Source organism: Lepisosteus oculatus, chromosome 14, assembly GCF_040954835.1.
Source record: "Lepisosteus oculatus isolate fLepOcu1 chromosome 14, fLepOcu1.hap2, whole genome shotgun sequence".
Lineage (NCBI taxonomy): Eukaryota > Metazoa > Chordata > Actinopteri > Semionotiformes > Lepisosteidae > Lepisosteus > Lepisosteus oculatus.
The window spans coordinates 42,226,199-42,340,901 of NC_090709.1; the positions used below are offsets into that span (position 1 = coordinate 42,226,199).

At 49.8% G+C, this 114,703-nt stretch overlaps 5 protein-coding genes and 1 long non-coding RNA gene across 14 annotated transcripts; 3 read left to right on the top strand and 3 right to left on the bottom strand.

The window, feature by feature from the left end:
• Nucleotides 1-3,181: 3,181 nt before the first annotated feature.
• LOC138243276 (probable flap endonuclease 1 homolog) lies at nt 3,182-16,949 on the bottom strand. Of its 5 annotated transcripts, none has more exons than XM_069198837.1 (11): nt 16,315-16,949; nt 14,223-14,313; nt 13,281-13,383; nt 12,942-12,990; nt 11,069-11,130; nt 10,481-10,617; nt 9,469-9,529; nt 8,252-8,383; nt 6,887-7,042; nt 5,283-5,424; nt 3,182-4,860 (listed from the first exon to the last, which is right to left on the bottom strand). In XM_069198837.1, the coding sequence occupies exons 1-11, from the start codon at nt 16,394-16,396 to the stop codon at nt 4,826-4,828; spliced, it is 1,050 nt and encodes a 349-aa protein (XP_069054938.1). In that variant the 5' UTR covers nt 16,397-16,949; the 3' UTR covers nt 3,182-4,825. The 5 variants fall into 5 exon arrangements, with proteins under 5 accessions (XP_069054938.1, XP_069054937.1, XP_069054939.1 ...); XM_069198836.1 differs by having other exon boundaries at nt 6,891-7,042; nt 16,315-16,947; XM_069198838.1 differs by lacking the exon at nt 16,315-16,949 and adding an exon at nt 15,776-16,285 and having other exon boundaries at nt 6,891-7,042.
• A 55-nt stretch (nt 16,950-17,004) lies between these two features.
• LOC102693531 (zinc finger protein 709) lies at nt 17,005-32,800 on the bottom strand. Its single transcript, XM_069198175.1, has 5 exons — nt 32,299-32,800; nt 28,324-29,791; nt 28,239-28,242; nt 22,696-23,086; nt 17,005-22,199 (listed from the first exon to the last, which is right to left on the bottom strand). The coding sequence occupies exons 1-5, from the start codon at nt 32,675-32,677 to the stop codon at nt 21,004-21,006; spliced, it is 3,438 nt and encodes a 1,145-aa protein (XP_069054276.1). The 5' UTR covers nt 32,678-32,800; the 3' UTR covers nt 17,005-21,003.
• Nucleotides 32,801-37,231: 4,431 nt separating this feature from the next.
• Nucleotides 37,232-48,850, bottom strand: LOC102693332 (globoside alpha-1,3-N-acetylgalactosaminyltransferase 1-like). Of its 5 annotated transcripts, none has more exons than XM_069198847.1 (7): nt 48,555-48,850; nt 44,321-44,393; nt 43,176-43,226; nt 42,161-42,205; nt 40,992-41,027; nt 39,769-39,903; nt 37,232-38,783 (listed from the first exon to the last, which is right to left on the bottom strand). In XM_069198847.1, the coding sequence occupies exons 2-7, from the start codon at nt 44,386-44,388 to the stop codon at nt 38,096-38,098; spliced, it is 1,023 nt and encodes a 340-aa protein (XP_069054948.1). In that variant the 5' UTR covers nt 44,389-44,393; nt 48,555-48,850; the 3' UTR covers nt 37,232-38,095. The 5 variants fall into 5 exon arrangements, with proteins under 5 accessions (XP_069054948.1, XP_069054951.1, XP_069054947.1 ...); XM_069198850.1 differs by having other exon boundaries at nt 44,321-44,509; nt 48,555-48,830; XM_069198846.1 differs by having other exon boundaries at nt 44,321-44,575; nt 48,555-48,830.
• A 1,451-nt stretch (nt 48,851-50,301) lies between these two features.
• LOC138243300 (uncharacterized) lies at nt 50,302-54,191 on the top strand. Its single transcript, XR_011192082.1, has 3 exons — nt 50,302-50,850; nt 51,127-51,180; nt 53,965-54,191. It is a non-coding gene; the product is annotated as an uncharacterized lncRNA (long non-coding RNA).
• Nucleotides 54,192-57,665: 3,474 nt separating this feature from the next.
• Nucleotides 57,666-59,958, top strand: LOC138242628 (L-rhamnose-binding lectin ELEL-1-like). Its single transcript, XM_069198176.1, has 3 exons — nt 57,666-57,835; nt 58,414-58,523; nt 59,607-59,958. Exons 1-3 carry the CDS (start codon nt 57,666-57,668, stop codon nt 59,717-59,719), a joined length of 393 nt encoding a protein of 130 aa, XP_069054277.1. The 3' UTR covers nt 59,720-59,958.
• Nucleotides 59,959-60,822: 864 nt separating this feature from the next.
• LOC102693126 (uncharacterized) lies at nt 60,823-79,170 on the top strand. The gene is made up of 19 exons (XM_069198177.1): nt 60,823-60,913; nt 63,744-63,767; nt 66,797-66,862; nt 67,809-67,944; nt 69,180-69,328; nt 71,393-71,452; nt 71,680-71,815; nt 72,222-72,438; nt 73,100-73,233; nt 73,640-73,749; nt 74,245-74,289; nt 74,517-74,652; nt 75,059-75,168; nt 75,664-75,708; nt 75,936-76,071; nt 76,478-76,587; nt 77,083-77,127; nt 77,355-77,490; nt 78,292-79,170. The coding sequence occupies exons 1-19, from the start codon at nt 60,883-60,885 to the stop codon at nt 78,467-78,469; spliced, it is 2,004 nt and encodes a 667-aa protein (XP_069054278.1). The 5' UTR covers nt 60,823-60,882; the 3' UTR covers nt 78,470-79,170.
• Nucleotides 79,171-114,703: the final 35,533 nt, after the last annotated feature.

Sequence of the window (114,703 nt, forward strand, 5' to 3'; positions counted from 1 at the left end):
GTATATTAAAATCTGTTGTTGTTTTGAGAGGGCGTCATGTAGCTGCCTCTGTAGAAATGTTTTTCTTTTTAACAATGAAAGGATTTACAAATACCACAAAATAAAAATCTACTGCTTTCATCTTTCAGTTGTTTTTATAGAATGAACAATTTACATTATGCCAGCACAGATAACACAAACACGGTCTTTAAAAGAAATAATGAGACCTGTTTTATTGATTACTTTAAGAGCAGCTGTGTGTATCTTTTGCTATTTAATGCTGTAAACAAATATTTTCTATTAAAAAGTCATTGGGTATTTTTTGTGGGTCAGTATTATTATATCCAGAGTTGAAAATGTCATTTGACAACAAAAATACTTTCTTTATAGCATTTAATGAGCTTTGAACAGTAATCTTAAAGCACCGGTGTATCACATAAAAAATAAAAACTGAACCAAAAGATGGATTTGGTGTATAAAACTGACCCGAGCTGAAATATCAAAATCTGCACATTCCTATTAAGACTCTAACAATATCAAGAAGTACAGACACACACTGTTGGGTCTTTAACATTAAACAGCCCATAACAGACATATCCGACTACACGTGTGTATTTACTTACAACGCTACAGTTTTCAGTTCCCCAAACATTTTTAATCTACTGTCAAACAATCGCAAACGCCTCTAAACACGAACATTAAGTTTGTTTTCAAAGCAATTAAACTATTTGTAATAAACAAGTTAACGGTGCATCGTTCACAAAGCCACTTCATCCAGAAACTGCACAACGGGAAAATAAGAAACGTTTTTACCCGCAAAAGCAAAACACAGCACCACGGGCTATATATCCCAAAACGCAAGACAGTCTAAGCTTTCCAGAACTGTGTTTTGTAACCAGATACATCACCGTAAAGCAAACGAACCTCTTTTCCATATCAATATTTACCTCGCGTTTCAGCTTAAAATACGCCAAAGCATATCGCTTATTCATCAGCTTTCCAGCAAAATGCAATAGAGAAAGCAAATGTTCTTTTGCATACAATTGCACAAAAACTTTCCCTTGCCTTGAGGGGAAAAAAAACACGTTTTTTCTTGCGGTAAAAGCAAAGCACCTGTTTGCTTTAACACACATCACAGCCAAAATGACGATTAAACCCCTCCCAGCAGTTCAAATAGCCCGGCTGTGGCAACAGCTCCTCTAATAGGTGAAAACTTCTGTCACTCAGCGACTTCTGGCCAATCAGAGACTGGTCTCCATAGCGTGCCCGCCCGCTCTGTTTTTCCAACCTGTTTCTCATTAAGAACTCAGCTCAGGCCACGGTCATCTGCACAAGCGCAATGCGTGTAGGCTCCAGGACAGAGATATTGAGGCAACACCAAAAGCATTAACACACAACAGCAGCAGCAGCAGCAACAACGAGTTAAATAACACACATCTTTAAAAAAGAGAGCATCAGTCTGATCTAGAGTTCAGAACTTGAGTCACTTGGGAGAAAACACAGAAAAGTGCAAGGTAAAAATCGCTTCTTTTAAATGTAAAAAATTAAATAAGTCTCTGTAGGACCAGCAGTAGTGAGATACAACATCAAAATAATACATCAATTAGATGTGGAGTCACACGCTCCAGGTGTGACAGTGCTGTCAGACTCCCAGTGCGCAGCAGTCTGATCCACTCCAGGTGTGACAGTGCTGTCAGACTCCCAGTGCGCAGCAGTCTGATCCACTCCAGGTGTGACAGTGCTATCAGACTCCCAGTGCACAGCAGTCTGATCCACTCCAGGTGTGACAGTGCTGTCAGTAAGACTCCCAGTGCACAGCAGTCTGATCCACTCCAGGTGTGACAGTGCTGTCAGACTCCCAGTGCGCAGCAGTCTGATCCGCTCCAGGTGTGACAGTGCTGTCAGTCAGACTCCCAGTGCCCAGCAGTCTGATCCGCTCCAGGTGTGACAGTGCTGTCAGACTCCCAGTGCGCAGCAGTCTGATCCACTCCAGGTGTGACAGTGCTGTCAGACTCCCAGTGCGCAGCAGTCTGATCCACTCCAGGTGCGACAGTGCTGTCAGTAAGACTCCCAGTGCACAGCAGTCTGATCTGCTCCAGGTGTGACAGTGCTGTCAGACTCCCAGTGCACAGCAGTCTGATCCACTCCAGGTGTGACAGTGCTGTCAGTCAGACTCCCAGTGCGTAACAGTCTGATCCACTCCTGGTTTTACAGCGTTATCAAAGACTCAATCCTATAAAAGCTTTACAGGCCTTCCGAATGCTTCACAGCCCTCTGTCTTATTCTGAGCCTTTCACACAGCCCTACAGTTAATCTCCCAATCCCAGCTCCGCCCACACCACAACCCTCATCCCACTACACTCGGAAACCCAGGATCTGCCTCGCCACCACACTGCCCTGCAGGACGATCTCCCTCACTTCCCTAGAGAGGGGTGTCGAATATCACGCCTGCCTTCCCTGGGGAATGATGAAGGACCGGTCCCCCTCGGACAGGAGCCGGGCGCCCTGTGCGTGCGGTTCTGCAGGCTGGACGGCTGTCAGGAGATGTGGAGAGACGCCACAGCGCCCCCCCGTCAGTCTCGTTTCCCCTGGACTCTTCCTCTGAATCGCGAGTCCGCAGGGCGCCGCTGTGCTCCGAGCAGCAGGACTGGGAAGTCCGGATGAGAGGACCACGCCCGCTCTCTGCACGGAGATCAAGACCACCGAGGGCTCAGGGAGACCGTGTCTGGCCCCCGAGGGGCCGTCGGCGAACGGCGAACGCGCTCCAAGGCTCAGATCTTCCAGAGGAACAAATCTTCTCAACTCGCGACTGAGGAACAGCGGATCTCGCTCTCTTTCCCAGAGAGACCGGCGGAGGGGTGGCTCTGTGGCTCAGGATCTGCGCCTGTGGTCGGAAGGGGTTTGCCGGTTCAAATCCCGCAGCCGGCAGAGGAATCCTACTCCGTTGGGGCCCCCCTGAGCGAGGCCCTTCACCCCAGCTGCTTCAGGTGGCGCTGTACAATGGCCGACCCTGCGCTCTGACCCCCAGCTTCTCTCTCCCCCTGTCTGTGTGTCTCCTGGAGAGCCAGCTGGACTCTGCGACAAGACCGATTCCTCATGCGAGACATTGTATAGGGGCTAATAAAGCAACATTATCATTGAACCGGCACTCAAAGCTTCCGAATTAAGAACGCCTTTCGAAGACAAAGCACGAAGAAGCCCGTTGTGTCTTTGATTCTTATTATTGGGGAAAAAAAACAAAAACAACGTACAGCAAACTTTTACATCAACAAGTGTTCAAAGCAGCCGCTGCTAGCAAGCAATAAAAGTAAAACTACAGTCCAAGTCTACATTATCCTTAGAAAGGAGACTGTTCCAATTATCCAGCGCTTGAAGTTACAACTTCACTGCGGAACCTTATATCTGATTTATTATTTTACAGTTGGGTTTCCTTCAATATTAATCAACTCTATTTGTCAAGTTTTATATTTCCTCTTAAAAGGTATGACTGCCTCGTCACGTCCCCGGTCAGTCAGGCAGTGATTAAATGTCACACAGTCTGGACTAATAAACCCCAGAGCCCGGAGGAGTTAATACAGTCAATACTCTTCCTCCTCAGGGAGCGACTTCCTGGTCGGAGGTCAGAGGAAACAAAAGATACAGTTTTTCTGTGTGAGGATGAGGAGGGTGATGAATAATCATAATAACTGATTACACTTATATAGCGCTTTTCTGGACACTCCACTCAAAGCGCTTTACAGGTCATGGGGGAATCCCACTACCGCCACCAATGTGTAGCCCCCACCTGGATGATGCGACGGCAGCCATAGTGCGCCAGAACGCTCCCCACACACCAGCTCTCAGTGGGGAGGAGAGCAGAGGGATGGAGCCAGTTCAGAGAGGGGGGTTATTAGGAGGCCATGATGGGTAAGGGCCAATGGGAAATTTGGCCAGGACGCCGGGGTTACACCCTTACACTTTAGTAGATGAAGGTGTTGGTGATGATGATGATGACTGCTGCTCCAGTTCTCTCAGACTTGGTCTTCATCACCTTCCTGACTCCCTCATCCTCCCTCCTGCTCCTCTCGCTGACCAGGTCTGTGTGATTCCCTCTGCTGAGTCCCAGGGGGGCACCTGACCTTTATTGCCCCAAGCCCCAGGGGTCACTAGACCTTTATTGCCCCATGCTCCAGGAGTCATAGGATCTTTAGTGCCCTGTGCCCTAGGGGTTATTTGACCTCCAGTGTCTCACCCCAGTGTCAGCTACAGCTTTCAGCTACAACTGATCTTCAATTTTAAATCGATCTTTTCAGATTTTCTCTTCAGCTCCTCCTGAGCAGCGAAAGAACTCCTCCCCTTTTACACCTGGCTTGTCAAAGGATGTTTTAATCTCAAAATAAACCTTTTAAGCCTTTTTCAGTAGAAAACAAACAGAAACCCCCAGTCGGCCAAGCGTTTCGAATATATGGGCTGAGTCTCAACTACAGAGCTGGACACCTTCTCCGTGTCCCCGATTTTCTCAGCCCTAGATTCCTTACATTCCTACTTTATTTGTGTGGAATCAAGAGAGGAAAGGTCCCGTCAAAAGGAGAGAGAGAGAGAAACACTGCGGAGGAGGCACACCAGCAGTTCCGCGTCCGACCACTAGGTGGCAGCACAAGTCCCCCTCCCTGTCCCTGTCCAGCAGTACCCGACGCCGAAAGGTGCAATCCAGGAGGCCGCCGACGGCAGTGCATCCGCGGGTCCCAGGTCCAGCACATCGGCCACGGCCCACAGCCGGGACCACGAGAGATCGGCGCTGCTGTGCTGGGACCGCGGACCTGGCGCCGCTTAAACCCACTTCCTGCGTCACTGGGCCCTGGGCTTCTTACAGCTGCCCTCCGCTTCCTCTGCGTCGGGAGCCTGCCGGGGGGGAACCAAGAAGACGCAGATATTGGCCGCCAGCGCAGACGTGACCAATCAAGTCCTGTGCTGCGAGCCCGAGGGTCTGCCACAGAGTTGGTTGGACACCAGCACGGTGAGCCCCACCTCCCTCCTTCTTACAGAGACAGTAAACCCTGCCCCGTTTTGTTAAAACCTCTTAAGCCCCCTTCGGCAAGCTAATGATGCCGTAACGTGCGACGCTTCAGGAATCCCGGGTTCGAGGCTACGGCAAGAGTGCAGCGACTGTCTGGGCCCCATAGGGGGCGTCACCCCCCCCCCCCCCCCCCACCGATCAGTGGGGCTCAAGAGATTCAGCGCCCACGCCGGGCTGCACTCCCAGGGGATCTGTGCGTCTGGGCCACCAGAGGAAGAGGAAGAGGAAGACGTCAGCCGTGCCTCACCTGTCGCCGGCGGGTCACCCTGAAGAACTGGGTCAGCGACGTCTGCCGGCCCGCCGGCCCGCCCCCCGCCTCCTCCCGCTCCGTCTCGCGTTCCAGCAGGCCGGCGCGAAACCTCTCCAGCCGCCTCCGCACCCTCTCCTCCCTGTCGGCGACACGCGCGGGTGGGTTGGCGGCTGGGCCCGTGCGAGAGGCTGAAGCCAGATGGCAAATCCTGTCTGGACTACATTACCCAGAATACACCACGGGGGGGGACCCGCCATCCTCTACCACCTGACCAATTGGTGGAAGGCAATTGGCCGAGTGATGTTAAAAACTAGGAAACAGGCTTCCCCAGGACTTCTGCGGCCGAAGGAAGAGAGCAGAGCATCTGTTGCAGGAGCGTACTGAAAAGGCGTTTAGAATCCAAGACGAGGTCAGGTTAGCTTTTGAGCTCAGTGGGGTATAAAGGGCACTTTCTTTCTGGATTTGTGTGTATCTGTTGCCATGAACCCATCTACTGCGAGATACCAGTTACCCCGATGCACCCCCAGTTTCTCCGACTGTCTGGTGTCACAGAGCTCCAGCTGTGCTCTGAGTGAGCACCGTTACAGCAAGAGCCACTCCAAAGGCTCAGTTATGACTTCTCCTCTTGCCTTTCACCTCTTGTAGCTGAGCCAAGATGGCAGTTCTGAACTACATTACCCAGAATACAGTGAGAGGGGTGACCTGCCATCCTTTGTCATCTGACCAATTGGAGGAAGAGAACTGCCTGGGACCCGCCTTTTCGGGGGGACCACCTCATGTTGAAGTTTAGCTACAGAACTCGGAGATAGTGGTCTGCTTCTGCTTTCCACACACTGTGAGCCGAGGAGAACAGCAGTTTTGGAGGCAGCAGCTCAGCCCGGATGACCTCTGCCTGCCTACCGTTGACCTGGTGAGATGTCAGTAAACCCCACCTTATGCTAACAGCCCTCGCTGACCGCCTCTTAAACTTCAAGAGACTTGACCCGATGAATAAACTGTCTGTCCATTCGTTTTCCAAATTCCAGCTTGTGGGGGGGAGCTGGAGTCTATCCCAGCAAGTACCGCGGCGAAAAGGCAGGGTACACCCCGGGCAGGACACCAGTCTATCGCAGGGCAGGCAGTCGCATACACACCTTCACAGCTGGTCCAATTCCCCCCGAGGCCAAGTAACCTACCAGCGTGTCTTTGGATTGTGGGGGGGGAGAACCTACACAAACCCGAGGAGAACATGCAAACGCAACACAGACAGGACCTCGGGGCCGGAACTGAACCCACCTCTGCGCCACTGTGCTGCCCCCCCATGATGCATTTGAATTGGCTTCATCACTCTGTTCTCCTCCCCACTGAGAGCTGCTGTGTGCTGAGAGTACTGGCACATTATGGCTGCTGTCCCATCATCCAAATGTGGGGCTACACATTGGTGGTAGCAGTGGGATTCCTCATTACCTCTAAAGCGCTTTGAGTGGAGTGTCCAGAAAAGTGCTACATAAGTGTAAGAAATTATTATGATAAGTCTTCCTAAAACAGTATACTACAGGACGGGACGGGGCTCCCCTGTCGTTTCTGAAAAGAACATTTAAGCTACACGCAAGGAGACAGACCCACTTCATGTGTCTCTCGCGGCACAGAAAGGTCACCAGCCCCTCCTCGTCCGGCTCCGTCCAGCTCAGGGCCTGACCGCCCCCGTAACCCCCCGCCGCCTCCAGGAAGAGGCTGCGGGCTTCCTGGTATTTCCAGCACAGCGGGATGGGGTGTACCTGAGGGGGGGAGAGGGGAAACGCGGGTCACATGCACACCGAATTCACCAATAATAATTATAATAATTGCTTACACTTCTATAGCGCTTTTCTGGACACTCCACTCAAAGCGCTGTACAGGTCATGGGAAATCCCACTACCGCTACCAATGTGCAGCCCCCACCTGGATGATGCGACGGCAGCCATAGTGCGCCAGAACGCTCCCCACACAGCAGCTCTCAGTGGAGAGGAGAGCAGAGGGATGAAGCCAGTTCAGAGAGGGGGGATTATTGGGAGGCCATGATTGGTAAGGGCCAATGGGAAATTAGGACCCACACAGACCGCAGGGTGAGAGCACCCCCTGCTGGCCCCACTCACACCTCTCCCAGCAGCAACCTTAGTTTTTCCCAGGAGGTTTCCCCTCCAGGTAATGACCAGGCTCACACCTGCTGGGCTCCAGTGGGGCTGCCAGCTGGGAGTTGCAGCTGGGATACGGCTGCTGGCGCCAATAGGCACTGGGACACCAACAGGAAATGATGGGGGTGGAGGGAAGATTAGCACAAAGGCTGATGGGTATCGGACTGGATGTCGCTCCTTGGGTCACTTGGTAACCAAGCAACCAAGTGGTCCAAAAGACCACTTCTCGTTTGTTACCTTCTTGATGTTCAACACATATGGCCAAGTGAAGTGGACCCAATTCCTTAACCTAAGGCACCTCAGAAACGTTCAAGATCCCACCTCCCTTGCCTGACCGCTACAATACCTACTGGATGCCAGCAGATGCTGCTTCAATGTCTTCCACCCCTCAGCCATCTCTCCCAGTGCTAACTGGGCAGGACTGTACCCACGTCGCCAAGCGTTTAATATAAACACACAGGACCTTTCTTTTTCCTTGTTTCTTTACCCAAACACCTTTCTATCTTCTCTTCCACCCCTTTAATGGCTTAGCTGTCTTTTAAAGTCACTTCACAACACATGCCTCGTCTTAATTTCCTGCAGTTTCCCTCACGGGATTAATAAAGTATCTATCCATCTTAACTTAACCAGGTGGATGCTGCACACAGAAAAGCGCTATATAAGTGTAAGCAATTATTATTATTATTATTATTATGATAACTGTCTGGCTCACTAGTAGCCATTTTGGCTCATCATAGCTCACGGGTTTGAGCCAAGATGGCTTCCTCCTACGGAAGCCTGCCGGGGACAATCAGATCCTGCCCTGCTTCGTACCTCCCTGTTGATGTGAAGGACGACGTTCTCGATGGTCTTGTGCTTCCGGATCAAGTCCAGGGCTTTGCGTGGGCCCAGGCCTCGGATCTTCTCGCAGAAGTCGCAGCCCAGGAGGATGCACAGGTCCACGAACTGGAGGAGACAGCGAGCGGCAGATAAGGTGCTCGGTCGGACGCTCTGAGCTGAGGAGGCACGGCACTTCACACCAAGGGTGGCGGGGGTGGGGAACAAGCTGCCCGGTCCCTGCTGTTGAAGCCGATACCCTGGCTTCTCTCCAGACACAGCTGGGTGAGCTCCTCCAGTCAGGACAGGAGGCTCTTCTGTACAAAGAGGGGGGTGGGGGTGGGGAACAAGCTGCCCAGCCCTGTGGTTGAAGCCGATACCCTGGCTCCTCTCCAGACACAGCTGGGTGAGATCCTTGTAATCAATGAATTACTAACATCCTACAGTCTAAGGTGCCAAATGGCCTCTTCCACTAATAATAATAATAATAATAATAATAATAATAATAATAATTGCTTACACCTATATAACTCTTTTCTGGACACTCCACTCAAAGTGCTTTACAGGTCATGGGGGATCCCACTACCGCCACCAGTGTGCAGCCCCACCTGGATGATGCTCCAGTCCGCTCAGCACACAGCAGCTCTCAGTGGGGAGGAGAGCAGAGGGATGGAGCCAGTTCAGAGAGGGGGGGTGATTAGGAGGCCATGATGGGTAAAGGCCAGGGGGGGAATGAGGCCAGGACACTGGGGTTACACCCCTACTCTTTTCCAGAGACACCCCGGGATTGTTAATGAGCCCGCAGAGTCAGGACCTCGGTTTGACGTCTCCTCCGAAGGACGGCGCCTGTTTACAGTCCAGTGTCCCCCGTCACTATACTGGGGCATCAGGACCCACCCGGACCGCAGGGTGAGAGCGCCCCCTGCTGGCCCCACTAACACATCTTCCAGCAGCAACCTTAGTTTTTCCCAGGAGGTCTCCCCTCCAGGTACTGGCCAGGCTCACACCTACTGAGCTCCAGTGGGGGGGCTGCAGGGTGATATAGCTGCCGGCTAATGAGAATGAGAAGACTTGGATTCAAAGCACGTACAGTCCAGCCGACTGGTTAGAAAAGGGTTCCTGCTTTACGGACAGACCTGGAATTTTTTTTCTTCCTGTTTCAACAGAAGCCGAAACGAAATTATAAGGCAGGAGAAACTTCCTTCTGTGCTCACCTGCTCCTGAGTCAGTCCCAGAATTTCCAGCACCTTGGGGAGGGAATACTCCACCACTTCACTGAGAGACAGAGAGAGGGAGGAATCAGGCAGGAAACACAACTGCGCTGGCCGGGGGGTCCTGCGTTAACTACACCGCCTTCTTCGAGACCCCTGCACTTTCTCAACTCTGGGCTCACTTCTGATCAGGGGTCATTGGTGTAACACAGCGGCCTTCCTGCGCTGGCGGCCCCACCTGGGAGACGCACAGTGATCGTTCTGCACCAGTAACCCCACCTGGGAGACGCACAGTGATCGTTCTGCACCAGTAACACCACCTGGGAGACGCACAGTGATCGTTCTGCACCAGTAACCCACCCTGGGAGACGCACAGTGATCGTTCTGCACCAGTAACCCCACCTGGGAGACGCACAGTGATCGTTCTGCACCAGTAACCCACCCTGGGAGACGCACAGTGATCGTTCTGTACCAGTAACCCCACCTGGGAGACGCACAGGGATCGTTCTGCACCAGTAACCCCACCTGGGAGACGCACAGTGATCTTCCTGCACCAGTAACCCCACCTGGGAGACGCACAGGGATCGTCCTGCACCAGTAATCCCACCTGGGAGACGCACAGTGATTGTTCTGCTCCAGTAACCCCACCTGGGAGACGCACAGAGATCGTTCTGCACCAGCGGCCCTACCTGGGAGACGCACAGAGATCGTTCTGCACCAGTAACCCCACCTGGGAGACGCACAGTGTTCATTCTGCGCCAGTAACCCCACCAAGGAGACACACAGTGATCATTCTGCACCAGCGGCCCTACCTGGGAGACGCACAGAGATCGTTCTGCGCCAGTAACCCCACCTGGGAGACGCACAGAGATCGTTCTGTGCCAGCGGCCCTACCTGGGAGACGCACAGAGATTGTTCTGCGCCAGTAACCCCACCTGGGAGACACACAGTGATCATTCTACCCCCCCCCCCCCCCCAAGGTTGAGGTGACCATTGCCAGCTCTGCTCCTCTCACCCTGACTTGCTGGCGTTCAGCTGGCGGACCAGCAGGGAGCCCCCGAAGGCGAGGGTGTCCATGTCCTCCGAGGCCACGGCGTGTACGAGGCCACCCTTCGCCAGCTGGGCACACAGAGCCTCGCCCTCGCCCGGCGCCTGGAGAGAGGGAGAGGAGCAGAACTAAAGGGCAGGACAGGAGGCTCTTCTGTACACAGAGGGTGGTGGGGGTGGGGAACAAGCTGCCCGGCCGTGTGGTTGAAGCCAATACCCTGGCTTCTCTCCAGACACAGCTGGGTGAGCTCCTCCAGTCAGGACAGGAGGCTCTACTGTACACAGAGGGTGGCGGGGGTGGGGAACAGGCTGCCCAGCCGTGTGGTTGAAGCCGATGCCCTGGCTTCTCCCTTAGTAACAGCCAAGTGAGATCCCTGGACCATATAGCACCCCTCTACAGAAGAGATCCTCCCAGTCCCGTTCGTATGAGAGGGAAGCCGGAAGAGGCAGGAGGAGGGAGAAAGGGCTTCAAGCATCCAGACAAGACGGCGACAGACGAGGCAGCACAGGAGATGGCAACCGGATGAGGAGGAGGAGGAGGAGGAGGGAGGCTCACCTGCAGGTAGGGCACGCCCAGCAGCCTCAGAAGGCGCTGACAGTCCTCAGTCTGGCTGGAGGCTGGGCGGGGAGAAGGAGGTCAGAGATAAGTTTCCATCGACGGCGTCACGAGATCTGACAGATCCCCCAGAGTTTCCGCGCCCTTCCCGCTCACTAGTCCCTGCCGATGACCGACGCACCGTGATGGCGGGCGAAAAACTACAGGATCTTCCAACCTGATCTGCCTCTGCAGAGATAACAGGCAGCATTTGCGTCTGGGAGTCGAGAGCAGTATTCCTATGGGATTAAGCGCAGGCCCGCGTGTTTACAGTGTCACAGGGCCCTCGTTCCGGATCCCAGGACATGTCTCTCTGTATCTCAATACCTCAGTCTATTCTGTGACGTAAATAATAATAATTGCTGACACTTCTATAGCGCTTTTCTGGACACTCCACTCCAAGCGCTTGACAGGTCAGGGGGAATCCCACTCCCGCCACCAGTGTGCAGCCCCCACCCTGGATGATGCGACGGCAGCCATAGTGCGCCAGAACGCTCCCCACACAGCAGCTCTCAGTGGGGAGGAGAGCAGAGGGATGAAGCCAGCTCAGAGAGGGTGGGTTATTAGGAGGCCATGAAATGGGAAATTTGGCCAGGACGCCGGGGTTACACCCCTACTCTTTTCGAGAAACGCCCTGGGATTGTTAATGACCACAGGGAGTCAGGACCTCGGTTTGACGTCTCATCCGAAGGACGGCGCCTGTTTACAGTCCAGTGTCCCCCGTCACTATACTGGGGCATGAGGACCCACACAGACCGCCGGGTGAGAGCGCCCCCTGCAGGCCCCACTAACACCTCTTCCAGCAGCAGCCTTAGTTTTTCCCAGGAGTCTCCCCTCCAGGTACTGACCAGGCTCACACCTGCTGAGCTCCAGTGGGGGGGGCTGCCAGTTGTGAGTTGCAGGGTGAGATGGCTGCTGGCCATCATAACTGGAGGTTTCACAAGTTAGGGAGTCCATTCTACTCTCGCTGTGGTTTGAAATGCTGATTCTTTCTAAACCTCCCGAAATATCAAAAATAGCGTCGCAGTTCCCCTTTCGGGTTAATTTCAGAAAAGCGTTCTAGACCACAGCGAACACATTCTTCGCTACCGATGACGTTCACAAGCTTCTGTTTAGACGTTCTTTGAGACTGTAGCTCGTTCTGTTCCTATAGCGTTCTATACCTTTAGCACTAAGGAAGTTAACTGGCGCGAGTGTGTGTGTGTGTGTGTGTGTGTGTGTTTTAAATTGTTCGTTTCCAAATAAAACTGAAGTTTCTGTATTTAATAGTGAATGTTAAGTTCAATCAGCAGCACCAGGATCCCGGGTTCGAGTCGAGACCTGGGGGGGGCTCTATGTGTGTGGAGTTTGCATGTTCTCCCTGAGTTTGTGTGAGTGTGTGTGTCCTGTGATGGACTGGTGTCCTGTCCAAGGTGTGTGTGTCCTGTGATGGACTGGTGTCCTGTCCAAGGTGTGTGAGTGTGTGTGTGTCCTGTGATTGACTCCTGTCCTGTCCAGGGTGTGTGAGTGTGTGTGTGTGTCCTGTGATGGACTGGTGTCCTGTCCAGGGTGTGTGAGTGTGTGTGTGTCCTGTGATGGACTGGTGTCCTGTCCAGGGTGTGTGAGTGTGTGTGTGTCCTGTGATGGACTGCTGTCCTGTCCAGGGTGTGTGAGTGTGTGAGTGTGTGTGTGTGTGCCCTGCGATGGCACCCCATTGCATGCTGGGATAGGCTCCGGCTCCCCCCGTGACCCTGAATCGGATGAGAAAATGGACGGATGGACATTGGATGGATGCCGGACGGATGCCGCGCGTCTCAAATCGGTGTCGGCCATTCAGAGCGATCTGGTCCCCCACCTCTCTCTGTACCGAGAATCCGGCCTTCGGCCTCGGCTCGCCTCTCCAGCTGGGGAAGCAAACAGAAGCTTTTTACCTGCCGGTACTGCCAAGGCCTACCTATTCCATTTGCGAAGGAAAGAGCTTCTTTACACAAAGAGTGGTGGGGGGGTGGAGAACAAGCCACCTAGCCATACCACTATCGCCTTCCAAACAGACTGAATCTTTCGTTTACCAGCCGCCTCAAACCTTTCCACGCCCCGCCCCTGAGAAGCTCAGCTTTACATGAAGAGAGGCGGGGGCGTGGAACGAGCGCCCCGGAGATGGGGGGGGGGGGCTTTTTCCCGGCGACCGACTCACCGCGCCCCGCTTCTGCGCCGGCGGGCGCCCCTCGAAGACGAAGACGGGCTTGAGGCCGCGCTCCAGGAAGTGCAGCGTGCGGTAGAACAGGCCCATGACGGAGCTGCGGAGAGAGGGGGGTTGTGGGTGATCATCTCCGCAGGAGCAGATCAACACTTCACGCGACACCAGACACGCAACATGGAGGATCACGGCGGCCGCACAGCGCTGGGGCCCAGGGTTCAGCTTCTGTGTGGTGCTGTCTGTGTGGAGTTTGCATGGTCTCACCAGGTCCTCCGAAAGTTTCCGTTTCTGCTGAAACCGAGCCTCTTTCGTCTGAAGGGAACTGCCAGTACTGACAGCCTGAATATCTGACCGACATAAGTAGCAGCAAAAAGAAAACAGATCCTGACGAAGTACAGGCTCAGTGCCCACAGCCTGGACAGAGAAACTGGACACAGGCAGACCTGGCTGTCCAGAGAGGACAGGCTCAGTGCCCACAGCCTGGACAGAGACACTGGACATAGGCAGACCTGGCTGTCCAGAGAGGACAGGCTCAGTGCCCACAGCCTGGACAGAGAAACTGGACACAGGCAGACCTGGCTGTCCAGAGAGGACAGGCTCAGTGCCCACAGCCTGGACAGAGAAACTGGACACAGGCAGACCTGGCTGTCCAGAGAGGACAGGCTCAGTGTCCACAGCCTGGACAGAGAAACTGGACACAGGCAGACCTGGCTGTCCGGAGAGGACAGGCTCAGTGCCCACAGCCTGGACATAGAAACTGGGCGACACAGGCAGACCTGGCTGTCCAGAGAGGACAGGCTCAGTGTCCACAGCCTGGACATAGAAACTGGGCGACACAGGCAGACCTGGCTGTCCAGAGAGGACAGGCTCAGTGCCCACAGCCTGGACAGAGAGACTGGACACAGGACACGAGCCGATGGCAGCTGGACCTTGCCTCACCTCAGGTAGGCGCCGTCTCGGTTCCGGAGGCGGGGCAGGGCGGCCCGGAACTGGCACAGCGTGATCGAGGTGTCCATGGCAACGGCCTTCCCTGGGGGGAGGAAGAGGAGGAGGAGGAGACGGGAGACTGCGGTCACAGCGAGAGACTGGCACAGCCTGCTGCTCAGCTACAGGGGCGCTGGGGGCGCTGGGACAGAGGAGCTGAACACTCACAGGGGTCACAGGGTTCAGAGGAGCTGAACACTCACAGGGGTCACAGGGGCAAGGAGCTGAACACTCACAGGGGTCCAGGGCTCAGAGGAGCTGAACACTCACAGGGGTCACAGGGGCAAGGAGCTGAACACTCACAGGGGTCCAGGGCTCAGAGGAGCTGAACACTCACAGGGGTCACAGGGGCAAGGACCTGAACACTCACAGAGGTCCAGGGCTCAGATGAGCTGAACACTCACAGGGGTCAGAGGAACTGAACACTCACAGGGGTCACAGGGGCAAGGAGCTGAACACTCACAGGGGCCACACGGGCAAGGAGCTGAACACTCACAGGGGTCCAGGGCTCAGAGGAGCTGAACACTCATAGGGGTCACAGGGGCAAGGAGCTGAACACTCACAGGGGTCCAGGGGTCAGAGAAGCTGAACACTCACAGGGGTCACAGGGGTCAGAGAAGCTGAACACTCACAGGGGCCACAGGGGTCAGAGGAACTGAACACTCACAGGGGTCACAGGGGCAAGGAGCTGAACACTCATGGGGGTCCAGGGCTCAGAGGAGCTGAACACTCACAGGGGCCACAGGGCTCAGAGGAGCTGAACACTCACAGGGGTCAAAGGGGCAAGGAGCTGAACACTCACAGGGGCCACAGGGTTCAGAGGAGCTGAACACTCACAGGGGTCAAAGGGGCAAGGAGCTGAACACTCACAGGGGCCACAGGGCTCAGAGGAGCTGAACACTCACAGGGGTCCAGGGCTCAGATGAGCTGAACACTCACAGGGGTCAGAGGAACTGAACACTCACAGGGGCCACAGGGGCAAGGAGCTGAACACTCACAGGGGCCACAGGGGTCAGAGAAGCTGAACACTCACAGGGGCCACAGGGTTCAGAGGAGCTGAACACTCACAGGGGTCACAGGGGCAAGGAGCTGAACACTCACAGGGGTCCAGGGCTCAGAGGAGCTGAACACTCACAGGGGCCACAGGGTTCAGAGGAGCTGAACACTCACAGGGGTCACAGGGGCAAGGAGCTGAACACTCACAGGGGTCAAGGGCTCAGAGGAGCTGAACACTCACAGGGGCCACAGGGCTCAGAGGAGCTGGACACTCACAGGAGTCATAGGGGCAAGGAGCTGAACACTCACAGGGGTCCAGGGCTCAGAGGAGCTGAACACTCACAGGGGTCACAGGGGCAAGGAGCTGAACACTCACAGGGGTCCAGGGCTCAGAGGAGCTGAACACTCACAGGGGTCACAGGGGTCAGAGAAGCTGAACACTCAAAGGGGCCACAGGGGTCAGAGGAACTGAACACTCAGGGGTCAGAGGGCCAGGTGAGCCGAACACTCACAGGCTCAGTGATCCGATCATCTCATCCCGTCGTTTCTCGGGCTGGACAGGGGTGTTCCCTACTCCTACTGCCCTTCGTGTAATTCAAATCGACACACTTAGCGTGGCGTCCTCCCCGCCACGAACAGCTCCAGAGCAGCGCTTTCTGACGCTACAAGGGATTTGGGCGAAGACCGATCGCAGCCTGGTGACGTTGTCCCTACGAGTGGAATAAAACCTTCGGTTTCCGGCAGGACCCCGCACAAGAAACACCGGGCAAACAAGCTGGGCTCCTTCTAGAAGCGCTTACGGGATATGCAGTCCTGCTAACCTGCTCCAAAGTAACGTTTGCAGATCGCAACGTTTTCAAAAGCGCTCATTCAACAGGGATCAGCTCTCAGGGCGGACAGATGAGTTACTTTAACCCCAGAGCAGCGAGGAGGGGAGCAACGCTTGAAACCAGCCTGTGGTCACCACCGCACACCGCCTCGCTGAAGACGGCGTCTGGAAGTCCATCGCAGTTTAAACTAAGACCCGGGGCGGGCAGGGCCGTGCGCTGACCTGCGTAGTCGCCGATCCGCTTGTGAGAGACGGCCCCCGGCGCCTCCCTGCGGATCAGCTCGGCCAGCTTCACGATCCCCATTCTCGAAGCTCGCAGCGGTTCTGCCTCCGAAACACGTCGCACTCGGCTCCAACCAGGAAGTGCCACCACCCCCCAAACCGGCGTTTCCGGCGCAGCGTCATGACGTCGACTTCCTCCCCTTTCGAAGCGGGGGGAACGGGCGATTTCGATAATTTTATTGTACTTTTTAATAGAAAATCTGAGAGCATTTATTTATAGTCAATTCATTAGTCATTCTGGGCACATTTCACATTCATAAACCAACATGGTCTAACAATACTCCCCCTTTTAGTACTTTTGAGGCGGAGCCGAAACACTATTTATATTCTATGAAAACAATTTGAGAAATAATAAAGCAAGGAAAACATGATATATGTAAAACATACATCATTTACTTCATTACCTTCTGGCGGTTAAATGTTTTTTTTTCTGTTTGTGTTTTTTTTCTCTTGTACCTGTTTCTGATCCTCTGGTTGTAGTTGTTTTATTTGTAAATTCTTTATACGTTCAATATTTTTTTTTTAAAAAAAAGGCATGGGAATGGGTTGTGTAGGCATTTAAAGGTATTTTTTTTTAAATGGAAGGATTGTGATATTTTGTTGTACTAAGAAGATTTTTTTTTTTGGGGGGGGGGGGAGCACACTTATTTATAGCAAATTAGCCATTCTAGGTCAAGTTAACATTCATTAATTAAGATGGTCCAACAATACTTCCATTTTTTAGTATTTTTTAAGATGGAGTTGAAACATTTATTTGAATTCTATAACAATTCCAAAAAGTGCCAAAGCAAGATAACATTTGATAGGTGTAAAACTCCATTTGTTTATATAATTTACTTCATTACCTCTGGCAGTGAAATGTTTGTTTTTATTTCTGACTGCGTCTTCTCTTGTACTGGTTTCTGCTCCTCTAGTTGTATTTGCATTTGTAAATCCTTTATACATTTAATAATTTAAAAAATATATTGGGAATAGACACTTCAGTGTTTATTTCTGTATCTATTTTAAAAATATCATGGGAGTTGGCACACAAAAAAAGATTCAGTATGATGAAATCATTTTTTTTAAATACAGTGCTTTGTAAAGGTAATATACACTTTTTTACCTACAACACCACAACCATATCCTTACATGCTATCCTGTTTATTCCATAAATCTCCTTCCGGGAGGAATTCCCAGATGTCCAGAATTCTGGAATTTAAGCCAAAGGGTTTTCCCATTCAAAATGCTTCTTGATAGCATGTCCTCGGACAAAAAGCAGCCCCCCAGACAGAAGTCTCTTAGCTTGGCTCTCCAGTCATATCTATATCCACTGACAGGCTGGAGGAACCGAGTCTCTTTAGTCTGAAGGGAGTGTCTCACACTGACAGGCTGGAGGAACTGTGTCCTTTTAGTCTGAAGGGAGTGTCCCACACTGACAGGCTGGAGGAACTGAGTCTCTTTAGTCTGAAGGGAGTGTCCCACACTGACAGGCTGGGGGAACTGCGTCCTTTTAGTCTGAAGGGAGTGTCCCACACTGACAGGCTGGAGGAACTGAGTCTCTTTAGTCTGAAGGGAGTGTCCCACACTGACAGGCTGGAGGAACTGAGTCTCTTTAGTCTGAAGGGAGTGTCCCACACTGACAGGCTGGGGGAACTGCGTCCTTTTAGTCTGAAGGGAGTGTCCCACACTGACAGGCTGGAGGAACTGAGTCTCTTTAGTCTGAAGGGAGTGTCCCACACTGACAGGCTGGGGGAACTGCGTCCTTTTAGTCTGAAGGGAGTGTCCCACACTGACAGGCTGGAGGAACTGAGTCTCTTTAGTCTGAAGGGAGTGTCCCGGTCTGACAGGCTGGAGTTCCTTTGGTCTTGAAGAGAAGAGACTACAATGGGACCCGATACACAAGTATGCAGTGTCTTTCAAGGCCAAAAGGAATCTTCCCAAACCACACTGTGAAAACAAATCGGAACACACAGAGGGGAAACAACAAGCGACAAGGCCCCGAAACTGAAGCGTCTTACCTGCATACGAAACACCGACTTCCCAAACTCAAGCTGCTGCCAAATAAACAGCTTTAAGGGTGTTGGTCATAGTTTTGCCATAAACCCAGGAAGAAGTTTCGACGTCTCATTCGCTTTCCAGAGGAGCAAGAAGCCCCAAGAACAACCCAAAGATTTGTTAATGGTAATCAGTTTTATTGTTTTGTATAGCCCCCTTCACAATCGATCCAAGACAGAGCAGTGCTTCCACATGTAATCACACAGACAGGGTTTACAACACCATATATGTTAAAAGGGAAATTAGTGTTAAGGGGGGATACGCAGGAATTTAGTGGGGCGCAGAGTCACAGTGTGAATAATTGCCTTAATTAAGGCCGGGAAGGTATTAAGTGCCGTTTAGAAACACAATGAGCAACTGGTCTTTGGTAAAGAAATGGAAGAGGAACCAAGCACACATGCAGCGTCCTCCTGAAATTCTGTGACAGTGACAGTGCGATTTTGCAGTAGGGACACTTGATAATCGTTTCTCAACTCCTACATCATTGTCAACAAAGTCAATTCATTTTCCTCCCCCGCCTGGGGGTAATTAAAAAAAACAACAACAACTGAGAGGGTCCGCTGGGGCTCTGGGTTCGGTTCCTGAGGCGCAGTCTGTGGGGAGTTTGTATGTTCTCACCACAGTCCAAAGATAAGCTAGTATTTAGATTAGATGAGCCAGCAGCCGTATCAAGGGAGCTCAGCAGGCGTGAGCCTGGTCAGTTACCTGGAGGGGAGACTCCTGGGAAAACCTAAGGTTGCTCCTGGAAGAGGTGTGAGTGGGGGCCAGCAGGGGGCGCTCTCACCCTGCGGTCTGTGTGGGTCCTGATGCCCCAGCATAGTGACGAAGACACTGGACTGTAAAAAGGCGCCGTCCTTCGGACGAGACGTCAAACCGAGGTCCTGACTCTCATTAAAAATCCCAGGGTGTTGCTTGATCCGAGTAGGGGTGTTACCCCGGTGTCCTGACCTAATTCCTCAGTGGCCCTTACCAATCACGGCCTCCTAATAACCCTCCTCTCTGAACATGGCTCTCCTCCCCACTGAGAGCTGCTGCGTGCTGAGCGGACTGGTGTATCATCCAGGTGGGGGCTGCACATTGGTGGCGGTAGTGGGATTCCCCCTGACCTGTAAGGCGCTCTGAGTGGAGTGTCCAGAAAAGCGCTATATAAGTGTAAGCAATTATTATTATTATATGCTAGTAGGTTAATTGACTTCTAGAACTGCACCAGGGTGTACCCCGCCCTGTACACCCCAATTGCTTGATGGGACAGGCTCCGGCTGTCCTTTTTGGGAAATTCACCAGCCCCGTGAGAAAAGACCCCAGCTCCTGACAAATGCTTCCTTTTCTTGGGTTCCTGTGCAAAAACGGTCACTTCGTTCCTTGTCCCAGAAGTTGGGGGGGGGGAACAGGATTCCTGCTCATTGTCTCCCAATCTATTAGGGAGAGTAATAGCACCCATGTGCTACTCCAGATTTGTGCTGAAGAGGTTTATTTCTGCCTCCCGCTCCGACGCGTGAATTTTGTGCATTAAACAGTCTGGGGCAAACAGACAAACAGACATTTTATCCTTTAGAATTTCCCTACCAATCCAGACAGGCCTGGGCTCCTTCTCCTACAGGCAGGAGGGGGCTCAATGAAAACAGCAGCAAATCTCTGGTATTTGACGGCACCCCAGACAGACCAGTACCGAGCAGTAGAGACACCCCGGTATTCACTAAATCCTGTGTCTCAAATCCCAAGAATTTGATAGCACCCCAGACAGACCAGTACCGAGCACTAGAGACACCCCGGTATTCACTAAATCCTGTGTCTCAAACCCCAGGAATTTGATAGCACCCCAGACAGACCAGTACCGAGCACTAGAGACACCCCGGTATTCACTAAATCCTGTGTCTCAAACCCCAGGAATTTGACAGCACCCCAGACAGACCAGTACCGAGCATGAGAGACACCCCGGTATTCACTAAATCCTGTGTCTCAAACCTCAGGAATTTGATAGCACCCCAGACAGACCAGTACCGAGCACTAGAGACACCCCGGTATTCACTAAATCCTGCGTCTCAAACCCCAGGAATTTGATAGCACCCCAGACAGACCAGTACCGAGCATGAGAGACACCCCGGTATTCACTAAATCCTGTGTCTCAAACCTCAGGAATTTGATAGCACCCCAGACAGACCAGTACCGAGCACTAGAGACACCCCGGTATTCACTAAATCCTGTGTCTCAAACCTCAGGAATTTGATAGCACCCCAGACAGACCAGTACCGAGCACTAGAGACACCCCGGTATTCACTAAATCCTGTATCTCAAACCCCAAGAATTCGATAGCACCCCAGACAGACCAGTACCGAGCACTAGAGACACCCCGACATTCACTAAATCCTGTATCTCAAACCCCAAGAATTTGATAGCACCCCAGACAGTCCAGTACCGGGCACTAGAGACACCCCGATATTCTCCTACGTGCAATCATTTCGACAGAGTGAACTCTGCTGCTCGAAATCCCGTCCGCTCAGCAGCCTGGGGTTTTAAGGCAGGTGTCCCGTGCGAACAAGCCGGCGAGGTGGGGGGGGGGGTTGTTTTATTGTTTTAAACCTCCTGGCTGATTCAAACTCTCCCCCCTCCCCCTCCTCCTCCTCCTCCTCCCCCCTCCCCAGCATCACCGTCATTGGTGGCAGCGGTGGGATACTTCTTCCCCGTGTGCGTGCGCTGGTGCTTCCTCAAGGCGCTGGACTGGCTGAAGCCCTTGCCGCACTGGGCGCAGGCGAAGGGCCGCTCGCCGGTGTGGATGTAGAGGTGGCTCTTCAGGCTGCTGGACTGGCTGAAGCCGCGGCCGCACTGGGCGCAGCGGAAGGGGTTCTCCCCCGTGTGGGTGCGCAGGTGCTTGCGCAGGGAGCTGGAGTCGCCGAAGCCCTTGCCGCACTGGGCGCAGGCGTAGGGCCGCTCGCCCGTGTGGACGCGCCGGTGGCGCTTGAGGTTGCTGGAGTCGCCGAAGCGCTTGGCGCACTGGGGGCAGGCGTAGGGCCGCTCGCCCGTGTGCAGGCGCTGGTGGCCCTTCAGGTTGCACAGGTGGATGAAGCTCTTGCCGCACTGGGCGCAGCGGAAGGGCTTCTCCCCGGTGTGGACGCGCTGGTGGCGCTTGAGGTTGCTGGAGTCGCCGAAGCGCTTGCCGCACTGCGGGCAGGGGAAGGGCCGCTCGCCCGTGTGCACCAGCTGGTGGGCTTTCCAGTTGGCGAGCGAGCCGAAACCCTTGCCGCACAGGCCGCAGCCGAAGCCTCCCTCCGCGGCGCTTTTGGGGGGCGGCGGCGGCTCCCCCGCCTCCTCCGGGCCGGGGCCGGGCCGGACCGCCGCCGCCCTCCCCGGTTCCCGCCGCGATCCCGACCCCCGCCGGCTCCCCCGGGGCCGGAGCTCGCCGCCGCCGCTGTCCCCCTCGGCGGGCACCGGGTCCCAGTCATCGGAAACACCGCCCTCGTTCGGCTCCTCCTGTTTGTACCCCCGCGTCGGGACGGACTCCGGCTCCTCACAGCTTACCGCACCGGCCCGAGCGCCCTGATCATCGCCCGCCTCGTCCGGGAAATCGTCGGACGCGAGGAGCCCGGGGGTGTCGGTCTCGGGTTCCGCCTTCACCGCAGGCGCGGAGCCCAGATCCCCCGGCCCCGGTCTGCTCTCGGCCTGCCGCCCCCCGAGTGTCTCTTTCCCCTCTGCAGACGGGAGCTCCGTCTCCTGCATCAGACGGGAGCCCCACTCCTCCTCCTCCTCCTTGCTGCGCTGCTGCTGTCCAAGAGGAGCCCCGCCCTCCGACCCTGAAAAAACACCCGGACAGGCGGTCACGCACGTTGGCGATCGTGGCCGAAAAAGCTATTAACGTCACTTTATCGGCCCTGTACAATTTCGGGCAGGAGGGAATCGGTCTCGTCGCAGACCCCAGCGGGCTCCTCCGGGAGACACACAGACGGGGGGGGAGAGAGAGAGAGAAGCTGGAGGGGTCAGAGCGCAGCCATTGTACAGCGCCCCCGGAGCAGCTGGGGTTCAGGGGCCCGACGGAGTAGGATCTGAACCGGCCGCCTTCCAGCCACAGATCCTCAAGAAACACGCATGGAAACAAGAACGTCTAATAATGGCGTGAGCTATACGGCATTAATTCGGTTACACGATCACCGCTGTGGGCTGTCTTGTTTTCAGCACAATTTAAGCCACAACAGTTCAGTTTCCCCCGACCAGTCGTCCCCTCTCCACTCCACTAATTCTCAACACCGAGGAAGTTACAGACACCGGCTTCGCACAAGTCCCTACACTCACCAGACAGCTCCGGGTCCGTTTCTTCCTTGACTTCCACGATCACCTCGCAGGGCGGCGTGTGTCCGAGGCGATCCGTCCGCCCCCGGTCTCGGTCTCCTCCCGACCCCGCCGCCTGCTCCTCCCAGACCTGCAGCCTCCCCCTCAGGGTCTCGATCTCCCGCTTCATCTGCGCGATCTCAGTCTCGAAACTGTACTCCACAAACTGCGTGATCTTGAACACGGCCCGCCTGACCAGGCTCTGGGAAATCCGGTTTAGTTTGCCTTGCAACGAGGGCTCGCGGTCCGGGCCCCGGTTGTGGAAAACGTCCGACACTTCGTACACGATGGCTTTGAGCAACACCTCCATGAAGGAGTGCAGCTCGGTTTCCAGAATGAACAGCCAGTTCGCCATCTCGCCTCCGAGTCAGCCGGACGGGGAGAGGAACCGTTTCGTGCAGCCGATCTCCACGATCGCTCTGGGTTTGCGCACACACACACACACCAGAGAGGCGACAGGCGTCATGTGTCCATGATGCTCAAACAGGAACTGAAACAGCCACTGTCCCCCCCAGTACAGCGAGCTAGGACTTCCGGGTCACGCCGCGCTTCCTTAGTGACCGTTGCTACGCGCCGGAAAGTGATAATGTTACTTTATAAAAAAAATATGTATTTATGCTTAACAAAATCACACAAATTGCAATACAAACAAGAGTACATATAACAATTCAAGACAAAAATATCGTCAGGGGTACATATTACTATCTAAGTTATGAAAAAAGGTTAAACAAATTTAAAATAATGTCCGCACCGCTTTCATATTTTTGCACTTCAAAATAATCCGCAAATACCCCCCTTACATCCATTTTAAAATGCTCAAACAAAGGGTTCTCCCCAGACCACTTCATCTTATGTATATAATAACGTGCCATTATAATAATTCAATTTATTACAAACGAGATTTTAATATTGTTTTCGATGGGGCTGAAACTTAACATAACATCTTTTACACCAAAACAAATATCACTATTGGTTTCTCTTTTAATATAAGTTTGCAAGTTAGTCCAGAAAATGTTTACCGGTCATGCGTGAGTCAGACTATCCCTCGTGGACCTGGTCCTGGTGTAACGGTGGCTCTTTCCCTCGTGTCCCCGGTCCTGGTGTAACGGTAGCTCTCCCCCTCGTGTCCCCGGTCCTGGTGTAAGAGAAGCTCTCCCCCTCGTGTCCCCGGTCCAGGTGTAACGGTACCTCTCCCCCTCGTGTCCCCGGTCCTGGTGTAAGAGAAGCTCTCCCCCTCGTGTCCCCGGTCCAGGTGTAACGGTGGCTCTCCCCCTCGTGTCCCCGGTCCTGGTGTAAGAGAAGCTCTCCCCCTCGTGTCCCCGGTCCTGGTGTAACTGTAGCTCTCCCCCTCGTATCCCCTGTCCTGGTGTAACGGTAGCTCTCCCCCTCGTGTCCCCGGTCCAGGTGTAACGGTAGCTCTCCCCCTCGTGTCCCCGGTCCTGGTGTAAGAGAAGCTCTCCCCCTCGTGTCCCCGGTCCAGGTGTAACGGTACCTCTCCCCCTCGTGTCCCCGGTCCTGGTGTAAGAGAAGCTCTCCCCCTCGTGTCCCCGGTCCAGGTGTAACGGTGGCTCTCCCCCTCGTGTCCCCGGTCCTGGTGTAAGAGAAGCTCTCCCCCTCGTGTCCCCGGTCCTGGTGTAACTGTAGCTCTCCCCCTCGTATCCCCTGTCCTGGTGTAACGGTAGCTCTCCCCCTCGTGTCCCCGGTCCAGGTGTAAGAGAAGCTCTCCCCCTCGTGTTCTTGGTCCTGGTGTAACTGTAGCTCTCCCCCTCGTGTCCCCTGTCCTGGTGTAACGGTAGCTCTCCCCCTCGTGTCCCCGGTCCTGGTGTAAGAGAAGCTCTCCCCCTCGTGTTCTTGGTCCTGGTGTAACTGTAGCTCTCCCCCTCGTGTCCCCGGTCCTGGTGTAACGGTAGCTCTCCCCCTCGTGTCCCCGGTCCTGGTGTAAGAGAAGCTCTCCCCCTCGTGTTCTCGGTCCTGGTGTAACGGTGGCTCTCCCCCTCGTGTCCCCGGTCCAGGTGTAACGGTAGCTCTCCCCCTTGTGTCCCTGGTCCTGGTGTAAGAGAAGCTCTCCCATTACCTGGATGGGAGACCTCCTGGGGAAAAACTAAGGTTGCTGCTGGGAGAGGTGTTAGTGGGGCCAGCAGGGGGCGCTCTCACCCTGCAGTCTGTGTGGGTCCTAATGCCCCAGTATAGTGACGGGGGACACTGGACTTTTAAAAGGCGCCGTCCTTCGGATGAGACGTCCTGACTCCGAGGTCCTGACTCTCTGTGGTCATTAACAATCCCAGGGTGTTTATGGAAAAGAGTAGGGGTGTTACCCCAGTGTCCTGGTCTTTACCCATCATGGCCTCCTAATAACCCCCCTCTCTGAACTGGCTTCATCCCTCTGCTCTCCTCCCCCAGTGCTGTGTGCTGAGCAGACTGGAGCATCATCCAGGTGGGGGCTGCACACTGGGGGGGCTGGAGGGGATCCCCATGACCTGTAAAGCGCTTTAAGTGGAGGGTCCAGAAAAAGCACTATGTAAGTGTAAGCAATTATTATTAAGCTGGGGGAGGAGGTGTGTGTGTGTATGTGGAGACCAATCCAATTATGATATTTCACTTTTGTATTTTTATAACAGAATAAAAAACTATTGTTTGCCTTAAAAGTGTGAAGCAGGGTAGGGAGATGAGAGGAAAAAAAAACCTCATTCAAAGGCGTGGAACGCTGATGCACTGACAAAACCAGATGTGGGAAAAAAGGGCGTTTGGACGTCAATAACCTTACCCAGAGTTCTGCTTTCACGAGTGAGTGGTTATCTCTGCACATGACCTGGTGCTTTTGCACCGGAAACTGGGAGTAACCCGCCTTTCGTCGTGTCAGGAAAGCACCCAGTTTGCTTTGAATATTTGTGTTTAATTATTCAACTGTACAGTGTACTGTGATGAATAGTACAGTATCCATAAATACATTAAATATAATTCTCTGGGATGTTTAATTTCCTATACCCCCTCTCCTTTTAAATGGGTTATATTTGCTGTTTATTCTACCAGTAGGGATTTAAATATTTCATTTATATTAGCAAGAGCTTTATAGATGGTATTTTTTTTCCCCGATTGATTTATAAAGAGATCACTTTATTGACCAGATACGATTTCTTGCATGAGGTCCTGTTGCAGACCCCAGCTGGCTCTCCGTGAGACACACAGACAGGGAGAGAGAGAAGCTGGGGGTCAGAGCGCAGGGTCAGCCAATTATACGGCACCCCTGGAGCAGCTGGGGTTCAGGGCCTCGCTCGGGGGCCCCAACAGAGTAGGATTCCTCTGCCTGGAGCTCCCAAAAACATACGCAGGCTCTACTGTACACAGAGGGGGGTGGGGGTGGAGAACAAGCTGCCCAGCCCCGTGGTTGAAGCCGATACCCTGGCTTCACTTAAGACGCAGCTGGACGAGATCCTCCAGTCAGGAGCGGAGGAGCTTCTGTACACAGAGGGTGGCGGGGGTGGGGAACAAGCTGCCCAGCCCTGTGGTTGAAGCCGATACCCTGGCTTCACTTAAGACGCAGCTGGACGAGATCCTCCAGTCAGGACAGGAGGAGCTTCTGTACGCAGAGGGTGGTGGGAGTTGGGAACAAGCTGCCCAGCTGCTGGTGTGGAAGCCAATACCCTGCATTCTCCTGGCTTCCTTCCAGCAACTGGTTAGTAGGAGCAGTTGGTAGGTAACTGATCTGGATGAGGGGGGGTGGGCTCTCATTGGTTACTTTTCTCATTTCAAAGATTGCTCCTCACCGATAAGGATGTGCATTTAATTGCCTTATAGGTACTCTTTAATTATGTAGTTGTAGGCGATACATTTGTACTCAATTCAGCACCACTTTCCACCCGGGCTTCGGCGAAGAAAAAGAAGGAGAAGCCATTGTATAGGAAAAAAAGGATTCTCACTGAATCACAGACCGTGCCCTCGAATAGCACTGGAGTATATCACTTCAAGGGAACTACCGTCCAAATCTCTCACAACGGTTATTCAGTTTCAGGAACAAAAAAATCAGGTGATGGATTAGAAAGAATTGACAAATTAAGCACAGGATCACTTTGTAAAGAAATACCACAAGTCGTCGTGTTGTCGCCAACCCCCCTGGTCTCTTCACACACAAGAGCGAGAGATCGTGAGAATTGTGACATGACCCTTCCTGCTCACTAGTCACCGTAGTGATTAATGTCACGTATGAGCAAGTAAGTGCAGGTTGTGCACCAGACGCTGTCACGGCCGAAATGTGATCCGCCGGCAGAGTTGACCCGAAAATATTTGCCCACAAAACCGTCTGGAAGTCCAGAGCAATATTTCGATTGGATTAAAAGAGACGGGTTCACAAGCCTGCTTGCTCACAGTGTCACTTCACCTCACCAGAAGGTTTGTCACCTCATTCTGCATGATAGAACATGGTACTGCACGTACCCGGACCTTCTACTGTGTGCTGCAAACTGGGGGTTGTACAAGTTACTGGGTACATCTGACTTTCTCTGGGGGGGGGGTTTGAAATGCACTCATCAGTCTCGATTCTTTTGAACCCCGAAATTTAAAAAGCCCCCCTCCCCTTTAAGCATCGATAGTGAAACATTCAAAGATTGTAGTCAAGTCAGTGTTTCACACCCCGCCCCCAACTAGGAGCTCAAAATTAGGAATTGTCCATTTGCTAACTGCTTTATCCAAGAGGGGGGGAGCTGGAGTCTATCCCAGCAAGCAACGGGAGCTAGTCAGGGTACACCCTGGACAGGACACCAGTCCATCACAGCACATACTCACTCACACACCCTGGACAGGACACCAGTCCATCACAGGATGGACACACACACACACACCCTGGACAGGACACCAGTCCATCACAGGATGGACACACACACACACACCCTGGACAGGACGCCAGTCCATCACAGGATGGACACACACACACACACCCTGGACAGGACGCCAGTCCATCACAGGATGGACACACACACACACACCCTGGACAGGACGCCAGTCCATCACAGGATGGACACACACACACACACCCTGGACAGGACGCCAGTCCATCACAGGATGGACACACACACACACACACACCCTGGATGGGACGCCAGTCCATCACAGGATGAACACACACACACACACCCTGGATGGGACGCCAGTCCATCACAGGATGGACACACACACACACACACACACACACACACACCCCCTGGATGGGACGCCAGTCCATCGCAGGGCAGACGGAGACGGACACACGCGCAGAACGCCTTGCAGGACCCAGGGAAAAAGAGAGGACAGGGATCGCTCCGATCCCCGAGACGGAACGCTCCAAAATTCGTCCTCAATCGTCCTTCAGGTTCAAGTCGGGTTTTTTAGAAGAAAAGCAGGGGCAGTCGGGGGATCGGCATTCTGGGTAGAAACGCCAACAACAACAACAACAAAAAAAATGAACCGACCCCCGGGTTGCCGAGGCATCGTTAAAAACAAAATGCTTTTTAAAAGCAAAACATCTCTCCTCCGACCCCGCTGCCACCGCTTGAGAACGGAGGGGATGAGATTGATGGAGTCTAGAAGAACAAAACACTACGACGCCGATGGGGGGGGGGCTATTCTGGGTCGAGTTTCACCCCCCTCCCCCCGCCCTCCCCCGGCTCGGCCCTCTCCTCCGGCTTCTGGGGGGCCTGCCCCGCGTGCAGGCGCTGGTGCTTCCGCAGGTTGCTGGACTGGTTGAAGCTCTTCCCGCACTGGGCGCAGCTGAAGGGCCGCTCCCCGGTGTGGACCACCTGGTGGGTCTTCAGCCCCCCCGACTGGGTGAAGCCCTTGCCGCACTGGGCGCAGCGGAAGCGCTTCTCGCCCGTGTGGATGAGGGCGTGCACCTTCAGGCTGCTGGCCAGGCTGAAGCCCTTGCCGCACTGCGGGCAGCCGAAGGGCTTCTGGGCCGCGTGGCTGAGCTGGTGGCTCTGCAGGCCGCCCGGGGTGCGGAAGCCCCGGCCGCACTGGCCGCAGACGAAGCGCTTCTCCCCGGCGTGGATGGGCTGGTGGCGCTTGAGGCGGTACAGGTGGCGGAAGCCCTTGCCGCACTGGCCGCAGGCGAAGGGCCGCTCCCCCGTGTGCGTGTGCAGGTGCTTCTTCAGGTTGCTGGCGTGGCTGAAGCGCTTGCCGCACTGGCCGCAGGCGTGGGGCCGCTCGCCCGTGTGCACGTGCTGGTGGTTCTGCAGGTAGCAGGCCCGGCTGAAGCCCCGGCCGCAGCTGGCGCAGCGGTAGGGCTTCTCCCCCGTGTGCGTGCACAGGTGGCGCCGCAGGGCGCCGGGCTGGGTGAAGCCCCGGCCGCACTGGCCGCAGCCGAAGGGCTTCTGGCGGCTGTGGGCGTGCTGGTGGCGCTTCAGGTTGCAGGCCTGGCTGAAGCTCTTGCCGCACTGGCCGCAGGCGAAGGGCTTCTCCCCCGTGTGCACCAGCTGGTGGCTGCGCAGGTTGCAGGCCTGGGCGAAGCTCTTGCCGCACTGGCCGCAGGCGAAGGGCTTCCCGCCCGGGGTGGCGGCGGCGGCGGCGGCGGCCGGGGGCTGGGGGGGGCTTCCGAGGCGGTCCGGCTCCCGTCCCTGGCCCTCCCCCAGCGACCGGTCCCCTGTGCCCTCTGGGCCCGGCCCGGCCGGACTCCGCCCGCCCCTCTGCTCCGGCTGGGGTCGCCCGGCTTCCCAGAATTCCCCTGTGGGCTGGGGCTTCGTGTCCTGCTCTGTAAGCCTCATGATATCCAGGTCATCCAGTTCCTCTTCTTTGTGCCCTCGGACAGCGACGGACTCATCCCTGTGTTCTAGAACGGCCTTAACGTCCCGATGATCCACCTCGTGTGAGCAGCAGTCGTCGGGCTCCGACTTCACCTCTGGCGCGGAGCCCAGACCCCCCAGCCTCGGCCTGCTCTCGGCCTGCCGCTCCCCGAGTGTCTCTTTCCCCTCTGCAGATGGGAGCCACGTCTCCTGCATCAGATGGGAGCCCCACTCCTCCTCCTCCTCCTCGCCGCGCTGCTGCTGTTCAAGAGGAGCCCCTTCCCCAGCGTCAGGGAGAGCCCCGACCTCTGACCCTGAAAAACACAGGACAGGAGAGATCAAGACCTTGAATAACAGGGTCACACGGCCTTCGAATCAGGAGGAAAAACAGCCCTCACTGTAAACAGAAGCAGTAGAACAACATCTAATAATAATAATAATAATAAACTTAATTTTATATAGCGCCTTTAAAGGTGGCTTCTCACAGCCCTTTACAGGATGACAACAACAACATAAAGAATACACAGAGGAGGCCGTGGATGGTGGAACTATAATGGAACCAGTTCAGGAAAGGCTTTTCTGAAGAAGAGGGTTTTGGAGTCTGGATTTGAAGTTTAGAGAGTTTAGAGAAGGTGCCTCTCTGATGTCCTTGGGCAGAGAGTTCCAGAGCTTGGGGGGGCACAACAGGAGAAGGCCCTGTCACCCCTAGAGTGTAGACGGGCTTGGGGGGACGGTAAGGAGGGCAGAATTTGAAGAGCGGAGGTTGCGAGGTGGGGAGTAGGGCGATGATAGCTCACACAGGTACTGAGGCGCCCAGCCACGCAGAGCCTTATAGGTGAGCAGGAGGATTTTGAAGTTGATATGAAACCTGACAGGAAGCCAGTGCAGGGACTCCAGGATAGGAGTAATGTAAACACTTGCGCTAGACCTGGTCAGGATTCTGGCTGCTGAATTCTGGACATGCTGCAGTTTGTTCAAAGGAGATTTAGATACAGGAAAATCGCTCCAATAATTAGCGGAAAATTAGAATTGGCAAACTTCGCCTGCTCAAGCCTAACAGGAAAGCGGAGATCAACCCGAGTTTCTGTCTAGGTGCGTTTTGGGAACTGTCCGAATGACAAATTAATATTCTCCCCCCCCCCCACCAGACAGGAAAACACTGGAAACTCCAGTGTTTGCGGTGAAGCAGAAAATACTCTTGGGAGGAAAAAAAACCCCAGCCACATCCCTAAACCTAAACCTTCAGGGATTTTAAAGCACATAACCCCAGGGGCTTAATGGAACCCAGACGGACCAGTACAGAACACTAGAGTCTGACCTGACCAACCTAGAACAGACTCTAGTGCTCTGTACTGCTCTGTCTGGGTTCTACAAAGACCCTGGCATTTGAGGTGAGGACATGGTGAATATCGGGGTGCCTCTACTGCTCTGTATTGGCCTGGCTGGGTGCTATAAAACAGCCAGCAGCCATATCCCTCTGCAGCTCCCAGCTGGCAGCCCCCCCCACTGGAGCTCAGCAGGTGTGAGCCTGGTCAGTACCTGGAGGGGAGACCTCCTGGGAAAAACTAAGGCTGCTGCTGGGAGAGGTGTGAGTGGGGCCAGCAGGGGGCGCTCTCACCCTGCGGTCTGTGTGGGTCCTAATGCCCCAGTATAGTGACGGGGGACACTTTACTGTAAACAGGCGCCGTCCTTCAGATGAGACGTAAAACCGAGGTCCTGGCTCTCTGGGGTCATTAAAAATCCCAGGGCGTTTCTCGAAAAGAGTAGGGGTGTAACCCCGGCGTCCTGGCCAAATTTCCCATTGGCCCCTTACTCATCATGGCCTCCTAATCACCCCCCCCTCTCTGAACTGGCTCCATCCCTCTGCTCTCCTCCCCACCGAGAGCTGCTGTGTGCCGAGCGGACTGGAGCATCATCCAGGTGGGGGCTGCACACTGGTGGCGGTAGTGGGATTCCCCCATGACCCATATAGCGCTTTGGGTGGAGTGTCCAGAAAAGCGCTATACAAAAGTGTAAGCTATTCTTATAATAGAGACACCCCGATATTCACTTCATCCTGCACCTCAAACTCCGGAAAAAGTGTATGCTTAAAATGAGAACTTTTAATGAATCTACACTTAATCTATTCGGTTATTTCCAATCCCTTCACTGCAGCGAGATAGGAATATATATGCAAAGACCACTTACTCGGCAGTCTAAAGTTTCTCTCCGAAACTTAGAAGCATTTAAATCTCCGCTCTACTGGAAAACGCAGCCGGTCGAATTTCGGAGGAAGAAAAACTTATATAACAGGGATCACTGCATGCACAAAAACAAGACTTTTTAAATACACCGTTGAGTCAATGATACAATTACCGAGTCGCCCCGAGTTGTCTGCGGGACCGTTTTGGAGTTTTCTGACCGGATAACACCCCAGTTCGGTTTCAGAAAGGAATGTTTCCTCTCCCACCCTCCCTCCCCTCCGTGAGTCGTGTCCAAATCACGCAAGAAAAAAAAACAACACACACACACACACATTTCAGGCCACCTCCTGATTAGATCGACCACGATTGTGTGTTTTACATCGGCGCCTCCGCGTATTTTCAAACGCGTGAGCAGAGGAGCGATATTCAACCCGGTGCAAATAAAAATCTTAAAACTCTCTTCCTCCTCCTCCTCCTCCAAGGGGAAACTGAATTATCTACGGGACTGTTCATTCATGACAATCTTTCCCAGTGCAGGCCCGCTCTGTGCATCTTATGCAAGATTCTGAATTAGGATGCAGCTAAAAACGTTTTTGTTTTAAAACAGAGAGGCCTTTAGCTCATACGAGGTTACCCACACTGACCCGACAGCTCCGGATCCGTCTCCATCTCTTCTTTGATTCCTCCGATCGCCTCGCAGGGGGGCGTCTGCCCCCGCTCCCCACCTCCCGACCCCTTCTCCCAGACCCGCAGCCGCCCCCTCAGCGTCTCGACCTCCCGCCTCAGCTGCTCGATCTCGCCCCCGCAGCTGCCCTCGACGAACTTCGTGATCTTGAACACGGCCCGCCGCACCAGCGTCTGCGACACCCGGCGCAGCCGGCGGCGGCACTGGGAGGCGTCCTCCGCCTCGCCCAGCCCGTTCCGGCAGATGGCCGACACCTCGTCCACCACGGCCCCCAGCAGCACCTCCATGAACGCCTGTAGCTCGGACTCCAGGACCGCCAGCCAGCTCGCCATCTTTTTCTTCCCGGGGGGGGGCGCCGGAAAGGGAGGGTGGATTTGCTACAGCTGCGACAATAAGCGAGCGCCTGGGATTTAAACGCACAAGCCGGGAGGGACAGGGAAGCGTCACATGTCGGCAGAGCACAAACAGGAAGTGAAAGCCTCCCCGAGCCGAGACGAGTTCCGGGTCACGCCGCTGCGCTTCCCTAGTGACTGTTGCTATGCAGCGCCCAAGGGCCGCAACTGTCAAAATGAATACCTTCACTGGATGTGTACAGTTTTTTTAAATATTTTTTTTTATTTATGCTTCACAAAAGAACAAGAATTACCATACAAACAAGAGTATCTATAACAATTCAAGACAAAAAAATCGTCAGCGGTACATATTACTACATAGATTCAAGTTATGAAAAAAGATTAAACACATTCAATAAAAATAACTGTATTATTATTACCGCTTTCATATTTTTACACTTCGAAATAGTCTGCAAATACCCCCTTACATCCATTTTAAAATGCTCAAACAAAGGGTTCTTCCCAGACCGCTTCATTTTGTGTATGTAATAACGGGCCATTGTAATAATAAAATGTATTGCAACCGAAATTTTAATATTATTATCGATGGGGCTGAAACCTAACATAACATCTTTTTCATCAAAACAAATATCAATATTGGTCTCTTTTCTTAATATAAGTCTGCAACTTTGTCCAGAAAATTTTTACCCTGGGACATAACCAAAACAAATGCTGAATAGTTTCAGGGCTATTGTCACAAAAAACACATTTGTCATCTATATTAATTTTAAATCGCTGGGTAACAAGAGTCTTAACTTGGGTAAATTCGATGAATTATTTTGTATTAAAACCTCCTTAACCTTACTGGGGGATTTGTACAGTTCCGCTTATCAAAAGAGGGGGAGGTTTTAATAAATCAATAAGTTACCAACGTGGAATTTAAAAAATTCCGTTCTGTCTCATTTTTTTAACTGGCTTTACTGGTCCTGTCATTAAATGAGGAATTCAGCCTTAGAAATGGTGCCTACGTATTGTAACGAACGCTCCCGATTCTGTGTCGGCGGCGTGAGGGAAAGTTTTGGGGAAAGGCTTGGGGAAAGTTTTATCGACCTGTCCATTGCAGTGGGGGTGTGCAAATAATGGGGGTTAGGGAAATATCTGTGAAGGGGGAGAGAGAGAGTACGTCTGCCAGGCACTGAGGAGGGTAAAGAGACAGAAGAGGGATTTCTCCTTGTTTTTATAGAGGGAAAAGGCAGGAAGTGTAACCAACAGTTCTTTCCGGACCCTATGCGGACGACACAATCCGAAGAAGTGGGGAAACACTAGGAAAAAGTCATGCAGGGATACGGGGCTGAAAACAGGGGGGGGCGTGTCCAAAGTGCACTGGTGCACAGGGGAGGTGTGGCCGAGGCAAACAATCCAAAAGTAATCCATAGAGGGAATCCAAAAACGCAAGAAAGTCCATAGCCAGGTGACCCATCCAAACAAGGAATTAAAAACACGAACCGGGTCGGAACCGCCGGACAAGGAACAAGAACAGAGGTTAAAACCTTAACGGGACCAGGCGCTTCTAGGCCCCAGACTCGCACGGTGCGGAAACCAGATGCAGAGCCAGGCTGAACGTCAGCGCCTGGCTTTTAAGGTGGGCTGGGAAAAGGGGTCAGGTGCACAGAATGAAGTCTGAAGTGAAAGGGCTGGAGCACCCTTAAGGAGGAGGGACTATAATCGTGACAGGAAAGAGTAAGCCATAAAGTGAAAGGGTCATAGGTCATACAGTAGTTGCAGTCCAATTCCAGGGGCGTGAGACACTACTTCCATCTGTTTCCTAACCGCCTCACCCAATTCAGCGTTTGCGGAGGAGCTGGGGCCTTTCCCAGCGAGCAGGGGGCGCATGGCAGGGCACACCCTGGATGGGCCGCCAGTCCATCACAGGGCAGACACACGGACACACACACACACACCCACACCGGGGCCAATTTGGAGTGGCGGAGCGGTGGAACTGTGGCTCAGGATCTGCGCCTGTGGCTGGAAGGTTGCTGGTTCAAGTCCTGCGGCTAGCAGAGGAATCCTACTCCGTTGGGCCCCCGAGCGAGGCCCTGAACCCCTGCTGTGGCAGGGGTGCTGAATAAAGGCCTGACCCTGCGCCCTGACCCCAAGCTTCTCTCTCCCTGCCTGTGACTTGTGGAGAGCATGCTGGGGTCTGCGAAGAGACAAATTCCTCATGCAAGAAATGGCTAATAAAGTGATCTGATCCTAATTTTCCCAGAAGCCAGTTCACCTGCCACTATGTCTTTGGACCGTGGCAGGAAACCAGAGCACCTGGATAAAACCCCACATGAACACACATATAATACCCCAGGTCTGAGCAACTGAACGCCTGAACCCACACGAACCCCACACTGTAGGCGCTGTACAACGATTTCATGGCAAGGCATCAATGACCATCCACTGTGCTGCCCTCGGAACGCTACATTGTGGTATTATTTTAAACAACGTTTTAAATACAGACGCAGATGTGTACGTGGAACGTAATGTCAGTGTAATGTTACAGTGTTTGTAAATGAACTGCGATGAGAATCACTGCCTGTTGCCTTGAAAGCGAAGGCGCTGTACAACGATTTCATGGAAAAAATGACACAGATTTCCTGTTTTCATTGGTGAACTTTTCTTCACTTGTTCCTTTCGGTGCCCTGTGACGAACTGGCAGCCCATCCGGGCCGCTTCGTGCCCATGGCTTGCTGGGATAGGCTGTGGCGCCCCCCCCCCCCCACGACCCTGTACTGCCTGAAGAGGTCAACAAATGGATCGGATCGTCCTTTCCCTTGTCCCCGGCGATACTGAGGACACCACATTGGTGGTGGTGGAGGGGAGTTCCCATTACCTGTAAAGCGCTTTGAGTGGAGTGTCCAGAAAAGCGCTATATAAATGTAAGCAATTATTATTATTATTATTATTATTATTATTATTATTATTATTATTATTTTGTCCCGTCTTGACACGACACCCCAGGTTGTTGATTTCTGCCCGTTTTTTCTCATTCCCTCCCAGCAGGATAGGGCAACTTGATGAACCTTGGGACTAGAAACTACTTATGAAACACAATAGTTAAAATAATAATAATAATAATAATAATAATAATAATAATAATAATAATAATAATAATAATAATAATAATAATAAACTTTATTTTATATAGCGCCTTTAAAGGTGGCTCCTCAAAGCACTTTACAGAATGACAACAACAATAAATAAGAAGAATACACCAGATAAAACACAATTTCAATATACAGAGGAGACCGTGGATGGTCGTACTAAGTAAAGGCTTTTCTAAAGAAGAGGGTTTTGAGTCTGGATTGGCAGGAGTTTAGAGAAGGTGCCTCTCTGATATCCTCGGGCAGAGAGTTCACGAGCTTGGGGACACAACAGGAGAAGGCCCTGTCGCCCCTAGAGTGTAGATGGGCTTGGGGGGACAGTAAGGAGAGCAGAGTTAGAAGATCGAAGGTTGCGAGGTGGGGAGTGGGGCGATGATAGCTCAGACAGGTACTGAGGTCCCAAGCCATGCAGAGCCTTGTAGGTGAGCAGGAGGATTTTAAAGTCCACACGGAATTTGACCGGAAGCTAGTGCAAGGACTCCAGGATAGGAGTAATGTGAACACTTGCGCTAGACCTGGTCAGGATTCTGGCTCCTGAATGTTGGACATACTGCAGTTTGTTCAAAGGAGATTTAGATACCCCAGCGAGTAGAGCATTACAGTAGTCAATTTGAGAGAACACAAATGTGTTGATCAGCTTTTCAGCCACAGTTAGTGATAGCATAGGGCGTAGTCGAGCGATATTTCTGAGGTGAAAAAAATATGTTTTGACATTATGCTGCACATGTGGGTCAAATGTTAAGCCAGAATCGAATATCACCCCAAGCTTTTTCAATTTTCAAGTACAGAACCATCTACAGACAGGGTTACTGGACTGGCTTTACGAAGTTGATGGAGGGTGCCAATAAGCATGACTTCAGTCTTGCCGCGGTTAAGATGAAGGAAATTTGGACTCATCCAAGTTTTTATGTCAGAGATGCAATTAGATAGAATAGAGACAGCCACATCAGTGTCAGGTTTGGTATGGATGTATATTTGAGTATCGTAAAATGCAACTTCCAGCGTGTGTGTAAGAACTGAAAACAAAACATAAAATTGATTATTCAAATCAATTAAGGACTGCTCAGAGCTTGGCTAGAAACAGAAACAGGTATGTGGGCCTCCATGACTCAGATCAGAAATCCCAGGAAAGCCTATGAGGAGGACATAGGTCCAGACATTGTCATCGTGTACACGACAAAATTAGCAACATCTAGATTGGTGGGCTACTTTAACAAAAAGCCACTGAAGACTAACAATTATTGTCATTTAATGTCATTTGAGGAGCTGATCACGACAACATGTTCAGTATCAGGAACAATTACATTGGTTCCAGAATTTACCCACAATCCCCACGATGCTGCATGGGATGGGTACAAGACATTAAGGCGAGTCCCTGATCACAGACAACCCCACACGAGTCTGAAGGTTTCTGGGTATTTTATTTATAAGTGCGGTCTATTTACAAAGGTCGCCAGCCTCAAACATAATCATAAAGCAAACAAAATCAGCCCCTTCCTGGGGCTACTAGAAGGCACTGAAGCTAGAACTTAACTCCCTTATAATCATACGTCTTCTGTGATAGCACAGAGATTCCTTACTCCGTGCGGTGGCTTTTAGCACATCCCAACCTAATGGTTTTCCTCATTGTTTCAGCAGTTTCCATCACTGCGCAGTAGCTCCAGCGCCAGCGCAAAATTTTAGATGAGACTCATTTTCTCTCTTCCTGGCTCTCGCTGACTCTCGCACAACACCCATCCTCCTCTTATTAACTCGTCACTTCCTGGTTCGGTGCTCTGCTTCTCTAGCCTGGAACAGGGAGCGCAGCCGATCCCCGCTCCAGCGATTGCTGATCCGCAAACCTGTGACCGGCCTCACCTGTCGGCCACCTTGGTCAGCGGGAAATCTTATTAAAAAGAGAAAGAAATGCCCCCTCACAACGATTGAGGATTGACGATTAAAGCAAGAAAAAAAAATCAACAGAAGGTGTTGTTTTTTGTGAGTATCTTTTGAGTGGACAGTTTGTGCTTCTCTTCTCAAGGTTTTGTCCTCAAGCAATCAATTTACGATAACGAGACGGAAGGTGTTTCGATCTCATTGAGGGATACCTTTCTGGGGAAGGCGAAGACCAAGGCCCAGGATGAGTTTGTATTCACTCATAAAGACTCACTTGACTGCCCGCACTGTTACCATCACACTTTGCACGCGAGAATGATTAGGCGTTACAACGCACACCAGGCGAATCCAGACCACTCTGCGGTAAAATGAAGACCTATCTTAGTGGGGTCTAGTTATCCCGCACTTCTGCAAGGTTTTTATAAAGTGTCGAGAAGCGGATGACCTTGATCTCGTTCACGTGCTGCCTCTTGTCGTCCCAGATGTACTCGGGGGAGAGCAGCTTGGTGGGCTTGTGGCGGATCAGGTACTTGTTGAGGTGGCTCTCCTCCTGCCAGGCCGCCTCGATGTCGTTCCTCTTGTCCACCACCAGGTTCTCCTCGCAGGTCTTGACCAGCCGGTACACGTCGTCGACGAGCCCCCCGAACACGGCCGCCTGGTAGTAGAAATCGCCCTGGCCTTGGGGGACGTAGGCGGCGGAGGCCAGCCGGCGCTCGTAGGTGAACTGGTCCCGGTCGAAATAATAAAACCAAGGGTGGAGGGCGGCCACCAGCTCGCCCAGCACCTCCGCCCCCACGCGCTCGTGGAAGAACATGTCCACGTCCAGGCAGTAGATATACCGGGCCTCCCGCCGGATCTGCTCCTCGATGGTCTTCCGGATGATCTCCATCCGCCGCAGGGAGATCTCCTGCCAGCGGTCGAACTTGGGCACCCGGATGGCGGTGAGGTTCCTGCCGGGGCCCAGGGACACCCGCGGCACCTCGCCCGGCTGGTCGGTGAAGACGTAGTAGTGCACCCGGAACCCCACCAGGTAGTGCTTCTCCGCCGACTCCAGGAACCCCTTCAGGAAGCGGATGTACCTGGGAAAAGAGAGGGGGGGGGGGGTGGCCAAGTTTGGGAATGGTGATGTTGTACCAGATGGGCATCAGCTTGACTTGCCAGCAGCCATATCAGTCTGCAAGTCCCAGCTGGCAGCCCCCCCCCACTGGAGCTCAGCAGGTGTGAGCCTGGTCAGTACCTGGATGGGAGACCTCCTGGGAAAAACTAAGGTTCCTGCTGGAAGAGGTGTGAGTGGGGCCAGCAGGGGGCGCTCTCACCCTGCGGTCCGTGTGGGTCCTAATGCCCCAGTATAGTGACGGGGGACACTTTACTGTAAACAGGCGCCGTCCTTCAGATGAGACGTAAAACCGAGGTCCTGGCTCTCTGGGGTCATTAAAAATCCCAGGGTGTCTCTCGAAAAGAGTAGGGGTGTAACCCCGGCGTCCTGGCCAAATTTCCCATTGGCCCTTACCAATCATGGCCTCCTAATAATCCCCATTTATGAACTGGCTTCATTACTCTGCTCTCCTCCCCACTGAGAGCTGCTGTGTGGGGAGCAGACTGGTGCATCATCCAGGTGGGGCTGCACATTGGTGGCGGTAGTGGGATTCCCCATTACCTGTAAAGCGCTTTGAGTGGAGTGTCCAGAAAAGCACAATATAAGTGTAAGTAGTTATTATTATTAATAATTATTGACACCGAGGGTCACCTGTATGTATTGTTATTTGGCTGAAAATAACCTTTTAGCTTCCTTATCATTAAAACGAGGCGGGCCAAGTTCAGAACACATTTGACCAATTCTAATTTAATTTCCAGCTACGGATCGTGTGCCAGCTGACTTTTTCAGGTGCTGAGATGGCGGTATCCTTGTTGTTCTGTGAGAGCAAGGGCTTACTGTCAGAACCAGGTTAAGATGACACTCGAAGTACCCATTTTGCTAAAGTGATTTAGCGGTCAGGCGGTTGATGAATACAGCCAACACATTTTTTTTTAAAAACAAAAATCTTTGTGATAAACGTGTCTTACTTGCCGACCGCGAAGACGGTGGTCGCTATGGTGACATTGAGGGGCTTGTAGATGCTGTCGATGATCAAGGGGTCAAAGGTCCCTTCCCAGACGATGGGAGCCAGCCAGGGGGTGACGGTCAGCACGTCTCTCCTCCTGGGACACGAGGCGATCAGAAGTCGAAGTTGATCAATCTTTTTTTTTATTACTATACATTTATTATCAATATTTATTGTCAGACAGTTCCTCTCAGCACCTCAGGCCCTTACAGAGCAACCTGAGACCTAGCACTTAGTAACCAGCTAGCACCTGGTTCGGTGCTCTGCTTATCTAACCCGGAACAGGGTGCACAGCCGATCCCTGCTCCAGCGATTGCTGATCTGCAATCTTGAGACCGGCCTCACCTGTTGGCCACCTTGGTCAGTGGGAAATCATATTAAAAATGAAAGAAATGCCCCCTCACAACAATTAAGGACTGACGATTAAAGAGAGACATCCGGGAGAGAGGAGCTTCTCTGTCCTGAACCAGCCCTTACAGGGAGAGGAGCAGCCTGAGAGAGAGAGGAGCTTCTCTGTCCTGAACCAGCTCTTACAGAGAGAGGAGCAGCCTGAGAGAGAGAGGAGCTTCTCTGTCCTGAACCAGCCCTTACAGAGAGAGGAGCAGCCTGAGAGAGAGAGGAGCTTCTCTGTCCTGAACCAGCTCTTACAGAGAGAGGAGCAGCCTGAGAGAGAGAGAGGAGCTTCTCTGTCCTGAACCAGCCCTTACAGAGAGAGGAGCAGCCTGAGAGAGAGAGGAGCTTCTCTGTCCTGAACCAGCCCTTACAGAGAGAGGAGCAGCCTGAGAGAGAGAGGAGCTTCTCTGTCCTGAACAGCCCTTACGGTGGCTCTGTGGCTCAGGATCTACACCTGGGCTGGAAGGGTTTGCCGGTTCAAATCCCGCGGCCGGCAGAGGAATCCTACTCTGTTGGGCCCCTGAGCGAGGCCCTGAACCCCAGCTTCTCCGGGGGCATTGTACAATGGTTCACAACCCCTCTAAGTCTGGCATGTACTGGCTTTGGGCTGACACAATTGTCTGGTGTTTCGTCGTCTTTTGTTTTCATTTGGAGGTCAAGCAAAAGCCCACAAACTGACAATTGTTAATATGGGGGTTTTCCCCAACCCTGTGTAAGCAAAAAGCAGCATTTCAGTTTGACCGGAAAAAAAGCAGTCAGTCTCAATATGAGAAATGGGATTTGAATACTCACTGGGGCTCCAATACTCTGGTCTGCTTGTAAACTAACCTGAAAGAAGGAAGACGAGGTGTTTTCATTTCAGATTTACAGGAAGCACTTTGTGGTTTGGCACCTCTTGGGCAATCCTGACATTAATCAATCCGATTGATTACGCTTGTCCAGTCACGCTTTTCTGAGACTGGGAACAACATTTAGCCGGGTAGGACATGTCCTGCCACATGACCATCCTGTGTCGTGGGAAGCTGGAGCCTAGCTGGCCAGAAACGAGTGCGTGGCAGGGTACCACCTGGGTGGGACGCCAGTCCATCCCAGGGCAAGTGCAAGCCATTCACACATGGGGGCGATTTGGAGGCCATGGTAAAGGCTGGGGGGGGGGGGGGAGTCTGGACATCGGGGTTACACCCCTACTCTATTCGAGAGATTTTTAATGAGCACAGAGAGTCAGGTCCTCGGTTTTTACGTCTCATCCGAAGGATGGCGTCTGTTTACAGTCTAGCGTCCCCCGTCACTATACTGGGGCATTAGGACCCACACGGACCGCAGGGTGAGAGCGCCCCCTGCTGGCCCCCACTCACACCTCTTCCAGCAGCAGCCTTAGTTTTTCCCAGGAGGTCTCCCCTCCAGGTACTGACCAGGCTCCCACCTGCTGAGCTCCAGTGGGGGGGGGGGCTGCCAGTTGTGAGTTGCAGGGCGATGGGGCTGCATCGTTCTCGAGTTCTGTATCGTAAAGGCATGGGGGAAGACTCTGATCACAAAGGGATTGTAATCTGGCGGGTGTTAGATGACCGGGGGAAGGGTCACTTATAACCAGTATTTCCGGAACGCAACACCGAATGTACTCGATATAGACCTGAGCAAGATGGCCGCCGAGGAGAACCAGCTGACCCGCTGTTGGAAAAAGGCCTATCCAGCGAAACAGTGAGACACAGGTGAGCTAGGCCAAGGAAGCAAGATATAAATGACCCTTCTCCTGGTCCTCTGACACAGGACATTTGCGAGCTTTCAAGCTGTTGACGGGCCAGATCCATTTCTAGACGTCTCTTTTCCGTTCAAAACCTCCACCTACGGTCATTTCACGTTGTGGTTCAACGTGCTGGCTGTTTCCCAGAATACCTGGGTTGGGACGCCATGGACTGTGGTTCCTGATGCTAGTTTGTCTGCAGACGGGAAGGAAGACTCACCCTTCCGGACTGGTGATTATCTTGGGAATGGCATCGCAGTGTCTTCTGTCAAAGCCAGAAAGGAGGTAGTTAGCGGAAGAGACAGGATGCCTTCGTGCGACGTTTAACTACGTTCGTTCAGAGACGGCATCAAGGGTCAAATTCAGTTCCTGGAGTAACTACAGTGTGACTGTTAGTTTTGTTATTATTACATCGCAGAGGTGGTTTGTGTAGCTCCGTGGCTGTCGGTTCAAGTCCAGGGGTGCTGTCTGTGTGGAGTTTGCATGTTCCCCTTGTGCTGGCATGGGTTTCCCCTCACAGTCCAGAGACATGCTGATGATTAAATTGGCTTAAAGTGTCCTGTGATGGACTGGTGTCCTGTCCAGGGGGTGTGAGTGTGTGTGTGTCCTGTGACAGACTTGTGTGCTGTCCAGGGTGTGTGAGTGTGTGTGTGTGTGTCCTGTGATGGAGTGGTGAGCGTTCTGGCGCACTATGGCTGCCGTTTCTGGACACTCCACTCGATAGCCCTTTACAGGGTAATCCCACTACCGCCACCAATGTGCAACATCCGCCTGGATGATGCGACGGCAGCCGTAGGGCGCCAGAACGCTCCCCACACACCAGCTCTCAGTGGGGAGGAGAGCAGAGGGATGAAGCCAGTTCAGAGAGGGGGATTATTAGGAGGCCATGATGAGTAAGGGGCCAATGGGAAATTTGGCCAGGACGCCGGGGTTACACCCCTACTCTTTTCGAGAAGCGCCCTGGGATTGACCACAGAGAGTCAGGACCTCAGGGGCCTAGGTGGGACACAAGTCCATCACAGGGCAGACACAGACCCTGACAGGCCCAGGCTATTATATTCTCACCAAAACCGAGTTTCCAGAGCGCCAGGAGGAAACGAACGCAAACATGCAAACTCCACCCAGACACCCCCCCACCCCAGGTCTCGAACCACCCCCGATGCTAAAATATTTGCTGGCATTCAGGAGCTGTGCTGTTTATGGGTCACCAAATATCCCGATTGAAGAATACTTACTCTGGGGTGTATCGTCCAGGAGATTGACTCTCAAAAAAAATCTTGAAATAACTAATAATAAAAAAAAACAGAACATTTTTTAAATTTTGGGGGACAAAGTTCCACTTTCGTAGTCTGACTTTATGACAAACGAACAATTATTCTACACACAATCTACTTTTCTAAGCGCTAGGAGAGGCAGGGAAACACAGCTGATCAAGGCACAGAGAGAAGGAACATCACCACCATCGCCCTCCTCTTCCTCAGATCTTGTGCCAGGACCTTGTTCTGATCTTGGACACACACACACACTCACACACCCTGGACAGGACACCAGTCTGTCACAGGACACACACACACTCTCACACCCTGGACAGGACACCATCCTGTCACAGAACACACACACTCACACACCCTGAACAGGACACCAGTCTATCACAGGACACACACACCCTCACACCCTGGACAGGACACCAGTCCATCACAAGTCACAAACACACACACACACCCTGGACAGGACACCAGTCCTTCACAGGACACACACACACCCTGGACAGGACACCAGTCCATCACAGGACACACACACACTCCCTCACACACCCTGGACAGGACACCAGTCCATCAGAGGACACACACACACTCACACACCCTGAACAGGACACCAGTCTATCACAGGACACACACACAGGCTCACACCCTGGACAGGACACCAGTCCATCACAGGACACACACAGAAACACACACTCGAACACCCTGGACAGAACACCAATCCATCGCAGGACACACACACTCACTCACACACCCTGGACAGGACAGCAGTCCATCACAGGACACACACACGGTCAGTTTCCCCAGAGGCCAACTTAACCTCCCGGTACGTTTTGTTTTCGGACCAAACAGGGAAGGAAGGAAACCCCAATGTGCAGAAGAGGGAGAACATGCAAACTCCACCCAGACAAGACCCCAGGTCCAAGAATTGAACCCGAGCGCGGGGTGGCAGCAGAGCAGACTAAACCCAATGAAACCCGTGTCCGGGCGTGACTTCCAGGCTCCCTCCAAGCGCGATCAGAACAAGGTCCGGCAGGAATTCTTGGAAAAGGCCAAGCTGCTAATTAGCTAATAGCCAAGCCAGGCTAGCAGACATCCGGCAGTTTACGCCAACTTACCAATATGACAACACCACCCCCACCAGAATGCCGACGAGGACACCCAGAAAGTGCCGCGAGACGCCCATGCTTCCTAAACAGAGGAAGAAGACCTGCGTCAGGAGGAACGTCAAAGAGCTCTCGATGTCGGCGACGTCGGAAGGGGACGATTTCACGCCGACGAGAATCCCAGCGGTTTCTGCCTCAGATCTGCCGGGGGCAGGATGAGAAGAGTTTGGACAACGGCGGGTTTTGCGACAAGGCGAGGCACAGACCCTAAGACAAAAAAAAATATTTTTGGGGATGAAGGGAATCCTGGGAGGTTGGTTGATGACCAGCCAAGCTACCTTCCACCTCCTCTATCTTCTGGGGGCTCCTCCCAGCCTCCTGCACTTCCATCCGGGGTGGGGGGGGTCCGTCCTCGGTCCCGAGGGATAAGCCCACTCGCGCTGGACCTCCCATCCGCAGACATCCTCGAATGGCTTGGGGCATGATGGGAAGAGTGCGGGCTTTCGGATATTGTCTTCTCCATCCACCCCTTTGTCTAACCGCTTCTTCCTAATCGGAGCTGCGGGAGAGCCGGGGCTTATCCCAGCAAGCAATGGGCCCAAGGTAGGATACACCAGTCCGTCACAGGACACACACACACACTCACACACCCTGGAGAGGACACCAGTCCGTCACAGGATACACACACACACACACACTGGAGAGGACACCAGTCCGTCACAGGATACACACACACACACACACGCACTCACACACCCTGGACTGGACGCCAGTCTATCACAGGACACACACACACCCTGGAGAGGACACCAGTCCATCACAGGACACACACTCACACACCCTGGACTGGACGCCAGTCTATCACACACACACACACACACACTGTGTCCTGTTTCAAAGGAAATGCATCCTGTGTTTTCCCAGCTCTGGAAATCATGGAGCCCAAAAGAGAGTCAGAGAGACTCTCTAAAGCCTTCTAGAAGAGAGTCAGAGAGTTCACTGTTTCTGGAATAAACAGTAAACTCTCTGCTTCCACCTGGCCCTTTACAACTGTTTGTTGTGCAATACACGCCAGGGACTTGTGCAATCGGCTTATGATGTGCAATACAACTTGTTGTGCGCTGTTCTAGTTTGTTCTTTGTATATTCTGGACCGTGAGCGCCTATTTTTAGTGCACTTCTCACTGACGGGGATTGCGTTGTTGTCTGATTGTATCACTTCGTTGCGCCGTCGCAGTTTCCCCTCAAGGGATCAGTGATCAGCATTTATCGAGAAGAGCGAAATGCTAGCGGTTGGCTTTCAGTTGTTTTTGTGTGCGTGTTACAGGAAACCGTTTAAGGCTGCGCGGCGACGCCCTGCTTATCTTTTTTTGCATAGAGACTCGGTTTCGGGAAGTGTCAACTCGTCAAAAAGTCAAGAAGAGGCAATTTTGGTGTCCTGCGTTTTGCCGCCCCCTTTTCTTTTTAAATTCGTTTAGCGAAAACGTCTTTATTTTTATTGTTTTGTATTCCCCTCACGTTGACGTTACGTCGAGGGCTTTGCGTCGACGACCGGCACCGGCGTCTCGGGTCAAGGCAGCGCGGTTTCCCGCTGTAAACACAATCCAATGTTGTTGTTTTTTTTTGGGTTGGGATGCCTCAGGGGGGGTTGAATACTTTTTTTGTAGGCCCCGTATAAAGTACAATTCGGAGGATTTTCTTTACAAAAAAAAAAGAAAAGAAAAAGGCGGGTCTGGATATCAGAAACCCGAGATCTAAATCGATAGATACAGAAGCTGCGCGTATGTGAAATAATAATAATAATAATAATAATAATAATAATAATAATAATAATAATAATAATTGCTTACACTTATATAGCGCTTTTCTGGACACTCCACTCAAAGCGCTGTACAGGTCATGGGGAATCCCACTACCGCCACCAATGTGCAGCCCCACCTGGATGATGCGACGGCAGCCATAGTGCGCCAGAACGCTCCCCACACAGCAGCTCTCAGTGGGGAGGAGAGCAGAGGGATGGAGCCAGTTCAGAGAGGGGGGTTATTAGGAGGCCATGGTTGGTAAGGGTCAATGGGAAATTTGGCCAGGACGCCGGGGTTACACCCCTACTCTTTTCGAGAGACGCCCTGGGATTTTTAATGACCACAGAGAGTCAGGACCTGGGTTTGACGTCTCATCCGAAGGACGGCGCCTGTTTACAGTCCAGTGTCCCCCGTCACTATACTGGGGCATTAGGACCCACACAGACCGCAGGGTGAGCGCCCCCTGCTGGCCCCACTAACACCTCTTCCAGCAGCCACCTTAGTTTTTCCCAGGAGGTCTCCCCTCCAGGTACTGAATTGACTACTGCAATGCTCTACTCTCTGGGGTATCTAAATCTACTCTGAACAAGTATGTCCAAAATTCAGCAGCCAGAATCCTGACCAGGTCTAGTGCAAGTGTTCACAATACTCCCATCCTGGAGTCCCTGCACTGGCTTCCGGTCAAATTCCGTGTGGGCTTTAAAATCCTCCTGCTCACCTACAAGGCTTTACATGGCTTGGCACCTCAATACCTGTCTGAACTTTTATCGCCCTGCTCCCCACCTCGCAACCTCCGCTCTTCAAATTCTGCCCTCCTTACTGTCCCCCAAGCCCGTCTACCTTCCTGCTGTCATTCCCGGCAGCTGCCGGAAAAGATCCCGAAGAGAGATCCCCCCCGACGGACGAAAGAAACCACATCATCTTAAATCTTAAATCTTAAATTTAAGATTTAAGCCCGTCTACATTGTATGGGCGACAGGGCCTTCTCCTGTTGTGCCCCCAAGCTCTGGAACTCTCTGCCCGAGGATATCAGAGAGTCACCTTCTCTAAACTCCTGCCAATCCAGACTCCAAACCCTCTTCTTCAGAAGAGCCTTTACTGAACTGGTTCTGTTCTTCACCCCTCTGCTCTTCTTAATACCATCTTCCACGGTCTCCTCTATTGTTATTGTTGTATTGTTGTAATTATAATTGTCTCCTATCTTGTGAAATCTTCTTATTTATTGTTGTAGTCTTCTTATTTATTGTTATTGTCATCCTGTAAAGCGCTTTGAGAAGCCACCTTTAAAGGCGCTATATAAAATAAAGTTTTTTATTATTATTATTATTATTATTACTGACCAGGATCACACCTGCTGAGCTCCAGTGGGGGGGCTGCCAGTTGTGAGTTGCAGGGCGATCTGGCTGCTGGCCGAATTAACTTAAAAAATAAACCTCCTGAGTTTTTTATTTTTGGACCGGTTTTTCAGCGGCACGGAACTCAAAACTCGAGGCACCGGTGACGTTGAGAGAAGCAGAAGCAGAGGCCCCTTTTCTCACGACTGTGGCCCACATTCACACAACTCGGAGCGAAAATGAGGAAGAGGCGGGTCTCCCACATCCTCTTTTCGTCTTTCACTGCCTTTTACTCTATTTTACCGGCTTGGCTTGGCTGGTCTGCCTGGTTAAAAATCACAATCGGTCTGGTTGGTTGGTTGGTTGGTTGTTTTTCAGTTCCAAGTAACCCCCCGCCCCCCAAAAAAACCTCGAAAGATACGGCTCATTTTCACAATCTCAGATCTTGCCAAGCGCGGAGGAGAAAGAAAAGAAAGAAAGAAAAATAAATAAATAAAGGACGTCACACTCTTTTTTTTCCTAAACGCGCCTTGCGCCGCCCGCCCGCCAACGGCATTTGTCGTCGCTTTGCGACGCGCTGAAAAATAATATTTTTTTTGTGTGTGTAAGTGCTTACAAATGCGAAAAATAATATTTAACAAAACACCCCCAGGAAAACGGACCTCACACAGGTCGGAGGCGCCACCGCGACCTCTTCGGACGCGTTTAACGGAGATCACCCCCCCCAAACAAGAAACACCGAGCTGTTTTGCGGCTTTGCAGATCCTGCCAGTGGGGGGGCTGTGCTTGTTCGCTTGTGGGGCACCTTCCTGGCTCTTAAAAGTTTTGGACGCGGTGCGACCAGAGAGTTTAGACAACCCCGTGCACAGAGTATGGGGGTTCCCAGTCAGAGCCGGAGCCTATCCCAGCAAGCCCCCAGGCGCCGGGAGACAGGACGCGGGCGCACACACACACCCACACACACACCCACAACGCCGCCTGGCCTGGTTTTCTCCCAGAAGACCACAAACCCACCAGCGTGCTTTTGGACTGGGGTGGGGGGGACGCCCACACAAACCCAGGGAGAACGTGCAGACTCCACACAGGCAGCCTCTGCCCCGTCCAGGATTACCGTTTTCGCCTCCGGGGGGGGGTTTCAGTCTCCGCGGGAGCGGCGCCACCTGGTCCGCGGTCTCTCGCCGGGCGACCGGAGCAGGCTGGGAAGGCAGAAGAGGAGCTCCATGCGGGTGTCGGAGCAGACCGGACACCTCAGCCTCAACACTCGTCTCCCGACTAGCTGGCTGAGACGCAAGAGTCCCCTCCCCCCCCTCTCTCTCTCTCTCTCTCCCCTCTCTCTCCTTCCCCCTCCCTCTCTCTCCCTCCCTCTCTCTCTTTCTCTCTCTCTCTCCCTCCCTCTCCCTCTCTCTCCCTCCCTCTCCCTCTCTCTCCCCCTCCCTCCCTCTCTCCCTCCCTCTCCCTCTCTCCCCCTCTCTCTCCTTCCCCCTCCCTCTCTCTCTCTCTCCCTCCCTCTCTCTCTTTCTCTCTCTCCCTCCCTCTCCCTCTCTCCCCCTCTCTCCCCCTCTCCCCCTCTCTCTCTCCCCCTCCCTCTCTCTCTCTCTTCACACGGAACACCTATAGCCCTAGCCTGTGCCAGGCTTCCTGTTTGAACGGAAACACATTTAATAGAGGCACCAGTGCTGTAGAATGGGGGGGGCTGAAATCTGAAAGCTCAGAAATGAACAGGCAGGTTGAGGGCAGTGTATTCGTTGTCACTCCAGCCCTTCCATGTTCTGTGCTGATCCAGCAGCTCGAAGGGACAGGCTTCACCACGGCGTCCTGACCGTCTGGGTCCGGGGCTGGGAGCACCTGGTCCCGTTACCCCCCATCACAGGACACACACACAGACACACTCACACACCCTGGACAGGACACCACTCCATCACAGGACAAACAGACACACTCACACACCCTGGAGAGGACACCAGTCCATCACAGGACACACACAGACAGACACACTCACACACCCTGGACAGGACACCAGTCCAACACAGGACACACACACACACTCACACTGGACAGGACAGCAGTCCATCACAGGACACACACAGACAGACACACTCACACACTCACACACCTTGGACAGAACACCAGTCCAACACAGGACGCACACACACTCACACTCACACTCACACTCACACTCACACTCACACTCACACTGGACAAGACAGGACACCAGTCCATCACAGGACACACACAGACACACACACTCACATACCCTGGACAGGACACCAGTCCATCACAGGACACACACACACACTGGACAGGACACCAGTCCATCACAGGACACACACACACAAACACAGACACAGACACAGACAACACATTTTTGTGTTTAATGTATTTACTTCCGAGTTTAGAGTAACAGTGGGTAATAGCACTGATCAGTGATTTGGTGTAACCGAACGATATATATTGACATATATTCTCTGTTGTGTAGCTCTTTGTGTTTGCATCTCTTCGAGATTATATACCATGTATATTGATAGCCCTCACAGTAAGGTCTACCGCTCGTATCCAGGCAGACTAGTATATGTTTGGTGCACGACTTATGATAATAAATGTATCTCGTGTATTGAACCCGTGTGTGTGCGTTGTTAGTTGTTCTGACGATTGATTTTCTAAAAGCCACAACGGACCACCTCGTGATTACTGCTACAATTAATAATTGTCTAAAACCATCTAATCATTACACTATAATTTGAATGTACTGGGATGACAGCATATAATTTGAATATTGCAGCCTGGAGGCAGGATTATATCATTTGAATATTCCAGAAATACAGTTTGCTGTTTAAATTGGAGGAAACAGCCAGCCTCAGTTATTTAGAGGATATCTTTTCATCTTAGGCAGTCTAGGCAAATCAGTTTTCCAAAACTGAGATGAGCTCAAGTTCGGCCAGGTACATTAGAGCAGATCTGTGAGACGTCTGTAGATCTGTGTACAGAGCTACAGAGAGACAATTTTCACTCCAGTGGGACCGACAGGGTTACAGAGACACAGTTCTCACCTCAGAGGGACCTACAGAGCTACAGAGAGACAGTTCTCACCCCAGAGGGATCTACAGAGCTACAGAGAGACAGTTCTCACCCCAGAGGGACAGACAGAGCTACAGAGAGACAGTTCTCACCCCAAAGGGATCTACAGAGCTACAGAGAGACAGTTCTCACCCCAGAGGGACAGACAGAGCTACAGAGAGACAGTTCTCACCCCAGAAGGACAGGCAGAGCTACAGAGAGACAGTTCTCACCCCAGAGGGATCTACAGAGCTACAGAGAGACAGTTCTCACCCCAGAGAGACCTACAGAGCTACAGAGAGACAGTTCTCACTCCAAATGGAAAACTACAGCACAGATCAACACATTGACAGGTAATTTACACAAGGGAAAGCACAGCTAACGTGACTCTGCTTTCCATGAAATTATCATTACCATCTATTGGAAATGAGACAAGACATTGCATGCAATGACAGATGTTCAAAATGCTCCTGGTGTTTTAGTATCATAAAATTAACCAACAAGTGAATCAATTTTCTTTGTTGGGCTCACTCCTTCGGGACCTGAGTTTACAAAATCCATCTAACTTCCTCTTTTATTCAACTCCTGCTAAAATAATTCTGATCTCATTTTTTTGTCTGTGTCTGCAGCTCCCCTGCTCACAGTCATGATGAGGAATGCATATCTCACCCTGCTCTGCACAGGTCAGTGATCTATATTTATTGATTTATGTCTTAATTGATCTTTAATCTCTTTTGATTAGCCCACAGAGATGAGAAATTGTTTTCTGAAGTCCTGATCTGGTTCTGTTCTCTACTTGTGAAACCGGGATTAAGTTAATAGTAAGAGCTTCCCAGGAATGTTAGAAGCAGGAAGGTAAAAGTAAAGTGCTATAATAATAATAATAATAACAATAATAATAATAATAATAATAATAACACTAATAATAATAATATCTGGACACTCCACTCAAAGCACTTTACAGGTCATGGGGAATCCCACTACTGCCACCAATGTGAAATGATCTCTGTAGCTCTGCAGCAGCCATCTCACCCTGCAACTCACAACTGGCAGCCCCCCACTGGAGCTCAGCAGGTGTGAGCCTGGTCAGTACCTGGAGGGGAGACTCCTGGGAAAAACTAAGGTTGCTGCTGGGAGAGGTGTGAGTGGGGCCAGCAGGGGGCGCTCTCACCCTGTGGTCTGTGTGGGTCCTGATGCCCCAGTATAGTGACTGGGACACTAAACTGTAAACAGGCGGCTTCCTTCGGATGAGACGTAAAACTGAGGTCCTGACTCTCTGTGGTCATTAAAAATCCCAGGGCGTTTCTCAAAAAGAGTAGGGGTGTAACCCCGGCGTCCTGGCCAAATTTCCCATTGGCCCTTACCAATCATGGCCTCCTAATAATCCCCATTTATGAACTGGCTTTATTGCTCTGCTCTCCTCCCCACTGAGAGCTGGTGTGTGGGGAGCGTTCTGGCGCACTATGGCTGCCGTCGCATCATCCAGGTGGATGCTGCACATTGGTGGCGGTAGTGGGATTCCCCCTTACCTGTAAAGCGCTTTGAGTGGAGTGTCCAGAGTGGCTATATAAGTGTAAGCAATTATTATTATTATATCTCACCCTACTCTGCACAGGTCAGTGATCTATATTTATTGATTTATTGATCTTTTTACTCTTTTGATTAGCCCACAGAGATGAGAAATTGTTTTCTGAAGTCCTGATCTGGTTCTGTTCTCTACTTCTGTTCCCTACTTGTGAAACCGGGATTAATTTAATCGTAACCAGTGTAAAAAGGGATGAGAAGCTTCCCAGGAATATTAGAAGCAGGAAGATAAAGTAAAGTGTTATAATAATAATAATAATAATAATAATTGCTTACACCTATATATTGCTTTTCACATTACTCCTATCCTGGAGTCCCTGCACTGGCTTCCGGTCAAATTCCATGTGGACTTTAAAATCCTCCTGCTCACCTATAGGGCTCTGCATGGCTGGGCGCCTCAGTACCTGTCTGAGCTATCATCGCCCTACTCCCCACCTCACAACCTTCGCTTTTCTAATTCTGCTCTCCTTACTGTCCCCCCAAGCCCGTCTACACTCTAGGGGTGACAGGGCCTTCTCCTGTTGTGCCCCCCCAAGCTCTGGAACTCTCTGCCCAAGGATATCAGAGAGTCACCTTCTCTAAACTCCTGCCAATCCAGACTCCAAACCCTCTTCTTCAGAAGAGCCTCTCCTGAACTGGTTCTGTCCTTCACCCCTCTGCTTCTCTTAGTACCACCATCCACGCTCTCCTCTGTGTATTGTCATTGTGTTACAATACCGCTGGCCATATCACCCATCATATCATATCAGTAGTGAGACACTTGATCCCGTGAGGAAAATTGCAACAGTTTAGCGCGGTCAGCACAGATATGACACAACAATACAATACACACAATACCACCGGTAACGTCCGTGAGACGTGCACTACAAAAAAAAGTGGCGCACAATACAGAGTCTACCCAAAAAAAAGAACAAAAAGTTGTATTGCACAATGCGAATACGAATAGATTGCACAAGTCCCTGGCGTGTATTGCACCAGTTGTGAACATGGGAAAAACCTGACGGAAGCAGAGAGTTTACTGTTTAGTCCATAAGCAGGTCAGTGTCAGTGCTGCCCCTGCCCAGACACACAGTGGAGGAGCGGTACAGTCTGATGGCAGGAGGTACGAATGACCTCCTGTGGCGCCCCTCGTCGCACCGAGTTTGGATCAGCCTGTCGCTGAACGTGCTCTTCATTCTCCCAAGCGTGTTATAGAGGGGAGATGGGAGACGTCGTCCATGATGGGCTCTAGGGGGTCAGGGCCAGACCCAATGACAGAGCTGGCTCTTTCGATGAGCTTTATCTTGAGCGACCCTGACCGTTATCTTAAGGTGTCACAAAAGGTGAGCAGACGACTTATTAAGTTACATTCGTTACACACGTTCAATCTGATAACACTCTAAGGAACTAAGAAACAGAGCACACCGTTTTCCTTTGCTTCCCATGAGAGGGCGATGGTTCTGTGGCTCAGGATCTGTGCCTGGGGCTGGAAGGGGTTTGCCGGTTCGAATCCCGCAGCCGGCAGAGGAACCCGACTCCGTTGTGGCCCCTGAGCGAGGCCCTGAACCCCAACTGCTCCAGGGGTGCCGTATAAATGTCCGACCCCCAAGCTTCTCTCTCCCTGTCTGTGTTTCTCTCTCTCTCTCTCTTGAGCTGCTTCTATGTTGTTCCGCTTGAATTTGAAATGACTGTAAACCTCTCTTTCCACAACTCCCTACATGCAAATCACAGTTCATGAATTAACCACAGAGATAATACGCTATTTTCTCCTCAGCGCCTCAGTCATTTCCATAGACTGCAGGGACAGACAGCCAGAACATTGTCACAATAGCGCACTGAGCTCTCTTGCATCCTAACTAAGCTTATAATCATTATAATAATAATCCACTCAAAGTGCTTTACAGGTAATGGGGATCCCCTCCACCCCCACCAGTGTGCAGCCCCACCTGGCTGATGCGACGGCAGCCATAGTGCGCCAGAACGCTCCCCCACACAGCAGCTCTCAGTGGGGAGGAGAGGTGGGTGGAAGAACAAGAACCGCTTCGTTCTAGCACAGCTCACCGTTAAAAAAAAGGTCTGTTTGCCTCACATTCGCACAACATTGCCACACAGTTATCTTCTGATCTAGAGCAGACATTTCAAAAGAAAAGTACACAACAGCAATTTCACTGCCCTGGGCCAATACTTCTCCTTTTCACGGTATAGATATTTTTTTATAAATATATCACCCTGCAACTGGTGGCCCCACTGGAGCTCAGCAGGTGTGAGCCTGGTCAGTACCTGGAGGGACTCCTGAGACTCCTGGGAAAAACTAAGGCTGCTGCTGGGAGAGGTGTTAGTGGGGCCAGCAGGGGGCGCTCTCACCCTGCGGTCTGTGTGGGTCCTAATGCCCCAGTATAGTGACGGGGGGACACTGGACTGTAAAAAGGCGCCGTCCTTCGGATGAGACGTCAAACCGAGGTCCTGACTCTCTGCGGTCATTAACAATCCCAGGGCGTCTCTCGAAAAGAGTAGGGGTGTAACCCCGGCGTCCTGGCCAAATTTCCCATTGGCCCTTACCAATCATTCCCATTGGCCTCCTAATAACCCCCCTCTCTGAACTGGCTTCATCCCTCTGCTCTCCTCCCCACTGAGAGCTGCTGTGTGCTGAGCGGACTGGAGCATCATCCAGGTGGGGCTGCACACGACACCGGTAGACACACAGCAGGACTAAATGTTCCCAATTAAGCCAATTAAGCTTCCATTCTGCCCTTTGGAGTGCGGGAGGGGACCCACTTGAACATGGAGGAGGGGAGAACATGCAAACTCCCCCCCCAGACAGCGCACCACCCCGCATCTGGAACTGAACCCCCCCACTCTCCTGCCCACCTTGATTTCCGTCCCCTTTATTTTCTTAAACCTTTCACTCTCTTATCTCTCCTCCATCATGGTGCTGTCTCAACCCTGGCGATGACGCAAACTCCGACCTCTCCTCTCCTCGCCGCTTTCTCAGAATGGAAAAAAAACCAAACGCGCAAAAGTTGCCTTTTTTGGGGCCAACGAGATCGTATCGTTTACCACCCCCCCCCACTCTCACCCGCGATAAAAGGCAGCTTGGCGTTCATTAAAACTCAGAAATCGCCGTTCTCTCTTCTTCAAAAAAAGATCACCCCCCTCCAGCCGCCATGCTGTCCAGAGTACTCTGCGCGCTAATCTGTAAGTAGGACTTTTCTGTTTTCCCCCAGTAACGGCCAGTATAAATGAACTCACTACCGCGGGTTTCAAAGGCCAGTGCTAAAATACAGCGCCTTTGACAATAACCACACTGCACGAACTGCGACGTTGTCAATTTTTTTTGTGTGTTCAAAATGAACGTCATATGGTAACGTACCGCTGAGATGACAATCCAGCTCAATCCCTAAAGCTTTTAATTAGAATTCAACCCCGGAGCAGTTAAAAACGTCCTGGAACTGACAGGTATCGACAACAGGATCGTTGCCAAAATCGCGGGAGAACCGGAAAGTTTTTATCGGACCTACAGAATGTCATTTGTGTTTTTTATTTACACAACCGAGAGAAAATACCATTCAAACAAGAGCGCGTAGAACATTATCTGGCACGTCGGCAGGGAGGTACATTCTTACGATACCAGCGCGCCTTGTGCGAAAAGTTTGAACAGAGTAAATAAAGATAAGGTCCGCTTGCGTGTTTTAACATCCTGAGATAGTCGGCAAATCCGCCTTGACGTCTATCTAAAACGTGTTCAAACACGGGACTCTCCCAAGACCTTTTCAGTGCATACAATAAGGTGCCAGTCTACTAATTAAGTCCATTCCAAACGATATTTCGGTGTTATTTCGGTGTTAGTGCTTTAAAATAGCAATAACTATTAATAATCTCAATATTAGCCTCTTCTTTCATATAAGTTTGCAGATCAGCCCAGAAGTCCCCCCCCCCCCAAAAAAAAACAGACCCACAAAATATTCGAAATAGCTCTAGAAAACGCTGCGTTTCAAATTTAAACAGGAGCGGCAACAAATTGCGTTTGTTATGCGCTAGTCGGTGGCGCTTCTACTGGAAACGTCCGTCTTCAGTTGTGAAGGAGGGCGACGCGGGTTCAAAAATTGGTCTCTGGTTTTTCTCTTTCAGTGCTGGCCCCTCCCTGCTGCTTTGGTGAGTGAGACGGGATTCTCGATTCTCAGCTACTGCAGTCTCACGGTGCACCGCCGACATCGAGCCCTGCTCGATCCCCTCGCAAACAACCATTCAGAGTCAGTTAGAAAAACAAAACAAAACAGGGCTGAGCTGTAATAATAATAATAATAATAATTGCTTACACTTCTATAGCGCTTTTCTGGACACTCCACTCAAAGCGCTTGACAGGTCAGGGGGAATCCCACTACCGCCACCAATGTGCAGCCCCCACCTGGACGATGCGACGGCAGCCATAGTGTGCCAGAACGCTCCCCACACACCAGCTCTCAGTGGGGAGGAGAGCAGAGGGATGGAGCTAGTTCAGAGAGGGGGGTTATTAGGAGGCCAATGGGAATGATTGGTAAGGGCCAATGGGAAATTTGGCCAGGACGCCGGGGTTACACCCCTACTCTTTTCGAGAGACGCCCTGGGATTGTTAATGACCGCAGAGAGTCAGGACCTCGGCTTGACGTCTCATACGAAGGACGGCGCCTTTTTACAGTCCAGTGTCCCCCCGTCACTATACTGGGGCATTAGGACCCACACAGACCGCAGGGTGAGAGCGCCCCCTGCTGGTCCCATTCACCAATTTGGTCATGTGTTTTCCTCCACAATTTTCCAGGATATTGTCCACCTGGTGTATGACAGAGCATCACCTGTGAGCACTTCTCCAGCCAGCTCTACTGTGGTAAGACTCATTCAGAGGGCAACACCTGGGGTATGAGTGTGGGCGGGAGGGAGGGGGGGGTAGTCTGGAAATAGACCCTTTGTTGCACCCCCTGCTTATAATTCAGGATCGTGGGGGGGGGGGAGGGCCTATCCCATCAAGCACTGGGCACAAGTCCCTGGGCGGGACGCCAGTCCATCACAGGACACACACACACACTTACACCCGGGCCAATGCTCCCAGATGCCAACCAGCATGTCTCTGGACTGTGGGAGAAACCCACGAGAACACGGGAGAACATGCAAACTCCACACACACAGCACCCCTGGCCCGCAACTGAACCCCAGGGGCCCCAGCACTTGCGAGGCAGCTAACGCTAACCTCCGCTCCACCATGCCTCCCAGCGCCCAGTTTAGTTAGGTAACACAACTGCAGTCCCGCCATGTAGCAACATTACTGACGGCACAGGTCTAAAACTGCAATCATACCTTCTGTGGAGCTATAAAGACACACAGATTTTCCCAGAAAGCCACCCGCTTGTCTCGGGGATTGTGGGTAGGAAAATGACAGCATGGGGGAGAACATGCAAACTCCACACACACACACACACACACACACACACACACACACACACTACCGGACAGAAACTCATTATATGATCGCGCAACGAAGATCGCATCGACTTCAGAAGGAAGGCTGCCCACGGCCTTAATCCACCCTGGAGAGCAGACAGCTGGACGATACCGAGGAGCGAATACGACGGTAATGCAGCGTGTCCTGGTCTTTCCGTGCTCGGCAGCGGAGGGCTTCATTCGGATTCACAGCGCCAACTACGGCCGCACGGACCGGTACACCTGCGGTCGAGGCAAACCCCCTGGGCAGCTGACCAACGTCCACTGCTACCAGCCCCGCGCGCTGGCCATCGTGTCCCATTGGTGAGCGCCGTAAAACCCCGCATTCAGAAAACGCCTCACGGGGCTTCTTCGAAAGCCTAGTTGAGCCTTGCATGTTCACCGAGCATTCTACCACAGAATTTATTCACTAATTTATTTATTTCCTTTGTTTTAAAAGATGATATAATGTGAGCATGCCCAAAGGGATTGGGCAGCCAGTTGACCTGGGACCCCCAGAGGTTTCTCTTCTCCGTACTAAGGAGTTTTCGGTGCCTCTCCTCCGTCGTCTTCTGGTCTTTCCTGTGTCCCCAACCTGCGCTGTAGAAAAATAAACTAAGTTATTTAATTAAGGGGGTGAATGCCGGCTGGTGATTTTGATATTAATAATCACCGAGTAGAGTCTCGCACGCTATTTATCCGGTGAGGTAAGTTTTCATCAACCAGCAGGATTTGAAGGGGACCGGGTATAAGTCAGAGCTGTCGAAACCATCGTAAGGGGGTGTGCATACTGGTAAAATAAGTACTTCCCCGTGACCTGACCAGCAACAGGACCAACGGGACCATCGCCCGTCGTCCAAAAATGTACAAAATGTGCTACGTGTGGCGTTTTGAACCGACAGGTGTGCGGGCAGGAGATGGTGTACGGTGAAGGCCTCAAATCACGTGTTCTGCGACCCCTGTTACGGCACCTATAAGTACCTCACCATCACCTACAGCTGCGTCCCATGTAGTGAGTACCACCTCCTTGCTTGCTTCTGCTTCTTGGCCCTGGTGTCCTGGCCAAATTTCCCATTGGCCCTTACCCATCATGGCCTCCTAATAACCCCCCTCTCTGAACTGGCTTCATCACTCTGCTCTCCTCCCCACTGAGAGCTGCTGGGTGGGGAGCGTTCTGGCGCATCATCCAGGTGGGGCTGCACAGTGGTGGCAGTAGTGGGATCCCCATTACCTGTAAAGCGCTTTGAGTGGAGTGTCCTGAAAAGCGCTCTATAAGTGTAAGCAATTATTATTATTATTCCTGAGATCTCATGTACAACAGCAGGCACACAAGCCAGGTCAGGAGTAATGACCCCCCCCCCCCCCCCAAACCAGAGCCAGATTTCTACATTTCTGCCGGTCGCCATGGTGATTTCCGTTTCCCAGACACCCCTCGCCTCTTTGCCCTTCACAGCCCCAACCGCTGCGAAGCCGCCAAGTTCTTTCGACTGACCAAGATGAGCTGGATCGAGGCAGGAGAAGAGGGACTCGTATCGGGAAGGGGGGATGTGACGTCGTAACGCTGGACCTCTTACTCCGTGTAGTGGAAATCTAATGAGTTAATTGATTCTTAAAAATGTAGAGAGCTTTGCAAAAAAATATATTGGTGCTTTTAGATAATATTTCAAGGATATAACTGCTATGCTACAGTACGTGCAGAATTTTAGAAAACAGTTCGTCAACAAAGTACACTGTTTAGGTTAGTCTAGAAGACAATGTACCAAAACAATATATGCTGTCTGGGTCATTAGAATTAGCTGAAAGTAACTGATAAACTTTGAATAACAAAGCTAGTGTTTTTCTCTCGCTCTATGAGGTAATTTGTTTTCTTTTAGAGAAAGGGGAAGTTTTAGAAGGGACCAAGTGCTGAACTTTTTTACAGCGCAACGTCTTATAAAAACCCTGTACTGCTTGTAACTAATTGAGTCTCTGGTTGCACTTGGCGAAGTGGCAGCAGGGCTCCCAATATTGCAATATTGAAATAAAGACCTTACTCAGGTGAGAACTCTCTCTTGTGGCTTCCTTGATAGTTAAATTTCCACGACATCCGTTACAGAGAAAGACGCGCGGGGGGCTTCTTCAACACTGATGGGTCCGGGAGCAGCAATTCGAACTTCGCGCCGAGCCTGGCTTCTCTCTGCGAATTCCAGGTGGAAGTACCGCTTATGAATGACTTGATTATTTCCTCCACCCACCCCCCACCCCGATCTGGAATTGTCTGACATTAGCCGGGTTGGCTTTTGCTTTCCTGCCGAACCACCCTTGGTATAGAAAATGAATGGTGCTGATTCTGTTTTGCATATGTAGCTTCTTAAAAAAACTGTCACTGTTACGGTTTACAGCTTCGCCTACCTGCTTAAGCGTTATACTCTGGCCAACAATAAAGTGAGCAGGGTGTTTGCACAGTCTGGCCATTTGTCTCAATTCGTTCTGCACACGTTCTCTCTCAGTATTCGTGCAATAATGTAGAGACAGAGAGGGGTGGAGGAGTTTGCTGTCTGTACAGTACATGTACACTGGGATTCTAATGTAACGGAAGACCCTATGCAGACGACACAATCCAGGGATGAGTGAGAAAAAGGCATGCAGGGGTCAGGAATGAGAACAGGGGGCGTGTCCATGGTGCGCAGGTGTTCTGGGAGGTGAGTCCAAAGGGCGCTACAGGTCCCGGACTCCCCTGGTACAGGAACCAGTGCAGAGCCCGGAACAGAGTGAGCGTCTGGCTTTTTAAGGTGGGCTGGAACAAGGGGCAGGTGCACAAATTCAAGTCCGAAGTGGAAAAGAGCCGGAGCGCCCTTAAGGGGGAGGGACTACAACCGTGACATCTAATTGGTGCGGAGCTCTCAGGACAAACAGGACAGCAGACGACACACACGGTACAAGAGACAACACCACGCAATGTACACAGTACGTTACAAACTGGGACGTAATACAAAGTAACCACCAGAACAATAAAATAAGTAAAAACCGTGGTTGTCTGTTTGATTACAATGCATTGCTTTGACATGACATTTTGCAGCATTTGACCAAATTAGGATTCATAAACCAACAGGGCATAAATAAACATATATATGTTATATATATATCACAGGACTCCAGTTACCTCTCCTTACAACAACAATAACGTTGCTTTCCTAGAATGGAATTAAGATTGTTTTTTTTTCCCAGAATGAGGAAAAAGGAACAAGGAAATCGTAGCATTTGTTTTTCCGATAAACGAGTTCATATCAAGATCATATCAAATTCCCCTCACCGCTGATAATAATAAAAAAGCTGTTTCACAGAGTGTGCTCGTTCAATTCAGAAGTGTTGTTGAGTTCGTCCCAGCCGCAATGTTGCGTAGAGAATTCTGCGTGGCGATCTGTAAGTATTGCTTCTTTAAAAGGTTTAAAAAGACCGGTGTAAGAGTACAGTAACTGGCTTTTACAATAACCACTGCCTGCGCGTTAACGTTTAGAACGAATTTCACTCAAGAGCTTATTTGATTTTTAGTTCGTCAAAGTCGAGCCCTGTAAAGACAGTTCACGTTGTCGCGTACTGCAGCGGTTTTGTCCAAAAAAAATACTCAAAATAGCTAAAAAAAAAATGCAATGCACAAGAACAGATCAAGTTTCATTCCAAGCTGACAGGTAAAGAAAAGAAACACTATTTTCCGGCTGTGGACCTGAGACACAGGAACAGGAACGGCTGTAATGTGTCTTTTGCCGTTTTAAAAACATGATCTTACATTTACAAGTCAAAATACATTAAGCCGTGGAGCATAAGAACGCTTTAAGAGAGGAGGGAAAAAAGGATGTCGACAGACAGATTAGATTGAAGGAACAGCTTTGACGGGGTTCAGCACTCACGTAGAGTACAAATGTGCAGAACCGTCGAAGATCTCAGATAAAGAGGAGCAACAGTGTTGTTGAATTTCATGCCGGCATTCACAGGTGGTCAGTGCGCAGGAGAGAAACGATCTCGTACGAGCCCAGACTCCAGAGCTTCACGCCACCCTTAATAATAATAATAATAATAATAATAATAATAATAATAATAATAATAATAATAATTGCTTACACTTATATAGCGCTTTTCTGGACATCCACTCAAAGCGCTTTACAGGTCATGGGGACTCCCCTCCACCACCGCCAATTCCATCTGTTGAGTTCGTACTGTACAATAACAAGCTCTTTTAAAGCTTGTGAGAGGAGAACCGAGCCGAGACGAACGCGTTCCAACAGTCAAAATCTGTCCCCCAGGCTTGAAAATGGAACCCGGAAAAAACTACGGCTAAAAAGTTGAAATCAAACCGAACGAATTAAATGCTCTCAATTCTATTCCATCGACAATTCAATTGGATAACTTTGATTATTATGATTCATCATAGCTATTGCAGCATTCAGTGCTAGGCTGAGAATTTAATTTCTTGTTTTATTTCTTCACTTGGATTCATTTAGATTTTGCTTCCTGGAGTTTGATTAAAATATGAATTTTAAAATACATTCAATGTACGGGCGCGTTAGGACCCACACAGACCGCAGGGTGAGAGCGCCCCCTGCTGGCCCCACTCACACCTCTCCCAGCAGCAACCTCAGTTTTTCCCAGGAGGTCTCCCCTCCAGGTACTGACCAGGCTCACACCCGCTGAGCTCCAGTGGGCTGCCAGTTGTGAGTTGTGAGTTCCAGGGTGATATGGCTGCTGGCGAGATGCTGAAAGATACTGATGTTGCTCAGCGCTTTTTATACACAGTAACAGACAAGCGTCCTGCTTTTGACACAGATGACCTCCTCCCTTAAAACGAATCATTCGTTTCCTCATGCTCCACGCCCGACTGGAGGAAGTGTTCTGAATTGAATGAAACCGGTCGAACGGGTTTTTACTCGCACTGTGGACGGTATTCACATCTGCTCTCTGTGTCACTTGTTTGCAACGTCATCGACGGCCGAAACGTCTCGTCTCATCGATAGGTATTTTCATGAGCGAAGCTTCCGAAAACCGAAGGAAAAAAACGGACACTGAAAACACTGATACAAGAGGCTTTTTATTATTAAATTGATACTGTTAATAATGACCAGACACATTGAGCGGGGGACTCAGGATCGGCGCCCGGGGCTGGAAGGGTTTGCTGGTTCTAATTACTAATTACAATATATACAACTTTGTTTTAAGGCATGAGGCTGCCCCTCTGAATAATAATTGCTTACACTTATATAGCGCTTTTCTGGACACTCCACTCAAAGTGCCCTCCACCACCACCAGTGGGCAGCATCAACCTGAATGATGCGACAGCAGCCATAGTGCGCCAGAACGCTCCCCACACACCAGCTCTAAGTGGGGAGGAGAGCAGAGGGATGAAGCCAGTTCAGAGAGGGGGGTTATTAGGAGGCCATGATTGGTAAGACACCCCTACTCTTTTCGAGAAACGCCCTGGGATTGTTAATGACCCCAGAGAGTCAGGACCCCGGTTTGACGTCTCATCCGAAGGACGGCGCCTGTTTACAGTCTAGTGTCCCCCGTCACTATACTGGGGCATCAGGACCCACACAGACCACAGGGTGAGCGCCCCCTGCTGGCCCCACTAACACCTCTCCCAGCAGCAACCTTAGTTTTTCCCAGGAGTCTCCCCTCCAGGTGCTGACCAGGCTCCCACCTGCTGGGCTCCAGTGGGGAGGGGGCTGCCAGTTGTGAGTTGCAGGGTGAGATGGCCTCATAAAGTGTTTGGAATTAAACCGGTTGACAGTTCGCTAATTCACTATTAATTCACTATTAATTATTCTATTAATTTTTCCCAGGAGGTCTCCCCTCCAGGTACTGACCAGGCTCAGTTTTAGTGGGGCTGCCAGCTCCTTCTTTAACGAGGAGTTTACACTCAACACAAGCCCTCTTGAAAATGTCTACTTGTCCAAAAAAAAAGCCGCGTTTTAAAAAACGAATCTCGTCTTTCGCCACCAGAGCGATGTCAATGATACCTGAAGCACCGGAGAACCGGAAAACAGTCACGACCGACAGAATGTCCTAAAGTTTCCGGCTTCTTTCCTCCACAAACATATTACACCCGCAGAAAACAACACATTTCAAATTTAAACGCGACCAGCAACACACTGAACAATCGACCCGCGTTTTGCGTTATGTCTTCTGCCTGAAACGTCTGTCTCCAGCTGTACGGGAGGACGAGACTGGCTCACCCGACGGTCTGGTTTTTCTCTTGCAGTCCTGCTTCCCTCCTGCTGCTTTGGTGAGTGAGACGGAGTGAGCCTTTCGTCTCAGTTCTCAATTCCCATCCGCCGGCTTCCGATGCTGAACCTTCAGAGATCTGAACTTTGACCTTAACGCCGCATCGCAAGTAAACATACCCTCACAAGTCTAGGCTACGCCTTCTCCCCGGAAGACGTAGTCGTCACGAGTTTTCGCTCTCCTCCTGAGCTCTGTCACCTAGCTTTGCGAATTCGTTAACTGCGTGATTCCCATACTCCTCATTTTATTATTATTATTATTGCTGACACTTATAGAGCGCTTTTCTGGACCCTCCACTCAAAGCGCTTTACAGGTCAGGGGGAATCCCACTACCACCACCAATGTGCAGCCCCCACCTGGATGAGGCTCCAGTCCGCTCAGGACACAGCAGCTCTGTGGGGAGGAGAGCAGAGTGATGAAGCCAGTTCAGAGAGGGGGGTTATTAGGAGGCCATGATGGGTAAGAGCCAATGGGAAATTTGGCCAGGACGCCGGGGTAACACCCCTACTCTTTTCGAGAGACGCCCTGAGATTTTTAATGACCACAGAGAGTCAGGACCTCGGTTTTACGTCTCATCCGAAGGACGGCGCCTGTTTACAGTCTAGTGTCCCCCGTCACTATACTGTGGCATAAGGACCCACACAGACCGCAGGGTGAGAGCGCCCCCTGCTGGCCCCACTCACACCTCTCCCAGCAGCAACCTCAGTTTTTCCCAGGAGGTCTCCCCATCCAGGTACTGACCAGGCTCACACCTGCTGGGCTCCAGTGGGGGGGCTGCCAGCTGGGAGCTGCAGAGTGATAGGGCTGCTGGCAATAATTGTGCCTTTCTAAGGTAGGTGGGTACTTCATTAATCCCGTGCGGGAAAATTCATGTGCTACAGCAGCCAGGCACAATCAACAGCACAGTACAGCACAAATGTCGTAATGCAATAAATACATTTAAAAAAGAAACGTAATAAAGAATTACAAACAAAACAGGAAAAGCGCACACACACAAAAAGTATGAATGTACAGAACACAAGGAAGATGCCATACAAGTATAGATATTGCTCACTATTACACAGTCACTATTGCAACTTGTGCACAGTTGTGAATAATCCATAAATTGCCCATTTCCACATATTGCATGTATTCTATAAACAATTTTCATCTGTCTAATATGTAACTGGACTTTTCAGAAAGTGGGCTTTTCTAAATAAGTCCCGAGCGAATAGCCTGATGGAAAATCGTACACACGCCTAAGACGGGAATCAGGTTACACAAGAGTTCCCATTCCTAGAATCCGGGGAATTTGAGACCCCCCCCAGCACTACGGCTTACATTACCAGAGGATGCTCCATCGTCCACTCCGGCGGAAATCGGTCTTCCGCTGTCTCCCGTGACAGTACAGAATGCACAAGCCAAAAAAACAAAACATTCCCACGCAGTCACCCGAGATCACCACAGCCGTGTGCGATACATACAGAAATGACTGTAGTCCCCTCCCCCTTAAGGGCGCTCCGGCCCTCTCACTTCGGACTTGAATTTGCGTACCTGCCCCCTGTTCCCAGTCCACCTTAAAAGCCAGGCGCTGACGTTAATCCTGGCCTCTGCATCTGATCTCCGTATCGTGCGAGTCCGGGACCTGGAAGTGCCCGGTCCCATTCCCCTCCCCCCGGTTCTGACCCGGTTCCAGTTTTTATCTCGTTTGTTCCCCGGCTTTGGACTTTGCCCGTGTTTGGATCCCCCCTTTGGATTGCCACCGGATGGTTTGCCCCGGACTCACCTCCTCCCCGGACACCTGCGCAACTTTGGACTAGCCCCCCCGTATTCATTCCCGATCCCTGCCTGACTTTTTCCTAGTGTTTCCTCACTCCACCCCGGATTGTGTCGTCTGCATAGGGTCTGGAAAGAACTGTTCCGTTACAGTAGGCAGAGGGGAGAATACATTTACGCTCATTCATTGAGCAGTTTTATTGCAGAGGGGACAAAGGTCTTATTTGTTTACGTCTTTAATTTGGTATCCTACACTGTCTCCCTGATGGGGACCATTATGGTGGTGGATGGGTGGCACCAGACGGGCTGTTCCTGGCTCTTCCGCGTGCTGTGTGTCGCAAGAGAACGGTATTCTGTTTGGAGCTGGTAAACAGCCAAGTTGGCTGCCAGGAATGAGCGATCGCCCCTGATGCCGTTTCCCCTCCCGAAACCCCGTAAATACTGTACAGTACACGCTCCCCTTCCTCTCCCTCGCCTCCCTCCTCCACCCCATCTCCTCCTCTGCCGCTGCCCCTGGGTCACCCCTCCCCCTCTGTAGGGGGGAGTCCCAGCCCCCCTCGTCCTCTGGCCAGGAGGTCAGCCCTCAGTCAAAAGGGTTAAGCCAAAATGTTCACGCCTTAATCCTTTCAGATCGCTAAATTCTTGGGTGTTGTTATTCCAAGGGAAATTAAATTCACCGGAGTGTGAAGAAGGGGGGAATGTTACTATTTTGTGAGGGCGCATTATACTATAGGCCAGCAGCCATCTCACCCTGCAGCTCCCAGCTGGCAGCCCCCCCACTGGAGTTCAGCAGGTGTGAACCTGGACAGTACCTGGAGGGGAGACTCCTGGGAAAAACTAAGGTTGCTGCTGGGAGAGGTGTTAGTGGGGCCAGCAGGGGGGCTCTCACCCTGTGGTCTGTGTGGGTCCTAATGCCCCAGTATAGTGACGGACAAAGAGCTTAACTCATGAGATTGTTACACACACGACAACTGAATGTAAGCCGAAATTGTACTATTACATAATCGCCGTATTATTTTTGCACTCTTCGCCGAATTACTTTTGCACCGTTTTTTGTCCTGTTTGTATGCTTTTCTCTGTTGGCGGATTTGCACGGTTTTTCACAATTTCGCACCATACTGTCGTTCACACTTCCTGTTCTTGTATTACCGTCTATTGTCTTGTCTGCTGTTCTACTGATGCGCTGCACCCGAGAGACGAACGTGGAACCCTTTTTCACTATACCATGCACCCGCGTTAAGTATAATGACAAATGAAGTTGGATTAATATTCCAGGATTTTGCCCAGCTGTGACACGAGAAAGCATCGCCTGTGAAGGCTTCTCCGCTCAGCTCTCCTGTGGTAAGACTGTCTGGGAATGTAGCACATAGCAGCAGGGGTATGGAGGGAGGGTCAGGTTGTTGAATTCCCCCTTTACATCAGTGGTTCCCAGGTGTATTGTTCCACATGTTCCAGCATAACACAACACAACACATGACATTTATAATATAAATATACATATATATATGTTCAATACAATAATCATCACCATTTAGGGGCAGAGTGGTGGCACAGTGGCTTAAGATCCGCACCTGTTGCTGGAAGGGTTTGCTGGTTTGCCTACGAGATCGCCCTTGCACGCCTCCCACCTCCGCCTCCCTCTGCAGCTACCCCCTTGGTCACCCTGCAGGGGTGGGGTGGGGTGGGGGGGTTGTCCTGGTCTCCTTGTCCTCTGGCCAGGAGCTCAGCCCTCATCCAAGCGGGTTCGGCCACAGTTGGAGCTTTCGTCTGGGGTGTTTGTCACTCCTCGTGAAAAAAATCGGTCCGGGAGCCGGCTTGCATTGGGGGAGGGGGGGGGGGGGGGATTCCTGCACTTTGAGTGCACAAGAGACCATCCCGATTCCACTTCATCCACGTGAAGGGGGTACCGGAGAGGGACCTCTTCCTTCCTTCCCCGGAAAAGCAACGCAATCTCATTTTCAGGTCCCTGGGAATCCCAATTTCAAGACAAAGCAAAGAGCCTTTGGGGTTCACCAACTGGGACCAATTCATTGGTGCACCAGTTCACCAACTTGCTGCACCAGTTTACCAACTTGGTGAACCAAGTTCACCAATTCATTGGTGCACCAGTTCACCAACTTGGACCAATTCATTGGTGCACCAGTTCACCAACTTGGTGCACCAAGTTCACCAATTCACTGGTGCACCAGTTCACCAACTTGGTGAACCAAGTTCATTTGGAGCGAGTTGTCTGGACTGGGCGATGCTCCTTCTCCAGGCCTCTCCCCCACGACCTTGTCTTTGGCAGAGGAGGGCTTCATTGACGTCCAGAGTGCCAACTACGGACGCACGGACCGCTCCACCTGCAGTCGAGGACGCCCCTCAGACCAGGTGACCAACGACCAGTGTTACCTGCCCAGCACGCTGTCGCTCATGTCCCAGAGGTGAGATCCACAAACACTGGTGGGAAAAGATCCTTCCACTAAACCGACTGACTCCCGCCTGCTTTCCAAAGCCTAGTTCCTGCAATTCTGTTGCACCGCAGAGAGAGGTGCAGTCTCAAGTTAAGATGTACAGCCTGAGAAATAGGGAGTTCTTTTTAAGGAAAGTTTGTGAGGGATGATAGCAGTTCTCTTTGAAGGATTCAAGACGGAGGACTCTCTATGAATTCCTCTGCTGCTCTACCTCAGTCACCTGTGATGTGATGTGATTTCCTGAAATTGTACATACTACAGTAAGCCAATCTTTTCCTTGAATACCTTTTTTGTCATCTCTCTCCACCACATGTCCACCAACAGCAGCCAATACCGGGTACAGTATAAGGGGATCGTTATACTATATAATATATATTATATTATTATATTATATATTATATATAATCTATAATATTATACTATACGATATAATGTTTTCTACTGTTGCTTGAAATTGCAAACGACTACGATGCTGATCTTTATTATATAAAGCACTGGGTCCTCCCCAAAGTCTAAATGTAAATGTTAAGGAGTACGAGAAGAAACAAGTCAGCAGCCTTAGAAAATTAGCAGTATTTCGGGACAAATCAAGATCAAGATTTTCGAGAGCTGAGAAAATCCACTTCCGCCTTCACACACACAAACGCAAAGCAGTAACTCCAGGACGGAGGGTTTTGATCAAGTCCAAAACCCGAACGATGACCAATTGTAAGCCTGGCCAACAAAAACAAACCAAAAAAAAACTCGGCACCTAACCGGCGAAATGTCATCGTTAGTTTCACGACTGTGTAATTTGCGGTAACCGAGTAGATATTCGCTCAAACGCCAACATCCGACAAATATTCGCAGCATGACCGCTATTGTTAAATGACGTATAATAATAATAATAATAATAATAATAATAATAATTGCTTACACTTATATAGCGCTTTTCTGGACACTCCACTCAAAGCGCTTTACAGGTAATGGGGAATCCCACTACCGCCACCAGTGTGCAGCATCCACCTGGATCCACCTGTATAAGTTAAGAAGATGATCCAAAGACAGCGGAAAAAGCGTTCTTAATCTCTTTCCATACAACAAAGTGCTTGAACCAAGACCGTTTCTGCTAGATCTGGTACTCGTCGAGACCAGCGAACAGCAACGGTTCTCTTCAGACGGATCGAGGACCGTTAATACCGTTCTGTGCCGTTTGAATCCAACAGGTGCGACGGCGAACCCCGGTGTGATATCGCCGCTGCGAACGATGTGTTCCCAGACCCCTGTGATGGTACTTATAAATACCTGAATGTAACGTACAGCTGCGCTCCGTCTAGTGAGTCCCTCTTCCTTGTCTCCGCCTGCTTGATGTACAGTTTGTCTGGGGGGGGGTCTGGATGCAGCAGGATGAAAGTCCATACATCTTCAGTGGCTTTCCGAAGTCGGGGATTCTCAGCTAAAAAAGCTCCCGGCTTTCAATTTTGGGAAATAATTGGACGGGAACGATCCGCTCATCTGCGGCTGCAGACTTTGTCTGGATGGACTTCCGACTCGGGGTTTGAGCCAGTATGAAATCGGGCGATTTTTTTGAGGGAGCAAATCCGACCAGAATCATTCGAATCCCGAGGATCGGTTTCGTGGGGATTGAGAGGTCAATGGTGGCTCCGTGATAAACAGTTACAGTGGCTTTTTCTGTGGTGGCAGTAGTGATACGTATTGTTTTGGGAAAATGAGAACTGCCCATGATTCTCAGTTGGGCAGTTGTGCTACTGTGTGTCCAGTTGTGTTGCTCTATATCTAGAAGAGCCTCTAGTTGTGTTGCTCTATATCTAGAAGAGTGTGTCCTGTTGTGTTGCTCTATATCTAGAAGAGTGTCTAGTTGTGCTGCTGTGTGTCTAGAAGAGCCTCTAGTTGTGTTTCTCTATATCTAGAAGACCCTCTAGTTGTGTTGCTCTATATCTAGAAGAGTGTGTCCAGTTGTGTTGCTCAATAACTAGAAGAGTCTCTAGTTGTGCTGCTGTGTGTCTAGAAGAGTGTCTAGTTGTGTTGCCCTATATCTAGAAGAGTGTGTCCTGTTGTGTTGCTCTATATCTAGAAAAGTGTCTAGTTGTGCTGCTGTGTGTCTAGAAGAGCGTCTAGTTGTGTTGCTCTATATCTAGAAGAGTGTGTCCAGTTGTGTTGCTCTATATCTAGAAGAGCCTCTAGTTGTGTTGCTCTATATCTAGAAGAGTGTGTCCAGTTGTGTTGCTCTATATCTAGAAGAATGTCTAGTTGTGCTGCTGTGTCTCTAGAAGAGTGTGTCCAGTTGTGTTGCTCTATATCTAGAAGAGTGTGTCCAGTTGTGTTGCTCTATATCTAGAAGAGCCTCTAGTTGTGTTGCTCTATATCTAGAAGAGTGTGTCCAGTTGTGTTGCTCTATATCTAGAAGAATGTCTAGTTGTGCTGCTGTGTCTCTAGAAGAGTGTGTCCAGTTGTGTTGCTCTATATCTAGAAGAGTCTCTAGTTGTGCTGCTGTGTGTCTAGAAGAGTGTGTCTAGTTGTGTTGCTCTATATCTAGAAGAGTCTCTAGTTGTGCTGCTGTGTGTCTAGAAGAGTGTGGAAGTGAAGTTGTTGTCCACCCAGGAGTTTGCACACAAGCCCTGCGGTATTTATGCAGCTCCGAGCGGGAGGTTCAGTCGCAGAACACACATTGTATTGCAACACAAGCTTACAAACACCCAGGGAACCACTCATATTGCTCCGTCACAGCTGAGTGTAAGGGATCCAAGCATTGACGTACGAGGAACCTATGCAGACGATGGAGAAGACAGATACTGAGACGTCCCACCGATCCAAAGCGTTGGGCGAGCTCGTGGCCAAAAGGCAAAAGGAAGTCCAGAAGCCGGACGATACCGGGACAGGCGTCCCATCCAAGAACGATAGGCGAGCTCGAGCTCAGAAAGCCACAAGAGAGTTCAGAAGTATAGGGAGAGGGTTAGCACAAAGGCGAGGACAGGACTCTAGGAGAGGAATCAATACCGAGCAGCGAGAACCGAGTCTTGGTCTAAATATAGAATATGTGCTGGCGGATCATCATCGGCGTTTGTTATTATTAACCCTGGTTAGCTCTCTTGCGGGTTGATCTCTGCTGACTGGCGGTCGGGACACTAAGCCCATCTTGCCTCTTGGCAGAACATCGATTGTCTAAGTGCGTCTGCCAATTAACCAAGAGCCGTCACATTGGAATTCTGTCACCTGAAAGACGGAAAAAGAGATTTAAGGCACACAGGGAAGTCAAAAGACACACCGATTCACTGATGGGATGGTTCATTTCGAAGAGGAAAATCGTGACACTTTCAACTTCAGGATTGTGCCCTTGTTAACCTGCTCAAATTGAAGATTCAGAACCAAACCGTGTGAAATTGTGTAGTCTGTATATGTTTCCTGGAATTAACTGCAGTTTCTTCTTTGCCAGAGAGAAGCATATCTTGCTGGGGAACAGTCAGTCAGATGAGCTGCGGTAAGACTGAACAAAAGCTGATTGCATTGTGGGTAAATGACGATATTCAGAGGGTCAAAACTGATCTCCATGAACACATCTGTGAGCCACCGTCTTGCCTGAACAATCAGGCGTAGTGGAGAGGCCTTGAGCCAGGACGGTCAGCTGATAATAGGACTAACGCCTGGAGAGCTTGGCACGGACGACCGCATATGATGGTCTTTCCACCATCATCTTGTCTCTCACAGAGGAGGGCTTCATCAACGTCCAGAGTGCCAACTACGGACGCACTGACCACTACACCTGCAGTGAGGGCCGCCCCTCTGACCAGGTGACCAACGACCAGTGTTACCTGCCCAGCACGCTGTCGATCATGTCCCAGAGGTGAGAGACACAAGTATCGAACACGTCTTCCCGACAGAACCTCCGAATCAACTGACATGAGCTCCCATCAGCTAGCAAAGCCCTTGTGAACGGTTCCATCTCAGTACAGCTACCGAGAGCCACTTCTGAGTCTGTAATTCGCAGTAGCTGTGGGGTTAAGATTCAGTATAATCCACCCCAAAGAAAAATGAATAGAATTCCAACAGATCCATACTGTATATAAGTTGAGAAAGTGATCCACCGAGACAACAGTCTACAGCGATAGACTCTGATCCCACTCTCTTTGAGCACAACAAGACCAGTAAGTTCCTGACCACCAACAACTGGTCCCACTGGACTCTGCTGTAAGAAAGCTGGTGTAGAGACAATAACTGCTGTGCTGCTGTTTGCTGCTTTAATCCAACAGGTGTGATGGCAAACCACAGTGTGATGTCTCGGTTATAACTGATGTGTTCCCAGACCCCTGTTATGGGACCTTTAAGTACCTGGATGTCCAGTACTCTTGCAGCCCATATAGTGAGTATCTCTTCCTGGTCTCTGTCTGCTTAGTATGTCATTCTGTTGGGGACTGGATTCAGTCAGTGATGAGTCACGTCACTCATGTTGGAGTTGAACTGTTCTCGGTGACTCACTGTCCAAGATGGCTGTGACTCTTGCACCTCTTGCCATGGGTTTGATCAGTCGGTGAGCAGATCTTCCTGGCAGTGCTTCCAGCATGGACATGTGGGAAGAGGACTCTCTCAGGGTGGCCTAGAGGCATCGCCGTTGAACCTCCATCCCGTGAGAAAGAGCACATGGTGGGAGACCGTGATGCGCACAGGAAGATCAAAGCCCCATTTGAAAGAATTCAGAAGTTCATTTTGATCAGGAGAAAGCATTCCATTTTAACCTTCAGAACTGATCAACACCACGTCCTTGTCAGCATGCGCAAATGAAGCTTCAGAACCAATAGTGTTCTTTTGTGCAGTCTGTGTATATTTCCTGCATCTAACACAGTTTCTTCTTTGCCAGAGAGAAGCATATCTTGCTGGGGAACAGTCAGCCAGCTGATCTGCGGTAAGACTGAACAACATCTGATTGCATTGTGGGTAAATGACGATATTCAGAGGGTCAAAACTCATTTCCATGAACACATCTGTGAGCCACCGTCTTGCCTGAACAATCAGGCGTAGTGGAGAGGCCTTGAGCCAGGACGGTCAGCTGATAATAGGACTAACGCCTGGAGAGCTTGGCACGGATGACCGCATATGATGGTCTTTTCCCATCATCTTGTCTTTGACAGAGGAGGGCTTCATCAACGTCCAGAGTGCCAACTACGGACGCACTGACCGCTACACCTGCAGCCAAGGCCGCCCCTCAGACCAGGTGACCAACGACCAGTGTTACCTGCCCAGCACGCTGTCGATCATGTCCCAGAGGTGAGAGACACAAGTATCGAACACGTCTTCCCGACAGAACCTCCAAATCAACTGACATGAGCACCCATCAGCTACCGAAGGCCTTGTGAATGGCTCCATCTCAGTACAGCCACCGAGAGCCACTTCTGAGTCTGTAATTCGCAGTAGCTGCGCTGTAAAGATTCAGTGTCATCCACCCCAAAGAAAAATGAATAGAATTCCAACAGATCCATACTGTATATAAGCTGATACAGTGATCCACCGAGACAACAGTCTACAGCGATAGACTGCGATGCCACTCTCTTTGAGCACAACAAGACCAGTAAGTTCCTGACCACCAACAACTGGTCCCACTGGACTCTGCTGTAAGAAAGCTGGGGGAAAGACAATAACTTCTGTGCTGCTGTTTGCTGCTTTAATCCAACAGGTGTGATGGCAAACCACAGTGTGATGTCTCGGTTATAACGGATGTGTTCCCAGACCCCTGTTATGGGACCTTTAAGTACCTGGATGTCCAGTACTCTTGCAGCCCATATAGTGAGTATCTCTTCCTGGTCTCTGTCTGCTTAGTATGTCATTCTGTTGGGGACTGGATTCAGTCAGTGAAGAGTCACGTCACTCATGTTGGAGTTGAACTGTTCTCGGTGACTCACTGTCCAAGATGGCTGTGACTCATGCACCTCTTGCCATGGGTTTGATCAGTCGGTGAGCGGATCTTCCTGGCAGTGCTTCCAGCACGGACATGTGGGAAGAGGACTCTCTCAGGGTGGCCTAGAGGCATCGCCGTTGAACCTCCATCCCGTGAGAAAGAGCACATGGTGGGAGACCGTGATGCACACAGGAAGATCAAAGCCCCATTTGAAAGAATTCAGAAGTTCATTTTGATCAGGAGAAAGCATTCCATTTTAACCTTCAAAACTGATCAACACCACGTCCTTGTCAGCATGCGCAAATGAAGCTTCAGTACCAATAGTGTTCTTTTGTGCAGTCTGTGTTTATTTCCTGCATCTAACACAGTTTCTTCTTTGCCAGAGAGAAGCATATCTTGCTGGGGAACAGTCAGTCAGCTGAGCTGCGGTAAGACTGAACAAAAGCTGATTGCATTGTGGGTAAATGACGATATTCAGAGGGTCAAAACTGATCTCCATGAACACATCTGTGAGCCACCGTCTTGCCTGAACAATCAGGCGTTGTGGAGAGGCCTTGACCCAGGATGGTCAGCTGATAATAGGACTAACATCTGGAGAGCTTGGCACGGACGACCGCATATGATGGTCTTTCCCCCATCATCTTGTCTCTGACAGAGGAGGGCTTCATCAACGTCCAGAGTGCCAACTACGGACGCACTGACCGCTACACCTGCAGTGAAGGCCGCCCCTCTGACCAGGTGACCAACGACCAGTGTTACCTGCCCAGCACGCTGTCGATCATGTCCCAGAGGTGAGAGACACGAGTATCGAACACGTCTTCCCGACAGAACCTTTGAATCAACTGACATGAGCTCCCGTCAGCTGCCAAAGGCCTTGTGAATGGTTCCATCTCAGTACAGCCACCGAGTGCCACTTCTGAGTCTGTAATTCGCAGTTGCTGCGCTGTAAAGATTCAGTGTCATCCACCCCAAAGAAAAATCAATAGAATTCCAACAGATCCATACTGTATATAAGCTGATACAGTGATCCACCGAGACAACAGTCTACAGCGATAGACTGCGATGCCACTCTCTTTGAGCACAACAAGACCAGTAAGTTCCTGACCACCAACAACTGGTCCCACTGGACTCTGCTGTAAGAAAGCTGGGGGAAAGACAATAACTTCTGTGCTGCTGTTTGCTGCTTTAATCCAACAGGTGTGATGGCAAACCACAGTGTGATGTCTCGGTTATAACGGATGTGTTCCCAGACCCCTGTTATGGGACCTTTAAGTACCTGGATGTCCAGTACTCTTGCAGCCCATATAGTGAGTATCTCTTCCTGGTCTCTGTCTGCTTAGTATGTCGTTCTGTTGGGGACTGGATTCAGTCAGTGAAGAGTCACGTCACTCATGTTGGAGTTGAACTGTTCTCGGTGACTCACTGTCCAAGATGGCTGTGACTCGTGCACCTCTTGCCATGGGTTTGATCAGTCGGTGAGCGGATCTTCCTGGCAGTGCTTCCAGCACGGACATGTGGGAAGAGGACTCTCTCAGGGTGGCCTAGAGGCATCGCCGTTGAACCTCCATCCCGTGAGAAAGAGCACATGGTGGGAGACCGTGATGCACACAGGAAGATCAAAGCCCCATTTGAAAGAATTCAGAAGTTCATTTTGATCAGGAGAAAGCATTCCATTTTAACCTTCAAAACTGATCAACACCACGTCCTTGTCAGCATGCGCAAATGAAGCTTCAGTACCAATAGTGTTCTTTTGTGCAGTCTGTGTTTATTTCCTGCATCTAACACAGTTTCTTCTTTGCCAGAGAGAAGCATATCTTGCTGGGGAACAGTCAGTCAGCTGAGCTGCGGTAAGACTGAACAAAAGCTGATTGCATTGTGGGTAAATGACGATATTCAGAGGGTCAAAACTGATCTCCATGAACACATCTGTGAGCCACCGTCTTGCCTGAACAATCAGGCGTTGTGGAGAGGCCTTGACCCAGGATGGTCAGCTGATAATAGGACTAACATCTGGAGAGCTTGGCACGGACGACCGCATATGATGGTCTTTCCCCCATCATCTTGTCTCTGACAGAGGAGGGCTTCATCAACGTCCAGAGTGCCAACTACGGACGCACTGACCGCTACACCTGCAGTGAAGGCCGCCCCTCTGACCAGGTGACCAACGACCAGTGTTACCTGCCCAGCACGCTGTCGATCATGTCCCAGAGGTGAGAGACACGAGTATCGAACACGTCTTCCCGACAGAACCTTTGAATCAACTGACATGAGCTCCCGTCAGCTGCCAAAGGCCTTGTGAATGGTTCCATCTCAGTACAGCCACCGAGTGCCACTTCTGAGTCTGTAATTCGCAGTTGCTGCGCTGTAAAGATTCAGTGTCATCCACCCCAAAGAAAAATCAATAGAATTCCAACAGATCCATACTGTATATAAGCTGATACAGTGATCCACCGAGACAACAGTCTACAGCGATAGACTGCGATGCCACTCTCTTTGAGCACAACAAGACCAGTAAGTTCCTGACCACCAACAACTGGTCCCACTGGACTCTGCTGTAAGAAAGCTGGGGGAAAGACAATAACTTCTGTGCTGCTGTTTGCTGCTTTAATCCAACAGGTGTGATGGCAAACCACAGTGTGATGTCTCGGTTATAACGGATGTGTTCCCAGACCCCTGTTATGGGACCTTTAAGTACCTGGATGTCCAGTACTCTTGCAGCCCATATAGTGAGTATCTCTTCCTGGTCTCTGTCTGCTTAGTATGTCGTTCTGTTGGGGACTGGATTCAGTCAGTGAAGAGTCACGTCACTCATGTTGGAGTTGAACTGTTCTCGGTGACTCACTGTCCAAGATGGCTGTGACTCGTGCACCTCTTGCCATGGGTTTGATCAGTCGGTGAGCGGATCTTCCTGGCAGTGCTTCCAGCACGGACATGTGGGAAGAGGACTCTCTCAGGGTGGCCTAGAGGCATCGCCGTTGAACCTCCATCCCGTGAGAAAGAGCACATGGTGGGAGACCGTGATGCACACAGGAAGATCAAAGCCCCATTTGAAAGAATTCAGAAGTTCATTTTGATCAGGAGAAAGCATTCCATTTTAACCTTCAAAACTGATCAACACCACGTCCTTGTCAGCATGCGCAAATGAAGCTTCAGTACCAATAGTGTTCTTTTGTGCAGTCTGTGTTTATTTCCTGCATCTAACACAGTTTCTTCTTTGCCAGAGAGAAGCATATCTTGCTGGGGAACAGTCAGTCAGCTGAGCTGCGGTAAGACTGAACAAAAGCTGATTGCATTGTGGGTAAATGACGATATTCAGAGGGTCAAAACTGATCTCCATGAACACATCTGTGAGCCACCGTCTTGCCTGAACAATCAGGCGTTGTGGAGAGGCCTTGACCCAGGATGGTCAGCTGATAATAGGACTAACATCTGGAGAGCTTGGCACGGACGACCGCATATGATGGTCTTTCCCCCATCATCTTGTCTCTGACAGAGGAGGGCTTCATCAACGTCCGGAGTGCCAACTACGGACGCACTGACCGCTACACCTGCAGTGAAGGCCGCCCCTCTGACCAGGTGACCAACGACCAGTGTTACCTGCCCAGCACGCTGTCGATCATGTCCCAGAGGTGAGAGACACGAGTATCGAACACGTCTTCCCGACAGAACCTTTGAATCAACTGACATGAGCTCCCGTCAGCTGCCAAAGGCCTTGTGAATGGTTCCATCTCAGTACAGCCACCGAGTGCCACTTCTGAGTCTGTAATTCGCAGTTGCTGCGCTGTAAAGATTCAGTGTCATCCACCCCAAAGAAAAATGAATAGAATTCCAACAGATCCATACTGTATATAAGCTGATACAGTGATCCACCGAGACAACAGTCTACAGCGATAGACTGCGATGCCACTCTCTTTGAGCACAACAAGACCAGTAAGTTCCTGACCACCAACAACTGGTCCCACTGGACTCTGCTGTAAGAAAGCTGGGGGAAAGACAATAACTTCTGTGCTGCTGTTTGCTGCTTTAATCCAACAGGTGTGATGGCAAACCACAGTGTGATGTCTCGGTTGTAACTGATGTGTTCCCAGACCCCTGTTATGGGACCTTTAAATACCTGGACGTCAAGTACTCCTGCGATCCTTAGTGAGTAGATTTTCAACAATATACCCCAAAACACCTCCCCCCACAATTTGCTTGTAACTGGAATTCTGTCCAAGGGACAGGGTGTACACGCATTCCATCACATGCAACTCGATTTTTAGATTTCGGGAGTTGGATAGCATCAGTATTGGTGAGTGCATCTCCAACCTCAATGAAAGTGAAATGCACACAGTGACGTGAAAAACACCTCCAATTTACACTACAAAAACAGACTGAAGTAAAGACGTCATTTGATCCAGTTGTTCTTTGTTCTTGACTGTCTGTTTCAGGTCGGATTTCCCGCTCTTCCTCCTGCAATGGGACTCCGAAGACAGGAACGGAAGAAAATCAACAATCAACAGGAGAAGATTGCCCCCTATAATTTGTTTTGCTTGTGGAAAGAGCTGTTGTAAGCTGCTGTTCTCGGTTTTAAAGGCCCTCCCTGTTGGTGTCCATCAGATTCTGTGACTCCGCATCACCGTCGGTCCTAAAGAAGCCCCTCCTTGATCTTAACACTCTCAGTTTCTTTGATTGCAGATACTTGAGCCAGCTCCCTCTTGGTCGTCTCTGCCCTGGAGTCAAAGACCCTCAGTTCTCCCACCCCCATGAACAGTGAAAATAATTTCTGCAAGCCTAGAAATATACCGAGGCAGAGCAGTGGTTCTGTGGCTCAGGATCTGTGCCCGGGGCTGAAAGGGTTTGCCGGTTCAAATCCCGCGGCCGGCAGAGGAATCCTACTCCGTTGGGGCTCCTGAGCAAGGCCCTTAACCCCAACTGCTCCAGGGCCGCTGTACAATGGCTGACCCTGCGCTCTGAACCCCAGCTTCTCTCTCTCCCTGTCTGTGTGTCTCACGGAGAGCCAGCAGGGGTCTGCGACAAGACCAATTCCTCATGCAAGAAACTGTATAGGGCCAATGAAGTGATGTTATGTTATGTTTTTATGTGGACACATCCAGGGCAACTGCAACTGCACTGTATGCACTGTGTGTTTTTTGCAATGCTCCCACCAAACTTGCTCACAATATTCTTGAAAAGTGTCTGACTATGTCACCATTTTCGATTGAACTATCTTGCTTAACATGCTGCCTTTTACTCATCTCCCTACACTGTTTGTGACAGGAAATTAAACTCCTGGTCCCGGAACGAAAAATAAACTCCGATACGGCTTATGTGTCATTTGGTATCGCCCGTTTCTAAGCACTGGGGACACCTGTGGGTCATTTAATTCCATTAAGAGAACCCTGACGCTCGCGAACTGACTGCAGCTCAGATATTGGCCCTATATGATGTAGAATTAACTTAATATCACGCTAGAACTGAAACTGCTGATACAGTAGTGACCTGTGAAACCCTTTGACTCGTAAGGACCAGGGTTGGAGACTGCCATGAATGGCATAAATCCTTTTTAATATGTAGCTTCTTAAAGCTCAGTGCTTCTCATCCTGTAGTTACAGTTAATGGCTTCTCTATAATAATAATTCTCAATAATAATTATATTATATATCTCTATAAAAGCTATATAATTGCTTACACTTATATAGCGCTTTTCTGGACACTCCACTCAAAGCGCTTGACAGGTCATGGGGAATCCCACTACCGCCACCAGTGTGCAGCCCCACCTGGATGATGCGACGGCAGCCATAGTGCACCAGAACACTCCCCACACACACCAGCTCTCAGTGGAGAGGAGAGCAGAGTGATGAAGCCAGTTCAGAGAGGGGGATTATTAGGAGGCCATGATGGGTAAGGGCCAATGGGAAATTTGGCCAGGACGCCAGGGTTATTTTTAATGACCACAGAGAGTCAGGACCTCGGTTTTATGTCTCATCCGAAGGACGGCACCTGTTTACAGTATAATGTCCCCCGTCACTATACTGGGGCATCAGGACCCACACAGACCACAGGGTGAGCGCCCCCTGCTGGCCCCACTAACACCTCTTCCAGCAGCAACCTTAGTTTTCCCCAGGAGGTCTCCCCTCCAGGTGCTGACCAGGCTCACACCTACTGAGCTTCAGTGGGCTGCCAGCTGTGAGTTGCAGGGTGAAATAGCTGCTGGCAATGTAGGACATTACATGCAGAGATCTGACTGCATTAGGACCCACATGGACCTCAGGGTGAACGCCCCCTGCTGGCCCAACTAACACCTCTACCTGCATGTAGCATTATACTCTAGTCTACCATATGCGTCAGTCTTTAATTTTGTCTTGACAAATTAAACAAACACAAAAAACTAGTTAATTATGACGTAAAGCAGAAAAAAGGAGAGGTTTTAGTACAGGCCACTGTGGTACCCCACTAATTACACCATTGTTATCGTCACCCTGTAAAGTGCTTTGAGAAGCCACCTTTACAGGTTTATTATTATTATTTATATTATAACGTTACTGTTCCCAAAGATGACGCTTTCATCTCAACACCATGAATGCTATCAAAAACCGTCGGTCAATAATTTGTTGATCCCCCACAGTTTTTTCATCGAAAGAGCTCAGGTGTTCTGTGATAAAAAAAAAAGATATGGAAGACCTTCATTACTCTGTGTCCAAGGAATAACTCTCCTTTCCCTACTTCGTATACAACTATTTCACCAAACAGTTCATAAAAGCAATAGAAACGACAAATCTCATGGTTTAGGATTAAAAAAAAAATGTTTTATCTTTTTTTAGCCCTTTCTGTAGTTCAGCAAAATTCTGATTCCAAGCTGACAAATGTAAAAAGATAGTGTGGTAGTGTATTAATACTATGGCACTAACTTCTCTGGCTGAGGAGATGATACGCCTGGCCAAAGAGCACGGACTCACAGACCTCCAGTCCGACACAGGCTCCTTGGCTCTCCATTGTTTTTCACCAAAACAGCAGGACCTAGACACACTCGGTATTTGACTTATATAGTCTGGCCAGGGAACAAAGCCGATTCCAGTTCTCTTGATCCACAGCATAGTTTTTCTAGGAAGCCATCTGGGGAATCTACGAAGACAAACCAGACCCAAGAGTCTAAACTCCTCGAAATGACCCTCCCCTCCCGCCCCCTAGTGGCGGTTTTGTGAAATGCGCAGATCAGAGACAATGGGTGTCATAATAGAGGAGCTGTAGCTCCCTAAACTGGTCGATACGTTTTTTTGCAAGCGGCCACGCGCAGACAAATGGTTTTTACGAGGAAGCCGCCGGCAGTTGTCATGTTAATACAAACGTTTGGGCTCTTACTGCGGCAGGGAAGTGTCTTAAATACTGAACAAATCTCAAAAGCTCACAGCAGTGAGCCGAAGGTGAGGGAAATTCAACTTGTCTTCCATCATTCACTATTACTGTACTCACTATTACTATTACTATTCGACTACTATTGGATTGTAGCCTGAGCGGATAATTGCAGGTTGCACACACACACACACACGTGCAAGGGCACGGGGACCGTTTGCAGACACCAGTTCACCAGGCCAGCACCCTGGGAGGAAGTCGGGAGGAAGCTGGAGGACCCAGGGCCTGCCTCCGCCGACCTGGACAGAACATGCAAACTCCACCCAGAAGGTGACCGCCATCAGAATAGCCCCCCTAGACAAACCGAGGAGCCAGAAGAGCCATGGCGCTATGGGAGACCGCGCACAACTCCCCTCAGAACATGCTCAAGCTCAGATTGTGCCGCGTGCAACGCACCTTGATAGCAAATTAAATGAAAGGAGCAGCTGCAAGGATAGTCGTGCCACAGCCCACTGCTTGCCATGATCCCACAGTTTTCTTTTCTTCCATTATTCTCTGGCTGTCCTGTAGCCCAGCTGGTGAAATTAGCCCCGGTCTGGCTGTAAAGACTGATGTTCCCCATGGACCACTTCCTGCTCCACTGGTCCCAAAACAGTCCTATCCAGCCGGCATATTGAAGAGGATTCCCCGCAGTCTGGAGGAGCTGCTCGTTGTCCTCTGGGCTCTCGATGACAGCCAGGTCAGTGTAGTTCTCCCTGCAGTAACTCTGGGCTTCGGTCCAGCTCTTCTCCAGGCTCACAAAGTGATACTGACGAGCGCAGCAGGAGGGGACACCCCAGAGCCCTGGAGAGAGAGAGACACACACAGGGGACACACCAGGATCAGCCGAACAACTGTACCAAAATAGGGTTTGAATGTAGTATTAAGCAAAACTAAAGACAGCAGGGTTGATCCCTGGGGAGATGTCTGTTTGGGGTCTGCATGGTCTCTGGGGGCTTCTGCGGGTTTCCTCTGGGTGCTTGGTCCCGCAGCCCAAAAGTTAGCTGGCCCTGGTGTGAGTATGTTTGTATGTGTGTCTGTGTGTGACCCCCCCCGGCGACAGACTGGTGTCCCATCCAGGGTGTATCCTGCCTTGTGCCTGTTGCCTGCTGGGATAGGCTCTGGCTCCCCTGTGATTGGATGAGGCGATTACCAAATGGACGGATGGCGTTGATATTTTTTCTATCTTGTGTGTGGGGAGTGTACTGGCGCACTATGGCTGCCGTCGCATCATCCAGGTGGGGCTGCACTGGTGGCAGAAAGTGGGATTCCCCATGACCTGTAAAGTGCTTTGAGTGGAGTGTCCAGAAAAGCGATATATAGGCGTAAGCAATTATTATTATTATTATTATTATTATTGTTATTATTATTATTATTATTATTATAGCACTTTACTTTTACCTTCCTGCTTCTAACATTCCTGGGAAGCTCTTACTATTAAATTAATCCCGGTTTCACAAGTAGAGAACAGAACCAGATCAGGACTTCAGAAAACAATTTCTCATCTCTATGGGCTAATCAGAACAAAAAGATCAATTAAGACATAAATCAATAAATATAGATCACTGACCTGTGCAGAGCAGGGTGAGATATGCATTCCTCATCATGACTGTGAGCAGGGGAGCTGCAGACACAGACAAAAAAATGAGATCAGAATTATTTTTAGCAGGAGTTGAATAAAAGAGGAAGTTAGATGGATTTTGTAAACTCAGGGCCTGAAGGAGTGAGGCCAACAAAGAAAATTGATTCACTTATTGGTTAATTTTATGATACTAAAACACCAGGAGCATTTTCAACATCTGTCATTGCATGCAATGTCTTGTCTCATTTCCAATAGATGGTAATGATAATTTCATGGAAAGCAGATTCACGCTAGCTGTGCTTTCCCGTGTATAAATTACCTCTGTCTGTGTTGATCTGTGCTGTAGCTTTCCGTTTGGAGTGAGAACTGTCTCTCTGTAGCTCTGTCTGTCCCTCTGGGGTGAGAACTGTCTCTCTGTAGCTCTGTCTGTCCCTCTGGGGTGAGAACTGTCTCTCTGTAGCTCTGTAGATCCCTTTGGGGTGAGAACTGTCTCTCTGTAGCTCTGTCTGTCCCTCTGGGGTGAGAACTGTCTCTCTGTAGCTCTGTAGGTCCCTCTGGAGTGAGAACTGTCTCTCTGTAGCTCTGTCTGTCCCTCTGGGGAGAGAACTGTCTCTCTCTAGCTCTGTCTGTCCCTCTGGGGTGAGAACTGTCTCTCTGTAGCTCTGTAGGTCCCTCTGGGGTGAGAACTGTCTCTCTGTAGCTCTGTCTGTCACTCTGGGGTGAGAACTGTCTCTCTGTAGCTCTGTAGATCCCTCTGGAGTGAGAACTGTCTCTCTGTAGCTCTGTAGGTCCCTCTGAGGTGAGAACTGTCTCTCTGTAGCTCTGTAGGTCCCTCTGGAGTGAGAACTGTCTCAATCCAGCTGTCTGGTCTTCTGGGATTAAAACTGTCTCAATCCAGCTCTGTCTGTCCCTCTGGGGTGAAAGTTGTCTCTCTGCAGCCATGAGACATATGTCTCACAGATCTGCTCTAATGTACCTGGACGAGCTTGAGCTCATCTCAGTGTTCGGAAAACTGTTATGCCCAGACTGCCTCAGATGAAAACATATCCTCTAAATAACTGAGGCTGGCTGTTCCCTCTGATTTAAACAGCAGACTGTATTTCTGGAATATTCAAATGATATAATACTGCCTTCAGGCTGGCATTCTCAAATTAATGTGGCAATCAGTGTATTTATACTCACAGTAGATGGTGCAGTAATGATCAGTGCATTTATACTCACCGTAGATGGTGCAGTAATGTGTCTGTATTTATACTCACAGTAGATGGTGCAGTAATGATCAGTGTATTTATACTCACAGTAGATGGTGCAGTAATGATCAGTGTATTTATACTCACAGTAGATGGTGCAGTAATGATCAGTGTATTTATACTCACAGTAGACGGTGCAGTAATGTGTCTCAGTATTTAAACTAACATTAGATGGTACAATAATGATCAGTGAATTTATACTCACAGTAGATGGTGCAGTAATGATCAGAGTATTTATACTCACAATAGATGGTGCAGTAATGTGTCTGTATTCATACTCACAGTAAACGGTGCAGTATTGATCAGTGTATTTATACTCACAGTAGATGGTGCAGTAGTGATCAGTGTATTTATACTCACAGTAGATGGTGCAGTTATGATCAGTGTATTTATACTCACAGTAGATGGTGCAGTAATGATCAGTGCATTTATACTCACCGTAGATGGTGCAGTAATGATCAGTGTATTTATACTCACAGTAGATGGTGCAGTAATGATCAGTGTATTTAAACTCACAGTAGATGGTGCAGTAATGATCAGTGTATTTATACTCACAGTAGACGGTGCAGTAATGTGTCTCAGTATTTAAACTAACATTAGATGGTACAATAATGATCAGTGTATTTATACTCACAGTAGATGGTGCAGTAATGTGTCTCAGTATTTACACTCACAGTAGATGGTGCAGTAATGATCAGTGTATTTATACTCACAATAGATGGTGCAGTAATGTGTCTGTATTCATACTCACAATAGATGGTGCAGTAATGTGTCTGTATTCATACTCACAGTAAACGGTGCAGTAATGTGTCTCTGTATTTATTCTCACAGTAGATGGTGCAGTAATGATTAGTGTATTTATACTCACAGTAGATGGTGCAGTAATGTGTCTCTGTATTTATACTCATAGTAGAGGGTGCAGTTATGATCAGTGTATTTATACTCACAGTAGATGGTGCAGTAATGATCAGTGTATTTATACTCACAGTAGATGGTGCAGTAATGATCAGTGTATTTATACTCACAGTAGATGGTGCGGTAATGTGTCTGTATTTATACTCACAGTAGATGGTGCAGTAATGTGTCGGTATTTATACTCACAATAGATGGTACAGTAATGATCAGTGTATTTATACTCACAGAAGATGGTGCAGTAATGTGTCTCTGTATTTATTCTCACAGTAGATGGTGTAGTAATGATCAGTGTATTTATACTTACAGTGGATGGTGCAGTAATGTGTCTGTGTTTATACTCACAGTAGATGGTGCAGTATTGATCAGTGTATTTATACTCACAGTTGATGGTGCAGTAATGTGTCTCTGTATTTATACTCACAGTAGAGGGTGCAGTAATGATCACTGTACTGACTGTGGTCATTAAAAATCCCAGGGTGTTTCTCAAGAAAGAGTAGGAGTGTTACCCCGGTGTCCTGGTCAAATTTCCCATTGGTCCTCACCCATCATGGCCTCCTAATAACCCCCCTCTCTGAACTGGCTTCATCCCTCTGCTCTCCTCCCCACTGAGAGCTGCTGTGTGGGGAGCGTTCTGGCGCACTATGGCTGCCGTCGCATCAGCCAGGTGGGGCTGCACACTGGTGGGGGTGGAGGGGATCCCCATTACCTGTAAAGCACTTTGAGTGGATTATTATTATAATGATTATAAGCTTAGTTAGGATGCAAGAGAGCTCAGTGCGCTATTGTGACAATGTTCTGGCTGTCTGTCCCTGCAGTCTATGGAAATGACTGAGGCGCTGAGGAGAAAATAGCGTATTATCTCTGTGGTTAATTCATGAACTGTGATTTGCATGTAGGGAGTTGTGGAAAGAGAGGTTTACAGTCATTTCAAATTCAAGCGGAACAACATAGAAGCAGCTCAAGAGAGAGAGAGAGAAACACAGACAGGGAGAGAGAAGCTTGGGGGTCGGACATTTATACGGCACCCCTGGAGCAGTTGGGGTTCAGGGCCTCGCTCAGGGGCCACAACAGAGTCGGGTTCCTCTGCCGGCTGCGGGATTCGAACCGGCAAACCCCTTCCAGCCCCAGGCACAGATCCTGAGCCACAGAACCATCGCCCTCTCATGGGAAGCAAAGGAAAACGGTGTGCTCTGTTTCTTAGTTCCTTAGAGTGTTATCAGATTGAACGTGTGTAACGAATGTAACTTAATAAGTCGTCTGCTCACCTTTTGTGACACCTTCAGATAACGGTCAGGGTCGCTCAAGATAAAGCTCATCGAAAGAGCCAGCTCTGTCATTGGGTCCGGCCCTGACCCCCCTTGTGGTGGCGGATGAGAGGTGTCCAAACTAGAGCCCATCATGGACGACGTCTCCCATCTCCCCTCTATAACACGCTTGGGAGAATGAAGAGCACGTTCAGCGACAGGCTGATCCAAACTCGGTGCGACGAGGGGCGCCACAGGAGGTCATTCGTACCTCCTGCCATCAGACTGTACCGCTCCTCCACTGTGTGTCTGGGCAGGGGCAGCACTGACACTGACCTGCTTATGGACTAAACAGTAAACTCTCTGCTTCCATCAGGTTTTTCCCATGTTCACAACTGGTGCAATACACGCCAGGGACTTGTGCAATCTATTCGTATTCGTATTGTGCAATACAACTTTTTGTTCTTTTTTTTGGGTAGACTCTGTATTGTGCGCCACTTTTTTTTGTAGTGCACGTCTCACCGACGTTACCGGTGGTATTGTGTGTATTGTATTGTTGTGTCATATCTGTGCTGACCGCGCTAAACTGTTGCAATTTTCCTCACGGGATCAAGTGTCTCGCTACTGATATGATATGATGGGTGATATGGCCAGCGGTATTGTAACACAATGACAATACACAGAGGAGAGCGTGGAGGGTGGTACTAAGAGAAGCAGAGGGGTGAAGAACAGAACCAGTTCAGTAAAGGCTCTTCTGAAGAAGAGGGTTTGGAGTCTGGATTGGCAGGAGTTTAGAGAAGGTGACTCTGATATCCTTGGGCAGAGAGTTCCAGAGCTTGGGGGCACAACAGGAGAAGGCCCTGTCACCCCTAGAGTGTAGATGGGCTTGGGGGGACAGTAAAGAGGGCAGAATTTGAAGAGCGAAGGTTGCGAGGTGGGGAGTAGGGCGATGATAGCTCAGACAGGTACTGAGGCGCCCAGCCACGCAGAGCCTTACAGGTGAGCAGGAGGATTTTAAAAGTCCACACGGAATTTGACCGGAAGCCAGTGCAGGGACTCCAGGATAGGAGTAATGTGATCACTTGCACTAGACCTGGTCAGGAGTCTGGCTGCCGAATTTTGCACATACTGGAGTTGGTTCGATGTGGATTTAGAAACCCCAGCGAGTAGAGCATTGCAGTAGTCAATAGAAACTGGTGTAACGTTAGGTCACATAATCTTGCCATGCAAGTGACGGCTTCGAGTTGATAAATTGATAAATGTCCTGCAGTAAAACTGACTATTTTTTTAAAAAACAAATTGTGTTGTTCCCATTGTAGCTTTGCCTTTTGCATAATCATTTTTATGATCTATTCTTATAAAAATATATATTAACACCTATATGTGAAAAGCCTCATAGGCATTGCTCTGTGACTGAATGCAATTCAAAGCCTTCATTTTTAAGAAGCGTGTTTTTGCACTTGAATGTTTTTGCTGTTGGCCATCCAAGCTGTAAATAAGCTGCACAACTAGAGACTCTTCTAGATATAGAGCAACACAACTGGACACTGTCTTCTAGACACACAGCAGCACACCTAAAGACTCTTCTAGATATAGAGCAACACAACTGGACACACTCTTCTAGATATAGAGCAACACAACTGGACACACTCTTCTAGACACACAGCAGCACAACTAGACTCTTCTAGAAATAGAGCAACACAACTAGAGACTCTTCTAGATGTAGAGCAACACAACTGGACACACTCTTCTACACACACAGCAGCACAACTAGACAGTCTTCTAGATATAGAGCAACACAACTGGACACACTCTTCTAGAGACACAACAGCACAACTAGAGACTCTTCTAGATAAAGAGCAACACAACTAGACACACAGCAGCACAGCTAGACACTATTCTAGATATAGAGCAACACAACTAGACACACTCTTCTAGACACACAGCAACGCAGCAACAAGACACGCACTTCGAAACACAGGAACACAACTAGACACACAGTGAGGCTATACAGTGTGTCCAGTAAGAGTCTGTACAGGAGTGTGTGTGTCTATACAGTGTGTCCAGTAAGAGTCTGTACAGGAGTGTGTGTGTCTATACAGTGTGTCCAATAAGAGTCTGTACAGGAGTGTGTGTGTCTATACAGTGTGTCCAATAAGAGTCTGTACAGGTGTGTGTGTGTGTCTATACAGTGTGTCCAGTAAGAGTCTGTACAGGAGTGTGTGTGTCTATACAGTGTGTCCAATAAGTGTCTGTACAGGAGTGTGTGTGGGTCTATACAGTGTGTCCAATAAGAGTCTGTACAGACAGTAGTACAGCCCCTAGTCTGTCTCTGTCCTTTACAATGAGATCAGTCAGTGTCGGTCAGTACTGTGTCCCGCAGGTCTAGAGCCGAGCTCCTCTGTGGTTAGTCAGTATCGGTCAGTACCGTGTCCCGCAGGTCCAGAGCCGAGCTCCTCTGTGGTCAGTCAGTATCGGTCAGTACTGTGTCCCGCAGGTCTAGAGCCGAGCTCCTCTGTGGTCAGTCAGTATCGGTCAGTACCATGTCCCGCAGGTCCAGAGCCCAGCTCCTCTGTGGTCAGTCAGTGTCGGTCAGTACTGTGTCCCGCAGGTCCAGAGCTGAGCTCCTCTGTGGTCAGTCAGTATCGGTCAGTACCGTGTCCTGCAGGTCCAGAGCCCAGCTCCTCTGTGGTCAGTCAGTATCGGTCAGTACTGTGTCCTCCAGGTCCAGAGCTGAGCTCCTCTGTGGTCAGTGGGTCAGCAGTATTTTAAAAGTACACTACATTACTCTTTTCAGTGCAGTTTTTTTTAAAAAGCGATTTTACACTTTTTTGTTTACTTTTCTGTTTTTTCTCAGAAGTTACTCAAGTTCTCATGAGAAACAAGTTGAAAAACATTAGCCAGACAGTCACGTTTAAGAGAGGCGGGTTTAGGTCTGGGATTGGTCAGAATGCGCGGAGTGACACAGATTCCAACCTATTAGAGGAGCTGTTTCCAAAGCCGGTCTATTTAAACGTTGCAGGTAGGCGAGTCGCCATTTTGGTCGCCACGCGTGTTAAATCGCGCAGGTGTGTTCTCTTTGCTGTAAGAAACAACGGGTTTTTCCCCCCCAAGGTAAGGGAAAGTTTGTATGCAATTTTGCAAACATTTGCTTGTACCGGAAAGCCGGTAAATGATCAATATGCTTTGTCGCATTTTAAACTGTTCTAAACGCAAGGTAAATAGTTCTGTGATCAAAAAAGGTTCATTTGCTTTATGCGGACGTATCTGCTTACAAAACACAGTTCTGAAAAGTTGTCTTGTGTTTTGTGATTTTGATTTTGCTGATGTATTTATTATTCACCCGCTGTGCAGTTTCCGTCTGAAGTGTTTCTGCCAGCGTTGCACAATGTGAACTGTAACAAAATAGTTGCACTGCGGGGAAAACCACCTTTATGTTCGTGTTTAGTGGTTATTGGGCATCACCTGCGTTTGCAATATTTTGAAAACCAATTAATTAATTTTGGAACTGAAAAGCGTAGCGTTGGAAGCAAATACACACGTGTAGTCGGATATGTCTTTTATGTACAGTGTGTGTCTGTACTTGATATTTTTTGCACTTCTTAAGGATGTGCGGTTTCTGATATTTTAGCTTGGGTCAGTTTTATGCACAAAATCCGTTTTGTTTTGGTCCAGGTTTTAATGTTTCTGTGATTGATAAACCAGTTATTTAACATAATAATAATAAACTTTATTTTATATAGTGCCTTTAAAGGTGGCTTCTCAAAGCGCTTTACAGGATGACAACAATAAATAAGAAGACTACACCAGATAAAACACAATTACAATTACAACAATAAAACAATAACAATAGAGGAGACCGTGGAAGGTGGTACTAAGAAGAGCAGAGGGGTGAAGAATGGAACCAGTTCAGTAAAGGCTCTTCTGAAGAAGAAGGAGTTAGAGAAGGTGCCTCTCTGACATCCTTGGGCAGAGAGTTCCAGAGCTTGAGGGGGCACAACAGGAGAAGGCCCTGTCACCCCTAGAGTGTAGATGGGCTTGGGGGGGACAGTTAGGAGGGCAGAATTAGAAGATCGAAGGTTGCGAGGTGGGGAGTAGGGCAATGATAGCTAAGACAGGTACTGAGGCGCCCAGCCATGCAGAGCCTTATAGGTGAGCAGGAGGATTTTAAAGTCCACATGGAATTTGACCGGAAGCCAGTGCAGGGGCTCCAGGATAGGAGTAATGTGAACACTTGCACTAGACCTGGTCAGGATTCTGGCTGCTGAAGTTTGGACATGCTGCAGTTTGTTCAGAGTAGATTTAGATACCCCAGTGAGTAGAGCATTGCGGTAGTCAATTTGAGAGAATACAAATGTTGATCAGCTTTTTAGCCACAGTTAATGATCGCATAGGGCGTAACAATAACAGTAAATTAGAAAAATACATCAGATAAGACACAATTACAATATACAATTACAACAATTACAATAGAGGAGAGCGTGGATGGTGGTACTAAGAGAAGCAGAGGGGTGAAGAACAGAACCAGTTCAGTAAAGGCTCTTCTGAAGAAGAGGGTTTGGAGTCTGGATTGGCAGGAGTTTAGAGAAGGTGACTCTCTGATATCCTTGGGCAGAGAGTTCCAGAGCTTGGGGGCACAACAGGAGAAGGCCCTGTCACCCCTAGAGTGTAGATGGGCTTGGGGGGACAGTAAGGAGGGCAGAATTAGAAGATCGAAGGTTGCGAGGTGGGGAGTAGGGAGATGATAGCTCCGATAGGTACTGAGGCGCCCAGCCATGCAGAGCCTTATAGGTGAGCAGGAGGATTTTAAAGTCCACATGGAATTTGACCGGAAGCCAGTGCAGGGACTCCAGGATAGGAGTAATGTGAACATTGCCGTTCAAAGATCATTAAATGTTACAAGTAAAGTGTTTTTTGTTGTAAAATGACATTTTCAGCGCTGGATATAATAACCCTGACCCCCCAAAAAAAATGACACAGTAACTTTATCATAGAAATGTGTTTACAGCATTAATTGGCGAAAGATGAAACACAGCTGCTTTTAAAAAAATCCTTTAGACAGGTCTCTGACATTATTTCTTTGAAAAACCGTGTTTGCGTTATCTGCGCTGGCATAATGTAAATAGTTTATTTTATTAAAAAAAAACAATCGGAAGATGAAAGCAGTTTTACTTTGTGTGCGTGTGTTGTGCTCCTTTCATTAAGTAAAAGAAAAAAACATGTATGTAGGTCATGGGGAATCCCACTACCACCACCAATGTGCAGCCCCCACCTGGATGATGCTCCAGTCCGCTCAGGACACAGCAGCTCAGTGGGGAGGAGAGCAGAGTGATGAAGCCAGTTCAGAGATTAGGAGGCCATGCTTGGTAAGGGCCACTGAGGAATTTGGCCAGGACACCAGGGTAACACCCCTACTCTTTTCCAGAAACACCCTGGGATTTTTAATGACTACAGAGAGTCAGGACCTCGGTTTTACATCTCATCTGAAGGACAGCGCCTGTTTACAGTATAGTGTCCCCGTCACTATACTGGGGCATTAGGACAGGTTTGTTTTACAGGCTTATCTCAAGAAAAATAAACACCTAGACTGCAGATATGTCCTGTTTCATTCTACTTTATAGGGAATTTTCATCATTTGCAATATATTAGTGCATGTTTGCCAACAAGATGTCAAAGACTTAGTCAGTAAGCACCGTTTTCTAGACACCAGGTTCTGTTTTGCACGAATGTCGGTTATTTTGAGAGACGTCGGTGTGAAATGGCGAATGTGAAGTGACCAGGGCAGGTTGGGGTTCTAGTGATGGATGGGGGTGCATTTGCAGGCGATGGGTTGGTGAGGACTGTGGGGGGGGGTCTGTGTGGGGTTGTCTGTGGGCTCATGTGTTCATGTTTGTGGACGGGTGTCTCAGAAGGGCCTGCCGGCAGATTCTCAGGAAGCTCTTCGGGAAAGAGAGCAGGCAGAGGTCTGAAGTGGATCTCCTGGACTCACCCCTGACTGGTCTGCTCCCAGTCCTGGCCTGGACTCTGGGATTCGCTGTGGGAGGTGAGTCTTGGATCTCACACACACACACAGTTGCAAACTCTGTCCCCCACGGGGATCCGATCTGAGCAGTCTGGGATCTACGCACTCCGAGGGGGAGTGCCGTTGTCCTGACTGCCTTCCTCTTCCTCCCTGCCTGCTCGAGCCCGTGAGGAAGAGGAGGACAATGACGACGAGCTACTGATGACCCTGGTCCAGATCTGGATCCTTGTGTCGGGGTGCTGGAGGGTGACCCCCAGGGCGGTGTCCTGACCTGCTGTCTCTCCCTCACAAGATCCTGGTCGGACTGCTGCCTCTAGACTCATGAGACATCATAATCACCGCATTTAATATAATTATAAGTGAACTGTTTTCATGACGAGGGACAATCACTGTACTGTGTGTTCACTGGAATAATCACCATACTGGATATCAGTATAATCGCTTTACTGGGTAATTGATGTTATAATCACTACTCCATATTCACAATGACAAGACAATCACTTCACTGGGTGTTCACTGTAATAATCACTGTACTGGGTATTAATCACTGTACTGGGTGTTCACTGTAATCATCACTGTACTGGGTATAAATAATCACTGCACTGGGTGGTCACTAATCATAACTACTGGTTATAAATCACTGCACTGGGTGTTCACTGTAATAATCACTGCACTGAGTATTAATAATCACTGTACTTGGTGTTCACTGTAATCACTGCACTGGGTATTTATAAACACTACTGTGTGTTCACTGTTATCATCACTGTACTGGGTGTTCACTGTAATCATCACTGCATTGGGTATTAAACACTACTGGGTGTTCACTGTAATCATCACTGCACTGGGCATTAATAAACACTACTGTGTGTTCACTGTTATCATCACTGTACTGGGTGTTCACTGTAATCATCACTGCACTGGGTATTAAACACTGTACTGGGTGTTCACTGTAATCAACACTGTACTGGGTGTTCACTGTAATCATCACTGCACTGGGCATTAAACACTACTGTGTGTTCACTGTAATCACTGCACTGGGTATTGATAAACACTACTGGGTGTTCACTGTAATCATCACTGCACTGGGCGATAAACACTACTGGGTGTTCACTGTAATCATCACTGCACTGGGCATTAAACACTACTGGGTGTTCACTGTAATCATCACTGCACTGGGCATTAATAAACACTACTGGGTGTTCACTGTAATAATCACTGCACTGGGTGGTCACTAATCATAACTACTGGTTATAAATCACTGCACTGGGTGTTCACTGTAATCATTACTGCACTGAGTATTAATAAACACTGTACTGGGTGTTCACTGTAATCATCACTGCACTGGGCATTAAACACTACTGTGTGTTCACTGTAATCTCTGTACTGGGTGTTCACTGTAATCACTGCACTGTGTATTAATCACTGAACTGGTTGTTCATTGTAATCATCACCGCACTGGGTATTAATCACTACTGGGTGTTCACTGTAATCATCACTGCACTGGGTATTAATCACTGTACTGGGTGTTCACTGTCATCATCACTTTGCTGGGTATTAATAAACACTGTACTTGGTGTTCACTGTCATCATCACTGTACTGGGTGTTCACTGTAATCTCTACTGAGTATTAATCACTGCACTGGGTGTTCACTGTAATCATCCCCGCACTGGGTATTAATAAACACTACTGGGTGTTCACTGTAATAGTCACTGTACTGGGTATTAATAATCACTGTAATAATCATTGCACTGAGTATTAATAATCACTGCACGGTGTATTCAGTGTGCTGTCTGTTATTCACTGTACAGATAAATCCTGTTTTTCAGCAATAGGTGGCTCCTGAAAAGACTGCCAGACCCAGAAGCAGGAATGTAATTTGACAGGAGGCATAGGTGAGGTGAGCTCTTTAAACCTCCTGTGTGAGACACTGGGGACTGTGGTGCAGTGAGACACTGGGAGGAAGAGCTCAGCGTTGTCCCCATGCAGGTACTTCTCACTCCTCCCTGATGCAGCTCTGTGTGCGATTCACAGGACAACAGTGGGGAGCTCAGAGAGCAGGTGGAGTCAGAAACTCCTGCTGGTGCACCTGACTCAATATTCTGTACAAACCAGGCAAAGAAACGACATGGAGCCCTTCTCTTGGATATTAACTGTGCTATTCAAATCTATTTTTCTTAATTATTTTGTGACATGTTTATTTGAAGAAATTTTTGTCTCTAACAGTGTTTTTTGTGAATTGTTTTACTACATATTCACCACGCTGGGTATTCACTTGTAGTGCTTTGTCACTTTGACAGATTCACTAAGAAATAACCACTGTACTGCTTATTCACAGAAACTAGTAAGTTTCTTGCCTGAATAATTACTGACTTGTGTATTCACCATTAATTGTTCAACACTAAACCAGTGTTTTTCCTGAATATTCACTTGATTGGTGGTCCCAGTCTGGTGAGAGCAGGAGGACTGGGGATACCTCTGGGATCCTGAAGGAGGAAAAGTCAAGAGGGAGGACAGACGCCCCAACATCGGAGCTCTCTCCTAGTCGGACACCAGGAGCCCCGACTCCCACATCCTCCCCCATCGGCTCCATCTCTCCGGTCGTGTCGTCTGGACGTCAGACTCCAGGATCTCGGGGAAGGTTCCCTCCTCCCAGCCTGGCTCAGGCCTGAGGAGTCTGGAAGATCTGGGAGAAGCCAACAGGAAGAAACTCCTCCTGGACCTCGACTCTGGGAGGAGCCCCAGCGCCTGGACCCCCCCCAAGACTCAGGCTGGCCAGGAGGAGGAGCCCAGCGCCTGGACCCCCCGAAGACTCAGGCTGACCAGGAGGAGCCCTGGTGTGTCATCAGAACCCCCAGACAAGGTGAGGAAGGGGTACGAGCCTGTGGACAACACACCTGTGTCTTTCCAGGACGGGTCACCAGAACAGCAGCTCTGGACCAGAGCAGTCGGGACTTGGTGGAGCACAGGCTGCCTTCAGGCATGTTTATTCCCACCAGACGCAGCTCCTGCAGGGAGAACTCGGCCCCCGCAGGCAGGGGGAGGTCAGGGAGGCTGTGGGACAGGTGAGGATGGAATGGGAATGTGGGAGCTGCCCCCCCATGTTGGGAAACAGGACCAGGTAGCCAGGTCAGATGGGGGGGTTGGGGGGGGGACACGGGAGCCTGTGAGGCTGATGATGATGACGATGATGAAGAGCTGCTGGTGACCCTGGTCCAGATGGAGAGCTGGAGCCCCAAGAGGGCTCCTCGTATCGGGGCTCCAGGGAGTGACCCTCAGGACTGTGTCCTGACCTCCTGCTGTCTCTCGCCCCCAAGAACCTGGTCAGTGTGCTGTTGACACTCTCGTACCCGAGTCCAACACCAGCCTCCAGCGCAAACACAAGGTCAGGTTAGTCTTGTCTCTCCTGTCACACCCGGGGCTGGAACCCACAACCCTACTAGTGAGAGAGGAGTACTGCTAATGTTCAACCAGTATTGATACTGGTAATATTAATTTATTGACAGCACTAGCATTAGAATCTAATTATCAGTACTAAATATGCACAACACCACCATCAGGAATGGAAGAGAGAGTTCAGACGTCTCCTCTGTGCCAACTGATGTTGGGGTATTCTCAGGTGTAATATTACTGTACAGTTGTAATGATGGTCAGTTTCTCTTACGATCTATATCTTTAGAGCGAAGCGAAGGTTGGGCTCCATCTGCGATGACGAAGCTCAGAGATGGCAGAGCCTTCGGACTCCTGAAACAGCTGTGTCACCTACTCTCCGATGTCAACAACCACAAGGTCAGGGGTCAGGGGTCAAGGGTCAGGAGTGACTCCAGTCCACAGAGCGAATGGTCTCTTCTGTATTGTCGTCCTTAATTTTCCCAGATGTCCGCTTGGCTTGGCTGACGGTGGGAAGATGGGTAGGAGAGTGCTGTTCCCAACCAAGGGTGAGGGAGACAGTCGCACAAAGGATAGAGCCCGAACACTACAACGCAGGTTCTGTGCAGAACAGCCTCTCTTCAGTCAGTAGATGCTTACCTGCGTTCTCCGGTCCGGTGTACTGTCTTTCTAGTCGGGTCCTTGAGGGCTGAGGCTCTGTCTGCGAATCTGGGAGTCCCAGGAAGAAGCGAGGCCGGGGATCTCGTTCACTTGGTGCTTCAGACGCCCTGTGGCATCCTTCCGGCCCGGACACCGAGCAGGACCGGGCAGGAAATGAGCTGGTTCCCCCTTGAAGGACGTCTGTCGTTGCAGATGCTCGGTCCGGGGGGGGGCTGTAGATGATGACATCACAGGGCGCCCCTGTGTATTCCTCGACCCCTGCCCCCTCCGGCACTTCATTCATCAGGCGCTGGGAAGACGCTGCAGCCCCCCCAGAGTCCAGAAGGCGGAGCGTCAACTGGGAGTAGACCTCCGGGCGTTTCGGAAGCAGTTAAGTGTCGGTCGGTTAACGGCGCGGTGTTCCTCGCAGACGTCTAGTGTGCTGATCTGTGCGCCTCCCTCATCATTTCATCTGCCCCAGGGTGCCTGCAGGTGTTACAGGTCAAGTCCCTCGCAGGATCTTGCAGAAACTTCCGTCTCGCCTTCGTCGGGACCAGAACTCCCGGTTCTGCTCCGTTCGCTCCCAGGTGGCTTCTATTCGGTCCGGTTCCATTCGGGTCTCTTGATTCTTCTTTCAGCCACCTGATCGGGACGCGCCTGGCGCCCCCCTCAAGTCACATCTCGGACCGGCCCCTCCTCCCCGTCATAACTCTGTGGTCTACCTGGCCAATCCCAGAAAAGAGCAGGAGAGGCGATGTTGGTTACGTGCTTAGGAGGGTGGTCTGTCGGCATATAACCATTTTATATAGCACTCTTCTGGACACTCCACTCGCAGCTCTTTCCAGGTCATGGGGGTCCCCTCCACCCCCACCAGTGTGCGGCCCCCACCTGGATGAGGCAACGGCAGCCATAGTGCGCCAGAACGCTCCCCACACACAGCAGCTCTCAGTGGGGAGGAGAGCAGAGGGATGGCGCCAGTTCAGAGAGGGGGGTTATTAGGAGGCCATGATGGGTAAGGGTCAATGGGAAATCTGGCCAGGCCGCCGGGGTAACACCCCTACTCTTTTCGTCAAATAATTGCTTACACTTATATAGCGCCTTTTCTGGACACTCTACTCAAAGCGCTTTACAGGTCATGGGGAATCCCACTACCGCCACCAATGTGCAGCCCCCACCTGGATGATGCTGCAGTCCGCTCCCCACAGCTCTCAGTGGGGAGGAGAAGCGGAGTGATGAAGCCAGTTCAGAGATGGGGAGTTATTAGGAGGCCATGAGTGGTGAACTCCAGGGACAGGGAATTTGGTTAGCAGGAGTCTCCTCGGACCTCATTCCCGGGGAAAAGCAGCTCGGAAGATTCTTCTCCCTCACAGACGCGTCTCGCGGGAAGTTGCTAACGGGGCTCCTGCTCCGGTCACCCCCCTTAACAGTTCAACACGGAAAGTTTGGTGCTTCTCTTCCACGTCCGACCCTAGGGACCTGTCTCCGTGGACGAGCTGCTCCCCTCCCCTGGGCACAGGTACAGCACCGGCCTCCTCCGGCCCGGTCGTACCCGTTCCCCTCTCTCTGCGCCTTGTCCCGTCTACAGGGGGTTCTCGGTCTCCCGCAGCGGAGGGAGGGAGTTCATCTCGTACCGCTGTCTCGTTGCACTTGGTGTGAGACCTGGGGGTCACGCACGCTCAGTGTGGATATCGGGCTCCGGTCTGGGGGGCCTGGGAGGATTCTGAACTTGACACCAGAGAAACAGCCGAGAGCCTGGGACAGCATCATCAAGAACAGCCACTGGGCCGTAAGCAGACTCTTCAGTCCCCATTCAGGGTAAGAACATGGCTGGACTCCTCTGCAAAGCTGTTACAGTTCAGGGCTCTGTGGGGAAACGCACTTCTGGTGCGTCTCCTGTGTTCTCCGGCATTTTCGTTACAGTTGATCTCATCTGAAACCTTACGGGGACTGTGTTGTGACTTCTTGCATCCCGACACTTGGAATCTTGTAACGAGTCCACCAGGATGGGTACGTCTTGTCCGAGAGTTGCCAGGTACGGTGACTCCTCAGTACTACCCATGGCGAGCCTCGAGCTGTGTCCCTCGGTTCTGACGGTCCTGTCTGCTTCAGGGTCTTCCTCCTGATCTCCATGACCGCAGTGCAGGTCTTCCCAGTGGCTGTGTGCTGTCAGCTCTTCCCGCGGTCGTCACTGGGAGGAGACCCTCCCTGGAGTTAGAGCATCGCTAATGTCACCTGGGTGTGTCAGGTGTGGGACGTATCGGAGTACCTTTCACTGTGGGGACGGGACACAAACTGGGGGACTTTCAGTGTCCTTTCTGTCCACATCCAGGGGCTGTTTCCTTGCTTTCAGGGCCACTGCGATCTGCAGAGAGCTGCCCTTCTCCTCTACACTCTACAGAGCGGGTTACCAAGCCCGGGAGCTGACCAGGTCTGAGGTCAGTGGGCACGTCAGTTCACAACAGGTATGGATGGAGAGATCGGATATGGGTTGGACTCTTTCTACTGTATTATTTTCCTTAATTCTCCAGGATGTTCAGAGGCAGACAGTGGGAAGCCGGGTATGTTTGGGATAGAAGTTGGTTGCTTTCTCATCTTTTCCCTAATTTTCCAGGATGTACTCAAAATTGAGTACATCCTGGAAGGTGGGTATGGAGGAGGAGTTGGAATGGAGGTTGATGCTCTCTCCTGTCTCTCTTCTCTTATTTTCCAGGATGTCCAGAGGCTGACACTGGGGAGACGGGGATGGATAGGAAGATAGAATGGGGATAGATGGTCTCTCCTGTCTCTCTTTTCCCTAGTTTTCCAGAGACCGTCAGTGGGAAGACGGGTATGGATGAGGTGTTGGGATTGACATTGGACTGTTTTTTCCTTAATTTTCCAGGCTGGCCAGAGGCTGCCAGTGGGAAGACGGGTATGGCTGGGAGTTGGGATGGAGGTGAGAAGCTCTTTCCTGTCTTTCTTCCTCCTTGTGTCGGTCTCTCTGCCTGTCTCTTGAGCTGTGTGTCTCTCTCAGTCCAGCTGCTTGTGCTCTGTAAAACACTACAGTTCTGCAGTATTAAACAGGGCTTTTTGACTGTGGATTGCAGGTTTGATTCCAGAGGGGGACACAGTCTTGTACCTCAGAGTGAGGTACTTTGCTCAGATAGACTGTTCTGAGATTGTGGTTATCAGTGGCTGTACTGTAGGGATTGGAGTGTTGACAATGGTGTACTCAATTCTCGAGAGTATTGTACCTTAATACACTGACACATCTGTGTGCTGAACTTCCACCTGTGCTGAAATTTATATTCAATGATACACCAGTGTGCTGAATTCTTTCCTATATTCTAATTTAATACCCTCACCTGTGTGTTGTACTCTCATCTCCACTGAGTGTTAATACAAAATAATACTGGTAATTTTCAAAATAGAAATGGTAATACTCAAACTTGTATACTAAATGATACACCAGTCCTATATAATATTTTAGCACCCTAACCTGCGTACTGTACTCATCTCCACTGAGCTTTAATACACAAAACTGGGGTAGTCAAACCTGTAAGTCTCTCCTGTACTGAGCTTTAATTCTGAATGACACCTGTGTGCTGAACTCGCACCCTGGACTGCACTGTAATACTTCAAGCAGTGTGATGAACTCACTTGTACTGTGTGCTACACTCTTACCTTTACTGGGTTTTAATACTCAGAGACACCTGTGTGCTTTACTCTCACGGTTTTTAATTTAATGTTTTAATACTCAAATCTGTGTGCTCAGCTCTCACCTGGACTGTACTAAAAATAACTGGCGCTTTTTTCTGTGCCTTACTGCTGAAACCTGTGTTCTGAACTCTCATCTGCAGTGAGCTTTAAAACAAAAGCTGTGCGCTTCATTGTTGTCTGTAATGTGTGGTAATACTCAGACTGGTAAACTAAACTCTAGCCTTTACTGTGCGTTAATACTCTCATGTGTGTGGTCAGCTCTCACCCTGACTGTACTAAACTACTTCAACCAGTGTGCTGAACTCACTTGTACTGAGGGTTAATTCTGACATCGACACATGAGTGCTGAACTCTCACCTTTACTGTGCTTTCATACTCAAAAGTGTGTACTGACCCCTCATGTGGACTGTACTATCATACATCAACCAGTTTGCTGAAGTCGAGCTTGAGCCAAGCTTTAATATTCACTGATACACCTGTGTGCTAAACTGTCCCCTTTACTGTGCTTTAATACTCTGACCTGTGTACTGAACTCTCATCTCACCTGAGGCTTAATACAGACTCCAAAGGGCTGACCTGCTGTCTGTGCAGTGTGGTAATATTTCAAACTGGAAACTAAACTCACCTTTACTGTGCTGAGCTCTCAACTGTACTATAGTAATACTCAGCCCTGTCTACTGTACTGTTATAATCCTCAGGTAAGTGGACTCACAGGTCTGACTGGTACCGTTCTGCAACGCTCAGACCTGTGTTCTCACTAGTACTGAGCTTTCATACTGCCTTTGTATTGAATTTTCACCTGTACTGTACTATAAAACAAGCTGAACTCTCACCTGTACTGATCTTGAATATTCAGTGACAGGCGTCTATGCTGAACCTTCATCTGTAGTGTACTCTCAATTGTACTGAGCTTCAATACTCCGTGACGCACCAGTATGGTGAGCTTTCACCTGCTCTTGTTAATAATCTTCTTTAATAAATGATGTTCTTTAATAATCAAATCTGTGTGCTACACTCTTACCTTTAGTGGGTTTTAATACTCAAAGACGCGTGTGCTTTACTCTCATGGTTTTTAATTGAAGGTTTTAATACTCAAAATTTGTGTGGTCAGCGCTCACCTGTGCTGTACTAAAAATAACTGGTACACTCTTCCCTTTACTGGGTTTTAATACTCAGTGACACCCCTGTGTGCTTTACTCTCACCTTTACTATTTTTAGTACTCAAACCTGTGTGGTCAGCTCTCACCTGCACTCTACTGAAATTGTAAACCAGTGTACTGGACTTTAATACTCATGACATAAGTTTCCAGACCTGTTAACTGTACTATTAGAATACTCAGCCCTGTGTGATGAACTGTAACCTGTATTGTGTTGTAATACTCAGATATGTGAACTCGCATGTCCCACTGGTACTATTTTGTAATGCTCAGACTTGTGTACTGAACTAACACTTGTACCGAGCTTCAATATTCAGTGACACGAAAGTATGCTGAGCTTAAACAGTCATCGGCTTTAATACTCAAATTTCGGTGGACTCTCACCATTACTGGGCTGTACTATTATCCTTAAACCAGTGTGCTGAACTGTCATTTGTACAGAGTTTCGATATTCAGTGACGCACCAATATGCTGAACTCTTAACTTGTGGTGTTCTTTATAATACTCAAGTCTGTGTGGTGTACTCTGTTACTGAGCTTTAATCTTCAAACCTGTGGTGTGGACTAAACTACTTCCACCAGTGTGCTGAACTCTTACTTGTAAAGAGCCTTAATATTCAGTGATAGGGATGTGTCCTGAGCTTTCATCTGTAGTGTACTTCAATGTGTGCTACACTCTTACCTTTATTGAGTTTTAATACCCATTGACACATCTGTGTGCTTTACTCTCTCACCTCTTTTATTAAATTGTTTAATATTGAAATCTGTGTGGTCAGCTTTCACCTACTTCAACCAGTGTGCTGATCTTCGCTTAACCTAAACTTTAATAAGCAGTGACACATCAGTTTGCCGGACCTTCACCACCTGCAGTGTACTTGAATATTCAGTTTTGGGTGCTGAACTCTCAACTTTCTGTGCTTTAATACTTGGTGTGGTCATCTCACCTGGAATTGTACTAAAACCTAAGTTTGTTCCTTACTGCTAAAACCCGTGTTCTGAACTCTCAGCTGCAGTGCGCTTTAGTGCAAAAACCCATTTGCTTCATTGTTGTCTGCTATGTGTGGTAATAGGCAGACTGATTAACAAAACTCCCACCTTTACTGTGCTTTAATACTAAAATCTGTGCTTGACTCTGCCCAGGACTGTACTAAAGTCCTTAAACCAGTACAGTCTTGCTTGTACTAAACTAAAACCCTTAGTGACAATTGTTTGTTAAATCTTCACCTGCAGTGTGTTTTAATACTCAAATCTGTGTGCTGATCTTTACTATTATAATACTCATCCCTGTCTACTGTGCTGTTGTAAAACTGAGACTGGTGTGTTGAATGGTCACCTGTACTGTTTTGTAATCTACTGTACTGTTATATAGCTTAAGACTAGGCCTTATGCTATCATTAACTGTGGCTGAAAAGCGGATCAACACGTGTATTTTCTCATATTGACTACTGGAATGCTCTACTCGCAGGGGTATCAAAATCTACTCTGAACAAACTGCAGTATGTCCAAAATTCAGCAGCCAGAATCCTGACCAGGTCTAGTGCAAGTGTCATTACTCCCGTCCTGGAGTCCTTGCACTGGTTTCCGGTCAAATTCCGTGTGGGCTTTAAAATCCTCCTGCTCACCTCTAAGCCTCTGCACGGATTGGCACCTCAGTACCTGTCTGAACTATCGCTGCCCTACTCCCCACCTTGCAACCTTCACTCTTCAAATTCTGCCCTCCTTCCTGTCCCCCCAAGTCCATCTACACTCTAGGGGTAACAGGGCCTTCTCCTGTTGTGCCCCCAAGCTCTGGAACTCTCTGCCCAAGGATCTCAGAGAGGCACCTTCTCTAAACTCCTGCCAATCTGGACTCCAAACCCTCTTCTTCAGAAAAGCCTTTACTGAACTGGTTCTGTTCTTCACCCCTCTGTTCTTCTTAGTACCACCATCCAAGCTCTCCTCTGTATATTGTAATGGTCTTATCTTGTGTATTCTTATTTATTGTTGTACTCTTTGAAGGTGCTATATAACATAGTTTATTATTATATTACAATGTGTACTTAACTGTGCTTGCACAATGCTGTAACTGTCACCCTCTGTACTGTATTTCAGTGTAATACTCTGCTTTTTGTCTGAAACTATTACCTGTACTCGACTGTAACCAGCAGACCTGTGTACTATGATGTAAACTGTCACTTGAAATGTTATCATACCCCCACCTGTGTACTGTACTATTCTAGATGGCCGGGTGTACTGAACTGTGCTTTGTGCAATGTTGTAACAGTCTTCCTCTGTCCTGTGTTTCTGTGTAATTCTCAGACTTTTAAAAAAACTATTGCCTGTAACCTGCAGCCCTGTGTACTGTGGTGTAAACTGTCACTTGTATTGTTGTGATTGTACAATATTGTAATAGTTTCTCTTTGTACCATAATTGACTGTATTACAGTCACTGGCATTGTCATGCCCCCACCTGTGTAGTGTACTGTTATACAGGGCTGGCTGTACGGCGTTGTGATTGTACAATGTTGTAACAGTCTCTCTTTATACCACAAGTCAGTGTAATAGATTACGGTCTGAAACTTTCACCTATAATCGGTGGACCTGTGAATGGTGATGTAAACTGAGTTGAATTATCATTTTCACTTCTGTGCTGTGAACCGTCACTGGGCTTGTGCTGAAAGATGAGGGCCTTCCTTTTAGACTGTCACCTGTACTGTATTGTAACACTTAGAACAGGTTGGCCGTCTCTATTTTAGATCCTCATGTTGTAAACTTTAACCTTGACCTCTCGGTAGTATGCTGTGGTGATGGAGAGAGGGGCCTGCTGCATTTGCTCCAAGATGGAGCTTTAGTGTATACATTGGGATGCTGAATTGTCTGTGTTCTGCTCCAGCTCCCTGTGCTTCTCAGCTACACTCAGAACTGACATCAAGTCCAGCCTGAACTGAGGTAAGGGGGGGTGGAGGTTCTTGTATGTCCAATGGGTGGATCAGTGTCCATATTCATGCTCTGCAGTAAGGCCGCGCCGGTTTGGTGTGTGCCTCTTGAAGAAATAGGGCTCACTTTGGAAATGGAGCCTGGGGCAGGAGTGGTGTGCAAACCCCTCACCCGTCTGCAGTGAAAGAGAGCAGAGTGCGGTGTGCCTAAAATGAGCCTGGACTTTAGGGAGAGTGAGAATATTAACTGACCCGCTCCAGGTGGGCATGAGGTCCTAATGGGTCAAGGGCAAAGGGCTGCAACTCTGTTGACCAGGATCTGAACCAATCGACGGGAAAGGACATTGAGTTTGGTAGTTGGCGGAGCCTTAAACTGCTGCCTCTCTTGGCCTCCCAGCTCTGATGGATACTGAAGAAGTGGAGGGTTTTTTTCACCTCTGCCAGGAAGAACAACTGACAGGAGAGAAGCTGAGGTGGCAACAGAGGGCACCTGTGTATGACACTGTGTGCACAGCGCTGCTCTGCTTTCTTTTTCAATCTAATGTACCACCTTGCTCTCAGCTCCCTGGTGCAGTCATCCACTCCAGGCTGGAGTGGTCTTATACTAAGAGATAGAGGTGGGGCAGTGTTAGAGTGGGTGTAAGATGGGCCAAGGATGGAGTGCAGTCTCAACACTCTGTTACGCTCTCACTGGGCCTGTCCTGCTGTAGGCCTTCATGAACTACATTTCCCAGCAGGCCATGAGGATGATTGTGGCCAACAGGCTGCCTCCCCTGGGTTGATAGGATACAGGTGTTGTCAATTCACGCCTGCAGCCAGTGTGTGTAACGAGGAGCTCAGACAAGAGAGAGAGCCCAGGGATTGTTTGAATTCCTGCAAACGGCTGGAGCCTGGAGGTTCATACATTCTGTGTGGGTTTGTAGTGGGGAAGGAAACGTTTAAGAGCAGGGAAGCTGGCAGAAGCTGTGATGAAATATTTATCAACAAACTGGGTTATTTTTAATAAAATAGGATCTGGCCTGTTGTCTAATAACCTGATTTTCTTTGGCTGAGTCTATAGCCTCCATTTGGAACTCACTGCCAATGGTGTTTTGCTGCTTTCAGACACTCCAGGTCATAGTATGACAAACTTTGCTGTGACTCCATGCTGGTACTTGTCACAACTGCATTACCCAGAATGCAGTCTAGCATTCAGTCAGCTGACCAGATGGAGAAACATGATTGGTCAGGTGAGGTTAAAAAAAGCAGGAAGTGGAGTCCCCCAGTGTAGCTGCAGCCAGAGCAGCAAGTGGAGGAAGGAGCTACCGGAGAACAAAGACCAGTTCACAGCTCTGTCTGTGTCCTTCACAGCACAACCCCCTGCTCTCCTACAGTCAGGGCAAGAGTTTCATCTCTCTCACTTTAACAGAGCTCAGCAGGACTGGTGTGCTTAGCCTTGGACAGCTTTCAAATAAGATCTTGGATATGTTGCATGTACTCTACTATACATATATCTCATGTTTTTCCATTGATCAAGAGTGGAAGTTTGCTGGTGACCCAGTGGCACCTCACAGATTCACCCCTCCTGAGGATCAGCCTTTCGTACCAGGCCAGCAGCATCCCTGGCTGACCAGAAGCTAAACCCAGTTGTTTTTCAGCTCAGAGGGGACAAGAGACTTGTCCTGTCCCAGTGTCCAGTTAATAACCCCAATCCTCCACCTCCTCCAGATGAGACACAGGTGAACAGCTCTCAGAACAAACTCTCACAGCCACAAGGTAAGGAAACAGTGCTCTTTATTCAGTTTGGGATAAAGCAGTCCAGAAACCAGAAGACAAACCGCAGTTCTTCTCTGAATTGTAGCTAGACATGCAGACAGCTTCAAAGCAGGTCTTTATGAAGACAGCCAGACTCACAGCTCCCAGGCTCAGCAGTCAGACCTCCTCCCCCTGACACAGCTCTGTAGCTCTTCCCTCCTGCTCTGCTCAGCACAACTGACCTCTGTCCCCAGGCAGCACCAGACTGAAGGCCTCCCCTCCTGCCTTTTAACTGTCTCCCCACCAATTGTCTTCCACCAATTAGGCAGGTAATTATAGGCAACAGGTTGTTCTCCTTGGCCTCGTTAGGGATGAAGGTCAGACAAGTGTCTGTCTTCTTGAACCTGCTGCGCTCTTACAGTGTGGAAATCGAGTGGTACAGGAGAGGTGTGCGATGGGAAGGTTCAGCTGTTTTGTAGGTATTTCTGATCAAATAAAAAAATCAGTGTTAAATCGTTGCTGTAGTTTGTTTTGGGTCTTGGGATTCATCTTGCTGGATGTCCTACAGGCTCACCGTCCTCCTCCTCTGTGTTGGGGCTCAGCTGTTCCTGAAATCAATAAAAATAAATCCAATTCAACTAAAAAAACTGTGATTAGTTTTCCAGGATGAGTAAAAGCATAATTATGTTAATATTGTTGAAAAGTAAATGAAAATAAACAGCTTGTTTTCCAGAGGCTTTGATCCCACAGCCTCTGTGTTAAACACCCAGAGCTCTTCCACTGAGCCACAGTGTCTCTGTGAGTCTGGGGCTCCTGTGTGCTCTTGGTCTTCCCAGCTCAGGGTTCGAAACTGAGGGATAAAAGACAGACTGAATGAGCTCTCCTTCAGGCCAGGAGGCAGTGGAGGAGTGGAGATGGTACTGAGTTCCTGACCAGGAGGTTGTGGGTTCAAGTCGTGGCTAAGAGCTGAGGTGGGTTTGCAGTGTGATCCTCCCCAGCAGTGAGTGGTTGAGAAATAAAAGCCCACAGCTCTTGTCTTTATTTAGCAGTGTGTTACTGTCCACAAGAATTAAATTAACAAAAGTTCCAAGTCTTTCCAGGATTTGAACCCACAACCTCCAGGTAGAAGTCCAAAGCTCTTCCCCTGAGCCACAGGGTGCCTTTGTAGGGCTGGGGCTCCTGTGGGCTCTTGGTCTTCTTCCCAGTTCAGGGCTGAAACGGAGGGATAAGAGACAGACTGAATCCCTCTCCCAGTGGGACGGCAGATGGAGGAGTGGAGATGGTGCTGGGCTCATGACCGGAAGGTTGTGGGTTCAAATCCTGGCTGGCCCCTGGTAAGTATCATCCAGGTGAGTATCCAAGGTAAGTATGTGGGCTGGGTAGACAGGAGAGGTAGAGAGGGCAGCCAGGGTGAGGGGGTGGGATAGGTAGAAAGGAGGGGTAGACAGGGCTGGCTAGAAGCAGAGTGTTAGACAGGGCAGGTAGGGCCAGTGAGGTGGGGTGGGGGGAGGTAGATAAGATGGGTGGAGGCAGCAGAAGGAGGGTGGGGTGGAGTAGCAAGGGGGTAGAAAAGAGAGAGCAGGGTCAGTGTTGGTAGGGGGAGAGGTGGCCTGGGCTGAAGAGAAGGAGCCAGGAGGAGAGGCAGGCAGGTAGGGGAGATAGGTAGGTCCAGGGAGGGTAGAGTAGGTAGGTGAGGTGGCCTGGGCTGAGGTGCAGAGAGAAGGAGCTAGGAGCTGCCCAGGCCACAAGGGGGTGGGATAGGCAGGCAGGGTAGATAGTGGGGGTGGGTAGACAGGTCCAGGGAGGGGCAGAGTTAGAGAAGGTAGGAGGTGGCCTGGGCTGAGAGAGAGAAAGGAAGAGCCCAGGCCCCAGCAGGGGGAGGAGAGGCAGGCTCATGTGAGGGAGGTGCAGGGGCAGATGGAGGTAGAGTAGGGGAGGAAGTCAAGGTTTTTATTCCTCTCCCCCCTGTAAACTTCATCATGATGTTTTACCTATAAAGGGAGATAGAACAATAAAAATTTGACTTCCTACCCCTACCCTCCCCTGTGGCCTGGGCTCCTCCTAGCTCCTCCTCTTCCTCACTCCTCTGCCCAGGCCACCTCCTGCTTCACCTCAGCCTGCCTACTATACCCTCCCTGGCCCTGTCTATCCCCACTATCTACCCTACCTGCCTGCTTCTCCCACCCCCCTGTGGCCTGTGCTCCTCCTAGTTTCTTCTCTTCCTCCTTAGCCCAGGCCACCTCTGACCCTGCCTACCCTCTCTTTTCTACCCCCTTCCTACTCTACCCCACCCTCCTTCTGCTGCCTCCACCTGTTTACCCCTCCTATCTACCTACCCTACCCCACCCCACCGGCCCTACCTACCACTCTGCTGCTAGCCAGCCCTGTCTACCCCTCCCTTCTACCTATCCCACCCCCTCACCCTGGCTGCCCTCTCTACCTCTCCTGTCTACCCAGCCCACATACTTACCTTGGATACTCACCTGGGTGATACTTACCAGGGGCCAGCCAGGATTTGAACCCACAACCTTGCAGTCATGAGCCCAGCACCGTCTCCACTCCTCCATCTGCCATCCCGCTGGGAGAGGGATTCGGTCTGTCTCTTATTCCTCTGTTTCAGCCCTGAACTGGGAAGAAGACCAAGAGCCCACAGGAGCCCCAGACTCACAGAGAAACTGTGGCTCCGTGGAAGAGCTCTGGACTTCTGGCTGGAGGTTGTGGGTTCAAATCCTGCAAGGAGCTGGTGCTTTTATTAATTTAATTCTTGTGGACATTAACACACTGCTAAATAAAGACAAGGGCTGTGGGCTTTTATTTCTCAACCACTCACTGCTGGGGAGGATCACACTGCAAACCCACCTCAGCTCTTAGCCAGGACTTGAACCCACAACCTCATGGTCATGAGCTCAGCACCATCTCCACTCCTCCACTGGCTCCTGGCCTGAAGGAGAGCTCATTCAGTCTGTCTTTTATCCCTTAGTTTTCAAACCCTGAGCTGGGAAGACTAAGAGCACACAGGAGCCCCAGACTCACAGAGACACTGTGGCTCAGTGGAAGAGCTCTGGGCTTCTAACATAAGGGCTGTGGGATCAAAACCTCTGGAAAACAAACTGTTTATTTTCATTTAATTTTCCACATATTTTAACATATTTATACTTTTACTCTTCCTGGAGAACTAATCTCACAGTTTTTCTAGTTGAACTGGATTTATTTTTATTGATTTCAGGAACAGCTGAGCCCCAACACAGAGGATGAGGAGGGTGAGCCTGTAGGACATCCAGCAACATTAATCCCGAGACCCAAAACAAACTACAGCAATGATTTAACACTGATTATAATATGGGATCAGAAAGACCCACAAAACAGTTGAACCTTCCCGTCACACACCTCTCCCGAACCACTCAATTTCCACACTGTAAGAGTGCAGCAGGTTCAGGCAAGACAGTGGTGCCTGTCTGACCTTCATCCCCAACGAGGCCAAGGAGAACAACCTGCTGCCTCTAATTACCTGCCTAATTGGTGGAAGATGATTGGTGGGGAGACAGTTAAAAGGCAGGAGGGGAGGCCTTCAGTCTGGTGCTGCCTGGGGACAGAGGTCAGTTGTGCTGAGCAGAGCAGGAGGGAAGAGCTGCAGAGCTGAGCTGCGTCAGGGGGAGGAGGTCTGACTGCTGAGCCTGGGAGCTATGAGTCTGGCTGTCTTCACAGAGACCTGCTGTGAAGCTGATTGCATGTCTAGCTACAGCTCGGAGAAGAAACAGAGGTTTGTCTTGTGGTTTCTGGACTGCTTTATGGCAAACTATGAATAAAGAGCACCGTTTCCTTACCTTGTGGCTGTGAGAGTGTTGGTTCTGAGAGCTGTCCACCTGTGTCTCATCTGGAGGAGGTGGAGGATTGGGGCTGTCAACTGGACACTGGGACAGGACCGGTCTCTTGTCCCCTCTGAGCTGAAAAACAACTGGGTTTATCTTCAGGTCAGCCTGGGCCGCTGCTGGCCTGGTAAGGAAAAGTTGATCTACATGAGGGGAGACTCTGTGAGGTGCCACAGGGTCACCAGCAAACTTCCACTCCAGATCAGTGAAGAACAGGAGAAATGTGTAGTAGAGTACGTGCACAGCACCCAAGGTCTTATTTGAAAGATGTCCAAAGCTAAGCAAACCCGTCCTGCTGGGCTCTGTTAAAGTGAGAGAGATGAAACTCTTGCCCTGACTATAGGAGAGCAGTGGGTTGTGCAGTGAAGGATACAGACAGAGCTGTGAACTGGTCTTTCTTCTCCAGCAGCTCCTTCCTCCACTCGCTGCTCTGGCTGCAGCTACACTGGGAGCCTCCACTTCCTGCTTTTTAAATGTCACCTGCCCAATCCTGTTTCTCCAGCTGGTCAGCTGACTGAAAGCTACACTGCATTCTGGGTAACGCAGTTCTGACAAGTACCATCATAGAGTCACGGCAAAGTTTGTCTCACTATGAGCTGGAGTGTCGGAAAGCAGCAAAAGACTGACACCACTGGCAGAGAGTGAGTTACAAAAGGAGGCTATAGCCAACAGGCCCAGATCCTATTTTATTAAAAATAACCCAGCTTGTTGATAAATGTTACTTCAGCACAGCTTCCCTGCTCTTAAACCTTTTTCCCCCCACTACCAAATGCACACAGAATGTTATGAACTTGTACCTCCATCCTCCAGCCCTTTGCAGGAATTCAAACTGTCTCTGCGCTCTCATTTCTGAGCTCCTCATTATACACACTGGCTGCAGACTTGAGTTGACAACACCTGCCCTTTATCAACCCAGGGGAGGCAGCCTATTGGCCACAATCATCCTCATGGCCTGCTGGGAAATGTAGTTTATGAAGTCCTGCAGGAGGACAGTCCAAGTGCTGCGAGAGACACACACACACACACTTCCTTTTACACTCACTCTAACACTACCCCCCCTTTATCTCTCTGTGTAAGACGAGTCCAGCCTGGACTGGAGGACTGCACCCTGGAGCCAACATCAAAACCGTGCATTAGATTGAAACGAAAGCAGACGGTCTCAGTGGCAGGGGACTTTTTTTTGTTCTCCAACGGGACTGGGTAGAGCTGAATGAGGAAGTATTCCAATACTCATGGTCTATGGCAAATAAAGTTTTGCATCTTGAAACTTCTCTCCTGTACACACATACACACTGCCCTCTGGTGGAGCAAGGCTGGTACTGCACCTCAGCTCTCCCCCCACCAGGCAACTCTTCATGAGAAATGCGTTGCAGCCTTTGAGAAACGAATGGGTGACTGATTATAGTAAAAACCCTCCCACTTTTAAACATGAAACGGAACAGGTAGGATGTCAGGGTGGCAGAAGACACAACAGCCTCAGGCCTTCCCCATCCATCGGTTCAGAGCCTGGGGGAAAGAGTTCAGCTCTTTACTCTTGGAGCAGATGAGAGCTCCAGCTCAACCGCTGCCACCTGTGACCACAGGCAGCAGATGGATACATTTTCTCCCTGCTATGCCCTGGAAGCCTAGATCAGTCAACTCTCTTGTACGTCAGAGGCAGGGGGAGGGTGTTCACACCCAGCTCGTTTCCAAAGAGCGACCTGGTTTAGATGAGGCACTAAGAACAGGCGCAACTCTGTGATAAAGCATGAGCACAAACCCCGATTCAAGCAGTGTAGACAATAACATATTGTAACAATACGCAGAAGACAGTTCAGCACCACACTAGGTCTGAGCACGAACACTAAAGGTAAATAGAGGAGAAACAGCAGCAGGGCAGGTTATCCCCTACTGGTGAGAGATCAGGAGTGAAGGTTACACCAATACTCAAGAGTTTAAGACAGGTCTGACTATTTTAAAAGAGAACAGGTCAGAGATGGGAGGTTACAACTGAGTGTTACACTACAGCAAAGGTGACAGTTCACACCACAGTACACATCTCTGAATATTACAATAGAGTACAGGTGACAGTTAGGCAGACTGGTCTGAGTATTACACTACAGCCCTGTACAGAAGCCCAGGGATCACAACACAGAAGAGGTGACAGTTAACATAACAGCACAGTACACAGCTCTGAATATTACAATAGATTACAGGTGACAGTTTTAAACATTAGGCTGAGTATTACAGTGCAGCACAGTACACAAGCCCGGGTATTACAACACAATACAGGTACCAGTTCACATTGCAGTACAGTACACAGCATTGAGTATTACAATCAAGTACAGGTGACAGTTTCAGACAGAACTACAGTACTGAGTGTCAAAGTGACAGTTCAGTAGAGTAGGCCATGTCTTACAACAGTACAGTACACAGGGATGAGTATTATAATAGAGTAAAGGTGAGAGTATGGTACACTGGTCGGGTTATTACATTGGAGCACAGTAAACATGGCTGGATATTACAGCACAATACAGGTGACAGTTGACATCAGTACAGTATACAGGGCTGAGTATTACAATAGATTACAGGTGACAGTGTGACACACTGCTGTGTTTATTTCACTGTCGTACAACAGACAGGGCTAGGTATTACAACACAATACAAGTGACCGTTCAACATCACCCTACACTAGAGGGGTCAGGGTGTTACAATAATCCAGGTAACAGTTAACATAACAGCACAGGTCTGAGTATTACAGTCGAGTACAGGAGACGGTTTTGGTCAGACATCAGTGTTACACTGAAATTCAGTATGAAGAGTGACTGTTAGAACAGTGTAGATGTGACAGTTCAGTACACCCATCCGAGTATTACAACACAAGAGATAACAGTTCACATTACAGTACAGTATAGAGGGCTGAGTATTACAAATCAAGTACAGGGGACAGTTTTGGACAGAAACCCGTCTTACACTGAACTACAGTACTGGCTGAGTGTCAAAACAAGATACAGTTCAGTACAGTAGTCCATGTGTTACAACAGTATAGTACACAGGGATGAGTATTATAATAGAGTCAAGGTGAGAGTATGGTACAATGGTCAGGTTATTACATTGTAGTACAGTACACATGGCAGGATATTATAACACAATACAAGTGACAGAGTTACATCACCATACAATACAGAAGGCTGGGTATTAAAACAGTATAGGTAACTTTTAACATTACAGCACAGTACACAGCTCTGAGTATTACACTAGAGGACAGGGGGCAGTTTTCGACAGAAGTCTGAGTATTGCACTGAAATACAGGACAGAGGGTGACTGTTACAACATTGTACAAGCAATGTCAGTTCAGTCCAGTCCATGAACTACAAAAGTACCCAGGGCTGCACATTAAAATAGGACAGCTCAGATTTGAGTATGAAAACACACTGGCTGTGAAGGTTAAACAAACAGTTGTGTCACCGAGTATTACAATGCAGTACAAGCAAGAGTTCAACACACTGGTCGAAGTAGTTCTGTACAGTCCAGGTAAGCACACAGATTTGAGTATGAAAAAACATCATAAAAGTGAGAGTAAAGCACACAGGTGTGTCTGAGTATTGAAACTCAGTGAATGGAAGAGTGTAGGAGACAGATTCAGGTACGAATGTCAACTACAGATGAAGGTTTAGTATACATCTCTGTCACTGAATATTAAAGCTCACTTACAAGTGAGTCTGTTTAACTATTATAGTACAGTCCACATGTTTGAAGAGTAATGCTGAGAGTTCAGCACACAGACATGAGTATTATAAAGCACACTGTGGGTCAAAGGTCAGCATACTAGTGTAACACTGAGTATTGAGGCTCAGTAAAAGTGACAGTTCAGTACACAGTCAGACATGTGAGTTCCCATCTGAGTATTACAACACAGTACATCACACAGGGCTGGGTATTCTAATAGTATAGTTGCCAGTTTAGCACAAAACATTTTGGGTATTAAAACACTGCAGGTGAGGGTGCTACGAACGATTGTCACCGAGTATAAAATTTAAGTACCAGTGAAAGTTCAGCACACTGCTTGAAGTAGTCGAGTGCAGTCAGGGGGAGAGCTGACCACACACACATTAGAGTATTAAAACACAGTAAAGGATCGAGTTTAGTTTACCAGTCAGAGTATTACCACACATTACAGACAACAATGAAGCACACAGTTTTTGTTTTAAAGCTCACTGCAGATGAGAGTTCAGAACACAGGTTTCAGCAGTAAGGCACAGAAAAAAAAGTACCAGTTATTTTTAGTACAGTCCAGGTGAGAGATGACCACACCATTTTAAAGCACAGAAAGTTGAGAGTTCAGCACCCAAAACTGAGTATTCAAGTACACTGCAGGTGGTGAAGGTTCAGCAAACCGATGTGTCACTGGTTATTAAAGTTTAGGCTAAGCGAAAGATCAGCACGCTGGTTGAAGTAGGTAAAAGCTGACCACACAGATTTCAGTATTAAACAATTTAATAAAAGAGGTGAGAGAGTAAAGCACACAGTCAATGGGTATTAAAACTCAATAAAGGTAAGAGTGTAGCACACATATTTCAGTATTGAAGTACACTACCGATGAAAGCTCAGCACACAGGTGGAAGTAGTTTAGTCCACACCACAGGTTTGAAGATTAAAGCTCAGTAACCGAGTTCACCACACAGACTTGAGTATTATAAAGAACACCACAAGTTAGAGGTCAGCATACTGGTGTGTCACTGAATATCGAAACTCTGTACAAATGACAGTTCAGCACACTGGTTTAAGGATAATAGTACAGTCCACAGGTTTGAGTATTAAAGCCCAGTAATGGTGAGAGTCCACCCAAATTTGAGTATTAAAGCCGATGACGGTTTAAGCTCAGCATACTTTTGTCACTGAATATTGAAGCTCGGTACAAGTGTTAGTTCAGTACACAAGTCTGAGCATTACAAAATAGTACCAGTGGGACATGCGAGTTCACATATCTGAGTATTACAACACAATACAGGTTACAGTTCATCACACAGGGCTGAGTATTCCAATAGTACAGTTGACAGGTCTGCAAACAGTTGTGTC

Coding starts and splice junctions, on each gene's coding strand:
- LOC102693126 (XM_069198177.1), top strand. CDS start 60,883: ATGTTGCGTAGAGAATTCTGCGTGGCGATCT. Junction 73,750..74,244: donor GTACTCTTGCAGCCCATATA/GTGAGTATCTCT, acceptor CTTCTTTGCCAG/AGAGAAGCATATCTTGCTGG. Junction 74,290..74,516: donor AGTCAGTCAGCTGAGCTGCG/GTAAGACTGAAC, acceptor TGTCTCTGACAG/AGGAGGGCTTCATCAACGTC.
- LOC138242628 (XM_069198176.1), top strand. CDS start 57,666: ATGCAGCGTGTCCTGGTCTTTCCGTGCTCGGCAGCGGAGGGCTTCATT. Junction 57,836..58,413: donor CTGGCCATCGTGTCCCATTG/GTGAGCGCCGTA, acceptor TTGAACCGACAG/GTGTGCGGGCAGGAGATGGT. Junction 58,524..59,606: donor CTACAGCTGCGTCCCATGTA/GTGAGTACCACC, acceptor CATCCGTTACAG/AGAAAGACGCGCGGGGGGCT.
- LOC102693332 (XM_069198847.1), bottom strand. CDS start 44,388: ATGGGCGTCTCGCGGCACTTTCTGGGTGTCCTCGTCGGCATTCTGGTG. Junction 43,227..44,320: donor GGGGTGGTGTTGTCATATTG/GTAAGTTGGCGT, acceptor TTTTATTATTAG/TTATTTCAAGATTTTTTTTG. Junction 38,784..39,768: donor ACCGTCTTCGCGGTCGGCAA/GTAAGACACGTT, acceptor CTCTTTTCCCAG/GTACATCCGCTTCCTGAAGG.
- LOC138243276 (XM_069198836.1), bottom strand. CDS start 16,396: ATGGGGATCGTGAAGCTGGCCGAGCTGATCCGCAGGGAGGCGCCGGGG. Junction 11,131..12,941: donor GATTCTCGGTACAGAGAGAG/GTGGGGGACCAG, acceptor CTCCCCGCCCAG/CCTCCAGCCAGACTGAGGAC. Junction 4,861..5,282: donor GGGTGACCCGCCGGCGACAG/GTGAGGCACGGC, acceptor CCCCCCCGGCAG/GCTCCCGACGCAGAGGAAGC.
- LOC102693531 (XM_069198175.1), bottom strand. CDS start 32,677: ATGGCGAGCTGGCTGGCGGTCCTGGAGTCCGAGCTACAGGCGTTCATG. Junction 29,792..32,298: donor TCCGGAGCTGTCGGGTCAGT/GTGGGTAACCTC, acceptor TGTGTTTTTCAG/GGTCAGAGGTCGGGGCTCTC. Junction 22,200..22,695: donor AACGGACCCGGAGCTGTCTG/GTGAGTGTAGGG, acceptor GTGTTTTTTCAG/GGTCGGAGGGCGGGGCTCCT.